The sequence below is a fragment of the Molothrus ater genome, chromosome 11 (assembly GCF_012460135.2).
Source record: "Molothrus ater isolate BHLD 08-10-18 breed brown headed cowbird chromosome 11, BPBGC_Mater_1.1, whole genome shotgun sequence".
Taxonomy (NCBI): Eukaryota; Metazoa; Chordata; class Aves; order Passeriformes; family Icteridae; genus Molothrus; species Molothrus ater.
Genome location: NC_050488.2, coordinates 11,846,270 through 11,960,506, shown reverse-complemented (window position 1 = coordinate 11,960,506; position 114,237 = coordinate 11,846,270). Strand labels below are relative to the sequence as shown.

The 114,237-nt window shown below is 44.9% G+C and overlaps 3 protein-coding genes and 1 long non-coding RNA gene across 6 annotated transcripts; 1 reads left to right on the top strand and 3 right to left on the bottom strand.

Annotated features, from left to right (window-relative positions):
• Positions 1-269: 269 nt before the first annotated feature.
• Positions 270-77,501, bottom strand: PLXNB1 (plexin B1). 2 transcript variants are annotated; one of them, XM_036390874.2, is made up of 38 exons: positions 77,472-77,501; positions 55,652-55,923; positions 38,653-39,796; positions 33,925-34,107; positions 33,384-33,512; positions 31,510-31,610; positions 30,703-30,835; positions 29,849-30,005; positions 26,896-27,004; positions 26,689-26,797; positions 25,243-26,103; positions 24,995-25,120; positions 23,763-23,885; positions 22,703-22,796; positions 22,285-22,451; positions 21,108-21,259; positions 19,182-19,287; positions 17,721-17,857; positions 16,924-17,100; positions 16,566-16,734; positions 15,219-15,461; positions 13,799-13,975; positions 13,316-13,464; positions 12,843-12,943; positions 11,822-12,039; positions 11,454-11,632; positions 10,901-10,967; positions 10,212-10,358; positions 9,560-9,737; positions 8,660-8,763; positions 7,918-8,002; positions 7,040-7,206; positions 6,525-6,685; positions 6,136-6,283; positions 5,368-5,432; positions 5,211-5,286; positions 4,781-4,855; positions 270-4,256 (listed from the first exon to the last, which is right to left on the bottom strand). In XM_036390874.2, exons 3-38 carry the CDS (start codon positions 39,784-39,786, stop codon positions 4,152-4,154), a joined length of 6,612 nt encoding a protein of 2,203 aa, XP_036246767.1. In that variant the 5' UTR covers positions 39,787-39,796; positions 55,652-55,923; positions 77,472-77,501; the 3' UTR covers positions 270-4,151. The 2 variants fall into 2 exon arrangements, with proteins under 2 accessions (XP_036246767.1, XP_036246768.1); XM_036390875.1 differs by having other exon boundaries at positions 55,862-55,923; positions 77,472-77,498.
• A 7,696-nt stretch (positions 77,502-85,197) lies between these two features.
• CCDC51 (coiled-coil domain containing 51) lies at positions 85,198-89,397 on the bottom strand. Of its 2 annotated transcripts, XM_054516065.1 has the most exons (5): positions 89,381-89,397; positions 87,760-87,997; positions 87,293-87,639; positions 86,812-86,976; positions 85,198-86,077 (listed from the first exon to the last, which is right to left on the bottom strand). In XM_054516065.1, the coding sequence occupies exons 3-5, from the start codon at positions 87,608-87,610 to the stop codon at positions 85,301-85,303; spliced, it is 1,260 nt and encodes a 419-aa protein (XP_054372040.1). In that variant the 5' UTR covers positions 87,611-87,639; positions 87,760-87,997; positions 89,381-89,397; the 3' UTR covers positions 85,198-85,300. The 2 variants fall into 2 exon arrangements, with proteins under 2 accessions (XP_054372040.1, XP_036247124.1); XM_036391231.2 differs by lacking the exon at positions 89,381-89,397 and having other exon boundaries at positions 87,760-89,046.
• A 21-nt stretch (positions 89,398-89,418) lies between these two features.
• LOC118691878 (uncharacterized) lies at positions 89,419-93,085 on the top strand. The gene is made up of 4 exons (XR_004981084.2): positions 89,419-89,484; positions 89,561-89,616; positions 91,378-91,465; positions 92,911-93,085. It is a non-coding gene; the product is annotated as an uncharacterized LOC118691878 (long non-coding RNA).
• A 2,147-nt stretch (positions 93,086-95,232) lies between these two features.
• CCDC174 (coiled-coil domain containing 174) lies at positions 95,233-108,218 on the bottom strand. Its single transcript, XM_036391238.1, has 11 exons — positions 108,146-108,218; positions 106,654-106,758; positions 105,655-105,755; positions 104,737-104,795; positions 103,650-103,830; positions 102,015-102,110; positions 101,034-101,170; positions 100,554-100,648; positions 100,153-100,300; positions 99,221-99,355; positions 95,233-98,169 (listed from the first exon to the last, which is right to left on the bottom strand). Exons 1-11 carry the CDS (start codon positions 108,185-108,187, stop codon positions 97,046-97,048), a joined length of 2,223 nt encoding a protein of 740 aa, XP_036247131.1. The 5' UTR covers positions 108,188-108,218; the 3' UTR covers positions 95,233-97,045.
• Positions 108,219-114,237: the final 6,019 nt, after the last annotated feature.

Below are 114,237 nucleotides of genomic sequence, written 5' to 3'. Positions count from 1 at the left end.
AGGATGAGTGTCTGTGGAGGGAGGCTGCCTGCTCCTGTGGGCAGGGATGGTATTTGAGCTCTGGAAACTGCAGAGGGATGCAGGTGGAAGGTGGCACAAGGTTATCTTGAAGAAACACAGCCTAGGGAGGAGGGAAAAGCCTCACTCCTCACACAGCTTCCAGGTCCTGGTGCTTCAGAGTACAGTTTCCACTTAGGAAGGAAAAGAGGCATATACATTCTGTGAAATTTGCAATTGCATCATCATGCAATACCAGCATGACACAGAGGTTGTATATTAAAATTTATTGAATTATTGTGTAAGAATTCTCTTTATTAAAATCATTTTGACTCTAAACTGATTATTTACAGACAAAACCTCTTATATCACCAATAGATTCCTACATCTCAGAACAGTATCTACAAACAGTTATTACACTATGTAACAAAATTCAGATTTTTTTTTTCAAGCTTTTTATATTAATTATTAATTCAAACTTGAGAAAGACAGTACCTTGGGTGCTCTGAGCAGAACCTAAGGTGTGGCAGGGCATAAATGCAGGTCAGGCCATACCATAACAGACAGACAGACACCAAGTCACAAGGCTGGGACAGAGCAGAGTCACCACGACACAAACCAGGAAAAAGACTACAAGAGCAAATGCCCTGGGTGTTCTGGAAACCAAAATAACCATCCCCACAAGAAAGGCACACATTAAAAAAAAAAAAAAAAGGAGGAAAAAAAAAAATCCAACAACAACAACAAAAAAAAAGCATCTTGCTGCAACCAGGGCACCCCCTGAAAAAGATGGCATTCCACCAAAGCCGCGGCATCCAAGAACCCTCTATTTTCATTTAAAAGAATCAGCCATCATTTCTACCAAAATAAAAAAGCTTTCAGGTACAGCCTAAATTTGCCATCAGACAGATGAAAGGAGGAGCTCTCACATCTACATCACGTGGGCACCAGCTGTGCTTCATCGAGCCAAAGGGAGAGACATTCAAATACACTAACGGAGATTTATCTTAACACTGATCAGTTCTCAGCCTTTCACCCAGACCACGGCAAAAGCAAGTCCCTCCTTCTGACCACAGCACTAAATAAAGCTGGGTGCCTGCCACGGGGAACATCGAGGTCCTGGGAGTCCCACTGGAGCAGTGACATCCCTGTGTCCCACAGCAGGCTGCGGTAGCAGGGCTCTCTCTGCTGGTGCCCACTGAACTTGCTACCTGTGAGCAAACAGCAACATCCACACAGGATTCTCTGTCCTTGACAAGGAATGTCCGGTTGGTTGTGGAATCAGGCAGAGACTGGAAAACACTTGGAAGGATCAGGAGGAATAAATAAATAAGTTTTTCCCTGCAATAGGGAATTTCATAATAAAACCTGTTTTGTGCAAATTTAAATGCAACAGAACCCTGCCACAGAAATGGATTTTGCCACAGGAGAGGGGCACGGACGGAGGTAAGAGGGGCCATACCTAAACACCCAAGCTGATCCCAGTGAGGGCCTTCAGTGTGTGTCCACAGGGAGCAGGATGCTGGTGTCTACAACACTGAGGACAGATGGATGGGAGGAGATGGGCACTACCAGCTGTCCAACCTCACTGCACCTGCACTGGGCAGTGTGTCCTGTCCAGCCATGCAAGGACAAGCTGAACATGTTAAGTAAGTCAATCACCTATGTTTAGCTCTATTTTAAAGTCTTGATTATCAATCTAATAAAAGCAGACTTTCACAGATACACTTGGAGAAAGGAGATGATTTCCAACATCCAGGAACACAGAAGCAGAGAGAGTGGATACCAGTGGGAGGTGGAATGAGAATTAAGCCTCAAGCCACTCTGTTCTGGGAAAGTGCAGAGATAATTCTGCAAAAATAGGGGCAGACACTGACAGTCTGTAGAGCCAGAAATCCAGCAGAGAGTCTGTGGCTTCTGGCAGACACTGAGCAAGTTGGAGAGGCCACAAACCAGGCCTTGTTTCCTAGGGTAGAAAGTCCATCCACCAACACACAAGGGGACAATGCTACTCCACCACTATACCTGCACCTGCCTCAAACCAAGGAATCTCCTCCTGCAGTCCCTAAAGGAATGGGCTTTACTAACATGCATTGTATTGGCGTTTTCCCATCCAGCAGTCCTTTCCTCTACTCAGCTTTTTGGGGTGACCAATTCAATCAGATTTAGTCAAGACAAAGGTTTCAGAGATGCTAAGTTCCCATGACTTTTGTGGAAATGGATGGTCAGGCAGAAGTGAGACCCTAACTGGTCATCACCTGGGGAAAGAGGCAAACTCTGCATCCCCATTTTTGCCTGGCAGCAGCCAGCCAGCCACCCTGCTGCTCTGTACAGCAAGATAGGAGCAGAAGGTTGCACAGGGATGCTCATACTCTGGGCACACCATGTACCTGGGAACACTGCTATACTGCTGAGAGAGGGTCACAGAAGAGGAACAGAGGCCAGCATTAGCCTGCTCCAAGAACAATTCTGCAACTGCACAGCACTTGCACCAAGCCACAGGGCTGATGGAGCAGGCCTGGAATTACTGCTATTTGCAAAGTAAAGAGAGGTAGGGATGTGATCCTGCTCTGTTCTAGCTCTGCTCCCTCCTGGCCCACACAATCACCACCTCAGAGTAGTGGCAGAGTCAGACCTGTCTACCTGCCCCAGGCACACAGGACATCGAGGTGGAATTAGCAGCTGGGGGGGGCAGGGGTGGGGTGAGCAGGAGAGAGAACAAATAAATCACCCTTATAAATTAGCTCCTAGAAGGGCAGAGGACTGTTCACAAAGTGGAGGAACTAAGGAGGGAGCAGTGAGGAGCTGCCCAGTGACAGCTGCCAACTAACTGTGCTTGTGCCTACTCCAGGCCTCTCCTCCATGCACAAATCATTCCTTTTTGCAGGACACTCGACCCTCCTTGGGAACATCATGGTTGTGCTTGACAGCTCCTTTGAGTTCACAGATCACCAAATAACCCTTCTATGTGCCACAAGAGGAGAGTTTGAGCAGTGGAGCTGAGAGTTAGGTGTAAGGCAAGCCTAAGAGAAGAGCACAAAGAGAGCCTGGGACTGAGCTGCGGGGAAAGGCGAGCTGCTGGTACGACAACGGAGACACCTACAAGTTATCCCTGCAGACAAAGCAGTGGAGAAAACTGCTCCAGTGCTGACAGACGTTTGTCAGTAGAAGTGCACAGAGATACTTCTCCAAGAAAAGCTTTGTCTCAAAGCCACAAAGTTAAACATTCTCCTTTAGCATTTAAATACATTAACTTTGAGGGTATTTACAAGTCCAGTTCAGAGCAGCAGAACAGCTGGACACTGGAGGAAGGGGGAGTGGCACAAGGCATTTGTTGTGCTTTTCCAAAGAGCAGGGCAACCTCTGACCACAAGGAACCAGGAAGACAGATCCAAGCTGAGTCAGTGGAGACCAAAGTGAGCCAGGTAGCGACTCACACACACTGAATTTGTCCTGAGGGAAAGGGTGAGGGGTGCTGTTCATTTACAGTGGGCCCTGTGGCAAACACCCATGCTGGTGAGCACATTCCAGCCAAGCAGGTGCCACACACGAGCTTCAGAGACCAGAGCACTGGGGAGCAAGAGACCTTCACCATTTGACATTCTCCTTTCCACATCCAACATCTGGGACCAGCAGGGACATTGCTACAAGGAGTTTCTCAGGAGTGCTTGCTAGCTGGAAACAGAGGTTAGCACAGCCATCAACCCAGGAAAAGCTTCCTGATCCCCAAGGAAGTGAGTGGTTGCAGCAGGGAGTGTTCCAGCACTGGAAAGGGCATCCGTGCAAGGCTGAGGACTCCACAGACAGTGCTCGGTGTTGTCACCTCACTCTTCAATAACATGGTTTGCAAACTTGGCACATTCACATAACATCTGTAGGAAGGACCTGTGTGGTCCCTCAGCAGTCTGCCAGAGAAAAACCAGAGTTTGTCCTTTTTTTTGTTTCATTTTGCTTTTAAAAAGAAAAAAAAAAAACTGTAAAAAAATATTCTCTGAGATGCAAGGACGCATGTACTTTGTACTGCCTTGGCCATCCCCTTGCTCACGTCACCCGCAGGTTCCTTGGAGAGTCTGGTTCCAATGGCAGCAGGACACCCTGTTTATCAACTGGGATGAGCACTGTCCCCATTCAGCCAGGGGAGAGCAGTCTGCCTGTCACAAATCTGTGACTTTATTCTCCACAGCTGCTGCAATCTGTTGCAGTCTATATCCAAGCTGCATCTTCTGTGCCGTTGGGTCTTCTTCCAAGGCAGTAATGATCTGCAACCAGACAGAGCTCACTGGCAGCCTTTCTCCAGCACACAACACCCAACCAGCTGAACACCATGCATTATGGAGAGCCTCAAGCTGAAATTCAGCATGCTCTAGTCTAGAGTGGGTATGTAGTAATTAATCTCAAACTAACCACAAAAGAAGTATTCTAGATTCATTGTACTAACTTACAGACTGGACACGGCAAAAAAAATGCTAAACTCCACCTGAAAATTAAGTCTTTAGTAAATTAATCTGAACTAACTGCATTTCTTCTTTAAGTAGAGTATTTGGATATTGGAGTAAAAATAAGGAAGCACATATGAAATCCCAAGAAGCTCTAAGTTAGAGATAACTCCTCCCTTGCTCTTTGATAAGAATAAAATAAACTCATGACACGAGTTATGCATGCCAATGAAACAATACAGTGTTGGAATAGTCTGGCTGCTCTTAATTGTTAATTTTTGTAGCTTTTTTGTTTGGGTGGTAGAAGAAGAAAGGTATATTCATACCTGCTGGAAATACACACTCACCTGGTCATAGTACTTATTGATGTATTTGTACAATTCATGTAGAGCCACCAGGGAATTAAGGTCACCTGAGTAATTCTGTTTATAAGAGAAGAAATTAGACAAAACTGTGAGACACCTAACAATTGTCCTGTCAAATTCTATGTCCTCACAACTCATTAAGAAAGCAACAGGAAAGAGAATTCACCAACAGTTGCTAGCAAAGGAAAAATCACATGTATTTCTTGCCCTGAATCCTTGACTACCCCCTCTTCTCTCCAGTGCTTGCTGGGCAGACCCTCACCCTCTCTGTGGTGTAGGGCAGCCACTAGGCACAGTCAGTGTGTTTGAGCAGAACTGCACACTCAGCTGGAATATCCCATCTTGGCATTAACAACTCTCTCCTGGATGCACAGGTGAGGGGCCAAGTGACTTCTGAAATACTTTTATTTACCCGTGACAGCTCAGCCAGGGCAGAGTTCATCTCCTGGTCACTGGCAGAGATGGTCTGACGAATGTCTGCATAGTACCTAGACAGGAGCACACAGGAATTAGTGCATGGTCCCCCGTCCTCCCTGCTGAAACTACAGCTCCTCACACCCATCACTTACCTTTCCACCATCTGCTTGTAGCGAGGAATGTCCCGGGCATAAAGCAGCTTATTGATTGGAGAGTCCTTGAACATCCAAAACCAGAATTGGTTATGAAAAGCTCCTTTATTGTGCTGTGGACTAATCTCAGCAGGTAACACACTTCTATTTTCTGCCATTTGTTCAGAATCAGGAATTTTTTGTCCTCTGCATGGAGAGGCACTTCAAATAACAGGCTCTCTTCTAGTAATGCAGTCTGAGGTACCCTGAGATGTGCTGATGAAGGCACTCTGGGATCCCTAGTCCAGCCTTCCCCCTGGAGCTTGGTGATCACCAGTATGAGATCATACTGGCTATGGCTTTGCACAGCTGATGCCCGATGTGCTCCAGAGATCCACCCATCCTATCTGTGGTGACCTGTGCAGGACTGTTCCACCCTCAGCACAGGATGAGTAGTGATGGTGGAAAGCCTTTCTGATGGCCAATGTGAATGTCCCAAGTTACATCCTGTGACTCCCACTGTCTGCCACAGCCAACTGCCAATTCAGCTCTGTCCCCCAAATAACTGCAAGCTGTAAATAAAGAGCATTCCTCAACAATTTCTTGTTGCTAAACAAAATCTGATCCTCCCTCCTCTCTTCCCAGGAGTCCCCATTCCTCTCCAGCTGCACATGGAAGCCAGGGGGAACCTGGCCTGCTGTCCCCATGGTGCTTTGTAAACATTACTGCCTTCCTAAGGCAGCACTCAACTCTCTGTGCCAACCATGGTCCTTTCTCCTCTGTACTCACCCGCCCTAACTTATGGTCAGCTATTGTACAGGAATCCATGAAGGTCTGTGCAATGACCAGCAGCACAGCGTCCACATTATCCGATGTCTGAACATCAAAAACAAACTGGGGGTTCTTGATGATGTTGATCCAGAACCGCAGGGGGAGGCTGTAGAGAGGAAGGAAGCGCAAAAGGGCATCAGCAGAGGTGGCAGCTACAGTGCTGAAAGATATTCTACATGTTACTGCATCTCTCTGCTCTGCCCTCCCTGCAAAACCAGCTCTTCACCTTATGGTTTGCTGCCCTGCACTTGAATTTTGCTGCTCCTCAGTAGGCAGAGGTGGCTGTCACTTTGCAAGCTCTAAGCAAGTCAGCAGTGCCTCCTCCAGGGCCCGCAGGAACACCCTACCTGTTTGTCTTCCAGATATGGATGGTCTCAGGGTCTGCAATGCCATAGTGCATGGCCTGCTCATCTAACAGGTCAAAGAAGTACTTGACTGCCAGAGGAACAGGGCGGTTGGTACTGAGGATCACCTGGAACAAGTCATCCACAAACTTCTGCAGAGTGCCCTGTGGAAAATCAAGCAGGACAGGGTCAGCACAGGCAGAGGAGAATAGAGAGCCTAGGCCTCAAAGATGAGAGGTCACCCTCTTCTCCTCAGTGACAGCCCCTCACCCATCCAAGGACACTCCACCCCCACTGAAGGGAGCAGCCACAAAGGAGAAAGGAGGCCCCTGTGGTGTGTGGAAAAGAGGTCAGGGAGAACCTTGTGAACAAAGCAAAATGTAGAGGAGACTCAAATGTTCTCAAAGCCACTGCAGGTAAAGGGTATTGCTTCATCTTCACACACACCCCTGCAATCTGCTGGGGGGTATGAAGGAAGGCAAGATCCCAAGCACAACACAATCTGTGCTTCTTCTCACCTTCATTGAGAGCAGACGTGTGAGATAGATCTCTGGGATTGCCTTGGCCCGCTCCCGATCTCTTAAGCTCCCACGCCGATGCTTGGGAAGCTCTGGCTCTTCTGTTGGTTTTACCAGGTGCCAAAGTTTGATCCCACCTTCATCTGCGTCCTCCAGCATTGGTGTTTCTAAACCAAGCAATTGTTTACAGATGAGTGTTGGCTCTCTCACAGTAGACCTTGGCCAGGTGAGGCCCAAGAAAGCAAGATTTCCCAGTATAACAGAAACACAGATGGGAAGGAATCTCTAGAGGCCTCTATCCAGTCTTCTGCAGAGTACAAAGATTGCCAACTATACAGCAGGTTGCCTTTGTTCACCTAAAACTTCAAGGTCTTGGAAACTTCCCCACACAGAGATCCCCCACCACCCCAGTGGTCTGTTTCAGGGTTGAACCACCCTTTTGCTGAAGAATTTTTGTTCCATATCCAATTTCAATCTCTTAAGCTGCAGCCTGTAGCTACTATTCCTCATGCCATGGAGTTGTCCACTCTGCCAGGCAGTAAGGAAACTGCCTGACATCCCATCATCCCTCTCAGGCCATGCTCAGCACCTGAAGGCACAAAGATTTCTGTAAGTTGCAGACTGTGGTCAGCCCTAGAGAGTCAGACAACTGTGCTCATTCTGCATTTTCACACCCAGCTGAGCCTTCCTCTGCTCTCACACTTTTGCTTTTCTCTGACCTCACCTGACCAAGCTTTCACATTTCCTGACAATCCTATGAAGATCCAAGGCATGTGTCAGCCTTCAATATCAGCATAAAGCTGGGGCTACAGCAAGAGACTTGTCCCACTAACTGGCAAGTGCTCTGAAGTAATTTTATGAGAACAAGTCAAACTCACTTTCTCCTGGGATGTAATCCTGATTTTCCCTGTGGATGTGCTTGGTCAGGCGTGGGACGAGTGCTACTGTTGCTCCATCAGGCACCTGCACACAAGGAAAGCAACAATATTCAAAGCAAATGGCAGGTTTCTCATCAGCATAATAGGCAAGTGCTTGTAGAGCATAACAGGCTGTACCATCACTAGAAACAGGGACAGAAATAGGGATTTGGAGGCACCATCACTGTCTTTCCTGAGGGTGAGAAAATCTTGTCTGTACCAATTAAAGAACAAATGTTCAAAGCACAACGAAGATAATACTCAGGGATTGAGGTCATTCAGATCTAGAACATGTTGCAGCAAGGTACTAACATACTGCAAGATACAACACACTGGTGCAAGGTAATTTAAAAAATCCCTCTTTCCATTGTTAGAAGGTACTTGGCAGCTCAGTGTGTCATCACCTCCTGACTGATCTGGCCTGGAACACAAACAGATCCAGCACATCACCTTCACTGCAGTATGAACTTGTGCCTATCCTTCCAAGCCCTAGACATGCCCACATCTCAGGTATGGGATAAGGACAGGGTTGTGTTTGAGGATGTCAGGCTGCAGCCACAGCACTGACTTAATTTGAATATGCTCTGCAAGAAAGGTCCAACCTTCTGACAGTGGTCCACCAGGATCCAGAGCTACAAACAGAGCCTGACAGTGTGTAGAAGGATGAGAGGAGAGATAAGGCAATGGCAGACTGAGTTCTGACCTTGTAATGCTGAAGAGTGTTCAGACGTTTCCAAGTTCCTTGAACAACAGATGTCACATCCTCATCGGACAGTATCAGATGACCTGCCAGCCCTGATCTCCACTCTACAGCCATTGAAACACAGAAAAGGAAAGGATTAACTGCTCATCATCTGCGTCAGCCTGGCTGACCTCATTAAACACCCTCTGGTCCTTGTCAGCTTTTACCTGTGCTATTTCACAGACAACATAACCTGAGCAAGGGCCTGTCATGATGCTGAGTCCTGCAGTCACAGGACAGACCTCTCTGAGCACAGGGACAGGTGGCCTCATGGCCTCCCATATTCTACCTATCATGTTCCTACAAATTCTGTTAGATTGTGACTCTTCAAGGAGGTGGCTCAAACCACAAACATGCACCCAGAGTTCTTACCAGCTACTATTTCCTCGGTACCTTCTCATCCCTAAATCAACAGAATTAAGAAGATGGAAAACTGAGTGTTTTCTCTCCCAGTCTAAGTTCTACCATTCATTAGCTACCATGGGCAAAATCCTCCCTGATGCATATTATTAAGAGGCTGCCAGGAAGTGCCAGTCTATGCCCACAGCATCTTTGCACTGCACTCAAATCCTCCTCCCCCCCTACACTTCTTCTATATCCCTTTGACCAAGCCATTGCTGTGGTCTGAGTCTGACAAAGAACACCATGAAGTGAAAGAGGGTGAACCCAACTGCTTCTTTCCCACCCCTGCCTCTTTCTGTTACAGCCTCCTCCCTGTTGTGCCCAGCCAGAGTGGTCAGTGATTCTGCACACTCAGCACAGAATGACAAATGTCACACATGCCAGGATGCTGTGCACAGACACTGAACCACCATTCCTTCACCTCTTCACTGAGTTTTGTCACCAAAGAGCTCTGCTCACCGAGGTCCAGGGTGTCTGGGTCTGGCCGGTGACAGTATGGCGTCCCTTTATAGATCTGATCTAGGATTTTCTCCTTCACCTGCGTTATGGTGTCACAGTCCAGCACTTTCGCAGAAATCCCTTGAGAGTCTTCTGCCCCTCCTGCACCAACTCCTGCTTGTGTCAAAGCATTTAAGGTCTGGGGAAGAAAAGGTCACAGCTACTTAGCTGATAAGATTACATCTGACACATTTACACCTTTGATGGCTGGCATTCAGGCAAGTTAACAGCTAGTCCTTTCACTGGGAGATTCAGAAGACAAAACATCACAGATGTTAAACACCTCAGTCTTGTGTTCTTGGCCTTGGGTCAAGAGCTGGAAGCCAGTTCAAGAGCATTGGGCAGGAGCTTCGATGTGCCATCAGCAACATCACTCCCTTATTTCTAGACACAGCACAGCACGTACACCAGATGAGTGTGGTGAAGGCTTCCATCAGCCTGGGCCAAAAGTGCCTGATTTAGCAGAGCTCTTCATCATCTACAAACTTGTGATGCTGGAACAAACCTGGCTCCCAGGAGACAGTGGCAGGATGTGCTGCACTTGTGCTTTGGTTATGGCAGCAGAGACATCCAGCCCTTCTGTACAAAAGAGGACAGAAGATTTGGCACTTACCAGAGTGCGGTACTCCAGGTCCTCTCTCAGAAGGCGGTTGTCATTCAGGGTATATTTGGCTTTCCCTGTCACCCAGTCAACTGGCCCTTTGTCCACCTGATGTTTGATTCCTCGAAACAGCATGTAAAGGGGCTCCCCAACAGAATCCTGGCATGGAAAGAAGGAGAGAAATTCAGCTTGCTCCTCCCAGCAGAGCCCCAGGCATGGAAACATGGATATCAAGCAGGACTGAGGATACAGCAGCTGAGCCACTGTAGGCAAAGAAAGATCCTGTGCCAACAGCTCCTGCTCCATGCACAGGAAAAGTGCACTGCCCAGCTACAAGACCAAGGCATTGCTCTACCTCTGTGTCACTAATCTGAGAGAAAATCCTTGCTGCCTCCCCAGCCCTCTAGAAAAGGAATTAGACCAGCATCTGTCCTCCCATGCACAGACCAGCCTCTGTCCTGTGTATTTCAAGATAAAGGAGCTACACTGAGGCCTCCATGACCTGGTGACACATCCTGGAAACAAGTGGTATTGATGCTGATTTAAGAATCCCCATTCCCAGTGAGCAGCCCAGCCCTTATTTCTCACCTGAAATACAAGGTGACCCTGGCACTATTTCAGTATGAGTGAGGCACAAAGCAAAGCTGTGCCTGTCTCCCCTCTTTCGGCCCCTCTACATTACAATGGGACAAAGAGCTCACCCTCACAAAGGCGTACAGGCAGATGGACATCCAGTTGGTCAACAGCTTCTCTACCACTGTTTCTGTCCTGAAAAAGAGCATCAGATTGGTCACAGGACTGTGGTGCAGAACCGGGGAAAGATTTGGAGGTAAAGAGCACTCCCTTTGGAAGAAGGGCACTCTAAGTCACAATACAGAATGGAGAGGAAAAAAAAGCCTTTTAAGACCAGCACAGTTAATGCTTTTTACATTGCTTATTGGAAGCACTTGTCAGCCTGAAGGAGGCACCAAATTACAGAACTGGAGAGACAAGAAGCAGGGAACAGTGGCAAGCCTCTGGTAGGTCTCAAACAAGGGAAATATGTTCAGATCAGAAGGATGGACCAGATAGGAGACTATTGGGGATCTAAACATGGGAGATATCTCAGTTTAGCTTCCAAACATGGCATGACTGTTAACTCAGAGACCTCTAGACAGGAAAGTGTGATTAAAAGACTTGGCAGACTTTCAGAGTTTGCCAGCCAGGCAGAAGACTCTGCCCCCTCAGGAGTGGGACCATGGCTGGCTCACTCACCTCCGCAGCATCAGCTTGGGGTTCTTGGCCACATACTGCTCCACAAGGTCGTTCAGGAGTGTTTTGAGGATGTCAGTGAAGTACTCCAGCTTCCCATGCAGCGACACCGTGAGCAGCGATGCCACATAGGCCCGGTCTCTGGGAGAGAAAGTGCGCTGGATCTCCAGAGTGTGGATGAACTGGTGGGAGAGAGAAAAGCCGGTGTGTGACTCTGCTGAAAACAAAGCAGTCACAGCTGCTGGCTCTTGGAAGAAGCAGTGCAGAGAACTATTAAGGAATGAACCTTAACAGGCACTGCCCACCTCCTGCTGCCAGTGCCGTGGCTCCGGGCCCGCAGCAGGCTGCCAGCAGAGAGAGACGGACATTACCTTTGTGAGGAAGAGTTTGCTGTTGAGGAGGTTGGAGAGCTGGACCAAGCCCTGCTCCACTGTTTGCCGTCGGCACTCAGGGATGTCAAGGTCCCTTTGCAGTGGTGACTCACGGTGACCCGGAAAGAAAATGCGTTCTGCATAGGACTTGTAGTCCAGGAAGGGGATCCCTGTGCCCACAAGGTCACTTGTGAGGTCCATCATCTCAGTCATCAGGTCTGAGGGAAAGGAAAATGCCTATGAGGATGACACAACTGACATGATCTCAACTGATAGTGCAGAGCATGAGGTAAGTGGAGGAACCAGGGCCAGCAGCATGGGACTGAGAAAAAGGAAGGATGTTTCCTCTCAGGAAGAGGCATATTGGGGTGTCATTGTTAGAACATTAAAAGCTAGACTAGGCAGCAGGAGAAATAGCATGAGGAATGTTCCAATCAGGAGCTGGTTTCCAATTTTGTAGAGAGGAAGCCACTATTCAGCACACATCTGTGGTTACAGGCATTACCTACAGCAAAGATAGAGTACTAGAGACCTGCTCCTCACTCCTTCACACATTAATTGGGGACTACAGTCTCAGTCACCTGCAGAGTTTCAGAGCCCCATGTCTCCCACAGTTGTAAAGAGCTGAAGTACAAAGTTTGTAAGCTTAGAACATGGGCTGCAATTCAACTTGCCCTACACAAAGACTGGGCTAGTAGTTGTCCTTAAGATCCCTCCAAGTGTGCTGTCTTGACTTTACCTCTTCACCTGAGTCTGGAGGATGAAGTGGAGAATGAGAGAGCACCTGAGTCTGGAGGATGAAGTGGAGAATGAGAGAGGTCTGTAAAAATCACTGTGCCCTGAATTAAAGAATTTAAAAAGCAAGAATTTGGCTCTACGTTTCTATGCACTGGCACAGGATAAATTATCACCTACTCTGAGCTACACAGACAAGTACACAGGAATGGGAAGAGAGGTTGGGTTGAGGGTGGTTCTCCAAGTTTCCCTGAAGCTGCAAAAACCCAGGAGATCAGTGACTGACCTGTGAATTCCTTTTTGCATCTGTCCCGAACACTCGTTTCCAGATTTTCCAGTTGGATTTGAACTTTCTTGTAATCCCTCAGAGCCTGTTTGCTCTTCCTCCTGCAATAAGAAGAAAAATTGTTCTTGGTGGCAGCAGCCCAGGGACTGTCCTTGCTAGCTGCTGTGTTGCTGCCAGGGCAGTTGGTGCTGAGGCAATTTCTACAGAGCATCATTTTTGCAGGACACCACACAGTGTACCATAAACTAGATGTGTCTATTGAAGTACCCATTAGAGTCTCAATGAACCACAGTGCAGACTGTGACTAGCAGTGCAACATGCCTCCTGCATCCAACACCACCAGGAGCTCAAAATTTGGCACAAAATAAAGAAAACTGTAGCCTTGTTTAGGCCCAAGATGTACACACTTGGTGATACCCACTGAAAAACATTGAGAGGAACTTAAAGGCCTCATCCATGCCAGAACTTCTTACCTGTATATGAAGACAATGACCAGAACAATCAGTGCCACAAAGGATGCACCAACACCCAAACCGATCTGTGCCTCCAGCGGGAAGGTGAGCTGGCTCTCTGTGTCATACTGCACTCGGCCCAGGAGGAAGTTCAGGTTTCCCATCTGAACCTGCAAGAAGAAAGCATTTGCCATGATGATTCCATTCCTCTGTGCAGGAATGAAGTACAAAGCCACAAGGCTTCTCCAGAATGAGCACAGGGGGCACACAGCTGCCCAGAAGAGCTGTCTCACAGCACAGTGAACCCAGCAATACTGTTTACTTTCAGGCAACTTTAGCCTTTAAGAGCAGAATTTGAGAACAAAGGCCAGTTCCCTGCCACCCCTGTTACCTTCCCTGTCCCTCAGCAGGGTTTGTACCTTTCCTAACTTCACATCCCACTCCCAGTTCTTGCACATGCCTCTAGAAATGCCAGGGTTCCTGGCAGTGCTGCTGATTCCCTACCGTGAACTCTGGGAGCAGGTCCGTGCCCTCGCGCTTGGTGCGGTGCCGCGGAGCCGGCTGCTCCGAGGGGGGCTCGCAGTACAGATGATTCCTTGTTAGTGTCTTCACCACACAGATGCCTTCCCCAATCATAGCCATAACTTCATCCTTGGAAATAGCCAGATCTAGATTTTCTCCCTGAAATACATTTGGACAGCACATGAGATCAGTGAAAAAACAACTACGTATTGCCATGGCTTCAGAGAAGATGGAGGAGACCAATACCATGAGATGAAAGCAGCCTTTTTTCTTCTTTGTTTAGGCTCACATGTGAATAGGCTGCAGGAGTTAAGTTTGTAAACTGAAAACTTCAGTTACATATGATTTAGATTTAGCTTTAGGACCTGTAGCACACTGCATAAGTACAGTTATAAATAGCCTGTCCTCTTAAGGCTCTTCAGCGAAACCCAGCTAAGCTCAGCTCTTCACTCTGTATATTTAAAAAGGTAGTTTCATGTCAGTTAGCCTGCACACTCAGCTGAGTCAATCAATGCCTTTCAAAGGTATAACATATCTGTGCTATTTCTCTTATTTGCTTTAATTTTGGGGGATTAAGACTTTTTCTTTTTTTAATAAAACCATGCTGACTGATGTTAATTACATTTTTATGCTTTAATGCTTTCTAAGCCCAGAGCTCTGTCAGGGTATCCCAACAGGCTGACAGATCAACCTCCTTGTCTTTTAAAGTTCTCTTCCAGTCTTCTCAAACTGCCCTACATCTCCACGATGCATTCAACTCCAATGGCAGTGGTCTAGGCATTTCTATGCTCTTACATCCTCACAGTTTTTCACCCATATGCAAAAGGACAGCATGTGGAGAATCTGCACCTGCAGCTATTACTTTCTTTAAGAGTACTGGACTGAAAAGTACCTTTTCATACAAACAAAATACCTCAAAATTTTTTTTTCTTGCACGTACAGTAAAATAGAGTCACTGTGCTCTTCTGTATCATCTTTAATGAGTGACGTTTCTGCCTTCACTTAGTAACAGGTCTTTCCCATTGGCAGGATTCTTTTACTCCTAAGTTATTTCTGGATGAAACTGAAGTAGTTATGATAGAGTCAGCAGCTGAAAACAGGATGTGGGGATAATGTAGTACTAATACCTCATATACAAACAGTTTATTAGGATTAAATAAAACCCAAAAAACAAACCACTGAAGTTTCCATAAGCCCTACGAAGCCCTAGAAATGATTTATCGACTCAGGAGGCTTTTTTGATGCACTTTTCCCTCCTCTTATGTACTGTTTCTCACAGGCCAAAGCATATGTGCTGTGACAGGTTGCAACCTGTCAAATGCTTTAAAAACCTTGGATGCTGTACGACACAAACTTAAAACTTCATACAAGGAACATGAATTCCAGCTGGTTTTTGTCTTACCTCCACAGAGATGACACTTCCTGGCTTGTGACGATATGGTTTGGCAGGGTCCTCAGCATTCAATGGTTTTAGAATGGGGTTTACTTCATAAGAGAAAGGCATGGGATGCAGTGAATTGAAATCAAAGCTCAGATTATCCAGAATAAATTCCAGTTTGATTCGGACACTCCTCAACAGCAGGTTAATGGCTGGAGTTTTGCACAGGATCAGGTAGGAAGAGTTAACGAGACATGGTTCTTCAAACTAATTGGAAAAGGCAAAAAAAAAGTGTCAGTAATCAAACACCAGGGCTTCTCCTGCAGCTTGGCAATACTTTCCACCCCAAACAATCTGGGGCCAGTCTGCATTCTTCTAGTCTGGAGAAATGCCAGAAGAACCCTGCTTAACTGTAAAGGGGAAAAATCTAAGATCTGAGGAATTCCCCATGTTCCTCTAAAGGAAAGCTTTCATAGCACTGGTTTTGTTGGAAGGTCTCAACAGTGGGAATCAACTCTGACATTCCCCTGGCAGCAAATTCTGGAGAGCGACCAGCTTTAGATTTCCCTGCTCTGAGAGAATAGGACCAAACATCTTCAATGCAAGGCTGTTTTCCCAGTCTGAATGCTTCTGTGAAAGTGTTCCCATGCCTGGCTGGATATGTTTTATACATTCAATGAAAGCATTAGAGTATTTTTTTCTGCCCTACAGTCACAAATCTTTCGTAAGAACCAGCTTTTATTGATGCATGTGCATCAGGAGCACATTTATGACAGGAAGCCCTTCATCATTTGCACTAATGATGCAAATCCTTCTTGTACTCGGGCTGCCAAACCACTGTCTAACATCTGCAAATTCTGCTGCATGCTCTGTGACCTTGATGACCACATCAATATCTCTGTAATGACCCATGTCAGCAGACTGGCAGCAGGAGAGCAGAAAATAATTGTGGTGCTGGTAATTTCACTGCCTGGTTTTGTATGTCAGAGTGAAAGACATCCCAGGAACTATAGGGAAAGACTGAAATATGCAAAAGGAAGAATCTGAAGCACAGACGCATTGAGCAACACAAGCTCTCTGGCTCAGATGTAGATTCCTTTACCTCCACACTGCTGCATTGCTATTTCTGTCCCATATCACAGTCCTGCACATCTCTAGGCAGAGGCAGACCCAGCCCATGGAAATGTTTGTGTAAGTGCTTAACCTCACAGCCTGGCAGAGAACACTTCCATGGGCCAAGACTGTTAGTACAATCCAAGCAGATAACAGCAAGTGGTGGGAGGAAAAAAGCCCTAGGGACCGAAAGACCACTTCTTCAGAGGTGGAACATCAACCCCTGTGCATCCACACCCCCAGAGAGTGCTGTGCTACCTGCTGGATGCTGCACAGAGAGCCCTCAGGACACTCAGAGTCTGGGACGATCCTTCGCCATCGCCCCACTCCTCTGCGCCGGCGTTCAGATGGAGAAACTGTAACTCGGATCTTTGGCTTCTGTACAACATCCAAGTTGTATCCATGAACTCTGAGCACTCTCCCTCCACTGAAAGACAAAAGTAGTTGATATGACTCACCTGTTATTCATTAGCTCAGTTTTGTCCCTGCTCCCATCCTTCTGTTTATGCTCATTCTGACAAGCCTGGCTTCACCCCAAAGTGCCACTCAAGAGAGATGACACTGGTGCTGCAGCCCCAGCACACTGCCCAGCGGAAGGGACACTCATTCCTTCTACCTGAGGAAGCTTTTAGGTGGCTCTGCAAAAGTGATGTTGGGATCCAGAGTATATCTAAAGAGGGATCCTTCCAATCTCCGCTCTTGCTCGCCGTATTTGATGGTGACTGGGAGTTCTGTGGACACATTGCTGGGACTTGTCTGGCACGCCAGCTGATCCTCTGTCATCTCAGAGAGGCTTGGAGAGACAAGAAAAACAAGGGATTAACACAGCCACTGCAGAGACAGATTTGATAGTACTGTGCCTTGCTCTTTGCAGAGAGTCTGCAAACCTCTTCTGCTATATTCCTAAATCTCACAATAAAAGCTCTTGTCCCTTATCTGTGCAAGTAATAATTGCTGGGCAGCTGTTGGGAGCAGCACACAGACAAAAAGCAGGTACAATCACTGTCCAGACTGAAGGGACTGGACAAATGCTGCCAAGGCATGTGCACCTCCTCACCAGCAGTGAGGTGAGGCAGGTTTATGTGTCCCTGGGTGCAAGGAAACAAGCAGCTCTTGGGATCAGGCTGCAGGAGCCAACTGCAGCTCCCCACCAGCAAAAGCAGAGTGTCAGGCTGGGTTACAGTCCTGTCAAGGGGCAAGCAGAACAGAGGGGCACAGCCCTGCTCATGCCCAGATAAGGTGGGCCGGAATCTAAGATGGTTGAGGTTTCTGCCATGACCCTCACAGGGAAGATCCCCTGAAACACAGAGGAAAGGAGAGCTCCAGCTCCTCCAGGCAGCATCACACCCTGGGAGGCTCTAGGAGGTACTCAGGACAGTGCACAGATAGCAAACTGGCAAGTTCTGATCTTACATTTGACAAGGGAGGTCTCCAAGCAGGACACTGATTTCATTAGGATGCCCAGTCAGCAGCTTCGAGCCTAGAAGGGTAAGGCAGGTTCCTCCTGCTTTGGGACCCTGGGTTGGAACAATGGATTTCAGCTCTGGATTCTAGAAGAGGGAAGAAAAAAAAAAAGAAAAAATAAAAGGTAATTGAATGACAAGGACCTCAAAAGACAGGACAAGAAAGCAGCAGAATGTGTTCAATAGCCTACAATGCTCTGAAAATAGAAGCTACAGATCCAAACCACAGGCAGGCCCCAGCCATACTCCAGCAGCTACTTTACTGAGCAGAGGAGGGATCAATAACACCAGCAAGAACCACAAATCAAGGACCTTTCCACAGAGTGCCAAAGGCATATGGATGCTGCAAACAGCAGAGCTCTGAGCCTCACACACAAACCTGAGGATTAACAGTCCAAAGGGATTGTTCAGATCAGTAACTGGATTAATAACTCAGTTTAGGAAAAACAAGGTAGCAAATAAATTGCCTGTTTGCCTAGCAGATGAGGAGATTACCAGCAGGGAGCCCTAAGAATTTTTGTTGAGACCCGTGCTGTAACAAAAACAAACTTAATACCACCAAGGAGCTGCAGCAAAATTTAGCAGAGTGACACAAGTAAGTCACTGCTGACAAACAAAAAGCAAGATCCATGAAGTAAGATGGAGGAAGGAGACTAAAGGATAAAAAGCAAACATGTACACCATTGCTAGTCTCTAAATAGTATCCTGGTGATAACCAAAAGAAGAGCAACAAGCATAATCTAGTACATAAAATGGTTCTATCAAGCCAGAAATGGAAGAACTTAAGACTTGTCAGAATCTCTTGTAAATTGCACATAAAGGAAGAAAAAGAAGCAATTGTATTGAAAAGTTACTTAAGTATTATTTCATAGTTGCTGGGTTTAAGATATCAAAAAGTTATCAGAAACATGTTTAAAAATGATAGGAAGCATTGCTCCACACAATGCACAGGAATTTTGGATTTACTGCCACCAGCTGCTGAAGGTCAGAAGATAAAAGCATGTTCAAACAGCAATTTGCATATTAACAAAAGAAAAGTCAGAAGTCTTTGTAAGATGCTAAGCCATCAATAAAAAAAAAGTCTTCAAGTTCGAAACAGAGGAAAAACACAGATTATCTCTAATCTAAGCATTTAACAGCTATCATTGTCAAAAAAGAAATAAAATCACTAGACTATAGGATCTTTAGTATTACCAGTACAGCTGTTCTTATAATCCAAAGGGGGGTGAGGGAGGAACAAAGAAAACCAAACAAAAAAAAAAATCCCAGTACACCACACAGCACAAGCAGCAGAAAAATCAGATAAAAAATAGCAGCAGCAAGTGCCCGGTAGAGTCCTGCAAGTTCATGCAATAAACAGCCATTTAGCAGAGGTACTGGGAAAACAGGGGAGATATTTTAGTTATATTACCTGATAGGTGAAAACATGACCAGAAACCCCACGACCTCCTCCAGGCACCTCCACCACGATATGCCCAAACCTCTCTGTCCAGCTCCCGCCGGTGACGCACACGATGCTGCAGGACAATCCAAGAACAAAGTCACACCAGGGGAGAGCAGGGGAGCTGCATCCACTGCAGCATGTCCTAAAAACATCTAGCAACCACAGCTCCCTTCTTCCAGACTTATCTGATGCTCAGGATATGCAACCAAACATCAAGAAACACCTCTAAAAAAGCTGGGTTAGGTGCAGCAGAAAAAAGCAGGGACTGGTTCCAAACAGGCTCATCCTATCTAAAATTACTCTTTCTGGGACAGACAGGATGAATCCCACTGTGTCACAGATACCCTGAGTCCAAGAACTCTTCTATATTCCACAGCTGATCAAAATCAGTTGCATCTGGAGGGACCTCAGGGCAGCAGTGGTCAATCCACACATTAGTGCTGTATCTGAGGCAGGAGAAGACTCAAGACCTGGGTTTAGCTGTCACTGGTCCTCAGCCAGTGGCCTCTCCAACCAGCCAGATCCCCTGATCTGCACCAGCCATTCCTCCCAGCCCTTTTTCCAGACACAATTTGCTATGGGAGATGCTGACAAGATGAAAAGTCAAACTGTACTTAGAACAGAGCAGCAAGGAGTCCCATGTTACAGCACTCATTTGGTAACAGAAAAGCTGATCTTCAGGAGACTTCTGCATAGCAGGAGATTAATTGTGTCTGGGCCTTGCTCAGGAGCGGGTTCCAGGTTCACAGCTATATCCCCTCAACTAAAGAGGCTGAGGAATTTGAACTTAGGCAGTGCAGTCAAACCAAGACCCTGTGAAGCCAGGTGATTTACAGATACAGAACACAGACGGTGCTAACCCCAGAAAGATTAAGCTCTAATTCTAGGATGAAAACAGAAAGCAGATGGATCCAGACAAACAAATTGCACAGACAGGACAACACTGCTCAACACAGCAAGCCATCCCAGGATCTTACCTGGCTCCTAGAGGGAAAGGTACAACTACTGCTACCATGGAATGGAAAAACGTGTTTGCGATAGCTCTGATAAGAATTTACTCACAATTTCCCTCCTGTTCTCCTGCTGGTTGTTTGGTTCCTCTCCCTCCCTTGTCCAAAGTTCCCACCTACCTGCCCTGCCATGGGCCAACTACACAAATGTCCTTTTCTCCTTATCCCCCATTCATACCTCTTAACAACTAACTACTGCTTTATTATCTTGTTCTGCCCTGGCCAGACACCGACTGCACAATTCTCTATCACTAACATGAGCCAGATTCAGGAGGATAGGTCTTTCTGCTTCTCATCCTTGTCCTTGCCACTACTTTTACAAGCACTGTGTGACCTGTCAGGCATTCCTGGCCACCAAAAGATTGGCACTGGGCCCACCAGGATTTCCTCATCTGTCCCTGGCAGAGAGGATCTTTTCTTTGAGTTTGTTCCTGGGGGGGAAGTCTTGCTAGCAAGTGAAGACTGACAGTCTAGGGGTGTGCCTTCAACCACATGTTCCCATCCTCACCCTGTGTTAACACAGTCAGGCTATTTCCCTATCAGTGACACTTGCATAAGCCATGTCCTTTGCTTTATTGAAATCTCCTGTGGCTGAGTGAGACACCCATGAAATTGCAGGGTTCTGAGCCCACAGCTCCATGCTGTCTGGGCAGTGTGGTTGGAACATGGCATCACTGTTTGGCTGTCACCTCGTACACACCCTTATCTCTCTAGGGACATTGCCTGAGCAAGTGCTTACACAGTGACCTTACTCAGGGCACTTCATGGGAATGGGCAGGGCTCAGCACCTACTACAGCAAAGGCAAGGAGATCTCAGGCTGGGTCAGCAGCCAAGGGAAAAGCCAGCGCCTGCCTCTGGGAGGAGGTTTCACAGATACTCTACCTGCTAGAGATCTCATACTCTTGAGCATCTACGGCACAGGGAATTCCTGCAACAGTGACAGTTTCTGCAATGTCTTGATGTTTCTGCCCGAGGTTTGAGCCAGTGATGGTGATTCTAGTGCCACCTTCCACTGGTCCAGACAGGGGGTACACCTGCAAAGACATCCGCGCACGTGTAAATGTCACAGTATCTCGGACCTCCACAGTCTGGTGACTGATCTACAGCACAGGGCCCTTCAGCTGCCCTGGTGCAAACTGCCTGTTCAGGTCACTGCTGTTGACTCCTTTTACTGGCTTGGACTAGTCCCAGGCTGCAGTCTCACCAGAAGAAAGGCCATAAAGAACATCACAGTCAGAGCCTTCTTTCCCATACCTCGCTGATGCCAGCAGTCCCCACCCAGAGGTGATAATCCACTTGGAAGGCAAAGACTGCCCTACTTTGCCTTCCCATCAACATGCTGACCACTCCACAGGGCATTTCTGCTGAAGAGTGGGAATGCACAAGCCAATACATGTTACTAGTATTGAAGCAGTAAGCACCATTCCCCCCTCAGCATCAGGACGACAATGAATTGCATGCTGCACAAATGTCAAAGCTCTGTCCCTGAGCAGCATCCAAGGTAAACTAAGACAAGATGCAGCACATGGATGTTGTGTGCCACTGAAGGGAGGACAAGCTGACAGCAAAAGGGACACATGGCTACAGACACTTGTCATGTGGCAGTTAGCAAGAAACATTTAAAATAAACAGACAAAAAATAATTATTTCCAGGAACCTGTCATGCCTTTCCCATCATTGCTGTGCTGTTGTCCTTAGGTTTTACCCTCCTCTGCCCCAGGCTTAGTTGGGCCAACCTGTTTCAGGGTCTGGTTCAGGACAGTTGGAGGATCCATCCTGTGGACCATTTCCCAGCTCCTGAATAATTCTGGTGTTCCACTTTCAGCTGAGATACACATGAATCATTCCCCACTGTTATCTATTAGCAAACTGAAAGCCCAGCAGCAGCAGTCTAGAATCCTCACAACACTGGGGGACTCCAATTGAACTTCCTCTTCAGAAGGTCAATAAATCAATGAGCTGCACTGTTTGCACTCTGAGTTCACAGCCCTTTGATTTCCACTGCAGAACAGAGCCCTCCTTGCCCTGTGTGCAGTACACCAGTGAGCAAATTACTCACAGAGTGAATGAGAGGTGCTGGACACAGGTCTTCAATTTCTTCCTTGCAAGAGCCCCTGAAGATACAGCTGGGGTTGTCACCTCCACACCACACACAGTTGTACTTTGAGTCAGCTGTTTGGCAGCGGCTACAATCAGTGTGTCCCACAGAGCAGTTGTAAAAAGTCACTGCAAAGGAGAAAAATTCAGAGGTACCTGCAAACATCCCCACAGGGCACAGCATAACCCAGCAACCTGGTGTCTTGTACAGACCCCACTCCTCCTCCTGCCCCCGTGACAAGTGACAGAAGTGCAGCTCTGTTTTCCTTAGTTTTCTTGTGATAGGACTACCACAAGTACAAAAAGACTCATTTGAGGATTTCTCAATTCCCTTCCACCTCATCTGCTGTGTTTTTACTGGGAAGGTGTTGCACTCCTACCATGAAGATCTGCAGCACTGTCCACTCGAAGGTGCCGTCGCCTCTGTACAAACACCACAGCATTGAATTCGAGTTGAGGTGCTGTGTAACTGTACTGCAAAGACAAAGATCATCAAGAGGACTTAACAGAGGCAAAAACAAACCAGCTGAATGGGCAAGAAGCACCAGCATCCATACTGAACAGTGCATGGCACAAACAGCCTACATGGAACTTCCATGCATGTAGACAAGGCTGTATTAGTTGGGGCAGTGGCAGCAACGGCTTGTCCTCATGGTTCACAGTCACAATTCTGCTCCAGAAAGAGTAGCAGGTTTAGGTTCACTAAGATGAACACTGAAAACCAAGTCTGTGCTCACAACAATACTTGTCTAACTTCCTAACTGCATTCCTAAGTGGCCAATTCCTATCTACAAGCCACCTGCTCAGAAAGCTGCTCAAGCTGGCATTTTTGTAATTTCAGTAGAGCTGACAATGTAGGATCACAATTGGTCTGCAGGGCTCATGCACAAGAGCCTGTGTTGTTCTTCTCCCTTAACTATATGAGTTTGTAAAGTAAAAATAACATCTCGGCTTGCAAATCTTGCCTTAAGTAAAATTCACACAGCATCCAGAAGTGTACATGTCTGTTTTAGCTTTCCCTGATAATTTTACAATCTACAGGCCTGCTTCTATCACCAAGGACAAAATCAGTACTAGAAAACAGCATTTTTCTTCTCACAAAAGAACAATCATCACAGGAGTCATGATGCAGAGAATGACAAACAACAGTGCCTCAAGCTAAAGCAGGAGTGGCACCATGCTGGCCAGTTCAGAGACAGCACCATCCCTGCTACAGCTAGTGCAGCAACAGATCATGTGGCTCAGACTGCACAATCTTCCTGAGGTTGAAGGTACCAGTACTGGCAGGCAGCAGCATCATAGCTGAGGGCCCCAGAGTGCTAAATATTCTACAAATACTTCTGCAAAATATGCTCTTTTCTCCAGAGCTTGCCTTCCATCCTATTCTCCTGCTGAGCAAAACCAGCACCTGTGTGAACTGTGAAATGGCACAGCACTCACCTGGTTCATCTGGCAGGTGATATAACAGAGGGACTTGTTTGTTTCTTCTCCTTCCACATAAGCTTCCATCACCACTGTCCTCCCCTCCAAATTCAAGACACACTCATAGTCCCACTGGTGGTCCTGCAGGAGGAGACACATGGCACCATTCCTCAGTGACACAGAGCTTTGAGCTGCACAGGTGTCATCCTGCCTCTCCAGTTCAGCACCTTTCCCCAAGCCACCAGGCCAGCAGCATGCTCCTCTCCTTCCCCTTGTTATGCCACCTCTATCCTATATTCAAGGGCACTCTATGCTAAATTCAAGGGCTCTCTATGCTGTGACTGCCTCCATTATGAAGGGCAAACCAACATAAAACACCCAGAAAGGAGCATGTGTGTCACTGTGTGAAGAACTTAGCATAGAGGGAGAAATAAAAAAAACCCAAACAGTGGGACTGAAGTTATGCCAGTACATCCCTGTGAAACACTAGCTTGGAAATGAAGAATAGAGTACACAGATTAGGAGAGAGCATGTCAAAACCATTAAGTGTGTATTTCTCCTCCCTGTCTCTTTCCTGTAAACTTTCCACTGAATTGCTTAGATACTTCCTGTAAAAAAGCTAGATATGCATCTCTCTGGAACCAGCTCTGCTCCTCTGAGCAGTGCAGTGTGTCAGGTTTAATGTATAAAGTAACAACTAGACTGTGGGCTGCATGTTCTGAGTTGTTTTTTGTCAAAGGTTACTAAATCATCTTCTGTCTTGAGAAGCAAAGAGAATTTTTATCAGAGGCACACCCAAGAAACAGCTGTCAAGGGTGGTTTTCCCCACTGCAGAAGTTTCAGGTATGGCAGGAGTAGCCACATTAACATAAGCATGCCAGAAAGGAAAGGGAACAGATGACTTGTCTTTAACTTATGGAGAGACAAACAGGATGGATTCAGCAGAAAGTTATTCCAAGAACTACCATCTTCAGTGCAGCACAGGTGCAATTTAATCCAAATACATGCAAATCTTCTCCAGCAGGTTGGTGCACACCTGTACTCTCCCTTTCTCTGGGTGACCTTCTACACACAAATACATCCAGCTATGGAATTCTTTATGCACAGAAATAGGTTATTCCTCTAGGAGAAACCTAGGCAGAGTCACACCTGTATCTTACACATATTTTTAGCAGCCCAGTGGCCAGGTTGTCCAAACAATGCCCTGCATGAATGCAATTTCTTGATGGTGATGGCATTGAGCTGACTACCTGATAGAGGTGGAAGTTCTTTCCCAGCAGGGTTATCTTCCTTGCCACATTGACTGGAAACAGCGAAGACCCCTGGATTCCCTGCACACAGGGACATGCATTTGGACCCCAGATAGGCTCTTCACTCTGAAAAAAAAACCACAGGACACAACCCCTCCTGTGTGCTGAAATACCAGATTAGCAATCTGTAAGAAAATTTCAAAGAGTTACAGCCTTAGACTGTGAATTACAAAAGGCCAGTAACTTACCTCCTCCCAAAACTCAGGGGCATCATACTGATAATCAAGGTCAGGGTGAAGGATCCTGGGAAAGTCAGGGACATCCCTCTCTGAAGAATCACCATCACCCGACAGAAGAGTAGAAGCAGAGAAAAGAGATGTGTCATTCTCAGCCTGCAGCAAATCCATCCAGTCCTCTGTGTCCTGGAGCTCTGTGCCTTCCTCCAGCAGCCACTGTGGGGGAGCTGATGTTGGGAGCCCTGAAACAGGGAGCTCAGTTCCTGGCAACCCAGGAGAATCATCGGAGACAACAGGGCTCCCTGGCACCTGGCTGGGGGTCTGGGGAGATGAGATGGCAGATGTCAGTGCCTCTGTGGTAGGAAAAGGACTTAGAGGCCACTTGAAACTCGTGACATGAGGGGAAGGTGTTACAGCTGCCACTGGAGACATGTGCAGAGGGCTACCCCCGAGCGTGCTGGGTGGGTCTGTGTGCTGGGCCACCTGGGCTGTGGCTGGCCCTTCAGTGGGCAAGGCTATGTGATCCATGTTCTTAGACGGGCTGGAGAGGACAGATGCAGCAGGAGAAGTTGTCTCTGGCACAGTGACAGGTTTGTCTGCTGGAGGTGGCAGCGGGGCCTCTGTGGCAGCCTGCAGAGAGGCGCCCTCGGTGGGCAGGCTCAGGTGGGTGTAGCTGGGGCTCTGTGCTGGCTCTGTCGTCGCCTCCCAGGCTGCGGAGGGCGTGACGTGGATGGGCTCCGTGTGGGGCACAGTGCTCGGGCCCACGTGCACAGGGGTGGTGACAGGTTTTGTGGCCATGGTGGGGGCTGTGGTGGAGGATTTGGTGAGGGGAGCAGCTGAAGAGGGATACACACTCAAGGCTGGGATCTGAGCCTAGAAAGAAACAACACAGTGAGAAGAAGAGGGAAAGAAATGAAACAGAGTAAAACTCAAGCAGAAAAACACTCTGTATGACTTCCCATAGACAAGACACTGTTCCACCCTCTGGATTTTAATGAGAGCTATATCTTGTACCATCTTGTGCGATGGGATTGGGGAATGTTCACAGTGCAGAAGATCCAGCAACACTCCCTCTTCACACAGATGCCTGCACTGTCCTCCTCTCAGAGGGAGGTCTGCTAGTCTTCATCATCCACAAAAATGCAAGGCCACCTGTGACAGCCACACACTGGGCACGTGTTCCACCTCCCTTCCAGCTTGCTTTTGTCCTTCCACTTTGACAATACTGGCTGCATAACCCCAGGATAGTGACCTGCTTCATCTGATGGTACTTCCCCAGACACCTATAGTATCTATCAGGGATGCAGAGCCTCATGTCACTCCAAGGAGAGCTCCTCTTTGCTCCAATGGCTCATCTCCTTGTTTGATGTAACTGACAGCTGCTATTTTACCTGAGAAGAGATCTGACCCACTGAGGCTGTGAGAGCACACAGGACTAGGACTGAGCAGGAGACGTACCCTTTCATTGTAGATAATGGTTCCCTCCTCACAGGTTGCTTTGTGGGTGCAGAGGTGCTGCTGGATGCACCAGTTACATCCCCAGAGACTGCTCACACACTTCTGGCACCTGGAGGAATGACAGAAGAGCAGCTGCTAAGACAGAACAACCCAGAAAGGGACTGCCACCCTCCCTAAAACTACAGAAGAGAAAAAGCAGGTGCTCACGGTGCCGATTTCCACAGCAGGGCCACTGCAGCACAGTCATAGAAAGAGAAGTCCACAGAAGCAATGAAGATGTCATGGAAACGCACTACAAGCTTTATGGTGACATGATCTGAAAATGAAAATAAAAATTTCTTAGAAATGGAGCCCCTACAAGTTTGCCATACTGTTAGGAGACGCAGCATGCTTTAGGATAGACACTGTCAAACACTGAGGCAGATTCCCTTCCATGCTTTTAGCACCTCAATCACTGGATTATCCTACGGACACTAAAAACAGGTTGGACAAGTTCATCAGGAGTAGTTTGTGACAGCTCTCGCCAACCCATGGGAAAGAAGCCTAGTCTGAAGATCTGTCCACCTTTATTTCTTTAATTCCACTGCCATCTCTGTATTACAGGAAGAAGTAACATTGAAGCTCAAAGCTGATTGCCTTCTTTTGTCATCCAAAGGAAAACGAAACCTTAGAACTGATGTGCCCTTCACATGCCGCCTTTACCTTGAGAGCTTTGTTCTATGACCAGACTAAGAGGTGAGTCAGGGAAGAGGTTTATAAGATTTGTAATCTCACTTCTCACGACTGAAGGCTTATCTGCTTTAAAATCCAGGTCTCACATCAATTACAACCCTCAGGATAGCCCTGTTCTCTTTGGGAAGAGACTGTCACTGTTTTCTGTAGACCAAATAGCTGCAGAGATGGTCAAATCTTACTGCAGCTGATAGCATCAGCTGGAAGGAGATATTTTGCATAAAACAGTACTAAATCAGCTTATTAATCTTGTCCCAGACAAATGCCTTCAACCTTAGAGTTTGTTACTAGTTCTCCAAATAATGGGAGCATACTGCATTCTCTGATCAACCCCAGGAGCTGCTGGTTTCTCTCAGGCAGTTTGCAATAAAAGCAAGTAACAAGAACCTTGTGCACTGTTCCTCTCAGAATGAGATTTCAGAGCTCCTCTTGCAAGCAATCTCTAGTCACAGCAAAACAATCAATATGTGAAGAACCAGTCAGGTCTAAGCTGGGTTCCTGACAGGATGGCAAGCGAAGCAGTATGCTAACAAAACAGTGATGGGGGGTGTATTGAAACCCTGGATGTGCAGAAAATAAGGGTATATCCTATGCAGCTGGAGGCTGGAGTCACTGCAATACTGCCAACTCCTATCACTGTCATAGAGGTGATTGCATTTGGCAGTGGTGGAAGGGCTAACACCTCCCAGGATTTCAGGGTTATGACACCATATTTATAAATACTCCTTTCTCCAGAAAGGCCATTATTTCCCATGACTGCCAATAATACTGTTTGACAGTACAGAAGATGAGGTCGAGCACTTGCAGATTGAGAGCAAGAGTTTGTGCTACTAACTTGGAGTTCAACAGCTACACATGATGGATGAGCTGGTATGCAACCTTTAAAATAAAGCTGAAAAATGGCTAATATTTTAGTGAACTAGGGAAAGTATTATAAGTAGGAATAAGAAAGTGTTGGTATCTGAGGCCCTAATGAGATCTCATTTAGAAAACAACGCATGAATCTGGTTACCAGCTTCAAATTCATCTTAGCAGAGTACAGAAGCCAAAGAAGGAATAACAATACAGTGAAGGAGAGAGGAAGTCTGAGAAACAAGAGAACACGAAGAAGAAGCTGGCACAGTCAAACAGCAAAGCTCTGTGCTAGGAAGGCCTGGCCATAGCTCACTGAGTGGGAGAAGCACTGCGGAAGCAAAGGGACAACGCAAATAGATCAAAGGGACAGAAACCATCCATGAGCAAGCTCATGCCACAGAACAGGAGCCACTTGATAAGTCTCAGACAGAATATGAAAGTAATGTAGGAAAGGTATCTTGCAATAAAAGCAAGGCTGACTTACAAAGGAGTTGATAAGAATATCTGAAGCCTAGAATAATGAGAACTAGACTGTGGCTTTATCTACACTGATTTTTCACAACTGTGCTTACATTCAAGCCCATACAACTACACAGAGAAGCAAATCCTGCCCACTCTGCTTGCAGTGGCACTGCATGAAGCCCTCTTCCCTCTGCCTGACCACCCTGAACGGAGATCTGGTGGGGTTGTTCCAGACTAAAGCAGTGTGAAAGCCAGGTATTAAAATGCTGCAAATAATATTGAAAATGAAGGAGTTTGAATGAGTGTGTTAGCTGAGTTCTGGTGTCATGTTATGTCCATGGAGATTGCTTCATACCTATTAGCCAGCTGCATACTTGCACAGAAAAATCTGTTCAGCCATTTAGGTGAATGGTGTGGGATGTGTCCCAATGGACACCTGCCTTTTACTTCAGATGAACAAGCTCTTTGAAGAGATCAGCTCATCAGAGCTCACACTGACAGGCTGGGTAAAATCCAATGCAAAGAAAACAAATTGAGAACTTTCCAGGTTCTTTAAAGTGGCCAATCAGCAATACTCAGCCAGCTATTGTTCACAGGTGGACTGGGTATTTTCTAAGGTTATGCCGCATTGCAGATTCATTTATATCTTTAAGGACTCTTCTTTAAGAGACTTTAAGGCCTCTTCTTGCCTTTCCTTATGTGTACTTCCTTCTCCCATTACATGGATTTTGAGAAGGCTGCATTTTGCTTGGTTTTAATAATAAAGCAATATTTATGAGAGTTTTCTCCCCAGATTTAGGAAAAAGCTGCCAAACCAGCCACTCTCTAGACTGCATTTCAGATCACATTCAGATTTGCATACACCCCTTCAAACAGGATCTCCTTTCCAACTATCAGTTTGGCACTGGAATTTGGCAACAGCCCAAAATAGCACAGGATGTGTGTGACACAAGTAGAAAGCAAACAGATATTATGAGGAATGAAATGAACACCTGCTGACAGTCCACATACATTCATGGCTGTTAATCCTGGCAATATGATGGCCTACAATATACTTTCTCCCAACAATGTTATCAGAGCTATCATGCTCCATTTAAAGCATTTCACTAACCTGTTCCTGTTGGCAAAGCTGGTGCTTGGCTGGGATCTGGAGAAGGGCACATGATTCCTGACTCTGTCAGAACTGCTGGGCTTTCATAATCTTCAAAATAACAGGAATAAAATTCTTCCTCACGCAGAGAAGGTAAGTCCGAGATGGCCAAGAATATCTGTCAGTTCAATAATAACCAGTAAATAATTTGCCTTCATTTAATATAATTTTCTTGTTCTGTTTTTTTCAAGAATCTCATAAAGTAGTTACCTACAAAAATGCTCATTTTCCTATAATGTCTCCTAGGACTGACTGTTCCATTCATCATCTCTTGCTATTCCTGAACGGAACTTGGCATCCCTCCAGCAACTGACAACTTCCCCCACTGCCCAAGCCTCTAGCAAAAGACAGGTTCTTGCCACCTCCTGACACAATGACAGACTTCAAATCACTCCAGCACCTTCTTAGCTTTTCTGTCAGCTATCACATCCCAGACAGGAGCTGTAATTTTGGGCCACTCCTTTCAGGCCTTCCTGACAGCAAGTGACAGAAACACTGAAAGCACAGGCACAGGCACCTTACAGACACCAAAACAAGGAGGATCCCCATCCAAGCAGGCACCACATACTCCAGAATACCCAGTAAATCTCAGCAGGCAAGGACACTTAGTTTCAGAGAAAACAAAGAAACAATCAAACAACTGAATTAACAGCTTGGCTGCACCAGGAGATAAGTCCCCCGTGTGAGGCAGACAACAGGCCTGTAGGTTCAGTATTTCAGCACCCCAGTTAAAGCAACAGAAAGACTTGTGACTCCTTAGTTTGCAGAGGACTTTCTATAAGCTTGAGCACCATCAGAGGATCACTACCACTCACATTTCTCTTTTCCTCTCTGCTGATGTTGGCTGGAGTTAGTGACTGGACAGACAGACACTGCTGTGTAGAGTTAAAGCTCCAGAGCCACTGCTCACTCAACCTGGACCGCAAGCACTCAGAGCGACGGCTGCACCTGCAGGGAAACAGCAAGGAGCCCCGTGAGAGACCTGAGCAGCAGCTTGTGCTTGGCTCCCAAGCAGACACTGCCTGTCTCAAGCCTTGCTAGACTCTTGGGGAAGCTGCTGCACAAACCACTGAAGTTCCAGCCTCCTACCACCTTCAATAACAGGATGAACTGTTGTGAAATTATAGATAGATAAGCACTTCTTGGGCTTCAGGGATCATGAACTAATTCCAGTGACTTTCTACTGGGAAGCAGAGCCAGCAGGCAGACACAGACACTGGAATAAACCATGTCTCATTAAGCAACATCAGTAGGGGAATAAGTAGTGAAAGAGTGCTAAATAAGACACCAGAAGAAGAGACAAGATAGTTTCTCTAAACTTGCAATGTGGTAGTTTGAGCTGAAGTCAGACTAAAACCAGGCTGAAATCTAATGAACAGGTGAATCATGAGTGGTGCCAAAGACCCAAAAAGCAATGGAAATATGCCCCTGTGTGCAGCTGCTATTGCTGCTGGCAGTGTTTTAGGGAAGCAGAGAGAAGAATGTTAAGTTAGAGCAAATATCCTATAAAGGAACTAAAAATAAACAAAATCTAGACACAGATATAAGGAAGAGAGTAAGCAGAGACAATCCCTAGGCACTCTCCCTCCAAAATCCTTACAGTGAAGAGGGATCTATCTTACCTTCCCTGAAGGACACACCAGCCACAGTAGGGATCTTTCAGTGCCAGACAGGATTCACAGTCCAAGTACAGGGAACATTCCGTTATGGGAACCTTTACCACCTGTCAGAGAAAGAAATAAAAAGTGGAAAACACAGCACACACAACACAGCTCCCAGGTCATTGACTTCTTATGCCTAACTAGCAAGTCTCATCATCTTTATGCTCATCAAAACAACTTTTTGATCCTCAATTTCTCCTCCCTTAAAAACAAACAAAATGGGAACAAGTCTCCAGAGCCCATGTGAACGGCCATTTCACACATTGGTGAAGGACATCTAAGCATCAGGCTGTAGAGAGACATTGAGGAAAGCAAACTGTATTGCTATTCATTGGTTATTCTGCAACCCATTTTGCAAGGGGGAAGCTGTATTTAGTCATAAAATTGCATTTTAACAAAGTGAATTATAGAATAGCTGACTGAATATCATCCACTCTTTTGCTTTTCTGGACTCTGTCATATGAGATGATCTCTCCTGACACACAGGTGACTGAAGCTGGAGACAGCAGCTACGGTTGAGGTCTCTGAATCCATCTGCACTATGGCCCAGCTCTACCTGGCAGAACTATCATTTTGACTGAAGCAGACCCTGAAGCTTTAATCAATGTGGAACAAGAACTTTCTGCCATCTCAGGGTAAATTTTACTTGCAAAATTCTTCTGCTTTAACTTACCATCCTTGCTGATTTCAGCCTCTTGTCCTCTTTAATCTGCTACTACACTTCAGCTACTACTGTCAGCTACTTTGAAATACCAACTTCTAATCCCAGACCTATTACTTTTGCTAAGTACATTATTTAATTTGCATATTTTAATTGGCAGAATAACTACTGTTAAGGATATATTTCAGATTTCCCTAATCTTCTTCCACTCACAGATTTCAACTCCTGCTTTGAAGTGTTACAAATTTTACAAGTATCTCAAAGTGCACTGGGGGAGTAAAGGGAAGCAGTGGCTCTCATTTGTTGTTTGTTCTTTCCTTCAGACTAACTCAAGGACTGCTTTTCCTTTGCCAGGAGGATCCTTTTCTTTCCAGTTCAAGGAGCTGATACAAGTGGTGGTAAAAATCCTCTCAAATAAAGTATCCATAGTTGGATTTCCTACTCAGCAGACACCAATATCTCAAAAGCCTGAGGCATTCAACGCCTCTTCTCCTCCAACTGCCTCTAGGCACAAATAGAATTACAGAAAGCAGGGGTAAAGAGAAAGGTGCCTCACATGGGTCCTTCCACAGCCTGATTTCATCTGCAAGACTGTTATTATATCCCTGGTCAGAGAACACCTCTGCTATCTGAAGACATTTCCCACACATTTCTGCTTTTTGTAGGTTACAGAAGAACAGTGTGATCTTTTAACTGATTAAAACCAGAAGTGACACAAATCCTTTCTTTCTCTTTTTAAACTCCTGCAAAACCAAGATGGGTCGCATGTGAACCCAGAGGCTTTCTTCTGCTCAAATGGAGATGCAAACTGTTGTCCAAACAGTTCCTGCTCAACTCAGGAATCCAGGAATTGATGGTCCCTTGTATTCATGCCAGCAGAGCAGCTTTTTACAGCCTGCAGTTCACATTCCTCCATCACTGCTGACACAGCCTGACAGACTTCAGAAAATGCACACGCAAACAAGCCACGGATTAGGCTAACAAGGCTTTCTCCATGCTTCCTCCAGCTTTTGGGAGAGGTCAGCTCCCATTTCTGTAAGAAGACTGGCAGGCAGCTGCTGCCCAGCACAGGCTTAGCCAGGTGCAGCTCCCGTGCCTCCCCTGCTCCTGTCAGCAGTTTGTCTGGACATCTAGTGCTTTCAGCTCCTCTGTGAAAGGATTGTATTGGTCTTACCATTGACTGGGTCATGACAAAGAGGTGCTCCTGCAACTGGTCGAACAGCAGGTCTCCACTCACCATGCTGTTCACCTGGATAGATACTGAAGCATAGGTGTGTGCCTCTCCCTGGGCTCCCAAGTACACCTGCAAGAGAGCCACAGTTGTGAGCAGGCAAAGCACCACCACAGCTGGGGGCACCTGTTCTACAACAGGAACAAACTGGAACTGCTGCTGTGCGCAAGGGTTTTAATCTCCCACCAGAACCTCCGTGCAGTGACTTCAGCCACGTGAAGCACATGCTCAGAAATACCTGTGCAAACCATGTAGGATGCACCAGCCTTGCTGCTGGCTCAGTGCAGGTGTAACCAAAGCCAATGTGACCACGTTTGGGGCGTTCACATTTTCCACAGGCAGTACAGGGTGAGAAGAGACCATCTGATAGTAACGATCTTTAGTAGAAACCCAACTTCCCAAGGAAAAAGAAAAACTGCCCTTTTCCCCTTTTACCTGAGCACCCCTGGTTAGTTTAATTCTTTTTGCTGCATGCAGATCATACCTTGTGCAGCCTTCCTCTGCTGTCTCCCAGAAAAGCAATGGTGTGGCCATCTTCCACATTCACTGCCACAGCTGTCAGACGGGCCTCAGTTTTCTCCAGGAGCGGGGCAGCTTCCAAGGGTACCCGGCTAGCCATAGGGCTGGGAGTGTGGTCAGAGCCACAGGGGTAGGCATACAGGGTGTCCTTTTTGGAGAGTGAAAAGAACAGGAAAATCAGTACCAAAAAAAAAAGGTCCAAAGAATGTTAGCACATGAACACTTCCCACCATCCCCCTTCTACCCAAATTCTCCAGCAGCGAATTCAGCTTTAACCCCTCTAAGCTTTTTTACTGAGGGTAAAACCACCCATATTTTAATAATTAGTTTAGGTATGTTGGCTGTCTGTACCCTCACAGAATCCTGCAGACATTTCAGCCCGTTCATTCAGCATCAGTAATGAAATGCATTGAAACTCCCTCAAGTTCTCCAAAAAACATTGCTGTTACACGCTGCCATGATACTGCATTGGGGAAGATTAATTGTGTTCTTCTGAACAAAGGAAAAAGAAGAGGATTTCTGTTTCCAGTGCAAAGTCACCTTGAGACAAGTTCCACCTCAAGCAATTTGCATGGTTTTGCTGTAACACCCGCAAGTTAAATTCTAAGCCTGAAGTAGAATCCCAGTGCATCAGGACATACGTAAACACAGGCTGGGACACAACCTGCTCCAAAGAGCTTACTAACTGCACTTAGGAATCAGAGAGCACATACAAGAGACATCATTGCACACTGCTTCAATCCTTCTAAGTCTTGTGAGAGCGAACATTAACTCCACTGCTCTGTGCAGAAACAGTCATTCCTCTGTTCCAGTTAGTTCCCTCCCAGTGCCACCAAACCTTCACTTACTGCATTCTAAAGAAGGACAATGAAAGCTGCAAACTTATTTACTATTTGTTGTGTGCAGAGAAAAGATATCCCATTATGATTCATCTTTTTCCTAAGTAACAAATTCAGTCTTGTCTAGGATAGTTCCTGTGTTGCTTTATATCTTTCTTGGTGCCTTGTTCCATGTCCATTTCAATTTTACAGTATCCTTTTGGAGAATGAATGCAGGATTGTTCACTCAACAATTAGTATCTTAAACACCATTTTTTAATTGATCAGTGTCTTGTCTTCAAACAATGTGGCTTGTGTAAATTCAAGATTTTCATCATGAAATCCCTTATGGATAATGTTTTCACTCTCCTCTCCAGCCCCTTTACTAATTACTCTGACAAAGCTAAGCGTGGAGCAGCACATTAACTGTGCAGTCCATACTGACTCCAGCTCTCTCTCTTGCCTCAGGCAATGTGGTTCAATTTAGACTCCCTGTGAGCAGCATTACATATTCCTTCTGCCTGATGTCTGTGGCTTTGCATTTGGCAGCTCAGGCTGCGCGGTACCAACCGGCACCAGGCAATGGAGCTGCCCCTGTCAGAGACCCATGATAACAGCACATCATGGCATTCCTGAGGTGTCTGCTTATCTCCACTCACTGATCCCATGGAAAACCTGGCCCTCTCTCCCCTCTCCTCCCATTTCTCTTTTTTTTTTTTAATTTCTTTAATCTTTTTTTTTTTTGTGTGTGTGTGGTTTGTGTTGTTGTTAGCTTTGTTTCTTTTTTAAATACTTGACTACTTCCTGGAGAAACTAGAAGCAATCGGCAGCTTTTAGTAAGGTCTATGGAAATCCCACATTAAAATATATTTAACCTGCTCAGCTCTGTTCCCTTCTCAAATGCATTGTTATCCTAGCAGGGAAGAAAGGCTTGACACAGCAGTCCTATTAACAAACCATGCCAGTTAGACTAGCACTGCTTTCAGTCCAGTGCTTTATTGTTTTCCTTTCAAATACTACTTCAATTTTTTTTCTGCACATTTGGTGTAAGGTTCTGACAAAGTCTGAGGAGGCTATAGCTTTTAATGATTGCTAGTTCTTATCATCCTCTAAACTAGCATTCATTTTTAGTAGTATACATTTTTCTTACCACCTGCCATTTGATTTTTAAGCTTCTTCCAATCATCTTCTTGTAACTTCAAGACTTCTATTTCTCCAGCTATCCAATTCCTTTAAGATTTATTAGGAAGCAGGCCACTGCCAACATTCCATGCTCCAAAGCATTAAGTGCTTATTTTGAAAGGGATTCTAGATATCTTTTGCAACCTTTGTAAAAATTCTGAAGCCTAATGACCCCACTACTGGCTGATTTTTCAAAGACTGCTTAAAAAATGTCCACATACAAGTCAGAAATATTTGTAAGCCAGTCGTGCTCAGCACTGCTGTTGCCTTTATGTGATGCCAAGGGCAAGTCACCTCACACACAACATTTATCTACCATAAAACAACATGACCTGTGCAAGCTCTCTCAGCACTGGCACAGCCCAGCCATGGCCTCTCAGGGCCTGTCTGTATAAAGTACTTATATAAATTTACATAGAAGCTCTTTGAATTGCTTGCAATGAATAATATCTTGGCAACGTTGCAGAAAATGCACTTGAGGAATCATCCAGTGTCTTAATGAAATGCAGCAGCTGCTGCTGTGAATTCTGCTGTGTGTATCCTATCTGCACAGGTAGGAAACAACAATAGGACAAGCTATATCTATGCATGAAGAGGACTGAAAACAAAAGGGCAAGATACATGCCTTGAAAACTACACCCACAGAAGACATGCAGCCTTCCCAAGCCTCGTAGAAATGTTTCACACTTCCAATTTATCAAGTCACTAAACAGCATCTACACAGCCTCCTGCATCTCATAAGTAACGAATCTCCAGCAAACTGAACAAATGAACTGGGTCTGAAATTCTTATAAAAACAAGCTGGGTTTGGTTTTTTTTTTTTTCCAGTTCAAGAGATTGTATTGAACTGTAAAACTCAATTTTAGCCTCCCTTTTTAGGCTGAAACCCAGAGGCAGATCTAAGGGAAAGGGCATACCTTATGCACTAGTTGGTTTAGAGGCAGAAAAATGTTAAATTAATTAGCATTATCCTTACATCTAGCACAAGCTGCCACCATTGAAAAGAAGTTAAAACTGTTCCTGCATAAAATGTCCATTGACAGCCACTTCGACTCAGCCCTGACTGAAGCAGGCTGGAGCTCGCACAGAGCCTTTTTACATGATGTTGGATACAATGTGAACGACAACCGCTACCATGTGCTGAATGGTGAAGGATCAGGTTTGTTAGGACATTTACATTTCATTGGACACACTTGTTAATAAGACATCACAATATGGTCAGCCCACTCAAGCCAAACCATCCAGCTGGGACCCTGGGATCACGCACCAGGAATCACAGACAGACTGTCTTTTTCTACCACTCTGTGCATCCACTTCTCCATTGGCTCAAATGGTATAAGGGTACTCTACATCATTTTGAATGAAGGATTCATCTGCTCATACCTGTTCAACATTTAACTCCCTTAAGCTCCCCTAAAAATCACTTGTCATTCCATGTGGCCTTTCAAAGGACTCACAGGGTATGCCTAATAAATACAGTGAAAGCAGGACATCAAGCTGGGCAGTATCCTCCTTCCCAGCTCTTACATACTCCTCCTACCCTCACACTCATCCTGCTCCAAGTCTGCTCTTTACCCTTCCCTTGTCCCACAAGTACTCTACAGTCAGCTTTAGCTACTGAAAGGAAAACCATAATTTTAAGACTGGTTTTGAACCACACACCCAACCCCAGAAACTTCTAAAGCTCTGTGGTAACACTTTGCTCTTTGCAGTTTGGGAAGAGGCAATTCTCTGGACAGCCTGTTCTGTGGAGGGAAGACACAAGATAACATACTGCTCTGTTAAGGACCTGAAATACCCTTGGTGCAAACAGGCTGCTCATAGTCACAGAGCCTCATGCCAGGACACTGCATCCAGGAGAGCGCTGCTGCCGTGTTTGAATCACTGTCCCTGATTTTGCAGCCAGTGTGGCTGCCAAACGGTGAGAATTCAGGGTCACAGCCACTTTAGGTCACATTTTTATCCTGCAATATCCCATCATGCTTTTGTGACTGAACTTAAAGGATTGCCACCTCTTACAGCTCTAAAGAAAAAGATCCAGCTCAGGAGAAGCTGAGCCCAAAAGTCTGCAGGACTAAAGCAGTCTATAGGAAACTGGGATTTTTCACAGAATCACAGAATTATTAAGGTTGGAAGGGACCTCTGGAGACCATCTAGTCCAACCCCTCTGCCAAAGCAGAGTCACTTAAAACCTGTTACACACGAGCACATCCAGGAGGATTCTGAACATCTCTTTGATGACACTTGGTTTTGCTAATGTTCCTTTTTGTTCCTGAGTGCCCTTGCAGGAAGCTGTTGTGAGGTGCACTTAACCATAAGCAACAGGGACCCAGCACACCCCTTAAATTCCCTTCCCAACACACAGGAGCATGTACACATGCTCCTCTCCTTCCCTGCAGTGCAGACCAGGAGATGACACAGATAAAGAATGACTTGAACAGCAGCTTCAGTGCTCTTGCCGGGTATTGCCACAAGACAGGCCTCAGGGCCAGGTCACACCAGATGCTCTTCCCACTGCCACATACAGTTCCTCTCCCTCTGCAAGGAATCCTGCCCATGTGGGGCACAACAGACTGAGCCCAAAGGCTTTTAACCCAGATTTCAACATCCATCTGTGTTAGCAAGATAACTTCAGGAACGCAGAGCAACACAAGAACATGCTGCAGACTGCTCAAAAGCACAAAGCCACTTACCGCTGGCAGCTGGACACAGTTGGAACTGACATCATACTCAATATATGCCACTTCTGTCCCTTCTTCTGACTTCCCATCTCTCATGTAGCAAACATCCCTAGTCCAGTTGGTGAGGCGATCCACCTCCTCCATTGTGTAGACACAGAGTGCAGACTCCTCGCTCAGTTTCCCAGAGGAAGCCTGCCAGGCAGAGAAAGCTGCGAACAGCACCTCGCCCTCGGTGTCCAGCTGTCCCTGGGCCAGCTCCTTTCCCGGCCGGGTGACATAGGCTGCTTGCAGCAGGCTGTATGTATTGGCTTTGCTCTGGCAGAGCAGAGGTAACTCCACGTACGAGTAATAGTGGGAGTCATCCAGGCAGATGCGTGAGATGTAGGTCTTGTACTCACGCGACTGGGATTTGAGGTCCCGCCGGTAGAAGAGGAAATAGACACTGGAGTGGTAAGTGAAGGATTTGATGAAATGGTGGTTGTACTCTGACAGCCGGCCCACAGCCAGTTTTGCTGTTTCTTCATAGGAGAAAATGGAGTGAGAGTCTGTGGCTTGAACATCCCCTCCGTGGGCCCTGAGATTCCGGGTCGTGATGGGAGGAATTCCTCCTCCCACTCCTCGGCTGGTGTACCCTCGTCCCACGAACAGCAAGGGCACCTCATCCTTCGAGTAGGCGATGAGTCCCACCGTGGTGATGTTGGGATCATTGGCAGCCACGTACTGAGTGTCACCAGGGCTCTCCGGCCGGAAGAGGACGTGGTCGATGGACTCCAGGCTCCTCTTCTCACAGATCCCCTGGTGGACGCTGCCACACACGATGAGCTCCTTCTGCACAGTGTTCACCAGCAGCAGCTTGTTGTGATTGTCAGTGTGGTGCGCCTGAGGGCACTCCAGCTTTGAGACCGGCGGGAGGCAATCCTTACTGTCCAGAACTGGCCCAGTCTGAACCATGTTCTCCAACAGCAGGTCAGATGTCAGCTGAAAGAGAAAGTTGGTGGCCCCCAAGTAAATGGTCCCAGATTCCAAGTCCATGGACAGGTGGAGGAATTTTGTAGCATTGTGTGAGAATGTGACATACTGCAGTCCCCGTGGAATTGATGCTCCCAAGAAACAGAGAACAGGAAGGAGGAACGTTCCCAGAGGCATGGTAAACACTCTGCAAGAGAGGAAAGGCTGTTGTAACTCCTTGGAGCCAGAAGTAAAGACTTATACTCAAAATCCTTCAATAACACCCACAGCAAGAGGCCTTCAGGAGTATCAGAGATTTAATTCAGTCAGATCCACACCAAGATGACAGGCACAGCATCCTCAGGAGAAGATGCAATACTGCAAGTAAATGCAACATTGAAGCTGATCACTACTCTTCTAACATCAGAAAAATTTACTGAAAATCTAAAATTTACTAAATCTACATTTAACTCTACTCCTGCACAGCTGAGCTATGATGCTGTATTGGAAGTTCACTAGGACAGGACCAAATCTCCATAGGAGCCAGCCTGTTGCATATGGTATTAATGAGCAACACCACAGTAAAACAAACCACTGTCTAAGACAAACACAACCTGCAGGACCATTGCTTAAATAAACTGCAGCTGAGATCCAATTTGGAGCAAACTTACAAGCCCTTCATTCTATATTTGATCTAGATATCATAATTAAACCCTCTCTTTGTTATCACTTATGGCTATCAACAGCCTCTTGTGGGTCTAAGGCTGTTCCACCCATGCTTCAGAAGAAACCTTCCCATGCCATCTCTGCCACTGAGCATCACCCACCCAAGCAGAGCCTGGGTGCCAGGATCAAGCCTCTGGAATATCAGTCACATCAGCTCCTAGCCTCCCCTCTGGGGCTACCAGTCTGCCCCCAGTCCCGCCAAGCCAGACCCTGTGGGACCCCATCTTCTTGGAAACTCACACAGCACATCCAGGTGAGGGGGAGATCACCTTTACCTGTTCACCTGCTACTGCACTCTCTGGGGTAGAAGTCTTTACTGGCACTCATTTCTCCACTGCACTTCTCCCAGTACTGTGAAAGGTGATTTAAACATGACTGCTTTGTGGACAATGCTCCATTCTTTTCCATGTCTCAAAGTGCAAGCAAGTCCAGGGTAGATGTTGGACAGACCCAGGGAACCACCAGACTTGTTCAGGTCCTCTCCAGGAAATATTTAGACCAACTCCTTTTGAAACCTACTGTGATCCACTCAAGCCATGCCACGGATGGGAACAACTGCTCTGGACAAGATGGGGAGCCCCACAGCCTGGTGGAAATGTGGTAATAAGTACCTGCAACATTTAGATTAACACTTTCCCCATGGAGAAAGGGAAACAGCTGCAAGTACTCAATAATTTACTATGAGTACCACCTCATTTAAATTGAGAAGTAGGTGGTGATGCAGCTGTGAATCTATTTCCTTCCACCCCTCCCTCCCTCTTGCAGGCAGGGTATCAAAGCTGCACAGTTGCCAAGCTGGGTCGGAGGCTCCGTGGAGCTGATGAGTACAGTATCTCCTCCAGAACTGCCCTGTAATCTGCTGTGCTCATTTTGGCAACTCAGCTCCTCAGGGGTGATATTAATTTTGTAGTTAAAGTTAAGAAAACTATCATCACTTCCCTCCTAGGGCATCAGCCCTCTCGGGTCTTCCTGGTAGGCTCAAAGTGATTTAGCTCAGAAGTGCTTAAAGCACAGAGGCAGAAAAAGATCTGCAGCATTTCAAGAGTAAACTACTCCAGCATTTACTGCAGGACTTAACCAATTTAGGCCACAAACTCCTCAAACTATAAACTGTGTCTTAAACTCATTCTATACAATGCCCAGCACACAATGTGCAGAAAACAGTAGCAATGCTGAGAACAATAGCTGTAAGACTCTAGATCCATCTTCTACTCCCCTGCTTTTGCAGAAAAAAACCCAGAAGTCTGCTTTCCGGCTCCTTTGTCAGTAAAACTGGCATCTTTGCTCTACCTAAAGACCAGCTGAGAGGATTAGTTTACTTGTGAAATCCAGCGGATGGAAGGTATTATAAAAACAACACTTTATTAAATATAGGCTTTGTGAAGCTCTGGAAAAGCTCCACTTCACACGGTTCTTGTAGGTAAGTAGGCAGCACTGTCAGGATATGCCCAGGCACAGGAATGCTGGCTCTGGGCTGGCAGCTTTCCCCCAGAGCACACAGCCGCTGATTCACACCACACCAGCGCCGTGTTTAGGCTACGTGCACACTGGGGCTTTTGTTTGCCCTGATAATGGACACTTAGTGCTTTCTGCTTCAGAGCTATGAACACACTCTGCTTCACCCAGACTGGCAAACAGCCCTGAACTACCCTAGGAGTCCCTTTTCCAGAGTGGTAAGCGAGTGCATTGTAGCACCTGAGAGAAACCTTCACCGTGTGGGAGACATTATGTGGAAAATCCAGCAAGAAGATACACACAGACTGAAGGAAGGAGATCTAATTTGACTCTATCCCCTCAGATCAGCAGAAAAGATCTTGCTCCAACTCCAACATGTCAGTTATTTTTAATGCTTTTTCATCATTTCTATTGGAGAGAACTTGGTTTAAGGAACCCCCTAACCACACAACTGTCTCTATACCTCTGCACTGCCATCATGCAGATGTCATGATGGCTTGTTGTGCAACTGTCTGGAGTCTCCTCAGTTTCAAAGCTGAAAATGCCTGCAAACAAAACAATAGGCTGATGGCCATCCAACAGCAGGAGCTTGACTATGTTCTGAACAGCAACAATGACATGGAGAAGAGAATCTTTGATCTGGAAGCAGCTGAGAATCACAAGACATCATTATAACTACACCACTCTGAGGAATCTGTAATCTTCTTTTCAGCTAATGCAACCTTCCTCTGCCAGCACTTACAAAGTAAAATGGGCATGTGTCTCCAGGATTTATGGATTCTGAAACAGTGGCTTTCTGGCTAGAGGTTATGCCTACAACTCTGCACAACTCTGCTCTGCGTCCCACAGAGCCCCACTGGCAACTGCCAGGGCAGAACTAACCAGTACTTCAACTCACATGACACAACTCCAGCAACATGGATCTTGTTACAAGCTCATTGATCTGTATTTGAATCTACCCCAAATGTTCACTGAAAGCATTTCACCTATTGGAGCACCTCTACTGGAAAGAGGTTGGAAAATCAACTAATCCTTCATTCCAGCAGACAATAATCAGATCTTGCTGTGGTCAAGGCTCTAACATATATCTACTCTTCTTTCAGTCACCAATATTCCCCTGGAAGTCACTTTGTGAAGAGCTAGTCCTTAAAAGTGATTCAGATAAGAAACTACTGTCTGGTCCTCATGACTCTGTGAGAACAGAGAAAACAAAACAGAATGGTAGTACAGCATGTTCTGCAGGCTGGTTCTAATCACCCTGCACAATGGATAAACACTGAATATAGTGCTCTTTGTTGCTCTTTGCTACAAAGACCCATTAGCAAATGAACTTGCATTTATTGCTAGGTGAGCAAACATACATTAGAAATGAGCATGACTGTGTAGCTATCATAGCTGGAAGCATTTGCACCCTACATGAGAATAGAGAGGGAAAAAAAGCCAACAGTGTGTTTTGATTCCATTTTCCAAGTTGTTTCTCAAGCACAGCCATCACTGTCTTTTTTATGCTTGCCTTTCAGTTAAGCCCATGACAACCTCTCTGGGAGGACAGGAAGGAGGAGGATAACCTACATTTAAATCTGATGGTTTCATGACAGGCTACACTACAGAGCTCTTCATGGATTTACTGAACCGTTCTGCTTCCTGTGCTCACTGCTAGTGTATAACACAGCTGTTGCAGACAGATTGCACTAAAAGTGTGTAGCCTTTAATTAATTCTGAATGCAATTGCCAAGGTTTAAAGATTCATTTTAAATATTCCATTTTTTTGATGAATTCCCGTTAAACAGGAAAATGTTCCAGACAATACTCTGAACATTGCCTCTAACTCACCGTAAAATATTAATATCCAAATAATACTGCTGAGTTTCATTTATTTAATCTGGATCACAACAGAAGGGCTGGAGGATTAGTCAGTTCTGCCACAGAATATTTATATCACAACCACGTAATGACAACCAGTAACATTAAAGCAATGGCACTATTGTGTTACTTAAAATTTGAAGTAAGATCGTGTTTTCTGTAGCACTATTTTTACCTCTCTGACCTCACTGTATCCCTCTGAGAAACTTTGCTTATTTAATAAAGAAACAAACCCAGAACTCATTTGGGCACATTTTAACAGCGTATCAACACATAGAGATTATTCCAATCCTCCCAGATTATTTCCCTAATACCACATTCTATCCTCCAAACATAGAGAGGTCAGTTAATGTTCCAACTTCTAGGCTATATTTAATACTCACCACCAAACCCAGCAAAATTAGCCTTGGGAAAAAAATAGGTCTCTGAAATCTGCACCTGCAATTTCCACCTTATCGTTTGCAGAGCCAATCCACAGTGTGAGCACTAAAAGATTTAAAAATTAGAAACACCATTCTTCCAGCTGCACGATGACCCTTGTGCTCCAGCACATTCAAATGGCCCAGCAGCAGGAACATGACCACTGCTATGTTTTCTGCACAAAAGCCGTGAATTATAGCCCCCTTCTAAGCTTCACATGCTCAACAGAGACTTGCTGTTTTCTGCTGTGAAAGATGGCATTCCCATTAAATAAATAAATCTTCTTTGAGTCTTATTTACTACTAACCAGGCCAGTTCCCTGCTCTGTTGTTTAAGAAGACTTGCAGCAAAAAGCTTCAGCAGAGATGAACATAAACCACTGTTTTCCAAGTAAAATTGACCCCAAGGAGAATCCCAATTTCAAGCAATCCTATCAGAGCAGGACTGGCACAGACAAGGGAGCTCTGTTATACCAGATGTGAATAACACCAAAGCTGAGGTCAAAATAACTTATTAAAAAACCTCAAACCCTTAAAGACAGTATCAAATATGAAATGGCAACGTGGCAGAAATTCTGTACTACAGAATTAATAGCATTCTTGGATAAATACTTGGGAAAATTATGTTTTCTAAATCCTTGATAGTTATTGCTGAACACTACAAGGTACCTTTCTGGATGGTGACTGAAGTTATACTGAAAGAAGGTTTCACAAAATATTGTCAACTATGTGATAACTTCAATAATGCTCGTGCATTGCTGTTTGGAAAAACTGCAGAAAGTGCTTCTACCTCTCTGGTACTACTTAAATATTAATTTCAGCTGTACTGGAATTAACTGATGATAGTGAATAGGTATTTCCTCTAAACAGCTATAGCACAACCAAACTTCATCCTTTCACTGATGAAAATGTGTTATAAACACTAAGCTTCCAGTACAACTAGCTCATGAAGTGTTAATGATTAATACAATGTTAAATAGTGAAATTTTTACAAACCAAGACCAGCTACATAAACATTTACAAGGAATATAAAGTAACCACAAGATGCTTACTGTTGAAGAAGCTTTTTCATGTATACACTATCATTGCAAATCAAGGATTGACTTTTCCACTTCACCATCCTCTCAAACACTAACTCAATGTGAACTCAAGACCATGTTGCATGTGCATTTTTAAAAGGGAAAATCAAGCCAGCTGGTAGTTTCACAGCATCTTAACACAACCAAAAGATAACGTTCTGCTGGTGTTACACATTTGAAGATTAAAGTCCTTTAGGATCCGCTCCAACTTTCTGTGTAATCAAAAGAAAACCACTGAACATCCCTTCTAGCCCATGAGCTCCTGACTAAAGTCTCCTCATGATATCAGGATTTTTTCTTAGGGCTCCTAAGTTATAGAAACTACCACCTTAACCCAGCAAGCTGATGCCTGAGGTTCTCTACCCCAAGTAAAATGCCTTCTCATATTGTCTAACTTGTCACAAAATCTTCCAACTCAAAGAAGCTTCTAGTCACTTTTTGCATGAACAGTTTGAAACCTAATCCTCCTTTTTAATCCTCCTTGGGCAAGAAGATAAAGACAGCTATTCTAAGTCTGACAGAGGTCCACCTACACAGAAACCCTAGCTGCAGTAGCAGACAATAATAGATGCCTAAGAAGTAGACGAAGGGCAGACAAGCATAATGCAATCCTTCCCTTAGACATCCTGCCAGCTTTGAGCTTTCCCAAATCACAGATTGCAGCCACGTGTAATCCTTTGGATGGATACATTAAGTGGTCTGAGCTTCTTCAGTCAGAAAGACTTAATTTTCCTAGTAGCTCTCTGGTCTCATCCCAATTTGTCAACACCCTACTTTTTTAGCTACCTGACCTGGATAAGCAATCCCTTTTGACAGGACCTGACCTGGACAGGCCACTCCTTTGGCTGACACTGCACTCAAATGTTATTTTACCCAGTTTGAACCCACCAGTTCTCCATTTACTCATCCAAGAACCCCTTGATCTTCTAGCTGCCACATCACATGTTACATTTGCATCAGTGACTTAACTTTCAATTAGGGAAAAAAAAAAAACCCTAGTTAGGAAAAAAATATCCCATTCTCTTAGAGTATATCCAAAGAGCCTAGACAGGTTTACAGCTATAATAAAACCCTGTAAGGAAAGCAGGGCACACTGAAGTTAGCCATCCAATTGGCTCTGCTGAGCAAATTCTCTGTTTCTATGATAATCTACCTAAATCTAAGCCCATCACTCCACATAAAAACAAATTTGCTTCCATGACTTCAGGAAGCCAATTATTTCCCAAAATATAGATGAATATGGGGAGCACAGAGAAACCTCTTCAGCATCCAGGAAATTCTAAGTGCAGATTTCCCATTTCTGTTTAACTGAGATCCAAGAGACAATTTTTAATCTGGTTAATATTAACTAAACTGATTTTAAAAGAACTGTCAGCTAAGACTCTTGAAAAAAAAAATAACCTATTGTGGAAATAAAGTCACAGTCCCTATCATGATTTAATAAGTAGTTAAAGGACAGGTGTTTCCTTGTCAGATGTGGGTTATCAGTGAGATCTGCCAAGAACTTATTCTGCAATCTGCACTGTTCAGTACATTCACATAAGATCTGAGAAGACAAATATGTCTAGAAGTGGCAAATTTTATTATTAAAAAAAGTTCAGTATTGAGTATTTAAGCAAAAAGGCAAATACAGCCTGTGGGGTAATTAGGAGAGAAAACACGTATCCCCATTATGCTGTCAAATGCTGAAGGCAGTTCTGATTCCCACATCTGAAAAAGGAGACAATAACAAAAGGGACAACAAAGATGACCAAAAGCATGGAGCAGCTTCCATATAAGGAGTGACTGAGCAGAGCAGGACTTTGGACAGACAAAGAAACAACCAGGGGGAAGATAAGGAAAAGTCAAGAGGTCTGAAACATGACAGTGTCAAGATGAAAAACATGGAGTTATGGATGGAGTTACATGGTTATACTGCCATATTTTACAATGCAGAAATAAGAGAGCACTCACCAAAGTTACAGACAACTTTCCTAAGTCAGCTCAGGGACATCGTCACTGGATGTAGAATATTTCAAATAACATTTAAAATGCATAATTAAGCTGTAGAGCTCACTGCTGTAGGATGTCATGGAGACCAGAAACATAAACAAGTGAGAAGAGAGATTATACAAATTAATGGAGAATAGATATAGTCAAGATCAGATGATGAGATACAACTCCTCATGCCAAGCAGGGCCCTAAACTGATGATGGTCATAAGCTGGGAGGCAAATCGGGGTGAGGAAAAATTGAAAAAAAACAAACCCTAAAACAAACCCACCACATTATACATGCCCTGTTTCTTACAATCCTCATTAAGCATCTGCCTCTGGATCTTGTCAAAGGCAGGACACTGAGCTACACAGAGCTTTGCAATTTGCCCCAGGATGATATTCTATTTAAACTTCTATTTTATGGTACATTTATAGACTTTATTTATTTTTAAATATTAAGAATGTACTCCAGCCCTGCCTAATCACATATTTAGAAGGCTGAAAGCCTAACCCCCCTGGCTGTTTCTGAAGGCAGTACCTCTCATGTTAACATTCAGATACCATCTAACTGAATCCTGACAGCGCAACACAAAAGTTAATGCACACCATGGGAAAGCAAACCCAGGGCCAGAGCCACAAAGCACAGAAGTGGCAGATCCAAGTTAAGTGCACCCACAATCCCTCTTTTGGGAACAGCTCTTCCTTGTCTGCCAGAATTTGATGGAAACTTCTCACTCAGAGGGAACACAGCAGATCCGTGTGTGCCGTCGGAACAGCCAAGCCTTGGGCAGAACCACGACTGCTAAAAGTAGGTCAGGACCATCTGTTCTAAGCAGGGAGAAAGGAAAGCTGGAGCACACCAGACTGTTTGGCCAGGTATTACAGAAAACCTTCATCTGGGATTTCATCACTACTTCAAACAGATGTGATTCATATTTTACCGGCCTCCACCTCAAACAAGGCACACCTTCCCGACCACACTGCCCTCCCTGTCATTAGGGGCACCTCTCCCAGCCTCAGCCAGGATCCTCCTGTTCTCAACTTTGGCTCCACCAGCTACAAAAGCCAGAATCCTGCTCTGCCATAGCTGTTTTGTGCCAATTTCTATAAAGCAGAAATGTCCAGCTGCTTCATCCCGAAACAGCCAGGACAGCACACGATCTCCACATAATCTCTTCTGCCTTAGAGTCTATTTTCCTTGGCAGGATGCCCTGCAGAAGGGAGAGAGAAAATCTCTGCAACCAGCACATGCTTCCCAGAGGACAGGACCATGACCCCTAACCAAGCTCTCACAGAGGCAAAGGCCACACCCCCAAGGCAAGTTCTTTTGGTTCCAACCTGGCCTTGGAGTAACCTGGCAAGAGAGGAGAGAAACTTCAAACATCCTCTGAAACTCCTGTGAAAAAGCATCAGTCCTACACTTTCATTCCAAGAGGAAACCCCATGGTTTCCATGCCAGCATCAGCTCTGCAGGTTTGCACAGTGGAAGGGAGAACAGAGGCTGACCACAGAAGGAGTTCATGCCAGCAGTGGTACAGACCACAGGCAGACACACAAGGACCACATCCCAAGCTCCACCATCCAGGTGTCAAGATGCAAATGAGAAATGTTAAGCACTGTATGTAGCCTGTCTTGAATAAATCATTTTGCTCGGAAGACATTGAGCAGAGCAGGGTGCTCTGTTAAAAAAATTTTCTTGACACCTTTAAGTCTCAGATTTAGTTCCACAACAGATCAATAAAGAACTAATGTGCCCTGGGTGGACAGGAAGAATTCTTGGTGTTTTCCTTCATTTCAAATAAAATTCACTTTTCTGCCCTCCCTTAACCTTCTGGAGAACCATACATCCTGACAGCAATTTGACAGTCTTCCCCTTTCACTCCAAGAGTGTCAGCAGTTCTGGCTGTAGCCATGAATACAGGCAGTAACATGCAAATACATTTAATGCAATGCAGCCACATGAGTAGTACCTATCCCCTCCCATCCATAAGAGACAGCAGAATAAACAGAACTCCACATCACTACCACAATCTGCTTGTGGTTTGCCTTCAAACCAAGATGAGGTATATTCTACCTTGCATTACTCAAGTTATGTTAAAGCATTATCAGAAATGACGCTTTGATCAATTATCTGCCATGAATTAATGCCTCAGCCTGCAAGGTTCTCAGTCATCAGCTGTGAACTACCAGGCTCAATAGTCTGGCAATTAGGTTACACAGGTCTGTTAGACAATGATCCAAACTGAGGTGACCAGACATTTTCTTCCACCTCAGGAAGCCAATGCCAAGGCTTTCATAAAGCCAGTAACACATAACAACACACCATGCTGTTCAAAAAGCCTGGGGACCTTCCCAAGCTTGGGAAGCTTCACACCTACATAACACATCTAAGGAACATCAGCTCTCACCACACAAGTGCAGAAGCCTGAACAGGTTGAGTGCAGACCTGAGGGCCAGGATCAACTTCACCCCAGTCTCAACAACTCTGAACAAACACTGTCCCATGCAGGCTGCATATTCAGTGCTTTCAAATGGAGTCCAACATGGAATGGTGGCCCAGGAACCATCCATGAAGGGCATTCAAGGTGCACATGGTTGAGAAGTCACAGGCTGGCAGCAGCCATGCAGCCTTATCCTTCTGTACAATCACAGCCCTCCGTGCCACACACTGCCCACGCTTGGAAGTTCTTGTTTCAAAGATAAAATTCAGAGCACCAGACCGCATATAGAGAGGGGTGAGAGAACTATTGCTGGGCACAGGCCATCAGGCAATACTCTCCCTTCATACCACAGTGGGTCCACAGCCTGGAGGAGTGAAAATAAGCAACAGGAAAACTAAGTGGCAAAGGAAGCAGAAGCTGGGACCCTGCAAGATTTGGTACTTGGAGGAATAAACCATGTAGAGCAAGAGTTCTCCAGTTATTTTGTTAACATGCAGACATCTAGTCATGTCTTATCCAGAACAAGGGATTGTATAACAAGAAAAAATTCCCAATAAGAAATTTTATACCTTCAAGTGGCTTTACCAACATGAGTTTCTGTTCACTCAGATTAAGGAGATCCTATTTTTTTCTGGCAAAATATTTGAGCTCCTGGTTCAGGGCTGAGAAAACCTCTTTGGTGCTGTCCTAGAGGCACAAAGGTTCAGAACCAGCTACCTGCTCATGAGAGCCATGAATTTTAAAGACTTTTTGTTTGCGACTGTTCTTCATCTGGTTTGCTACCCTCCCACCTGCTCAGTCTGACAGCCACTGGCTGAGCAGGACTGACTGGCTCATCCTTTCCCCTTTCAGAGAAGCCCAGACCTTCACCCTAGGGCTGCAGAGATGCACTAAACAGGTCTGCAGTGCCAATCTGAAATGCAAACTGCCATGAGCAGGAACTTCAGCCAGTATAACTGGCTGACTGTTGGCATTTCAAGACCATGCTGCCTGCCAGGGTCACCCCTGGGCAAAAAAGTGCCCAGGAGACAGGAAAACCAGATTTACAGTAGTTTGTTAGGAACAGCACTGAGTTCTACAGCTGAGTGGCTGCTCCTCTGCTAGAAGGAACAGCTAGACAGAACAGAGAGGAAGGAAACAAGGGAGAAGTATGCACATCTGTGCTAGAAGGATAAACCATAGCCTGTAGTCATCACAGTTCTGTTTGCAGACTGTCCCAGGTCCAGGCAGCCCTCCTCTGTCCTTTTAAGCTGTGTACTCCACACACATGGCAGGGACTGTGCCTTCCTCTGGGAAAGGAAACAGTTTACTCTGCCACACATAGATAACTAATCAAAACCCCACAAAAGTGTGGCTCAGACTTATACATGGACCAAACTGAATAATCAGCCACCCAATGTCAACCCTGGAGTCCATGGTGGGGCTGACACAAATTTAGCCTCATGAAAAAGTTTTAGTTTAAATCTTCTCAGGGCTTAGTAGGAAATACACTTGTTAAAATCATGGATCAGCTAGGAATAGAAAAGATCATACTGGCTAAAGATGGGTTCAAACTAAAACTAATCTGGACAGACTATCTGGGGAATGGCAGACAGGTCCAGCACACACAGGAGCAAGCTGAGAGAGAATCACTGCTTGAGCCAAGCTACTGATGAAAACAATAATTGAGAAACTGAGAACAAACCAGGAAAGATACTCCATGTAAGGGGTAACAACTGAGCACATTGCTACTCTGCAATGATGAGACTTAGGGTTTGGGATAGAAACTTCTTCCTACATTAGAGTTGACTAAATCAAGATAAAGGGGGAGCAATCAACAGGAAAGGAACTTCAGTTCCTTCCACCTGGATTCTCCCTCAGCCTCAGGTCTGTCTGTAATCTGAGCACCCAACTTCTCAGCCACTCCATGGAGTAATGTTCACTACAGAACATGATATGCACACAAGACTGTTTCTGTATCCCTGGAGAGGGGCTGTAGTTTCCCAAAACACACCAACTCAGTTTTCAGTCATAAGAGCTGTCTCCAAGAATACACAGCACCGTAGTTCCGCTACCGGTCAGCTCTGCATAGCTGCTCCCCAGGGATCACAGCAGCAAAGTTAGTCAACAAAAAGCTTTAAACCCCCCACTCCCAAAACTCAAAACAGCAGAGATCATGTCTCTAGAGACAAAATAACAGATAGCCTGACGTTGTTCTCTTCCTTCTGAAATTAAAAGTTCAAAGGAACAACCAGGGCTGTTCTGTACTGTGCCCTCTGTACATTTGGGTAAGCATCTAAAACCAACTGCAAGAGCTGGCTTTCAAGGGTGAAGCATCTAGAAGTGAGCCCTGTTTGAGTTATTTTTAAATGTTTAGACAGGACTTAAAATAGGACCAGTGTTTTGAGTACTTCTGAAGAATATGAACCTCACGTAGGCCATGACATTTTTAGTTTGAAAAGGCTTTGGAACAGAGGTTTTACTGTTCATGCATCAACTTATCACCCATTTTAGTTCAAATTAACTTAGAGTCCATTACAAAGCAAGAAACACCCTTTCAAAGGAGGGAAATTAACACAAATAAGATGTAGGCTATCAGGAGTAAGGCAGTCTCTGTATGTCAATAAAACCTACCATCCCATAATAGCAGGAACAGTATTTGCCACAGAGAAAAGGGGAAAGTCAGCTTCTCTGCTTACAATATTCATTTTCACCACTTTTTCTACCTGTGTAGTTTCTAGACATACTCTCTGCCTCTCTTCAAGTTCAAGTCAACAGCCTGCAGACTCCAGCAGCCCAAGGCAGTGCCTTCAGCAAGCGAGAGGCTGTACATCACAGGCAGCACAGAACCAACCTAGAACACAAGCTGTGCCACTCTCCTTTTTCACAAGTTTTATTAGCATCCCCCTTCCCACCCCAGGCTGCACTTGTCTGGCTCTGGCCTGAAACATCAGACTGAAGCAAAACCACAGTAGCACTTCACCTCCCTGAATACTCTCCCAGGCTTCAACAATGAGCAGCTCAGGGACCTCCTGGGATAAAGGTGGCTTCTATGCATTCAGTAACCTTCAATAGCTCCCTCTTCTACAGACCTGCCCCAGGTCCTCACATACACACAGATATTTGGCATTCACAACATCCTGTGGTAAGAAGCTTCCCAGGTTAACTGCACACATCAAGGACTAAGTTGTTACTTGTTTTAAGCTTACTTCATGCAACCTGTTCATACTTCTAATGTAAAAGGAAAAAAAAAGGCTGCTCCCCCTCTAAACTTTGCAGCTGACTCAGGAATTGATGATAACTGTCATTTATTGTTTTTCAGATGGAAGAATCCCAACTTATTCTGTTGTGCTTTGTATGGAAGGTAACACTCACCTCTGTTCACTATTGCTGCTGTTCCATTTCTAAAAACTGAAGATACCTCTATTAAGATGGCAATGGTTTTCCTAAAGCTGTAGAAAACTCAACTTCCATAAGAGCTGGAGGAATTAGTGTGATGGTTATCAAATACAGCAGGGATTCCCCACTTCTATAGTGAATTGCACATCTGGTAGCTCTCTGTTAAAATATTCAGCCTAACTCCTTAAACTGACTTTGTTCAAAAGTAAGTTTACTTTCAAGCCACAGCATTCAGCTGCACCCTTCATCCACCAGAACAGGGAGTATTTTTAAAAAACTTTCTCTCCCTGTTAGTTCTTTGAAAATACAAATTATCTTTTGGTTGAATCAGCCTGCCCTGATGAAGGGTAGATCCCTCACAAGATCATGTGCCAGAGCTTTATTCTGTCATGCATTCTTCATGAACATTTAAATCCAGTAGTTTTTCCTCAAGTATGGGCACAGTGTTTATACATTTCCTGATGCTACACAGAACAGTATTCTTACCAGACCTTGTTCTCCTGCAGAGTCATATAAGAATATCTGGGTTTGGAGACTGTTTGTATCATAACTCCCAAAAATCCTGAGTGATTTCTTTCACAAATGCACTAATTGCTTCCCACATTGTTTATGAGATATAGAAGTTTGTTAATAATACATGCTTAGCTGACTAAGAAACCTAAACCTTCCTGTCAGGCTGAAATAACTTTCCTGGCTTTACTCTTTCCTTTGCCAGTTTTACTATTAAGAGTCAAATATGTGTTTTTTAAAATGCAGATATGTAGAAGTATAACTGGAATTAAAAGAGAGAAAGAAGGCCATTAAAACCCAACAGAACAATACATTACCTAGAGTTAAAATACACGGTGCTAACAGCTTCTTGAAAATACAAACCTATCCCACAAGTTTTGAACCACACTCTAAGGGTTAGAAGGAACACCTCACCCCCCAAATTGCCCATAACTCATCCTGATAAAAACAAAGAACCCTTCTTCCAAGGTTCTATGAGCACCTGAGGTGTTTTCAGAGGCAAAGGTGAATGTTTCTCCTGAAGAATTCTTGCCTTGCACACAGCACCGCAGTTGTGTGTTTATTCTTAAAAACTGGTGGTTCACAGTAAATAGGGCAGAAAAGCAGTCCCTGAACTGCTTAAAAGGGAGGGGAGGGAAGAGGAGGGAACAAGTAACACTCTCCTAGGTAACACCAAGTCGCTACTCCGGCTGCACAGGAATGAAGCTGAGCGCGACTCAGATAATAACCGTAACTCACATTTCAGAAGTTAGTTTGTTCAGACATATCTTTCACACTTCAAGGTACTAAAAAGCATGTCCTCTAGTGCACTTCTGCTGGAGCACTTTTTCAATAGGATCTGGACAGAATCACCTCAGTATCTCAAAGAATACAACAACATGCAGTCCTCTGGCCTCCTTACAATCTTGTATTTTTTTATGTACCCTGAAAGCATGGATCCAGAACAGACTGGACTGAATTCAAGTCATCTCAAGTACTTACTCATTCCCTATTTCAAACTGCTTTGATTTAATGGTTTTACTGGAACCACCCAGAGCAATGCAAAGCTGAGGCAACCAGACTCTCCAATCTTTGTACATTTGTTACACGTATTCAGGATTTATTCTTGGATGCCTGGATTGAAAGAGATTTTCTGAAAACTTGCTCTTTATTATCTAAGAGTTCCATCCAGGTTTACTACCAAACTTTCAGGGTGCACCCCAGAGAGGTCTGGGCAGGGAGTTGCTGTCTCATTTTGTTCACTGTTTTTATTTCTGCTGATTTCATTTCTTCCGATGTTAGAGCTGCAAATCCAACAAGCAGACATCCTTCAGATGAAGGGCTCCCGTACTCCCAGTGCTCTAACATGATACTCATCTCTCCAGTGCAAAAGTCAGTGACTCATCTACATCAGCTCCTAGTATCCAGGTGCCAGGGTTTCACTTCCCAGACAGAGGTTCATGCAGATTTGCAGATCTTCAGCATCTCATTCAGTCTGGGATCTCTGGTGTACCACCCTACATTTGATATTCAAATTTCTGTATTCAAATTGCATGTATTCACCTACAGAGTGCTTCACCAGGCAAACTGACAGCAGAGTTGTAACTATCCTGTTTAATAGGAAGCAGCCTGAAAGAATTCTGTTTCAGGGAGAATTTCTTCAAGGGTCTATAGCTGTCAACACCACAAAGCTCAGCCAGCACAAAGCAGCTCATCACACTCCATGGTGATTGACAGACAGAGATGAACATCACTCCTGCTCCAGGAGTCTCTCTTCAGATTTGGCAACACTCACTGGCCCATTTCTACTTATAGATCACCATCAGAAACTCACAGTTTTGTTTTGGTTTTTTTGCTTTGTTTCTGTCTATAGGTTAAATTAACTGACTTCTAGAGAAAATTCAAAGTTTAAAGGTTAGTTTTTATATTTCAAGTGCAGCACCAGAGGTGCCAAGAAGACTTGCAAACGGTGTACAGTAGCCTGACTTTGGCAGCACCGCAACCCACAATTCCCAATCACTCTCTCAAGAAAGTTGGGGTGAAAAAGGAAAAAAATGACAAGCAAATAGGCAACCTCTGGAGTAAATACATGTGCTTACAGCAGAACTCTACAGAACCGAGCTTCTGTTGAAGAGATGTCCTTCATCCTTCACGGGATTTATGCAGGATTTCCCTGCATAAAGAGAATGCTCCCTTTGCAAAGGGAACGAGTGAACACTCCCACATACAGCCACTCACTCTTTCCAGTAGACCACGTGCCTGGAGAACTCGTCCAACTAATCACAGGTGGTACAGTTGGTCAGGTGGGTTCGTCACGCAGCAGCATCCAGAGGCTGCCCAGCATGACAGTGGCCACACACACAGAGCTGATCAGGAACACGGAGGAGCCCAGCGGGCTGCAGCTGTCCATGGGCATCCCAGGGCGGACTCCCGGCACATTTTGCTTACCATCTGGACTCTTGGGAACGTTGAGACACCTTCATTTCTCTTATTGAGGAGTGTGCCTCAAGCTGGAAAAAACAACAGAGCATGAAATGCAAAGACTATTTTTCCAATAAATTAAATCTGTTGCACTTGACTCCTGCTGTGGTTCCCTTCCTCCGAGAAGGCATGGTCTGGCCAGCTGCACAAAGTCCAGGCAGCCCTGGGAAAACAATGGGATCTTTTTCTTGCCAGAACCAGCCTTCCTGCTCACCCTTCTAACCATGGCATGGAGGACACCCCCAGTGTGTGTCTGCAGAGGAGAGGAGTCTGTTGGCATAGCAACCGCACACGCTAACTCTCTGCTAATGAACAGGGATAAAATGTTTTGTTCTCATTAGGAAAAATACAGACACATTCCTGATTGGTGAGTAATGTCTCTGCCTCTGGGAGATTAGCTCAGAGCTGTGCAGCCTGAAACAGCCTCAATTCAGCCCACTGCAGTGCTTCCCTTGAACAGCCACTCTCCAAGGACCCCGCATCTCTCAAGGGAAAGCCCACAGAGCTTTCTGCAGCACTTTGCCTTTGGGCCTGAGACAGCTCAAGGCGAGAATAATGAGAAGAGGCTAGACAGGAGCAAACCGGAACAGGCACAATGGGAACACACCCCCTGTCCCTGCAGGGGAGCCAGCTCTCGCTGGTGCCTTGGCTGCACCTGGGTCCCAAGCTACCTCGCAGCCAGTGAGAGTTTCTCTTTGTGCATCCACTGCAGGTCTGCCTTGCACAGGGCTCAGATCCACCTGGGACCCCAGCTCCCACTCCAGCCACATTTCCCAGTGCTGGGTGAATAAATGGACAGAGCAAAGAGCTGCAGAACACTCACAGCAGAGCTCAGCAACCATTATTAGGTGCCTGGGTGCAGAAAAGACAACCAGGGCTCCAGCCTACCTGTTTTGGGATTTGGGCATTAACAATCAACAAGATCCACCACGAGTCTGGTATTTGCAGAATATTTGCACTCTGTTGTTTTACCACTAAGGTCTGTATCTGGGTGCTAACCCAAACTACCCAAAGCCTCTGCCCACACAGGCAATACTGCTTCCCAAACCCTCTCCCCTTCAGATCCTCCTGCCACAGGAGCCAGCACGGCAAGTGGGAGGATCAGAGTACTTCACTCTTTGCAAAGAAGATCTGGGGCAGATGCAAGGCCAAACACCCAATGCACAAGCAAAAATCCAGCCTCTAACCACAGTTTTGCCAGGCTTTTGGCATAAGCACAAACACAGCTGGTCTGGACAGCACAAACACAGCCCAGCAGAATCAAACTCTAAGCCCACAGCTCATCTCTCCTTTATGCTGCTACTGGGTCCCATTTGCTCACATCGGTTCACCTTGCCTTGAATTCAAAAGCTATTGAGAATAGGGACTGCACACCTTAGACCTCAGAGGGGACTTCAGATTTCTAGGGGCTGAACAGGTACACAAACTCCCTTCTCCCTCTGGTGGGAGATAGGTGCTGGCTGGGTTTAGTACCTCACACAGATACACTCAGCTCCACAGCAAACCGGGATGAGGCAAGTCTCTCTTGCTCTCCCACACCCCTGCACTGCTGATGGAGAAAGAGTGGGACTTAGGCTCACAGGTAGCCGCAGCCGCACTCTGAGCATTCACTAACTCCCTCACCCAGCCTCTCAGACTTTCACTTGCCCTATTCCTGCTCCTCAGGACTTCAAACACCTCAACTCAGCAGCTCAAAGTGATGCAGGAGAAGGTAGAGTCAGCATCGGGAAGAAAGGACTCCGTTCCTTTATGCCTTTGAGAAACGTGCCTGTGCAGCAGGGAACTGCTCTCCCTCAGCCACAACACCTGGGTGTTAACCCTGTACTGTGATCTGCGCACAGGACTGCTCGGGCTTCCTTTCTACTTTACACCCTTCCAGCTGAGAATTCTGTTATTCAGTCCCTATGCAGGCACTCTACTGCCTGCAAAGCCATCTCTCTTTGCCTAAAGGAGAGAAATAACCCCGGCTCTTGCCCAGCAGGGACAGACCCCGGCCTTGGCTGGCAGCCCCTGCCCAGCCTGCCGTGAAGCACACATCCCTCCCAGACCAACACAAGGCCAGAGGGGCCGGGGTGCTGTTTTCCAGCCTCCAGGCATTTTACTTGTTCCAGGCGATCCCTCCCCTAGCCCTCAGAAAGGAAAAGCCGTGGGAATGGAGCTCAACACCCCGAAGCAGGCTCACCCCCGGGCGATGAGGAGCTTAACTCTCTGCGCGCCGGCGGGCAGCCCTTCGCACAGGCTGGCAGGACCTCGGCACACGGGGACATCCCGGGAATGGCCCCGTCCTGCTCTCGGCACTGATTCCACAGCCGCCAGTGCTGTGCCAGCAGGGAAGGGACAGACCTGCCACTTGTCCATCACAGTCCCTCTCACTTTCCCAGGACGCTCGTCATTGCTGCAGCTCTACTTTCCAGTGTTTCCATCCTCCACCAGCACACAGCCAGCAAGCCGCAAGAGGAAAGCCCTTTTTTCATCTTTCCACTGTCCCAGCAGGTCCCAGAGGCTGCCCACTTAACAAAAAGTTATCTTTACCATGTCACCAAGGCACTTTTCCTCCCTTCTGCCCCACACGCTGCGGTATAAAGCCGCCCTCATGGGCGCGGAGCCTGCGGTCAGCCATCAGCCAGCATGTCAGGAGTTAAGTCCGCATTTCCATTCTCCTGACCTGCACCAACGCTGGCTGAATATCGAGCTATTCTTTGCAGCTTGATAAAGCATGAGAAAGCTAAAGGCCTCACACACTCCTCTTTTCACAGCTTGGCCTGCTGCCCACAAGCTGTCACTCCCTGGCACCCAGGGCAAAGAGAGAGGGGAGGCCAAACTGCAGCCAGCTGCAATGAATCACTCGCTCCCCGTCCCTCCTCCCCAGGGAGCCCGGGTCCCTCCTTCCGGCAAGGGATAATGTCTGCCTGGCCTCCCTGCCTTCTTTCACAGAAAAAGCCATCCTGGGCCGGGGGGGGGGCTCCTATTGCAAAAAGCTGCTGCCACAAAAAGGCGCAGAGCAGCTCCCAGCAAGACTGAAGAACAAGGATTTCTGCTCAGCAGCTGGATGGGAACGCACGGCTGCAAGTGTTCAGCACAAACACCACTTAAAAAAATGTGAAGTTGGTAATTTGTCTAAATTGCAGGAAATTCTGGAGGAAGGCTCAGACACAGAATCTGATTTGAAGGAGACTCTTTATGCCCCACTCATGCAATATTTATTTTGGGGACTGATTTCCATTAAGTCCCTTCCTGGCTGCCCTTTTCCTTCCCGCTATCCCCAGTGTGATAGATGAGCGATTTCTCACACCAGCCCAATTACCAGGTTTCAGCCAAGCTCTCTCAAGCACCACCACCATCCCCTCAAGTTTATTTTGATGAGTTCCATCACACAAACTGCTTCCACACATTACAGTTTGTTCTTCATTTTTAACACAAAACAGCAGAGGGAAATGTCCAGATCTCAGGGTCACTGGCATCCCAGACAAAAAGTGTAGCCAAGAAGGCACAGGAAGACCAAGGTCATCACATGCATTTCTTACACTATAGACCTACATTTGGAGAGCAGTGTTTTCAAAAGGTAAAGATGTTCAAGCCTTTGCAAGGTCAAGATGTCAGCTGTTTGCTTTCTGAGAAAGGGGATATTCTTCAGAAAAACACATGCAAACTCAACCCCTCTCCATCAGCCAAAGCATGAACTGAGCAGTGGCATGTGGATCCACGTGGCACATGGATACCTCCATCCACTTGTTTCTGTCTCCTGCAAAGAATAACTTTGCTGCACAGTAGTCAGTCCCTGTTCAACAGCTGCATCTCTCCCAGTACAGAGAAAGGAGCTGCAAACTGCAGTTTTATTGGGAAGAGCCCCAAGCCCTGCAAAGGCAAATTCTCATTACCTCCAGGGCAAGACGAGAAGTTGCTTTCCCAAGAGCATGTGCTACCATGTCCAGCATCCCTCTTCTCCCACTAGCACTATCCCAGTGCCTCATATCCCTAACAGCCATACTCTCTGCCTTCCTTTCCTACTCAAGGCATCCTTTTAGGCTCCAAATTCAGCATACCTGTCTGGTAGTGTGCTTCAAATTCAGCCAGTGGGAGAGCAGGATTAAATAAATTCCTCTTATCTCTTCCTGCACTTGCAGGGTGATAAGGGAAGGAAGAGCTGCACAGTTCCCACCTGGCAGACAATGTGTATTCAGTGAGAAACTCATCAAATTTGTTTGGCTCACAGAGGTGATCCACAAAGGGTTTCTTTTATTATTGTTATTGTTTGGGCTTTCAGGGTGTTTGTTTTTACAAACTCTGAAACAGCACAAAACAAAACCATGAAAAGAAACCGTTTTTTTAAAAGAGAAACGGAAGGACCTTAACTATTCCTAAAGCCACCTTCATCACAAACTAAAACAAGTCTTAAAAACACTCTTCCAGGGCATAGGTTGTCAAAAATGACAAGTAATCACAGTCAATGCCATTTTATCACAATCTCTGCCAGATGACACACTATGTATGGATTTCCCCTTATGACGCATTTATAGCACTTTGTAAAGTCTCTCCTGCACATCTACATCAGTAAGTGTCTCCTCCACAACCTGCAACTACAAAACAAGTACATTGAAAAGATTATTACACTGAGCACCCATAAGTTAGCAAGCTCTGGAACTCTGGTTACCCCTTGTGCAAATGAAACACAAAACACTCCCTAACCATGCTCACACACACTGCTCTGCTGTGGGAATGCCAGCTCGTCCAGCATTGCCCCCCTGCTCTGACAGAAGGATCTCTAAACGCAAAGCTTAATAGAAACAGTTAATATCCTGAGTGTGGCTCTGAGCCATCTGAGCTCTGTGTGTAATATAATCAGGTTCATAATGCCCAGAATAGCACTCTGGAGTCCTAACACAGACTAAGACCTCACTGTATTAAGTGTTGTGTGGATAGTTGCAGTGGTGCCGTTTTCTCTTCTGTAAAATTACTGAGCACCATATACAGGAACCAACCATAACCCATATTTTACAGAAGCTGGGACACAGGAGAGCAATGTACACTTTTCAAATGTCTTTTTTTGGCAGCTAAATCAAGTTAGTATTTTCACAGACACACTGAGGGAGGGAGGGAGGGAAGGGAACACTGAGGTTACTCTCTCTCCAGAGCAGACAGGCAAAAGCCTAGTTCAGCCAAAGCTCACTGAGGCTCTTTATGTTCCTGTTCAGTGACAGAGGTCACTTGTCGAAGCCTGAACCAGATCTGGTACAGGGCTGCCTGCTAAGCATGCTGGCAAAAGGATCTGAGCCATACCCTTCTCTGCAGTTGTTTGTGTTTCTTCAGGAACACCAAAGACCTGGAGTCTGTCCCAACACTGCTTGCACTGCCTTTGCTAAAAACACGCCTTTTAGCTCCAAAGTAAAATTTGTCTTGAATTCTTTGTGCTCTGAAGAAAGAAATCCCATACACAGGATCCACGAAGAAATCAATTGCATGTGTTTGCAAAATCATTTCACTTATGCAAATTCTAATTTTCAGCACAGATTCCAGGTTAGATAAATACAGGTTAGATCCATGTTTGAGCTGATTACCCTTTGATGCTCTTTAGGATCACATTGCACAGCAGGTGCTGCTCATACTTCCAAAGCATCCAGAAGTCACAGCTCTTCAATTCATTGATTTTTATGAAGCACCAGGTCATGCTTTCTGGCCTTCAGCTGATCACAGTTCATGAGCCTTCTACACATTTTGGGCTAAGAAACTGTATGTGTTTGAAGTGAATAGAGACTAGATGCCTTTTGGCAAGATGCCTGAGGCAAAGCCTCAACAGAGAAATCCACCTTTTCCCAGGCTGATATAAGTGGACAGGCATCCCCTTGCTTCAACTTTTATTCCCTATTTGTGAACTGGCTACGAAGAAGGACGTTCTCCTCTCACCTAAAAAAATCTGTGGTTTTAGCACTGCTTTGCCTTTTTTCTGCTGTGTGTTTGTCCCCAGAGAAGAGGAGCCCCATCGGCCCCATGCAGTGTCTGATCAGAGCCCATCCTGCCCTGGCAGCATGTTCTCCTGAGCTAAACAGAACAGGTGGGGAGGCAGGAAGACGAACTTCCACAAAGCTGTTTCTTAAACCAGATTTACAGGGATACAGTGAAACAGAGGAAGGGTCAGGGAAGATTGAACACATTTGTAGCTAACCAGCAAGACTGCAAGCAGAGACCCTGACCTAAAACAGATTTTCTGGAAGAAACACCAAATCCAACAATCACCTGCAGCCCAGCTGGGAGCTACCACTGCCTCCACTCTGGCTGTACCACTGCAATGCCATCACAACCACAGCACCATCTTTCCCACTGAAGTACCTGTTCCTCTACAGGAGGTCATAAAAACTACGTCAACTTTTGCATGCCATGAATGATGAAGATCTGAAAGTCTGGGTTTTGGCATCTACAGTAACTACTGTGAAAATGCTACAGGAGATTTTTGCCAGAAGAGTGAAAAGAGCTTTCCAACTTAACAAAAAAGATAACGTGTACATAGGCAACCCAGTGCAGAACTGCAGGGACAGCAAAAATGGAAGTCCCACTGCTATGGTGAACATTCCTGAAGCTGTCAGTGTGGGAAGGAGGAGAAAGCTGGTTGCTGCTTTACCTGTAGTCACTCAGGAGACAAGCCATCAAGATCTACAGAAATTATGATTATTTTCTGAAATAATAGATGCAGTTTCTGGGAGAAAGATTTTTCATAGGGATGTTTTTGACTATTGGTTGAATAACTTCTTTGTTGCAGACTACAGATAAAAAAAAAGACCCTTCTTGCTATTGCTTTGCCATTCAAGACATTGTCATTGTCACCTTTCAGATGTGTAAGTATAAGAGACAGCAGCAGCTGAGCTGTAGTAATTAGGAGGGAGAGATGTGCAGACCTTGTCTCACATCTTCCTGTTAAGATGCAGTTTACACTTTGGCAGGTTTAACAGTCCCCAGTGCAAATAAGCCATCTGCATCTGCCCCAGCACACCATCCTCATTTCTGAACCCTTCAAGCAGTTCTGGAAAAATCAGCATTGCCTCCCTGCTTTTTTTCAGGCCTAAATGCAGTCACAAACCCATTAATTCTCTTACAGCAATGCAGGAACACTGGCTCTAGACCTGTTCACAAAGAATCTACTTAAAAAAAACACATTTCCCATTTTATTCAGGCATCTACTGAGTTCCAAGTTTCGCTGCTTTCTGTACTTGCAGCAGGGAAGCCAAGAGGGACGCAAGCAACCTCATTCAATTCTATTCACAAGCACCCTTCCCTGGGAAAGCCAATAACTTTCAGAGGGTCTCTGCAGACTTTGCTCCACTGCTTTGCACACTGGAGAATGGCTGGTTGGTAATCCTCTTTTCACTCAGTGAGCACAGACCCAAAGGTTTTCATTCCTGTGAGCTCAGAAATTTCCATTTCCATTTGAGAGAGACATTTTCCTGGCAGTTCTCAAAAGATGCATTTGTAAAATAGGGAAACAACCTCAAGGAATGCTAAAGCAAAGGAATAAAGCTGTACGTGGACAGCCTTTCTACCTCAGCCAGGAAAGGAAATTCCTTCTCAGCACCAGTGCCCCATAAACACAACCTATTCTGCAACTACCAAATACTTGATCAAAACAAAGTGACCAGCTGACCACCCTACCCTGTACAAACACCAAACATTTTCAGATCACCTAGGGCAACAGCCTCCAAAATCTCAAGTGAAAGTCCAGAAATGTGCATTTGTGTGTGCATACAATACAAGCAAAGAAAAGGGGTGCACATCAGATGGCTGCAACACATTAGAGAGGTGAAGGTGTTCTGCTGAACTCACTACAGGAAGACATGCTCGCATCAGTGGTTTTTAAACTTGTAGTGCATAGACTTTTGATGTCTCCAAAGGTAACTAAAAAGCCAAATCCATTGTTGTATCCATACTGTAAAATGTTTAGAAGTTTCCAAATCCAAAGAGGTTGAAACTTGCTTCTTCCAAGAAGGAAAGATTTACGTGGCCCAAAGCCAAGTCCCAGAAAAAAGCCCTAGTCAGTGGCTCAGGAATGCCAGCTTTTAACACTGACCAAATGCATACAAACCCTCTGGTAGGGCAATTCACAGTATCATCTCCCACAAAGACTCACTTAAAGTTGCAGCTATCATTCATTGCCTTACTTCTGTGCCAGGGAAACCTAAGTGAGTCTCACTTTGACACCCTCCAAAGTAGTCAGCCGAGTGAGCTATTTCCCTGCCTTGCTTTAGGGGATTCCTGCTTGGTGTTTCTGTAGAGAGGAACAAGAAGGCTTCACACTGCAACAGGCAGGATCCCCTCCATCACTCCCAGCTCCTTAGCAAAGGCATTCCTGAGGTGCACTGTGCCCTAACAAATCAACAAAAGCACTCCAGGTTTCCTGGCAGCTGGAAACTGGAATTCTGCAGTGAAGGCAAACACCTCTCCAGCTAAAGCAAACACAGCCAGGGAGCCCCTGCTGAGCACCACAGCTACTGTCAAAAGAGGGACAGAGGGAGAAGGTGGGATCATGAGCCATCTGACTGACAAAGGGCAACCCAACATAGACAGGAGATGGTCATAAGCCCAGCCCTGACACAGGCATTCCTCTATGCAGGCATGTGCTTGCCAAAATGGTTTAGCAGAATAAACCCACAAAGCTTCATTTTCAGAGCAATGACCATCTTGCCCTGATACAGATGGTACTTTTGCCTTTAAGAGCATTTATTTTAATGTTTAGAGGATCCATGTAAAAGATCCTGCAAAAACACAGAACAAAAATAGCCTAGTCTTAAACAGCTTATAACTTAACTCTAAAATAAACGGAGACAAAGGGAACAGCAGTGATCAGTGTGAGCAGCACTCAGCTCAGCAGAACAAGACGACTCCTGTTTCCAGGGGTAAAGGAAGGCATTTGGGTTTTTTTCTTTTTAAACTATATAACAGAAAAAACCTGATGAAAGATTTGAGAGAAGAATTATTAGGTGGGTTGGAATACATTTATGGGCCAACCACCTCTCAAAGAGAAACCAAACCAGCATTTTTCAAAAGCAGCACAAGGAAACAACAGAGGGTAATGTTACCAGACAAACAGCAGCAAGAGCCCAGTTTCCAACACTAATATTTGCTAGATTGCATACAAAAAACTAGATGGGCTGCCTCAGTACCTCGTTTTCAGTTGCACTTGGTGAGTAAGGGAGAGGAGAAACCAAGCAGGGCTGAAATAGTGACAGCAAAAGCAAAGAGCTGCCTGCCTCAAATGCTCTTACAACAGGCACAAGCCCATCAATACCATAAAATATCTCTCATTCAATAAAACAAAGGCATCTTCCTCAGATGCACCCTGAGAGCTGGAACAAATACCCAGATTTTACCATCTCCCCCTCCTGATGTTTATGCTCTCCCACAGGGAGTTTCCTGGTAACACTTTCAGTGCATGGATGGGAGGCAGCAGAGGGTAAGTGTGAACAAATTTACTCATGTCAGACCCGATCTGGAATGCAAATCCATCTTCAGCTTCCATGGCATCATCTGGAGCCCTCACTGAGACCACTGTAAGGCACACTTTCCTTCCCACTCCCTTGAAGAAGCACCAGATACCAGTCCACAGGCAAATACTGCCTTTAGGGTAAATCCTGGTCTACCTACACGAGGTTAATTGAGACACAGAGATGCCAGGCAGCTGACAGTGCACAGCAATGGTGCAAAGCCAGCAGCCCCATCAGCAGGTGAGTGCCAGGAGCTCCCACAGCACAAATCATCCACCCCCAGCCTGAGGGAGATCCAGCTGGCAGAGTTTGGCTCTGTTTGGGAAGACCCTGAGTGGCACTTAAAACCCTGAGTCTCAGGAAAGAAAGAACAGCTGAATGTGCAGGGTGAAGGACTCCTACATATGTATAGTGGAGAGACACACACAAAGGAGGGCGGGGGGTGGCTGGGAAGAGTGACAGCAAGACTTGTCTCTGAGCCTTGTGCTTATTTTGACCTTTCAGTTAAAGATTCTCCAAAAAGGCACTGCTCAGCCCCAAGCCTGATTAGATGTCTTGGGAAAAACAGAGCACAAAGCATCACACATGAATGAGCACAGAGCCATAACACGATCTTGATATTCCCACCCATCCATATGGCCAAAAAAAGCCACGTTCTTCAATGCAAACATTGGCAGCAGCAATATGAAACGAATGTGTTAATTAGCAGATTTTGCAATCCAGCACACAGCAGAGACTGCTGATGGTGGCTATTATATAGTCAATCAGAAGTGAAACAGAACAAGTACCACGTTACTTAAACCATTCACAACAAGGTTAATAATTTGCTAATTGCATATTTCTGGCCTGAGCAGACCAAGGTCTGTTTTTCAAGCTTCTTTTCTCAAAGGTATTTTGAAATGTATTTAGTAGGGCAAGCTCTCCATCACTTCCAACTCTTCTCTTTGTTAACATTCAGTCTCAACTTGAATGTTTAGCTTAAATTCAAGAAAGGCTACTGCCTTGCTTTACAGAGCATCAAACTAAATGAGCTCAATGATTTCCAAGCCTTGTGAAGTTCTTTCATTTTCAGCCTGTAAACAATCACAAGTTATTCTGAAACAATCAGAGGCTAAATTACAACATTCATCAGATTTACTTCTTGTATAGGATTTTCACATTGAATGCAGGAGAAGATTATGAAACTGAATTACTTAAATGCCACTGGAATTTAACATAATTCCTTAGAGTACATGGGTTTACACACTAAATGCTTAATAAAACTCTACTCTCCTAAAAAGTTTAATCAATAAAATAAATACTGCAAGACAGGTAAGATGCACCATTACACTGATATTTCTAAGAAATATAAAAAATATAAAGAAGATTTCATTTTCATGAGATATTTGAAGTACAAACCTCAAGCTGACATTCCTGTCATGAACAATATTCTTTGCATCCAGGATGTACCACTTATGGTGCATAAAACATCTAGACATAAACAAAGTTTGGAAGGAAAAGAACAGGGATGAAGAACATGACTGAATTGGTCGTGTGGTTATTTCTAAAGCACAGAAAAACAGAAATCAATTGCACCAGGACTAGTCAGTCACATAATTTAAGGTACAGCCGCTCTGATTTCCTGCCTAACACACAGGCACTGTTCCATTTTATCCACTCACACCTCCATAAAGCCCATTAAGTGGTTCTGTGAAATGCAGTGGTTTATGGCATCCAGACTAAAGGCCTTTGGAGGTCAAAATCTAAGTTCACTACTCTGCTAGTAGTTTGCTACAATGGCTCCATCATTCTTTCTGGCAGCGAGGCCAGACTAATTTCTTATTTGTTTGCCTTCTGCCTTGAGCCATTAATTCCTTCTCTGCTGGATTAAAGAGGAGCTCCTCAGAGTCAATTATGCACATGTTTTAACCAACTCACCTCTCAATAGCTTTTTTGGCAATCAACAGATTGGTCCTGTCAGTGTCTCAGTACAAGGCATCTTTTCTTGAGTCCTTGAACAGCTTTTTACTTTTTTTGTTTGGTTGGGTTTTTTTTAAATATCAATTTTTTTGTCCTCCCCCCACCTCTTTCCCCTTCTTCAGGGTCACTGCTTTGGTGAGGCACAACCAGTGAAAAATCAGCATCTCTGGCACACAGAAGTCCAAACTTGCCCGTATCAGATGGATGCAATTTCACTGGACTCATTTTACAGCATAACTGAGGAGCTACAGAAATCAGGCTGCTAAGATGGTATCAATTCACTTACAGTCAATTATCTGACTGTACTGAGGGTAAGGAGCTCGTATCTTTCTTAATCACCATTTAATCATTTCTCCAAAACCTCTAAGGTAAACTTCACTACCTCCCCCATTCTGTCAAAGACCTACATACTATTCAGAATATTCAAGCAAGAAAATCCCAACATTCCCGTCATTTCTAGCCATGGTTTTGAATTTGTCCTCAGCATGGCCTGCTTCTCTGCTGAATCAACATAAGCAGTGGCTTTAGACTTATTTTCAGAATACTGATGAACTATTGAACAGCAGAGTACACTACTGATGCTTGCTGAAGTCACCTGCTAGGAATACCACTTTCTGAATTGCACCCAGTAATCCATGATTTCAGAAGCATCAGCCTTTTATTTTAATTAAATAATTATGAGGTATGCTGTTGCTGTTGGCACGGATCAATTATTCATACCATTCTATGACTCTAAGTCAAACATCCAAGAAACACATGAACAGTCACCTGCTGCCATGTTCCTTTCCAGCAGCACTTTCTTACTATTAACACAATTCATCCCTTCAGAGGGATATACACCTCTGAAGTATGCACCAAAATTATAACTCAAACCTCCCCAAAGACCTGACTAATTCAAGATGACTGCATGGAAAGCATGAATCCCTTGTAGGCCTTAACCAGGCACTCCATATCACAAGGACTGGTACCTTGCTCTACTTCTGTTCTAGCAGCAGGCCCATTGAACTTCCACCTCTAACCAGATTTCCATTGTGTGGCACTTCTCATTTTGTGTTACTTCTCATTTGGTGTTGTACAATAAACCCACACCTAAGTTTGCAAGGAGCACAAGGCAGAGAGCTTATGCTCTGTGTACAGGCAGGAGCACAGGCGACCCTGGGTGTGGGTCAGTGTGACAGCTGGAAGGGCTCTGTCTGTCACACCACTAGGAAGAAAATAATTCCAAGGCAATAGTAGAATGAAACATGTGCCTTTTACCAGTCCTTACCATGGCATTTTCAAAGCAAGAAATTTATTTCCCATTGTGAGCCCCCTGGCCCAGTTACCTGGGAACACCAATACCTGGCTGTCTGTCAGGGACAAGATCACCAAGACAGCTCCAAGTAGTAGGAACAAGCAGCCTATGGAAAACTGGTTTCAGGGAAGGCTACCCATCAGTTTGAACAGCAGAAAGTCTGCTCATATTTATGCATGACTGCTCAAGTGAACTGCATGACTGCTTTTGTTGATCTGCTCGCAGCGATCCATTCTTTCAGTAGGAACACCAGGAGGAATCCACGCTGGGACTGGGCAAGGGAAAAAAAAACACCCCGTGGACATACTGAATGGGACAGAAAATTCCCCTACAATTTCTGTAAGTTCATGTCCAGCAATGCCCTGCATTGACTTTTCCAGCAGCTTTTTGGGACACCTCCACACATCAAAGCCCAAGCCACACCACAGTAATCATTTTCACTAAACCTACTTTAGAAATTGATTAAAAAATTGATTTTTTCATAGCTTAGATAGATACAAAGTGACCTTTACATCCCACAAAAAACCAAAGGGAATTAACACATGTAGACAGTCTTCACTTAAAAGGGAGTGTTTTGTTTTCTTAGAGGGAAAGTCTTGCAACACTTTATTTTTTATTGCAGCTCTCAAAAGATCCATTCTCCTTCCTCCACTTGGGCTTTTCACCTTTCTGTCCAAATCAGGCCAAAGGCACAAGACTTTTCAGACCATACACAGAAAAGCAGCCTGAAGATAAACACAAATCTTCCTATAGGTCACCAAGACATCAGTACTATTTTGTCAGCTAACAGTTCTATTTCAGTCTGTGAAGCAGCAACACAGAGGACAGTTCCCAGTAGAGATAAGAGTTTTACACGCACAAAAAGTTTTATTTTTCTCTATACAGAAAAGAGGTTTTTGAGATGTATTTTTCATTACTGAGGAATAACAAGGATGGGCCATGTGTTTATATGTTTGAGACCATTTCCCTTGTGAATCACTGCATACATAAAATTTCTACCTGCTTAAAATAAACACGTGTTTTGGGCAAAGTTCCTTCATTAGCACCTTGTGCCTTCTGATACTTTCTACATGGTGCACTTGGGGATGCAGATTACAATCCTAGAGCTGAACAGCCAGGTGTAATTTGTGTTTTGATGATCAAACAGGCTCTGGCAGCCTGCAGGACACACAGTGTCTGTAATTGTCACTGTAGCACCCGTTAGGATCTCACTGTGCTGGCAGCACTGGGAGGAAGGGAAACAGATGCATACCCCAATGGCTTTCAAACATTCAGGGAAAGATGAAACCACAGAACCGGGAGTGCAGGTCATTCTCCTGTAACAGCTTTGCTCAGTGCAAAGCAGCATCCCAGCAGCATCCTGGGACTTGCATGTGGATGCTAAACACCTGCACCAGGCACAGACACAAGCCTTTGATCAGCAAGAGAATGCCAAAATCCAAAAGTACTTAAACAGAAATGTTCTTGGGACTGTGTGAGCAGCACCAGCACACAAATTCCTCCCATCCCTGTCACCCACTGGAGGGTAAACACTATTCAGATGTTATTTGTCTGTAGCTAATGAGTTTGGCATTCATAGGTCCATGGCAAGAGCTCTGCTACAGCAGGTCTGTGATGGTTGGATGCTGTAGGATGTATTTGGATGGCTGGATCCAAAATAACACTGTTATGTGATATGTCCATCAGCTTGCCCACTCTTTCCACTCTTCACAATCCTTATTCACAGAGTTCAAGAGAGACAGCTCTCCACAGTGGTGGAGCCTAGTTAAGCATTGTGAACAGTGGCCATTATCAGTACAGGTCATTAAGGAAAGCCTCATGATGCCACCACCCTGTACAGACAGGCATCAGACCCACAATGAAACAGAACAATTCCTTGCAAGACCATCAATGGCAGGGGACTGCCTGTGTTCTATGCCCAGAAAATGCATTCACAAAGCTCAAGTATCCACAACAGTACTGCCACTACAACATACAGGAATAACTAAAAAACATAATTAGCAAGAAAGCATGATTGTCAGAAGCCTTTATATTAGTGGCACTCTGCTGAGCTTGTTACTGAGGCTACTGACACAGGCTTTCACCTCCCCTGCAGACCAGTTCAGTGTGGAGAAGGACGGGGCCATGGTGACTTGGGCACTGTGAGGACAGAGACTTGACTGTCCCAAGCCCAGAGAAAGCAAAACAGGCTAAATGGCTCTTTCATCTGGTCCCGTGCAGCTGCTTATATGGCCACAATGCCAGCAGCACAGTCCCTACTGCCCATCTGTGCTGCTGTGGGAGTTCATCCTGCAGGTACCTGCCCTCTGGACAGCACAGAGAGCAAGAGCAGCATTTGTATGGCAGCTGCTCTACCCCACCACTCCCTTTTCTTTAGCTCTGCATCATCTCAGCAGTGCTGGGCACAAAGCACAAGCAGACACTGCAGCTCTGGGGCTGCAGCTGCCTGTGACTGAGGCCAAGGAGCTCAGCACATCGAGTCACTCCGGGATGGCAGTGCCGCAGGGGCTGCTCTGCCTTCCTGCCAATTCCAATTCTGCCTATGCTGCCAAGAGAACAAGCTGGTAGCAATCACCCAGGGCCATTCTGAAATTGCACATGCACCTCTGTTGGCTGTCACACATCTGGAGAACAGTTTCTGGTTACAAATCCCCATAAGAGAGGAAAAAATTTAGATCAAAGGAGGAAATAAACAGTACGAGTCAGTGTTACCCGTTAGAGCCACAGCAGTGCCTCAGAAGGCACAGTCACACAAGGGAACCACACCTCTCCATCACAGCCATGAGAAAGCTGCACTGCCGCGCAGGACAAACAGCAAAAAGCCCTTGCAATCTTTGTCTTAAATCTCTCTCAAGTATCAGATTGACATGAAATTCAATTCAAAATACGTTTAAGGATCAGAACATAAATTCACAAATGCTGTAGTCTCCCCAGGTACTTCAGCCTTTCTGCAGCCTCATTTCATCAATTTCTATCAAAATGCTGAAATGATCTGGCAAATAAAGCAAGCCCCTGGTTAGTACTTCTCCATTTCCCACAGTGGCACACAGAGATCTCATGCAATTAATTCAGTTGCAGATTGGCTTTACCATTCTCTGGGGTAGAATCATTCAGTAGCAGACTGCAATCTCTATGCAAAAAGTCAAGCAGGAAGCAAATAAAGATCAAAATATTGATGTCAGTGCAATTCAAAAGTCCAGGAACTGCTTCTGCACTTGAGATCTCTAGCACATACAACTTTCGGCTACACTAGAAGTAGGAGACAGTAGAAGACAGGTGAGAAGAGCTTATGACTCTGGTGTGTGGAAGACAGCAAACAGATGATCAAAATTCTCATCATGTGTTACCAAAATGCTCTCACATATGATAATTTCATAATTCACTAACACAGTCGCTCTCTCCAGCATTTTAAGAAGGTTCAATGTAAAAAAATCTTGGGATCAAGGCTGAAAGTACTAAAGAGAGAGTTGCTTCAGGACCATTAACTAACGCCAAGCTGTCCAAAACCCTACAACAGCCTCAGTGAGGACATTATTTCTGACAAAGCCTGGTCTGGCAGGACCATCTCTGAACCCATGGTTCCTCTGCTTCAAATATTTTTTGTCTGAAGGACTTCCAGCTGAGCAGAACACTCAGCAGGCAATGCCAGGAGCATTTTCTCAAGCATTTGCTTGGCCAGCTGTCCACAGAGATTGGCATTTCTTTATGGAAACTAGAGAACCCAAAAATTCTGCAGTGTCTCACACAGGAGGATGAGCGCATGGGCACTTGTAAGCACAGAGATTTCAAGAGCACACAACCTCCTGGAGTCAGGATAAGAGGGGGGGAGACAGGTGGCACTCCAATTCTTAATGTAACTCCACACAAAGAGCAGGGAAGCCACTTAACCAAATTGGGAAATGGTGCAGTGCAGGAAAGCTAAAAAAGCAGAGATTGAAACAAAAATTATTTTGAAATTACATACATGGGCAGAAACCCTCAGCTGAAAACACTACTTCTATGTAGTAATTTTGAGAATTATTATAACAGGGTAAGATGTCAAACATACCCATTCTATTTATAGAATGACATGCAATTTAGTCAGAAAACAAGTTTCATCAACATAAATGCTTGAACACAATCAGCTTCCTCCACCTGCACAGTTCCAGGCACAGCCCCCCTCCTGCCACAGCAGAGCTGCAGGGAAGGGTGGGACACAAGGACTGCATTCTCCCTGGAGTAACTTCAGCAGCAGGATGAACCCCATCATTGAGACTCAATGCCACATTATGCTGAGATAAGCTGACACACATGTTTTTTTTCACTGAAACCCAGAAGCACTGCCTTTAATTTCAGAATTAAGGAAAAGTGCAAAGAGAGGGAGAATGGTGATGACTTGAAATTGTCTGCACCTGCAGATACAAAGGAACAGCAAACCATTTAGTCAATACCTTACAGCTGTGTATCCCAAAGGCTCACCACAGATTCTGTGTGGGTATCTGGAGCAAGTGGTGACACAATTCCCGAATTCCAGTTCCCAGTACAGAACCAGCCTAGCTAAACCACCACCAGAAGCAAAGATCAGTCCCCTTACAGCCTGTGACACAGGGACAAGAGACTTCCCACATGAGATAGACCAGGAATAGATACAAGTAGCAAGATAAAATTACAGCGTTCAGATACTTCAAAAAGGGAAATGAATTATCATTTTCTAAAAGGGAGTAGCTATGAAGTTGCAAGAATTTTGAGAGCAGCAGTGCCGGTGCAGAGCAGAGGCTGGGGAAACTCAACAGTTCCAGGCTGTTCCACAGTTAAACTTCAGAGCCAAAAGCAAAGCAAAATCTCACCTGTTTACCAGGCACAGAAGTGATCCCAACAGTATTTGCAGTTTTTACACTGCAAGTACATCACTAAAGTTCCCATTCAATTAAAGTCTGGCATCTGAAAATTTCCTTAGGATCTGTTTCATTAGAAGATTCATTTCACATTTTGATCAACATCTAAAATGAGATCATGCCACCACAAATTTCTTTTCTGCTTTCTTTTCCCCTCTTTTTCTTTCTTGAGATTGGGAGGCAGGACTTGAAAGTGAAGGTGTAAAATTAAATTCAGGATATTAGAAACTACTTAAAAATTGATTTAATAACAAAACAAAACTAAAGAACCAAACAAAAAAAAGTCAAAAAATCCAAAACAAAACAAACCAACAACAAAAAAAATTACCTAAACTGAAACCATTTGTTTCTTTCTTTTTCTTTCCCTCACAAGCATTGGGAGGCAGCACTTACTTCTCATTAATGAAAAGAATACCTAAATTGTTTCCTGGAACCTCAGAATAGCTCAGATGTCTTAGTAGTACTTGGCTGAAAAAAAATTATTAGCAGTGAAAACAAGTCCTCAGCATTTATTACTTCAGCAGTTGGGGAGAGGAGGCAGAGCCGTAGAGAGCTCATACCAAAGCACTGTGGTTCTCCCATTAGTCAGGGCTGCATGTTGGTACAGGTTGGAACATCCTCCTTCGTGTTTTTGCACCTTTGCAGCTCTGCAAGTCTGAGCTCCAGCAACTACAACCCTGGCCAGTTTATTAAGCAGGGGAGCATCTCAGTTATCATTGTGGCAAACCACAGCACGCAGGCTGATTCTTCACGGTGCAGAGAAAAATGCAGGTAGCAAAACCCCCTCCATGCTGATTTTAGAGAGTCTCCCAGATTCAGTGTGCCACCAGGAAAGGTCCTTTGGCTTTCACCACTGTGTTGGAGTAAAGACAGTGCAACACATGAGTTTACTGTTTCCCAATTAAATTAAGCATCTCCTCTGCCTCCCAGAACAGCAGTATCATCACAGTCACGAGACTGTGCACGTGCTCCCACTGCCTCAGTCACTTGTTTCTGAAAAACACATGCAAGAATTTATAGGAATTGTCTTCCAGCACTGAGAAGAAACCAGACAAAGCTTAAATAATGATCAATATGAATCTTCTCTAAAGACATCATCACAACCATCAGGTCATCAAAGACGCCTCCAGTAACAGGACAGGGAAAATGATACCAGCACAACGAAAGAGCAGCTGGCACATTCCCATAAAGGCAAAAGCAGCCCTCCTGTGGTTTTCATGAACAGCAGAAGATGAATCCTTTCAGATACAGTAATCCTGCAATCAGATACTCACAAGAACCACAAATAAATGCAAATCAAATCCAGGGCTTTAACAGATTATAGGGAATGCAAAGGAGAGTCAGTAGAATACACCAGATCCCAGCACACAGAGCACACAGACATTTCACTGAAGATCCAGGTGAGCAAAAAGGGCACCAGTCCAAGCCCTGCTTCCTGAAACTAGCTTGTATCTAGAGGGCTAATTCTTACAAGGAAGCAGGCAGGCTCATGCCTCCTCTGACTGCTACCACCCTGCACAGTCTCCAAGCTGGGATGAATCAAAGTCCTATCATCTTCCTCCAAGATGCCCTTATGCAAGATTGGGAGGGTTCAGCTCAGAACTTGGCTACAACAAACAATTTGAAGTTTCAAGAGAAAAAAAAATAAAACAACAGCTACAAACGAAAACAGAACAGACGGAGAGGCTGTCAGTGAGGAGAAGAAACCGATGTCCTTGAGTTTGCTTTGACAGGCAGCAGGAAGGACTGAGACAGAGAAGAAGATGACAGAAGAGAAATAATGTACACTACCTAATTCAGCAGTAAAGCTTTTACCAGAAGAAAAATCTCAAGCATTTCTGGGGAGTGGCTGCTTCATCTTCTTCTGAAGTTGTCCTTGTCTGTTGCTTTCCCTCTCCAGCTGACACTGAAATTTACACCGAAAAAGATACCATGCTTCCCTGTACCCATCACTGCTGGCTACAGGAACACTCCAGAAAGCAAACAGCAACAGTGGAAGACAGAAAGTGCCATTACTTTTGTCTTCTGTTGGACAGTGCTGGATAGCACACACCCCACACAAGCAACCTGGGTGGGTGCTTTTTCCTTCAGAGCACACCCAACATACAACTGGCACTGCTTAATTTGGCAGGCAGCCTCTCTCCAGGCTCACGGGGCCACCTTCGGCGGCAACAGATACTTTTCAGGCTGGTTTAGTCCTTGCAGGCTCTGCTGGCATTGCCAGGAAAGCCCAGGCGTGCCAGCAGCAGCAACACTCCAGCAACAACCGCGCTTCACACAAAGACTGGCACTGAAGGGAACAGCTCTGCACACTCATTACAGCCTCTGTCAGCCATTCCCTCTGCCCTTATATGGGAACATCCCGTGGCCCCGCTGGGAATATGATGCTGTTGGTGGACATGAAAGGTAAGGCAATACCTGAGCTGTCAGCAGGCGAGGGCAGAATTTCTCTGTTCTGAAAAGCAAGCAGAGTCTTGGAGCCTGAACTCTTTACAGCACTCACATGGGAGAAAGTAGAGATTTAAAGTGTCAACTGCTGACAGTCTGCACCCACCTTTCTCAAGAGTTATGCTGGTGATTTTAATCTTATTAAATATTGTTAATCGTATTACTAACCTAACTCTTTTCACATGTTAGGAAGAAACTTAAGGCGAAAATTCCATATATGACCACGCTATAGTAAATGCTTTCTGGCCAAATCTCAGTTCAGGGCAAGTCCCTGGCTTGCAGATTCCAGTTAAGTTGCACACAGGTGTGGATGTGCATAGAAATAGTCTGCTCAGCACCAAACTGCCTACAAGTCACCTTCCCTGCCAGATTCTTCTCAATCCCTAACTTGTTTGCTTTCTTCTCCTGTGATTCTGCTAGGCATTGCTGGCCTCTCAAAGTGACCCTATTAAAACCTGTGAAATTCCATGCCCCATTTGTAGCAAGGGGAAACACCAATTTCCCCATTACAATGCAAAACCACGTAGCACAACATCGCAGTGCATCAGCCTCCCCCTGAATCAGGGTGAATGCTTCCATCACTGGCTTAGCCCCCTGACGTCACACAGACACATCATTAATAAAAGTCATCGATTTCTGCATTTCATACACAAGGCAGAACACTTCTGTGATCCCTGTTCAAAAAGTGAGGTCACAAATGAGCAGATCACATTCAGCCTCACACAGAATAGAGCACTTGTTTAAGTAAAATACTGACCCCGCTGTTTTACAACACTCAGGGTTGTAAGCCCCTTCCTCTTTGTAACCAGAGCAGCACTCCAGATACTCTCCTAGGACTACTCCTGTTCCAGACTGCTGCCCTGAGATAAAGCAGCAGCCACAGAAAGTTTAGATTTAAGAAAATAAAGATCTCAAATTGCAACTCCTGGAACACAAAACACACCTGCTCAGAGGGGCCCAAACACTTGCTGCAAACTCTTTCAAAAGGAATGTGCTCAAGGTGGAGAACGAGATCTCCAGGCAGCAGGAGCTGCCCGGTCAGGGCGCTCCGCGGAGCGGGGCCAGGGCCGGGCAGCTCCTCCAGCGCGGCCGCACGGGCAGCCCGACCCTCGCCGCGCCGCCGCCTCCCACCGAGCCGTGCCCTGGTCTCGGGGGGCTCGCCCGGTCCCACCGCTCCCCGCTCCCGGTAGCGCTACCGCCGCCGGAGGGGCTCGCCAGCCCCGCCGCCCGCTCCTGCTGCTGCTCCGGGGCGCGGAGCCGCGGGGACCCCCGCCCTGCTCCCCGCAGAGCCAGCCGCGGGGGCGGCTCGGAGCGGGGGTTTCCCGGCCCACCGGAGCCCCTCGCCCCGCCCGGGAGGCGCCGCCGCTCCGGAGGGGCCGCGCCCATCCCCCCACGCGCAGACAAAGCGCGGCCCCCGGGCGGCACCTGCCGCCGGCCGCTGACCCCCGGCAGCGCTTCCCCGCCCCGGGCCGGGCGCGGCGGCGGCAGCAGCCCGCGCTCCCCTCCCCGCGGCCCCGGTGCCCACCGCCCCTCACCTGCCGGGCGGCCGCCCCACTCCGCTCCCGCCGCCGCCGCCGAGCGCTGCCCGCACGGAGCCGCGGAGCGCCCGCCCCGCCCCTCTCCCCGCCGGCTGCTCCGCCCCCCGGCCGCGCTCCTCCAATAGCAGCCGTCCTCTCCCCTCGAGGCCCCGCCCCCAGAGCGGCCCCGCCCCGCAGGATCCGGCTGCCCCCCTCCGGCACGAGGCCGGCGGCGAGATCCCATTGGCTGGAGCAGGGAGGGGGCGTGGCCAGCGGCCCCTCCGCACCCCGGGCCGTGCCCGGGATCCCCATCCCGGGGGCCGGCGGCGGCCGAGGGCTCCTGCTGGTGAGCACGGCCAGCCAAGGGCTTCTGCCGCTGGGCACGGCGAGCTCCACCTGCACCGAGCGAGGCCCAGGCAGCGAGAGTGTTCTGCACGTTGCCGCCAAAACGAGCGGCGGCTGCCGGCCGGTCCGAGCGCACAGCGCTGCGCCAGAGGGGTCCGCGGCGCCGCTGATGAGAGCTGGGCTTAAAGCTGTGTATTTTGGAAGAAATCGCAGCGTTTATCTCCTCTCTGCGTTTGTAGCAATGTAACTTTGCAGTCAGGCTCGACCAGCCTTTGTGCTCGGCTCTCCCCGCCGGTGAGAGGTGCGGGGGAGTGGGGAGTGCAGCGGGCACGGGGCACAGGGAGCAGAACCTGACAGCGAACCCAGCTTGTCCCCCCTACACACACAGCACAGGGCAGGCTTAGGCACAGCCCAGCTCCAGCTTGCAGCCTATGTGGGAACCAGCACACGAGCGAGATTGAAGAATGTGACAAAAGCATAGTTATCTCTAGTTGCAAAACAGCGAAGGACATACCATTCTAGCTGGAAGTCGGTGGAGACAAAAGCACCATAAAGCAGAAGCGCCTGAAGTGATATGTGTGATATAAACTGACTGCTGGTTTTGTGATTTTTATTCCTGTGAAGCTGGAAGCTCCAGTTATGGGCAGAGCGGAGGCTGGTGCTCTGTGTAAGAGACAAAAGCATTTCTTGCCACTGAGAACTGACTGCATAAAATCCTCTCTCTGAATTAGGGGTAAGTTCTGTCAGTGACAGTTCTACAGAGGGACAGAATTAATGCTCCCATTTTTCTCTCTCACACTGTAACTTCTGTGTTCCCCAGATGTGCTGTGCTCTGCTGTGTTGTTGATCAGTGAATATACAGTTAGTCTAACAACTGACTTGCTATACATGCAGTGACTGGCTGTAAGTACTGGTCATTTGCCTGCTGAGCTGACTGCCAGATGTTTGGCAACCCCAGAAAAAAGATGGAGTTATGCCTCAAGCACCCAGCCACAAATTCTGTGTGCAGGAAAGAAAACATCTCTGAGGATGGGAAGAAGTGATTCAGGAACTGTAGGTAAAAGCAAACTGAGGAAGAGTGCACTGGCCTGGGTTGTGCAAAGTACAGAATTTGCCTTATGCTGGGGTGCCCATCACTTCTCCTTTTTGGCTACAGATGAAGCTACAGATCTCCATTGAAGGCATAATGCTGCTCTGAAAGTCTGAATTGGGCTTTCCTCCCACGTTCATTTCTGACATTTCTGAGGGACATAGTTAGTACAAATCCCACGTTCAGAAGTGTCATTAAACATCTACTGTCTTTGTTACAGTACATCAGTCTCTCTTAATCCCAGCCCCCAAATTTTATGAAGGAAAAAATATGTCTGAAAGCTTAGCGATGCTGAACAGTCCCGAGGACCTGGCAGCATGACCATGGTCTCCCAAAGGAAGGATTATTTCAGAGGTAACTGCTGGCTGCCTCTCTGGACCTTTGCTCCTTGGCCCTTCGTTATGCTGGAGTCCTTGGAGGCTGCTGTGTGCAGAGCCCATGAGGGCTCCATGAGGAAATGATCCCTTACTTGTTCTTCTCCCAACACAGAAAAAGCCATCCTATTACCACACCCCACTCACTGATCCCTCTTTAGCTTAGAGCTCGCTGAATTATCATCTCACTAATCAGACACACTTTAACTGCACTCAAATTGCATCTGCCAAAATCCAGTTTTGGTGACTAAGAGCATTAAAAAAAAAAATCCCCTAACTTTCCTTTACTCTAACCCATTCCCGACTCAAAACATTAATCCTCTTTGTGCCTTTCCTCCAGAGCCAGTCCCAACCTGCAGCCCCTTCTGTCTGGTAAAAAACATCTGCAAGCTTCACTTAAAAAGCAGCAAAAACCCCTATGAGAGCACATTTGAAAGGAGAGGCTTTTCCTTCTGTCCCATGGCAGGGTTGGTGCAGGGAGCAGGAGCAGGGCAAGAAGAGCTTCTGTGCACTTTAGGGATGCTACAGTGCCCCTCTCCCACCCCTCTTACAGCCCTTCTGAGTGACAAGGGTGTTGTAAATTCACTGTGGGATTAACCATTCCCCCTCCTGGGAAGAGTTTTTATCAGTCTGCACAAAAATTTTGCAGTTCTTAAAAAAAAACCAAACAAACCAATCAACCCTAGAGAAAAAGCTAATTCTCAAACATTATACAGCTGAAAATGGTGTCACACAAAGAACAAACATTTTGAGGAACAAATGAAAACAATTTTTGATTTCCATTTGTTCAGAAGGTTTGTTTTGTTGTGTTGTTTTTAGTATATTTAAATCCCTAAAGGATGCTTTTCTGTAAAAACTCTTGTTAATGTCTGGTTCTAAGCAGGTTAGCTAAGTTTCTTACATAACTATTATGATAATCACAAGGCAAGCAGCTGCTTATGCTCCTTTTGATTTCCTTCTTACTCTTCCTCGCCTCCAAGTAGGGGATGAGACAAGTTAAGGAAGTCACAAGGGATATGTGAATACTGTCTATAGCTTCTGGGAATAAAGTGTATTTAGAGCAGTAATTCAGGGACCAGCTGAAGGTTAACTACATCTGCCCTACTTCATATCTGACTCCATTCCTTCCAAGCTTTCAGTTGTCAAAATATTCAGAAACAGCATTAAGGTATTTGTTTTGGCCATTTGGGCACCTACAGATCTGCTGGCAACAGTCTGTTGATGTTTAAGGATCTGATTTTGAGTAAAAAATAGCCAACACCCCAGAACCTCAGGGGTAGAGCAAGAGACTGAGCACAGACCTATTTGCATAGGTTTGCCTTTCTCCCTGCAGAACACAGCAAAACAAGCTTGGGACGCTCGTGGCAATCCCTTTATCTTGGAGCTCTGCTGCTGTGTTTAAGCACAGACCTTCTCAGATTATCCAGCTGCCGAGCACCAGAAATCTCACTTCTCTTTGCTTTATGAGTGAGGTCATGAATGTAACTTCCTAGCTAAAATCTGGCAATAAAATACAGTTCTAAATATAATGTGGACAAATCCAGCATTGTCTGCCTTTTCCTAGCTCACAAACCTCATTCCTACAGCAAATCTCTAACCTTTTTCTGAGGTAAACAGGACATCTCTACCACTCCTATGCTCCACAAAGAGGGAAGTATTTGTTTTTAGGAGGTATGTTGTGAAAGGAACTGTCTTTTCCAAACAAACAGATACAAAGAAATCAACAGGAGCACCTGCAACTTCCGACCAGGATCCTAGAATGTTGGAACATTCAAAAACCAAGTAGTAATAAATAAATAAATAAATAAATAAATAAATATATATATATACATATCCTGATTGTTGCACAACATCTAACTGCTTTTGTCCTGTGTTCTTAAGCAACATTTTCTAGTTCTCTCATGAGTGGAAGGACGGGCAACTCTTCAGAATGCACCTACTGTTAGAAGTCTGCAGTGACCTCATTCAAAGTTATTTCCATAGCCACAAGCTGTTTGCTTTTGAGTTACTGGTGGTTTCTCAAGGAGCAGTAAGAACCCAAAATAGCTTAGCAAGGGCCAAGCTCAGGCCACCGCCACCCATTTTTCTATAGTTAATATCTATCAAAGGGCTTCCTGTTGCTCTTACCAGGTTCTCCTAACTCAGCTTCTGTGTCTTGCCAGACAGAGGAACTTATCTGAAAGAGCACTGCCTTCCTCTGACCTGAACACAGCACCCAGGTCAGTTCTGGCCTCACCAGTCCTGTATTTTGCAGCCACCATCCCCCTCAGATGAGCACTGGGGCCCAGGGCTGGCTGAACCATCCTGCCTAGAGAGGTCTTTGCTCACAGAGTAAGAATTCAAGTCTCAAAAGGCCTTAGCAAGCAGAAATTATTCGTTGAAGAAAGGATCTGCTGAGAGACCTCATTCCGAAATGGAAAGTCAGCTATCTATTATAAACCCTTCTAATAACCCAAAGGTATGCAACAGAACAACAGAATGCAGGTTGGTGTGTGTGGTTTCCTTAGTTGCCTTTGTTGTTTTTTGGGGGTTTTTTTGTGTGGTTTTGGTGGGGTTTTTTTTGTTTTGTTTTGGTTTTTTTTAGGGGGGGGGATTTGCTAGAATAGACCTGAAGAGCACAGGCAAAAAGTATTCAAAGTATTCACTTAGTCCTGGCTGAATCATCAGGAAACATGCACTGAGATGTCATGTGCTTGTATAAATCACAGATGTACCTGAACTGAGCTGAGTGCCCAGGTAAACACCCTCTGTACAGCTGCGCTGGTTTTGTCCAAACTCCTGTATTTGCTGCCTGTGTTACCATGACAAAGGTTTAGCACAAAGTACTAAACAGATTATACATATAGTCCCTGTTTTAGCATCTTCCTGGATATTGCCTTCAGCCAGCTCAGGTACAGCTGCCACTGCTGCAGCCACACCTTCTGGCTTTGGGGTGCACATACAGTGCAGTGCCAAGATACACATTTAGATCATTGCCACAATGGAGTGATGATTAATCCAGGATTGAGGGAATACTTAAATCTTCTCTCCTAATTATTATATAGTCACAGTTAATTACAAGGGTTTTTCCCTAATTGAAATTATTCTGCTGTCACTTCACATAGGAGGATTTAGCAAGGAAGAGCAGAACTAAGTGAGCTATGGTAATTACTTGTAACACAGAGCTCTGCCAGCTGCACACAGGATCTGTTCCTGAGTCTTCAAAACTTCCTACAAATGACCAGTCATTTTCATCTTGATACATACACCTTGCAGCTCTTCTCAAATTTCAGGTGTTATTTCAAACAATCATTTATTACAGATTTGTATGCTACTGTTCATTGACTGTTCATACAGTCCTTGACTGACTTTTTCTTCCTGTAACTATACATAGAGTTAAAGCTACAAATGATCATAATACTCTCTTTAAATGGGTAAAAAGCAGATTTCTTTAGAGCAATAAACAGCCCTTAGTTTTGTATTCTCATTTATTGTACACAAGTTTGGCCTCAGACCTCTGCTTGTTTTTGATGCCACTGAACACAAGTCAGTGAGTGCTCCCTGACTTTCAAGTTTAGCTGCCTAACCTTCAGCATTTAAAAACCATGCTGATATACACAATCCACATGTTCAGTGATGTCAAATAAAAAATTCAGCCAGTTATAGTAACGGGGGCCGAGTTTATATAGTTAAACTAAAAAAATACCCCAAACTCCAAGCCAGAACAAAATTTTCAGTTACTAGTGTGGCAAATTACAAATAGAACCATTGTACTAGTCCTTCCCCTTTAACTACACAGTTGCTTGATTTTCGTCAAGCTCCTACAAGAAATATAACCTGTAAAAATATTTGTGAAATGATAAAACGAAATATTATAGATTTCAAAAATTCTATTGATCTGTATGCACACTTCTTGATACAGATAAGTGTATGGGAATTTTTATCTCAGCTCTGAAGCCAGCAGATAAAACTGCTTCCCTGACAAATATTTGTTACTCACTTCACACTCTAAATAATCAATGTATAAATCAGCAGTGGCACTTCCCAAAACCACCTTTTGCACTTTCATTTCTCTTACAGGTAGTGAATCATCAAAGATCATTCCTAACTTTGTTTCTTTGTTATGTCATTAGCACTCAGTGATACCAAATGAAGGTGGTGCCACTAACATCCCTGTCCCAAAGATCTTGCAGTCTTAGGAGCTTGCAATCAAAACTTCAAACTCTCTTAGAGCAGGAGAAAGTCCCACCACAGCAGTGTGTACCAGACAGGGGAGTTGCTCACACAGAAGCATTACAACATGAAGTGAGCACGCTGCTCCTTTGTCTGCAGAGGTCCCACAGAAGTGCTTGTGAAGCAGGAGTTCCACACTGGATTTGCCTGTCTGCTGCCATCACAGGGAGAAAATGATTTCTTATCTGAGCCATACCAGAAACCTTGTGTGAGGCCACACACAGATACTGATGTTTAACTGTTCAGGCAAGTGTTTAGCCTCAGTCAGCCAATTTTCATCCTTCCAGGAAAAACAGGCAGCTGGACCTTTCACTTCTTTCCAAATATTATTTTGTAGTTTGTGTCTATCACTGCTAATGTACTGGCTTAAAAGCACCTGCTGTAGAGTAGCATTTCAATTGCCAGGCAGGACAAGATTAAGAAAAAACCACAAAACAACAAACCTGGAGAAAGTCCCAATGAGATATGAGCAGGATAAGAAAGTGATTGCTCCATAGATGATTGCTGAAACCACAAAATACCTTGGGAATGACGGGTTAAGGAGGCTGCAGAGAAAGCATAATTGGCTTATATTGTCAGAATAAACACCATCATACTTAATACAGCTCTGTATCTGGACCCTTTCCCTCTTTTCCTGCCTGAAGGGACATGTAGTCATCAATAACAAAAGCTGAAGCTTCAGAAATGTTTTGGACACTTCATGACAAACCATCCTCAGAAAAGGTTACCATGTGTAGCTTCAATGTATTTTAAATTCATCATCCAGCTGTTTATTAAGATAACTCCTAATGATTTTGAATGAACTAATGGCAAAACTATGAAGAAATAAAGAGCAAAATACAGAGAATTATACATGAGGCATTTAAATCAATGACAGAGCAAAGGAGTAATTGGAACAGGAAATCACAAATCCAGCTCCAGAGTGAAAATCACTGTATATTTAATCAGTTGTGTCATGTCCATCTTTGGGTTCATGTCACTTGCTCCAGTAGTGGCCACAGTGTGGAGTGGTGAAGATGTAATAGGACTTCATGGTGTCCTGGGGGAGGTGAGAGGGGAACAGTGATGGCTCTGAGGGGATGCAGGGTTTGGGGGGCTCACCTCAGCTCAGTTCTGGCACTGTGCTACTGAAGAAGACTCCTCCTTGTGCCCACACCTGGGGGAGAGTGGGACAGTGGGGATGGAGGGACACCAGTTCATGAGTCAGGCCCCAAAACCTGTCTGTCCCAGCAATAACTATGTCTGAACCCCAGAATCTCAAGGGGTCTGGGAGGTGGCTGGGGGCTGCAGAGTGGCTTGGGGCTGGGTACAGGGATCTGGGGGTCAGGGTACCCAGGATATGTACCTGGTTACACTGCAGGGCTTGTCCTGGGCTACTGGGGCCACTGGGGATGCAAACTGGGGACCATTGGGGTGAGTTAGAGTCTGATGGGAACAACTGGAATCATTGTGGGGTGATGTGGGACACTGGGAGCAAGCCGGGGTACAACTCAGGGTCAGAAGGGGCCATTTTGGGCCTCGTAGATGCAATTTGGGGCTGAGAGGGGCATTTTGGGTGCTGTTTTGATACACAAGACTAGACAGTAAGAGTGACAGAGTGAATGAAATGAACAGATCAAGCTGTGGCATTTCCTTTGCTTGTTAAAAAGCACAGTGTGACAGAGACTTGACATGGAGCCCGCAGCAAGGCTTTTCAAGTATTTCAAATATACAGGAGAAGGCATAATGAAAAACACTACAGCAGCTTTATTTGGACTTGTACTCCAGGTACTTAGAGTGCAAGTTTACCTTTATTAATCTACTAAGTTGTGGCAATTAATTAGGGATCAGTTCCCTTTCAGGATGATATAGAGTACAGGCAGAGTAATGGCAAACATAGCACATGTCAGTGCAGTGCTGTAAATAGAACTTCTCTTGATTTGTGTTTCCAGTCTCCGCTCGGTATCACACAGCTCCAGAATCACATCTCTCACAGCAGCAGCCTGGCCCTTGCCCTCCCCTGCAGGCCTTGGCATCACTCTTTCTGTAGGTCGGGACTGGATGGCAACTTTGACACTGTGCAGCTCAGACAGCACCTGTGTGATACTTTCCTGCAGACTGTTAAACTGCTGTTGTAAACTCCCCAGACATGAACTGACTTGTTTAATGTAGTTTAGCTGCTCATTTAAGGGCATTAAAAGAGAATCTATTTTTATGGAGTCATTCCTGGTTTCTCTAGTTAACAAAGCCCCTTCTTTCCCTCCCTTCGATGCTGTTGTTTGCAGCACATTTTTTAGGTCTTCAATGACATCACTGAGATCTTTCTGCTGCAAGTAATGGCTGGAGGCCTGTTCTTTGATTGCTTCTTGTAAATTTACTGGGCCCTTTTGTGCTTCAAGCACCAAGACTTTCAATTCTTGCAGCCTTACTCGATTGACATAGGTGGAACCAAGAACACCTATAACAGCTCCCAGCACAGAGCCAATAATAGACCAGTTCTTTGTTTTTTCAGCTCTTGTGCGTTCCTTCTCGTGGCTTTCCCTGACAGCTGCAGAGAAGAGAGAGAACTTTTCTCTCTCAGATTCTTCTGCATTTAAATATGCAGCTCGGTACCTCTTCTCTTCCTGCAAGAAATAGAGTGATGAAAAGAGAAGGTATAATATGAAGCTATAAAGTCTATACTAAAGGAAAAACCCCAAGCCAGCCCCCAAACTCCAGTGCAGGTGAAGGAATGGAAATTTGGAACATCTATTAGTAGTTTCAGAAATTTTCCCTTGCCTGTGAGATTTTCTTTATTAATCCTACTTAAGTCAATGAAGCATCATTCTAAGTCTGAGAAATGGAAGAGGTTATCAGGAATCACAGCTGAAGGTCCTGTACATGAGAATCTGCCACATGATGATAGGAAATGGGTATGAGTGAGCAAGGTCTTTCACTCCCCATAATGTTCACTGTTTCACCCCTGCTAACTTCTCCAGACACCAGCAGAAAGCAGCTGAGAGAATTTCCATGGATTAGCCAGAAAGAGTTTCTCTCATCCCATGGAGAGTTAATTCATCGAATGGCAGCTTTTTCTTAACTACTCATGTACAGGTCACCACTACAACAATTAATTATCTAGGCTCATTATCTTCAGTTTGATTCTCCAAATTTACTACTCTGCTTTAGCATTAACATATAAAATTTGCACAGGGGATCAAACCATTGATAACAACTAAGTAAAACAAGTACCCTAAGAAATTAACTTTGATCACTTCAGAACTGAACTGCATCTACAAAAACAATCAATCACTAGTGAAGGAAACAAAGCACACAAATTTTCAACATATTCACCAATGCTTAAGTACCAACAAATTACCTGCAGCAACCTGTGTTCCAGAGTAGCCAGTTCTAAATACTGGGTGTCATCCCGAGAGACCCTGTCTAAGCGATCCCGAATTTCCTTCAGTTTAATCTGTTGGGCTTCTACATTTTCACGAGCCTCTCGTACTATCCCTCGAGCTATCATAAAGACATTTTCTGCCTGAGAGAGAAAGAGCATTTATTTTAGAGACTTACTACCATACAGACCTAAATTGCTAATTATATATAATTTTTTTTTGGGGGGGGGGAGGAAAAAAACCACCAACAAAATAAAACACACTACTCCATTTCAATTCAGAGGATAAGCTCTATTTACTACATGCATAGCCTAGAACACATTCACAGTATCTGCACAGACAGCCAAAGCAGAAAAAGACATAATTCTCCTTGGATAACCTTTTCTGCCTCAGACAGTGTTTATGCTGCATACACCTCTATTCATCATTTTAAAAATTCCACGTTATCTCCATCTTTACCTCTGTCACTTTTCCCTGAGCCTCTCGAACTTCATTGATTCCAACAAATTCTTCGTATCTGTCCCACCAATTCCTGCACGTTGCAGACACTTTTTGGAGGGAGTTTTTCCCCATAGCAGTCCCAGATTCTGTGATCCGATGAAGGAGCCCCATGGCCATTTCCACTGCAGACTTGGCTTCGGGCCTCTTGGGCGCCGATGGGCAGTAAGTCCTCACCACGTGTAAATTCACTTTGGGACTCCACTTCATCAATGAATGGTGATACTGCAGACCACAGGACACTGAGGACACACTTGATTTGTATTTCATAGGCCCCATGTCTTGAATTTAATTGCTAAATAAAAGTGCTACAAGGAAGAAAAGAAGTTATTGAATATGGCTGATTCGTAGCTCTTCAACTACAAGTGTGTCAAAACTAATGAATTCAAGAATGGCTAAACCATTGCTACTTTTACACCACTGCTCACCTAGAGAACTTTCCAAAATTTTCAACAAAGTGCAATTGTGCCACAGATTCCTGATTTTCTGTTAGGAAGTACTCCCACCATGCTTCATGCTTCTTGACAACTAATTCACCCACGGCGTGAGCAGCGATCATGTGCAGATCCAGTAACAGCAGGAGTAACTTCAGAGAAATTCAGAAATTCAGTGCTTCAGCAGAGCAGTGACTGCACAACGTGGTTTGTGCCTCAGGTACTCACAATTCTGCAAAAGAACAGAAAAGGAAAAAAGGCAGAGAGGGGACAAAATCTTGATAAAAAAAGAAGTGTGGCTCGATCATTCCCTTTATCTCACATTGCACAGATACAGGAAGTGCTGAAGGATGCAAAGACAAAAACACAAAGGACAGAGGGAAAACCCAGAAGTGCTGAACCAAATACAAGCACTCCCATGAGACTGCCTACAAAATAAAAAACCAGGACCAACCACAAGAATAGAAAAATCTCAGGCAGCGAATATACAGCATTCTAACACGCAGGGCTGCATTTTAAAATTAGCTTAAAATTCTTGCTTACCCTGCAAAAGCAGGCTGCTAGTTATGTTTTACTGTCTACTGATTTTAAATATGATCTTAGAATTCTACTGAGGCACATTATTCTAGAAGCTAGAAATTGGAGAACTTTTCAGTCCAGTTTTATATGAAATTCGAGTATGACTATATTAGATTTTGACTAATATAATATGAAAACATGAATTACCAAGAACACTTGATAGCTGCTGCATAGTTTAAAAATTTATTTAAAACAGATTTCCTTGTTAATTTTAGGTGGTTAATGCAGGCATCTCCACAAAAAAGTACTGAAACAGCGGGAAAATTCTGACCACCACAGGTTCATTCCCCTGCTGACTAGTTCTAACAACTAATAATAACTCCAAGTGGCATTATGAAAATCTTACCAGTTGTTTTACATGCATAACATGTAAGATCAAACCCACAAGAACATGGAAATGAAAGAAGTTCTCTCTTCTGCCAGCATCACTTACACATCTACTGTCAACAGCAGTGTTGAAGACCTACTCTACATTGCAGGCCACAACAAACATCAGCTCAATTTTGTCTGCTCCAGAGTGCAAAATTCCCCTCTCTTAATTGCATTACTTCCTGAAGAGTTTAACCTAATATTCAGGGTACTGGAGAATAGAAAAAAAAGAGGGAGAAAATTGAGATTTGAAGAAGAATTTCTATGCAGACAGTCACAGACTGTGATGAACGTGATCTCAGCCTGAGCTTAGAGGACACAAGAAAGTTGTGACAGCTTAACCTGACATTACGTGCCTGGTTCTCTCTTGCCTCCCTCGCAAGAAGCATTTCCTCTGCCTGCCGTCTCTGACAAACACGCTCTCAAAAGCTGCCGCACACAGAGCCGGTGGCCAGCGGGACTCCGCTCCCCGGCTCCCGCAGCGCTCCCGCGCCGGGCCGAGCGCAACCCGGCACTGCCGCGGCGCCCCCGCATCCCGCCGCCGGCTTCCTCCGCACCACCGACCCCGTCCCTGCCCGGGGGCCCTTCCACCGACCCGGCCGAGTCGCCGCCGCTCCCCTCCTCCCGGCCGGCCCCGGCCCCGGCCCGGCCCCGCCGCGCCCCGTACCTGCCCCGGCCCGGCGGCGGAAGCGGCGGCGGCGGAAGCGGCGGCGGAAGCGGCGGGAGCGGCGGGAGCGGGCGGAGCGAGCGGAGCCATGTCGGGCCGGGAGGGTAAGGCCGGGCCCGGGGCCGTCGGTGCCGCCCGCCCGGCCCCGCCCGGCCCTCACTGTCCCCTCTGTCTTTGCAGGCGGCAAGAAGAAGCCGCTGAAGCAGCCGAAGAAGCAGACGAAGGACCTGGATGAGGTAGGGGGCGGGAGAGCCGCGGCGGCGGTGGGAGAGCCCCGGCCGTGAGGGAGCCGGCGGGCCTGGCTGCCCGGGGGTTCCTGTCGACATTTACAGGAGCAGGCAGTGACAGGACGAGCGGGAATGGGCTCAAAGTGAAAGAGAGGCGGTTTAGATTAGATATTAGGAAGATATTCTTGCCTGTGAGGGTGATGAGTCCCTGGCACAGCCCAGAGAAGCTGTGGCTGCCCCATCCCTGGAAGTCTTGGCTTGGGCGAAACTTGGAGTAACCTGTGCTTGTGGAAGGTGTCTCTGCCCATGGCAGGGCTTTGAAACAAGATGATCTTTAAGGTCCCTTCCAACCCAAGCCATTCTGTGTTTCTCTGATGCCATGACGACATCCCGCCAGTGTTCCACCATGCTGGTGGATGCAGCAGTGCTGGCTGTCAGAGCAGCTTGGAATGCCCTTGGCAAACCATCAGACTGCGAGCTGAACTCGGTCAATCTCTGCTGTCCCAGGAGCCTGGGATTATTGTGTAGCTTGGATGAATTAAGTACTAGTGAACGTATTAAATTATGTACTAGTGAATGTATTAAATTATGTACTAGTGAATTGCATGTTAGAAATACTCTGAACCCTTACATTAAAGTATGGATGTCAGCTCCTATTTCTGAGAATAGTACATGATGGATGAGGTGCCACTGTTTGGAAAAAGGCAAATACAGTACCTCTTTGAAAAAGGAAAAAACCCATAGCTTTCTAAATAAGCTTTATTGTTAAAGAAACGGTAGAACTAATAAAGTGCTTACAAGGATGCAAGTTAGAAACATTTGTGTGTCAAATGATGTAAAATTTATTTTTGTCTCAGCTCTGCAATACTGCGAGCATTTGGGAGCAACACATTGCAAGAAAAACCCCACAGAAGTGGATAAATGTGAGGGATTGATTTACTAGGAAAGACACATTAGCCAACTAGAGACAGGAAAACCTGGAGAGAGAAACAGAATATTCTGTTCTGTGAGGGGTAGGTAGGGGAAGTAATACAGTTACATTGCAGCAAGGGAGGCTTTAATGAAAGAAGAGGAAAGCTTTGCAGTTGTAAAGATGAGCCATGGTGAAGAATCTGTGGAATCTCAGTTATCAAGGTCCTCAGTTCAGTTTCCACAAAGTTCTGAGTGCCAAGTTAAAAGTCTGGGTCCTTTTCAGCCTTGGTGTCTGTGAAGAATGTCTGTCTAAGGGACAGAGTATGTCTGACTTCTCCTGGATTTGGAGGCTCATCCAGCAAGGAGGCTCAATAGCTGCCTTGCCTGCACAATTTGCCAGCAGTCTCATTAGATTGCTTCGAATTAATACAAATTTATTAAACCCAGAAGAAATGACATATATGTGGGAGGATTTAAAAAAAATATGCTTTTACTTTAGCCTTACTTTATTTACATTCTTTATAGCCTAAATGTTTTTGTTAGTGCCTGTTTGCTGGGCTTCGTGTGTCACTGAGGGTATGTTCATGAATGGTGTTAGTGCAAACATCTATCAGTCAGAGGAATCATAATCTCAGAATGAGAAATAATTCCAGGAAGACCAAACATACAGAGTTAAAGTTCAGTTTGTGGTCTTTGTGATAGTTTTGCAATGTTCTGCATATTTAGCATTATTCTGCCTCGGTCCAGTCAGGTGTTTGTTGCTGCTGGAATAGTACATTTGTTTTTCCTTGCTTCTCAGTTGTTTTTGAATTTGTCTGTGGAAGAGATGTTAAAAAATGCTGCTGTTCTTTCCTTCAGACGGATCTGGCATTCAAACAAAAACAGAAGGAGGAGCAAAAGAAACTTGAGGAGATGAAAGCAAAAGCAGCTGGAAAAGGTCCCCTGGGTAAGTGAGGTGCCATCCTGGCAGGAGAAATGGGGGTCTTGCTGGCTTCAAAAATTTAATGTTTTTGTTTGACAGACACAAAAAGGCAGGTGCCTCTGGGTTTTTTGACATAGATAAATAAGTTGATGGCAGGTATAGATGATATGGAACAAATAGAGGCTATTTTTTTTCCTATGCATTTTCATCCCCAAATTATGCAGGTTCTGGTTCAGCAGGCAAATCACTGTGTCTGGCACACTGACTTATTCCACCGGTATGTGCAGGGACATTTCTGCTCTTTTTGTAGTAAATCAGTCTTTTCAGATGTATTACCTGTAGGCTTTGCAACAGTCCTCCAAGTTTAAAAAATCCATTGCTTGTCCTCTGAGAGGATGAATTTCTTCATTATAAAAATGTGACTGGAAGCCAGTCTGGCTTCAGTCCCTCTGCCTGAGTGACTGTAAAATATCTGAGGCATGGAGTGAGTTCACAGGGTGTGTCCTGGTGGCCCATGGAGGCCATCCCTGTCTCAGTGACAGTCACAGAGTGCTCACATGGCTCTGCACTCGCCTTCTGCTCTTCCAGCTTTTGCCATGGTCCCATCAGAGGTGTTCAAGGGTGCACCCTGCCTGCCTCTGTTCTGTCCTTACATCCTAAACTCATTCTGTGTAGGGTGCTTGAGCTCACAGATCTCTTCAGAGTTCTTTCTCTGCCCTTGTCTAGACTCAGTGTCAGACATCTGGCCCTTGTCTGATGCTTACCAAAGCAGGTAAGGACTGTTGTGTTGCTGTGGCAGGGTCAGCCTATTTCCAAGAACCTTAGCAGGGCAATGCTGTTGGAATCAAGTTGCAATGCAGAGTCTGTTGCTGACTCTCGGCCCTTGCAGTCTGCCTTGGTGCAGCCTTGCTGTTCTCTTTCCTTCCCACTGGTCATACCTGACACAACTGGAGAAAAACAGCAATTACCACAAATGCCACACTTGTTGCTGTGTCAATACCTGGTGTTCTTTCTTTAGTGTCTTAGACTTTAGCGTCTTCATTAATCTGCAGGGAATTCCAGTACCTGCTTCTGTAGAGCTTTGATCCCAGCTGGGGGCTTTGGTGTAGGGATACAAAAGCTTTTATTCCCTTAGTCTTGATTTTGATTTGACCAGACTGCTCCTGCTGCGTAAGAAATAATCAATGGAGAAACAAAGTAACTGTTGGAATATTTCTTCCATTGTAGAATCAGGGGGCATATTTGGTTCCAGGAGAAACCTTATTTCTAATGTTAAATAAATCACTGTTCACAGTAAGGTGTGAGAGATCAAAACCACACAGGAGGAGTCACACGTGCAGAAACAATTCACCAGTGGGAACCAGGGCTGTGCAGGCTGTCTAGTGGGGGGATTCAGCTTTCTGAGGACCTGCATTTGGAGCTAAGCTCTGTCACAGTCACCTAACCAGCTGTGTTGTTTCTTTTGGCAGCCAGTGGTGGAATAAAGAAGTCTGGCAAAAAGTAGCTTGATCAAACTGCAGGGTAAGAAGTGATCAAGTTACTCAATGGACCTGCAGACTTCAGAGAGTCTTGAAAACACTCTGTCATTTGGGAAACATTGTACATTTTGTTTAGTCACAATAAATCCTTTTTGTTAAGATGTGATATTTTCTCTTTACCTGTAGGTTTTGTTTAAAAATGGCTTTACTGTTTTATACCGGAAATGAAACTTTTACTGAAGACCATGTGTGTCCTTGTGCAGCCTGAGTGCCTCTGATCATTTGTTAGTCATTTGTGAGAATAAATTTCAACTTCTCCTCTCTTTTGACTGTGGAGTCAGGGCCTGAGTGTTAAAATCTGCAGAGTTTTATTCTGGAGGCTTAGGTCTAGCTGCAGTTGTTTGAGATGCAGCTATAGCAGTATGTGCTCTCCTAAGAGCTCTAAGTTTTCTTTAAACAAAAGTTGGGTTGTACTTCCATCACCAGCACCTTGAGGCAGCCACTCTAAAACAACTCCTTCCCATGTTCCTACTTTGGAGCACTGCTGTGCCCTGTAATCCCCCTGCCTGCTGAACATACACTTGCCTTTGTCCTACAAATCGTCACTGCATCATTTTCCTGAGCTACATCTTGACATCACAGCTCTGTCACACTCGTGGAATGCCTTTGGGATGGAGAGGGGAGGGGAGCAGAAACTGAATTCACGAAATGAATGGCCCTGACTGAACACTGGTTATGGAGACTTGAAGGAAGGAATATGCTGTTCCCAAGGTGGGACTTACAGGGGAAAGAATCAATTCAAAAGCCTTATTACTGAAGAGAAATGGTGATACAGAAACTGTTCCTGCTGTCAGGCAAGGCAGCTGATGGCTGCAGAGGGGGAATGGCTTCTGAGAACAGCGAGACTCGGGCTTTAGTGGCACGGGGGAGTTACATGGGAAATCTGGGCCTGCACAGTTTGGGCTCCTAAGGAAGAGACCGCAGGTGCTGGGTGTTCACAGCGTGCTGCTAAGAGGGTTTCCTTGTTAAAAAGATATTTTTAGAGGACTAGAGGCGTTTCCTCCTTCCCTCTGAAACGCGAGGCTCCGTTTCAGCAGGGCGGGAAGGGCGGTTGCCCTGCATACCTGGGAGCGGGAGCGCAGGCCTTACAGTGCCATCAGCCCGTGCCGAGGGCCGCCGGCAGCGCCCCTGCCACGGAGCGAGACCGGGACCGGGACCGGGATCGGGACAGCGACCGGGAGCAGGGTCGGGGTCGGGACCGGGCGGGGCCGCGCGCGAGGGTCCCGCCCTTCCTTGGGCTCTGCCGCCCCCGCGCGGCGGGCCGCGGGAATGGCGGGGCGCGGGCCGTGCCCGCCGCTGTGCGCATGTGCAGCGCTGCCCGCGGCGGGCGCTCCCTCAGCGCGGCCCCCGAGCGCTCCCGCCCGGCACGGGAGGCTCCGGCCGTGAGGCCTCGCCTTGTGCTCCCCCGCCGCCTCTGGCCGAGCCCCTGAGCCCACACAGCTGCAGGCACGTAGTTCCTACCCCGTGTATGAGCCTCATCTCACGTGCCGGAGGTTCATAGGAAGATCAGAGCCCCTGGTGTCCTCCGAAAGGGGATAAATCAGCCCTTGGTGATACTGAGGAAATTAAAAGTACTTTTCTGAACATCAGATTGAGTCCTGCCAGCCAGATAGAGCGTGTGAAGGCTGAAATTCAAGATTGCATCATTCTTCCATTTTGGGTAAGAGTACCTTTGGTAACACAAAACTTCACAAAAAAAGGTAGGACAAAGCTGCCTTAGCTACAGAGCAGGGACTGCTTCTGGCTCTGTGCAGAACACTGAAGGCCACACAAGGCACCACTGGTACCTCTTGGGGCAGAGCTCCAACCCATGAAACACAACCAGAGTGTGCTCACAGCTGTGCACACTCAGTGAGAGCACAAGCTGGCTTTACTTCACTTTTATCAGTCACGCACTGGTGGTGGCAGATCCCTGCCCACACTGCCCACCTCACCCCCATTCCCACTGATGTGTAACTAACCTGGGGGTGGTTTAAATGAGGAAGAGGGACAGGGAGACAACACGGTCCAAAATATGGGAGAAATAAAACTTTGGCAGTGTATCAATAAGGAATTGTTTGCCCCAGGAATTACTGAATGAATGAATGAGGTTGCTGATCCCAGCCAAGCTAACTTGAGGTGGTCTGAGGGGAGGAGAGCGAACAGAAATGTGTGCTCCACAGCATGAGACAATATGCAAAAAGCATTTCAGCAAAAAAGCAAGAGAAGAGGGAAGGAGACCAAATGGCAAAGTGACAGATCACTGCAGTGAGAGCTGTTCTCAACAGGCTTAACTTTAATGTAGGCTCTGAACCGCCCTCCTGGCCAAAAGCCCTCCTGCTTAATATTAGGCTGTGGAAATGAAGTTAAACAAAGGAACACTTTCATTGTATCTTTTTACATAACACTATGTAATAAATGGCATTTCATTTCTTACTGCAGCTCCAGCTCAATGTTAAACTAATGCAAAGACAATATAACTCCTAAACCATAGATACACATAAAATTATCACAGTCTGAAGGGCACAGAAAAACCAAAGTCCAAAAGGCAGCTGGAAATGGATGTCAATTAAAATAGCAGCAAAATAGAACAAATATTCTTTGTAGGGAAATCTATTGAAGGATACAATTGCCATAATCAATTCAAGTCAAGCTCTAGTGTTTGAAAAGACTTTGCCCACTCTTTAGAGTTAGTGGAGCTCCAAGGAAATTATACCCTGCTCTGAATGGCTTCCAGATACTGATTCTGTGAGGTCTTAGAAGAGGAAACTTCCTTAGTGTAAATCAGCCAGCCTGGAAAACTGGGTGTGACCTTCTCTAAAACATTTTCCATCCTCATTTTCTTCACAATTGGGATAGTAGTATTATATTACTTCAGAATAGTATTCTGAGGTTAAATTAATGTACTGTTTTAATTAATAATTGTAATGTACTGTTCCTGCTCTGCAAATTCCAGTGCAAAAGCCAGTGATGTAGGAGCTGAGGCTAAATTAGAATTTGGGGACAGAATATATTCTTCTGCACGTCCTTCAGTCACGCTGAACATCTTCATGTTCCACCAGGCTTGCAGAGCAGCCTGAGATCTGACTGAAGCACACAAGGGGAGCAAATCAGTTTTGTCTCCTTGGCCAGTTCACTGTTGCATTTAAACATTCACTATTTTATCTCTGCCATTTAATGATCTATGCAATTGCCCATTCTAACGTGCTTTTCTAGGTCTTATCCTTGTATGAGGCTTTTAAAATACAAGTGATCTAAATTACCTTCAGAAATAAAAATCTTCTACATGGCAAGTAAGTATTCTCATTTACTAAGATTCTGAAATAAAAGTTAGTTCAGTAGATTGGTCTGCTTTTATATTTAATGACTCCAGTATCACAGTTTTTGGGAAAAAAGTATTAAATAAAGCCATATATGTAACTCCTTATGCAAGAAAAACACACTTGGAGAATTATGAGAGGATCTTCTAAACCAGTAAGACAGTAATTTCAAGTGTCAAGGCTTCTGCTTCAGTGTTTGTTATTTTCAGCCTACCCATCATTATTTATTGATTTCTGCAATGTCTCCACTCTAAAATGCTGCACAGAATTATGAGCTATATATGGACCTCAGGAATGCAGAGGCCATGTGAACCACCACTGTTCACTAGATAATATTCTGCACTTCCTAAAAGACAGGAGATTAAGTGAGGAACAAAATCATTCTGTTTGGCAGCACTGACCTACCATTTCCATACTGTTTCTATGGATGTCACTGAACTTGTAGTACGTCCAAACCAGAAGGCAGCTGGGAGCAACCAACTAAAGGAGTTTAGTTGGTTTCTCTTGAACAACAAGTAATTAATATACCCTTAAGTTCAGGTCTAAGTGTCAAAGAGTTGAATTTTAGTAAAGAGGGAAGAATAAAAAAAAAAAACAACAGGGCAAAATATAGCTGTGATGTAAACCAGCTTAGGTGTCCAGGAGATTTATTCTGATGAACTAACAGAAACTTATTTTTCCCATATGTGAGAAAATAATATTCTGCCAAGCACACTATTATATTCCAGTTCTTTAGATCATGGTTCTTGCTTATCTTTTTGCTCAGCTCAAGTCACTTGTCTATAATAAGAGAGCATATCATCTAAACTTTGGTAAAGTGGTTCCTGATTTGGAGTGTCACTGCTGTCAGTCTGTGCTGGAGGTGCCATATCCTGAGTGCTGCAGCCACTGTCCTCTGTTCCTGGTGGCACATCCTGGGTGCTGCTGTCACAGGTGTCTGTTCCTGGTGGCATCTCTTGGGTGCTGCAGTCACAGGTGTGTGTTCCTGGTGGCACATCTTGGCTGCTGCATTCACAAGTGTGTATTCCTGGTGGCACATCTTGGCTGCTGAGGTCACAGACCTGTGTTCCTGGTGGCACATCCTGGGCGCTGCATCCACAGGTCTGCATTCCTGGTGGCACATCCTGGGCGCTGCATCCACAGGTCTGCATTCCTGGTGGCACATCCTGGGCGCTGCATCCACAGGTCTGCATTCCTGGTGGCACATCCTGGGTGCTGCATCCACAGGTCTGCATTCCTGGTGGCACATCCTGGGCGCTGCATCCACAGGTCTGCATTCCTGGTGGGACACCCTGGGTGCCGTAGCCATAGGCCTGCATTGCATAGGGCATCTCAGGAGTGCCATAGCCGTACCCATGCATTGGTGGCACCATTGCTGGTGCTCCATAGCCATAAGCCTGCACTGGGAAGGGCACCTGGGCAGTGCCGTAGCCATAGGCTGGCATGGGTGGTGGCACGGCCCGGGCGCTGTAGCCGTAACCCCGCAGTGGGGGTGGCACACCTCGGGCACCGTAGCCATACGCCTGTGCTGGTGGTGGCATGTCCTCGTCATCGCTGCTGTCATCCTCTGCTGAGGACACGCCCTGAGTGTCACGGCCACTGGGCTCTGCTGACCCTGGCTTAACTGGAACGCTGCTGTTGGAAGGCTGTGGTGACAGTGGCACATCTCCAGTGCTGCTGCCACTGCCCCCTGGCACCGATGGCCTCTGTTGGTTTTGTGCTCTCTCCGTTTCCAGTTTTTCAGAGGAGGTTTCTGAGCTGTTCAAATTCCGACTTCGGAGATAATCATCTTTCTTTTGTCCCAAAAAGTAATCAGAAGGTGGTGCAAATTCTGGGTCTCGCTCATCTCTAAGTTCTTCCTGTTTCTTTTCCCATTGTCCAAACATCAGTTCTGTTAGAAACAGGAAAATGGCAGATTTAGCAAGGTCTGAAGGTCAATCAGACAGCAGGGAAAACAAATTGGCAAACAAAGAAGATGCAACTGTGTAAAGCCACCTGAAGTTCCTTTCTCACTTCATACTATATGGAAATACAAGAATCTAGTGGAGATTCCTTCAGTGAACCACAGTTAGTTCACTTTGCATTTTAGAGTAAGCTGTCCTCTGCTTTCTGAGTGTAGTATTTGCTGCAGTGCTGCCTGGGTGTTGGTGAGACACCAGGCTTCATCAGAGGAAGGAAAAAAAAATAATGTCAGAGAGGATAAAGGTTTATGAGATAGGATCTGAAAGTTTGAGGGTTTAATGGAATCATGAAGTTTCCCTTCACAGTGATGTTCATTAATGGAACATAAATATTGAAAAGTAAGAAGAATCTGGAAATACCAGTATTGCATAGAAGAGGCATACTGCTGTTATGGTACTAAAGAAGGTGAGCATTTATGTGCTTTGTCTATTCCTTGTTTGCTTTTACTTAGAAGCCATGCATCAGATTAGAAGAATGTGCATGAGCTTAGATTAATAGTGCAAACTGAGTTAATAGGTTTGGGAAGGACCTACAAGACAGCCATCACTTTGTGACAAGGATGATGCTTCAAAATGGGACACAGGCACTGAAGTGGTCTCTGCTTGCATCAAGCTTTAGTATCGTGCTGTACCTGTTTGTGTGATACAACCTATCAGGTAGCAGAAGCCACAGGAATATATCAAGAAAAGATCACACTGTACATCTTATGAACTACAGAATTTGTCATTGTGTCAACCTGTCAAGATCATCCAGAAATGCAGTAACTCATATAGAAGAAAACTTTTGGAGACATTACAGCAGCTACTGGCACTAAGGCATCCTTGTCAGTCACTGCCCTGGACACTGGAGAGTCATCACTACCATGGCAGAAAGGGTTTCAGTGCTTCTCAGTCTTACCATACTTTGGTCACAAAACAGAAATGAAAGTGACAGTGTACAAACTCTTTCCCCACAATGTTCCTGAATCTACATTTCCTTACCTTTGCCTTTATCCCACTCCCGGACATAAGGCACTCCAGGCTTTGTATCTCTCCTCTCCTGGATAATGACCTCTACCTTCCTACTTGCTGCAGTAACTCTTGGAGGTTCTGGTTCCTCAGCAGCACCTTTCACCTCTGTGTTACAGGATGAGATAGTAGAGATTGTCAGTTACAGAATAAAATCTATATGACTCTCACAGGTAAAAATAAGAACATTTATTTCCATATATCCCCAATAAGAACAGTATCTCTATTTCATTTACTGGAGAAAACAATTTGCATTCTTATTCTTCTGAATACCCATAACAGTGAGCAGTGGCATGATGCTGTTCTTCATTTCCAGAACACTTCACAGTTAATCACTTGCATGGAATTCTGACACAGTAAAATACCAGCTACATTTTCCAGTGGGAGACAGACAGTACAAGTTGACTATCAGTGTTTTAAGAGAGACAGCACAGACACAGGATTAGAATTCAAATTCATTATCCTAAATCCTAGAGTCAGCTGTATCTCCAATTCACACACTGCACTCAAACTGTCACAGTGTATATTGAATGATATCAAAATGCCTTGTTACTACTTATTCTACCTCATCTTCATAGAAGAAAAAGCAAGTACAATGTCAGCAGCTCTAGCCTCAACGTGCATAATTAACCCATGTAATTCCTGCTGTCAGGTGTGAATCAGAAAAAGGCTACAATCTACATACTGTATTTCTACCTGCATTATTAAGCTATTTCTGGCATGATTTTATATCTACACACAATTACATCAGCTCTCATCTTAACAGTTATGTTAACTGTACATATAGAATAAACAATACCAATATATTGAATGTCTAAACAAATATAAGTTAGAATCTGTCTGTCCACAGATCAAGAACAAGGTGAAATAGCAAGAATTTAAGTTAAAAAGGCAACAGATCATACCTCCATTCTCCAGTTTTTCTGCCTCTTCCTCTAATCCAGCTTCCCTTAACTTTTTAATCTTCCGTGCTCGAAGTTTGGACAGCCTTGCATCTAGAGCTGCTTTCCTCTTCTCCTTCAGCTGTTCACGTTTATTTCTCTGATCAAGTGTCTTAACAGCAAAAGAAAACATGAATTATTCTTCCTTTGTTATTATAAACAAGTACATATCTTCCTTCACAAAACAATGAAAAGCAATCCTAATCAAGTACTGTGTTTCAACAGGAAAAAAGAAGCCAAATTTCTCTGGCTTCTTTGGGTCAGTTGCAGGCATGACCTAAAGTAGCACTTACACAACAAATCAAAGACAGTAACCTCTGAAACCACTCTACCCTGGCAGCCCAGTCTGCTCTTCACTCTCATACCTGCTCCCTCAGCATATCCAGGGTTGCCCGTTGTTTATGCCTGAGTTCTTGGTCCCGAGAAAAGGCAAAGTAACCAACACCAAGCTGCCTGGCCTCTGAGGAGAAAAACAATAGGTTTCAGTTAAATTCAGTTTATAGTTGGCAGTAACTACAGCCTCCAGGCAGCCTGCTTTCAGGTGTGGAATTATTCCCAACACTGGATTGGTTTTAGATGGCTAAAAAAGGCTTGCTTTAGATAATACATAAAGTGAAGCTTCTTGAAGGAGAACACAAGAGGAGGTAGAGAAACATTTGAGAAAAATACAATTTGAAGAAAAAGTAAATCTAGACTTATGTACTGGTAACTTTCAACAGTTATTACACATGTGGCTTGACACACACCTACACTTTGCCAGACAGGCACGGGAAGGAACTTTCCCTTGCTCCCTCTACAATTGATTGGTGGTACAAAGGTAAGTGATATAAACTATGGCACTGTACCATTTTCTCGAATGTCCTCATAATGTATGGGTCCCATGGGTTTTCTGAGGGCTTCTTCCTCTTCCTTTTCCCACTGCTGCCTCTGAAGTTCTCTTCTCATGTCTTCAGATAACAGAGTATTCCCATCAGGTTCTTGCCTAATTAAAACAAATTAAGCATTACAGAGCAGAATTTACCAGTTGGTCAGTACCAAACAGTGCAAGTATGATTTAGTCTGATCCACTATTGCAGTTTCCACAAAACACAGATCACTGTGGACACTACTTAGTGATACAATGCTGATGACTATGGTACATGGTCAAGATAGAAATACAAAGCTGCCTCTAAAACAAGGTACTGGTAGAACATGTTATTAAAAGACAAAATAATATTCTTTCTCAGAAGATTTACGAAATAATTATCAAATCACAAAATGGGAGAAGAAATAATCAGTTATTGGCATCTGTGGGAATTCTAGCAATCACATACAGGACCATTTCAGATTTAATGTAAGAAAATAAAAGGTATTTGAAGTAACAAAACAATGCTTTACCCAAAAGATCGACTCAAAATATTAATATTCAAATATCGATACCCAAATATTAACAAGGAAGTAATTTTAACAAAAGAGATGTTAAACAGCTGTTTAACAGAAGGACAGAACCAAACAAATGGAAGTCTAACAAATTCACTTTGAACATCATGAAGAATTTGGAATTGCTAAAAGACTATCATCAATTTCCATGTTAAACAGAACTGGAATCACTTTCCTGGCATTTTATGGAAGGTATAATGAAATACAAAGACCCCAGTTTTTAAAAGATGCAACAAATATCTGAGTTTGCTTAAAACCTTTCTCTACAAATTATGCAAATCTAGAAAAAGCAGTAACATTAATTCTGGATGGAGAATGGGGTGACAAAGCACAGCCTCTCTTCCTTCTCATTAAAAAAATATGTTAGATACTGAGAGGAACATGCAGCTCCTTTAGAGAAACCACACCTTTTCCCTTGAAGCTCCTGATCCATTTTAAGTAGACTTGGTAAATCCTTCTTCATACAGCGTCTAGATCGGCCCAAGAAATCAACATAATCAACCCTGTAATGAAAGAAAAAGAAAAGCGATGCAAAACTTGTATTTGCAGATTAACAGAAATCTTACCCAGAAGACAGAAGCAGTAACCCTTTCCAAGGAGTATTCCAAAGGAGATTTCCAAAGAGCATCTGCTGTCACCTCCCAGTGCGTGTGTGACAGTTGCTCCTGCTTTTCACTTAACACACTCCCAGATTAAGAGGACAGTTCTGAATGGGGCATAGGACAGTTCTACCAGACATTTATTCAATCTCCCTTTGAGACCCCTGTTCACTTGGGCAATGAAATGGTGTACAAAATGTTCAAAAGTAACCATGTCACGTAGTTTTCAGAACAAAATAGAACTCAGCCTACTCTTTGCTTCCCATGGTGAAGATAATGATGCAGCATTGACTTCTTGTGGATATGAAATTGCTACAATACATTTCAATTATTGGTCTAAAGGCCATTCAGAACAGACTGATAGTGTGCATTCAACTGGCATAACAAAGGCTGACTAAAACACAAGCAAAATGTTCCTCTGAAGCTATTGTGCTTCTTATTCAACTCTTTATAGTACTGAACATCTGATTTACAGTTGTTGAAAAAGCTGTTAAGAGCTACACTTACTGTCCTGTAATGTGGAAAGCTCTTTAGCATCAAGTTGCCTCAATTATCCCATTCTAAAGAATATTACATCTGAAAAAGTATGACTGGCAATCTAGCTCACAACTCCCAAACTTTTAAAGATCTGTGCTTTTAGTAAGTCCTTTACATAGTTTCTAAGGATATCTACACTAGTATTTGAAGAATGGGAGTGCTGTTTTGTATTGGTTACTGCAGGTTTAAACTGATTACCAGAAGTAAAATCTCTTGTTCCACAAGCATTTTAAACAAATGGGCAACAAAAATGTTTAGTCAGGACTGGTTTCATAATTATTACTAATGTCTCAGATGAAAAAATAGTGGTAACTTGGAATGACACAGAAAGCTGTCAGAGACTATTTGTCAGCACTATTTGCTTCACTGTGCTGCAGCAAAGTGGAAGAAATGCTGAAAACTGTTCTTATGCACACCAGAGTTTCTCTCCTTTAAGAGAAAGCTGTACAGTTAAATGACCTGCTCATTTTCAAGTCACTCACAATTAAAGAAAGGAAGATGAATACCATAAAATCCTCAAGTTTTGCTAAAATACATTTCAATTCAGCACATCAAAGCATAAAATGGTACCAAATACTGTGATAACTACTCGCATAAACCATGCAAGAAAATAACAGAGCAGATTATGTTGTCCCCCTTATAGCACATTGCCTTCATTGCAATTTCTCAAGATCCTAGATGTAGATTCTATTGCAGTGTTACCTATGTGGAAATGAAAGTGTCATGGAGGACTGTCTTTATAGGAGAAATGACAGAATGTTAACACCTCCTTGTCAATGTGTAGTAGGAAACAAAAATGAAAAACAAAGGTGCACTTCACACATTTTAAAAAAGAAAAGTATTTTCTCAAGAAATTCTCAAGATTAAGAGTGGCCAGGACAGATGAGCCTAATCAGTAGCACCAACCATTCCTCATCTGGGTCCTCTGGTGGTGGAATGTCTGCTTCAGGCTCAGGTTCCTCCTCATCTGTGTCTCTTCCTGAAGTCTTCCCAGCAGCTTCGCTCTGCTGCAGCTCCTGTACTTCATGCTGCTTATCTATGATCTTCTGAGTGAAATCCACCAGGTACAAATCTTCAGTTTCTTCATCTAGGGCAGAAAATCGATTCTTAGCGAACAGCCATGAAAAGAACAGAACTGAGCACAAAATCAATACCAAATAGCTTTTCAGCTGCTGCCAGCAATGCCCTTGACCACAGTATTGGGGAGTACTTAAATCTCATTCAGTGCCAAACAAACCCAGAGCTATTAAGTGGCTCCACAGTGATAATGTCTATTTCTGAATTGAAGTTTCAGGGCATTGTGTGCAGTACAGAAAAGGCTGCATTCTCTGCAGTAAAACATTCTCTGCTTGTTAACTGTTTCATAAGCAAAGGATTTGTCAAGGCTCAAATATTTTTTGATGCTTAACATTTGGTATGTTGGCAGGAGCCAAGTATTCATGAGGGTACTTTTTAGGAAAGTAGAGGAAAGTGGTGGGATCATGTAATGAAGATGGACACTGGTAAAGAAAACAGATTAATTGTGAGGAGATTTGTATTCTATTTTAATAATTACTTTTTGAAAGGGACTGAATGTGTGAGAGAAGAAAGGAACAGATTAGCATTCCCTATCCCTATTAGCTGCATGACTGGCATTCAGATATGGACCAGCCAGACTCTTCTGATCCTCTTCTCCTCATAAAGGCCCAACAATTAGAATACAGGACAGAGCATCAGCAATGCAATCCAAAGATTGCACAATGGAGAACAATTTTTTTGTTTTTCTAAGATACTGTATTGAAAAACCAGAATATACTTCACTCACTTAATGAACGAGTGAAACAAGCCCCTAGCACTTTACCTGGTCAGGCTGCCCTTCAAAAGTAATTTTATTTTCTCCAGTAAAGTATATTTTTTCCTTTTCAAAGTGGAATAAACCATGTCAATCAGTTTGAAAAATAATTCCAAGAACTTATACATATATAAATGCTTATTTTGCAATAGTATTATTGACCTGGGAAGTCTCCTTTTGTCATTTTCTCATACAGCTTTGCTTTCTCTTCAAGCTTCTTTCTGAAAAAGAAAAAAAAATGAACCTTGCAATCCCACCAATTCCAAGCACATTTTAAAGTGACCTATTTAGCCTTAGATAAATGGAACAGGAAAATCCTGGGACTGCCTGAGGTGTAAGAAGCTGACTTATGCCTGGCTTTTGTTTTGAACTTCACTAGCGTTTCTAAAGATACAATATTTTCCAGTTCCAGAATTTATACTGAAAATAAATTTAGTGAAGTAAAAAATTTAATCTCAAATGTAATTTGTCAAGTAGGCAGACACATGATGTTACAAGAATTCCACCTTTATCTAAATACTGTGGTCTGTCAGATAAATACTAGAAACAAAACCATTATTTGCAGATACTGAAAGACAGTTTTACAGGAAAAAAAAGAGATAACACAAAGTTACACCTAATCTTAGAAACTGAAGAGAAAACCTTAGCTAATTTCTGGAATTTCAAAGAGCAAGGAACTGCTTACAGAAGCACAGCAAATGATTTATAAATGGCATTTTCCACATATATCTTTTTGTACAACCAACCCATTTAGAAAATGAGGTATTTCTTGAAAATGTGAGCCATTTTCTGTCAAGCCCAAGAAACACAAGTCACTGCACTGGCTGGTAATTCTAAAGATGACTTCAAAAAAAATCAGTAACCTGACACATTTAGACAGCTGTGATAATGTGAGGTCATGGGAGCATGAGACTGCTGGGATGCAGTCTGTATGCTACTGGTAAAAATTATGGATGATACTGGAATTACTGGCTGGTCTAAAGAGAACTGCTGGTCCAAAAGACTTCTTTCTGTGCTTTTTCTAAATACCAAAGAACAAATTCTGCAAAGCATTCCTTTCTTACAGAGCCTAAGAGCTACCTTGATTTATCCAATATATCCTGCTCTTCTGCCTTCTGCTCAACATCTTTCGCAGCTCGATTTACAACTCCCGTGTTCTGCTTGGTCCAGATACTTGGTTTCTGTGGAGGACAATTTTGTAACAACAAATAAATAGATGAAAATATTGAAATGGTAACAATTAAAAAAAAAATTTCAACTCTATAATGCAAATGATGCACAGGAATCATGGAAGGCTTTGTAAATAACATCTTACACGTGTTTGATTTGAGACCATTCCTGTGCTGTACAGGCTGCAGGATGGTATCATAGTTAAGGGCAGGCTGAGAAGGCCTTAAAAATCCTAAAGGTACTCAGAAATCAGACAAAATCTATTCTGGCAAGGATGTTAAGGTTAAAAAACTCAATCATGCAATCTTGCTGATTAAATACGTACTAACAAAGCTAAAAAATGTTTCTATTCTCTATTGCCTCCATTTTAGATAAAAAATAGAATCAGGTGGCCTGTTTGCAGCATAACACTGTAAAAGCTGCACGTGCTTCAAATATGGCAGGAACAACACATTCTGCTTCTAGAAAGCTACAGAATGAACAAAACCCAAAGTGCAGTATAGAGCAAAACAAGAGAGATAATTGTGTACATTGTGTTCATTATTGTGCACCACAAACAGATAGCAGAGGAATTATCAAGGAAATTCAGTGAGTTGAAGAATCTCTCATCCTCCATCCTGCAGCATCATACAAAATCCTCCAATAAAAAAAGAAACATCCTCTCCTATAATTAAAGGGTGTGGATCCTTGGGGAACGAAGATTAAGTGGGGATTTAGATGGGCACAAGACTAAGCTTTCTGCTGTGCACAGGAATTTCACCCAGAAATGAACTTTAAATAACGTTCTCATAATTTTACATTTGACTAGAAGCACAGTTCTGAGTATTTCCTATTATTTAGATTAGAATAATAACTTCCTTACTTCCAGGATATAGAATGACAAAAACAACAATGGAAGATTACTTTTACCTTATTAGAGGTTCTGGGCTTTGCAAAGACACCAGCATCTTTCAACAGCTTTTCTTTCTTGAACTCCTCTTGCTTTCGGAAGAGTTCGGCTTTGAGATCTACCAGCTACACCAGCAGCAAAACAACACATAAATAACAGGTCACAGGCACCAGCTACTGCAATAAATAACTGCAACTCCAGGAAAACAACCTGTTAGTTACACTTATAGGAGCATGTGATCGCATTTTTATGTGGAACTTGGAAGCACTGATCTGATCACCAAGATCACCTCTTACAGCAAACAAAATAAAAAAACACAGAATGCAAATTATGATTAGGGATTAAAACAATCCCCAAAAGATATCCTTGATCCTTTGCTACATAATGAGGATAAGAGAGGCATAGCTCTGCCTAGATTTTACCTGCCTCCTAATGGCAAACAAATAGAGAAGGAGCAATGAAAAACAATACTGAATATGAAGAGGGAACTTTTAACCATTAGATAATAAATAAAATCCTGTCTCAGAAAATAACTGATAAAAGTTTGCTATAGTAAAACACATATTTACCCTACTGCTTTATGCACTGTTTAATAGTTTTGGATTTTTTTTCTCCTTCTTTTTAAATAAATATGTGAGTAGCATTGCCATCTGTGACCAAGGTCCATCTCAGCTTTTATTAAGCAACATCATCAGCAGGGGTGTTATCTTGGGATTAAAAATCTAGTTTGGAAGAGGATCTTATGCTACTTTTCCTGCTAGTCCTACAGATGACAAAATTCAGAACTGTACATTAAACCAGAAAAGTGCAAAACTTTGGTATTAATATTTGTCCCAAGCATTTGCTTTTCAAGTTGCTGGGACAAGGAAGTGCAGTGTCTTAAAAATCACTCGTTCTCCCTTCTGCTTAGAGGTGATCATCCAAAAATTCAATGTAAAATATTTCACAGTTAACTATTAGCATACATTAACTATTTACATAGCTCTTCATCTGCAGTGTTTGGCAGCTCTCGTGAGTGTCCTGGAGAGCAGCGAGGGGCAGCACCTCACCATCCCTAAGGGTGGGAAGTTAATCTGCCACAGCACAGACATCCCTGTTATGGGCTAATTTAATTTAATTGCGTCAGGAGCAAACCCAGGCCGGGCAGACTCGGGTTTGGAGCGCAGGGCGTGTGCCTGCTCAGGAAGGTGAGAGGACAAACTCCCAGCCCCGACACTGTCACAGACCGAACATGCGGCACACGGCCTTACACAGCCCTTTAACCCAGCATGTGCTGCAGTGACTGCCCATGGCAGTGGGGTTAAGGGAGCACACAGAGCATCGACCCTTTCTCCGCTGCGCCGCCCTCTCCGCAAGCGGCGGCACCAGCGGATCCCCGGTGGAGCCTCACGGCCTGCGCGGCCAGGCCCACCCCGCCCGCGGCAGCCCCGCGGCTGAGCACACCTCACAGCCCTACAAGCCTCCTGGGCAGGCGGAGGGGTTCGTTTTACCTCTCCCCGCTCAGTCACTCACCGAGGACGCGGCCACGTCCAGCGGTTTCTTCCTGCGGTCCATGGCGGGACCGGCCCCACCACTGCCTCCCTCCCCGCCGGGCGGCCTTGCCGTAAAGCGCGGCGGAGCGCGGCGCTATCGCGACAGTTCTGCTGAGGGCGGGCACTGCCGCCATGTTGGGAAGGTCAGGGGCGGTCCCGGGGCTCGGCCCGCTGTGGGTTGGCCGGGGCGGAGCGCTTCTGTCCGGGGCTTCCCCGGTTTTGCGTAATCCCTGCGCTCAAACTGAGAGAGAAAATGTGCGTTTCTGGCGGCTGCGGGCCAAATCCTTCCGGTGTCCCACTGGAAATGTCCTTGTGGGCCGCGGGGCTGGAGCTGCTGCTATTATGACGGAGCTGGGACTGCCCTGGCTGGGGGTGGCCGCTGTGGCCAGAAGTTGACAGGATTGCAGGCTGGCCCAGAGCTGGGATTGGCTAGATGAAGAAGATGGTTCAAACTTGGCATCAACATGAGTTCATTGCCTGGTGCCAGAGCCAAGTCACATGCTGAGGCCAGATATTCCTATTTTTTGCTCTCGTTTGTGCAGAGTAGGGAGCTGGGTGGTGACCTATGGAAGGTTAATTCACCAATCGTCCAAACTTCACACTCTTTATACAATTTAATAACAAAGGCATCAACATTCCTTGGTTACAGATTACTCAGATTACACCCCAATTTGCTAGTTCCATCTCTTGCTTCCCCTGCTAATTAGTCTGCAGGCACAGTTCTTCCCTCCATTTGAGTCTGGGGCACATTTTGAGTAGGTGGTCAATGAGTTGTCATGATCTCCTACTGCCAGAATCACCTTTCCCCAGGTACTGCTCAGTTCTGACTTCACTCCTGGTGCCTCTCATCCAGGCAGCCCATTCATTTGGGGATTGTCTTCTCTTTTTCTTAAAACAGCAGATTAGCCAAACATATGCTCACAATGCAATTGCCTAATCATAACCACCCAGCCGTAGCTACTGATTAACACCTAAAAAAAAGAGCAAAGTTTGACTCAACCCCCTGTCAAAACCTTGAGAGCCTCAAACCTTGAGGGGTTTTGTATCATCAAGAGAAAAAAACCCCAAAAACTCCAAAAAACAAACCACACAAAAAAACCCCCAAACACAACCAGGAAAAAAAATCAAACCAAACCAACCAATCCAAACTGAAACTGTCTTTCCTGCCGTAGTTGGTGAGTGAGTGCACAGAGATCAGACCTGAACATAACAGCCCACAAACATGTGGTGGATCCAGCTCTGTAACCTCAGAGAGGAGCACAGGAGCTCTTGGGGAGTGAGATTCAGAGTTTTAATTGTACTGGCTAACTCTTTATATCATTTTTCATCCCCATGAAGAAAAAGGACTCTCTGATAGGTTTTCATTGAAATAATGAAGATCATAGTTATCTGTGGTTGCAAGAAGAAGCTGCCTCTCACTTGTCTTTAATAAAGTGGAAAAATACAAGGTGCTCTGATGTTGTTGCTTGGCAGTGTGACAGCTGATAGAAGCACCAGATACAATTCTTCTGAGTTTGGAAATGTATTGCTTTTGTGTTTGGCAAGCTGGGTCAGGTCTGTCTTTAATACTTTATGGGCACAGAATTGCAAAGCTGATGGGGATAATCAGTTGCTAAGAAAGCTGCACCTGTATTCCAGGGAGTGTGAAGTGTGCAGTTGAGAAAGAACAATTTCTGGCCCTCATGAAGCAATTTCTGACAGCAAAGCTGTCTTGTTTTTGGCTGTTTAAAAGGGGAATTGGTGAGAAACATCAGGTACAGGGAGGTGCAGGTCATATTAGAGCCATGAAGTATTTTAATCTGCAATGGAAGAGGAGAAACACGCTTTACTGGAAAATAGGACAAATGAATGAAAACATCTGTGCTGTTCTAATTAAATCACACTTCAACGAATCATTTATTGTTGCCTGTTCAAACCTCATCTAGTGACAACACTGAGAAGGAAAAACAGCCCAAACCCAGGCCTAGGTTGGTTTATAAAATGTTCCTTTCTGGTTGAGGGTGAGATTCATCACCAAGTCGGTAAGGAAAATCTGTGCTATTGAGTTGCACGACAAGATGTGGGAAAAGGAATTAATTCTAGAAATTCCAAGCTGGCTCGTGCTGCTGTGAGGATTGCAGAGCTGGCACTTGTGTTCCTGCAAGAAGCAGTGGATTGTTCTGTGGGTAGCAGAGATCTGGCTAGGCATTCCTGGATTGGGAATGAGGCAGTCTCAGTGATGCTGTACAGAACATCATGGAGAATCAGCAGGCAGGGAAAGCCACAGAGCAGGACAGAGGGGAGCCCTGCTGGAGCCCTGCTGGAGCCGTGGGATTGCTCTGCTGCCAGGCTCCAGGACAGAGGGGACACTGCTCCTGCCCAGCTGTGGGATTGCTCTGCTGCTGAGGGATTCAGCACTGAGAGCACACACCACAGATGGCTTTGGGAGCACCGTGTGTCGCTTCAGTGGTCTGGGATTTACAGCCCAAGAGCTGACAAGCTTTCACACTTATGGCTCCCCCAGAAAGGCTCCGTGTTGACTCTAACCTGTGAAGGGCTATTCTGTGCATGCTTTTAATCCAGCTCACAAGAATTAATAAAATTCCAGTGAGGGAGGAATAAGAACACTTCAAATTGCGAAGTAAAACCAGCTTAACATAAAGAAATGAGGTGGGGAAGGGGAGGAATCTGTTTCAGTGTACAGTAGAAGCTCAATGTAGCTTTTCTGTGTTTATTTTTACCAGGATTTTGTGAAAACTGTATAGACTACTATGTCTGATCTCAGACTGCTGATAGCCTCAAATTCCTGGGGAATAATTGATTCATCACCTCCAATTAGTATGCTGCTCATTTTAGAATGAGGTCTAATTGTGTTTCTTTCCACAAAGCTGCATCAACACAAAAAGCTTGTTTATTATTTTTGAGGAAGATTGAGGATCACAGTGGATTGTTCTAAGGGGATTTTTTATAAAACAGTGATGTTTCACTGTCTCATGAAATTGATGAGAGGTGCTGCACAAACTTGAAATGAATCAGTTTCAAAGCTTTGGTGTGGATTTCTCCTACACCCCCCACCAAAACTTGCAGGAGCCCCAGACCAAATGATATTGATGTTTGGAGGTTTTGTTTTTCTGAGACAGATTCTCTTATCTCAGACATTAAGGTTTCATCCTACCCTAAGGCCTTGATATTCTATCTTATTTTTCTACATCTTGGCTTTAAGATGAAATAAAACTGTGAGTAAATAACAGCTGGACATTTTGTGAGATAAGCCCTAGTGCTAGGGCATTCAGTCCTCATACACTTCCAGAGCCACTCAACATAAGACAACTCATCCATGTTGTTCTGAGGGATGCAGAAATTCCTTCTGGCTTTCTTTTATATTTTTTTTCAGTCTCTTAATATCAGAAGTTATTGTATGAAAGAATTTGTGTTATGTCAACAAAACTATTTTTTAAAATAGTGGAAGTTTTTCTTTGTTTTCCATAGTTTGCAGGCTCTTGGTTAGCAGGAGTATTTGTGGAATTTGTGTGTCTTAGTGTGTGTGAGGCCAAAAGTGACAGTGGATCAAGCAAAATTGTTTGCAAACTAATCCTTGCAGCATCAGAGGTCCAAAAGTGTTTCTTTCCTTCCTAGAAAAGATTACATCTCTTCCCAAAATCAAGTCCCAGCTTATCTGTTTTACTTACTTCTCTATATTTTCCTAAGGGGACCTGAAGCATAGTCTAGACTTTTATATTTTTGTATTGTATTTTCAGAAATGGGCAATTGCTGCAGCAAAACAAACAAACAGAAAAAGAAACAAAAAGCCCTTTGGTAGAAAGTCTAGATGGACACTGGATTTTTTTTTTCAGGAAGGCTAAAAGTTAGAATCATTTGGGTAGGTAATTGGCAGGTGTGCAAACTAGGAGAAAAAAATCCCAGGGGTTTGATAAATGTTTGAGCTCTTTTGCATGATCCTAGGCAGGAAGTCAAAACTGGAATAGGTACACAGTAAGTGTTTAACTGGCATGTGTGTGGCTCTGGTTTTTTTGCCTGTTGGGTCACAAGCTGCAATGCCAGATTGCTTTTGTGCTTAGTTTTGCTTGCAAACTAAAAATTAGTTCAAAAAAAAGGAAAAAGGAAAAAAAATCTGATGATGACTTAATGCTAAATGAATGGCGTTCTAAAGGAGCCCTGTCCTGTTCTATGGGAACCTGTACTTTATGTTCAGTTTTATGAGGCACTTTAAATCATGTCTTGTGTCTACAGTGTTGTCCTCTCTTCTGTCTTCATATATGTTGTGAGAGAGGGAATGCTATTATGTGCTAGTTGTATAGAAATTGTAATTCCTCTCAAATACAGCTTGAAAGTAGGGATTTCCTAGGAGCATCCAAGAGTTTCAATCAGAAATAGGCTTAATGTCATCTTGCAACAAAATCTGAAGGAGTGACATAGTTACTGCAACCAGAATTAGCTTAGAAAATTGTTATTGATAGCCATGATTTTTTAGTATACATTTTAGTGAGCTCTGCTGCAAATAATCATAGTGACCCTTCCTCCTTTGGGGAATGTGTGCATGTTCTTAAGTCTGATGAATATAAGAAAAAAAATTGAGCATAAATTCAAAAGACTAATAGGTTTTTGCTGTTTTCCTGTAGAGATACCAATAGATATATTTTCTACACTGAAGATGTAAAAAGGAAACATCCAAAGGAAATTGGCTTATCAATTTCATTGGTGTGTTGCTATTTTGATCCCCTTAACAAGAATTCTAATTTGTTGGACTACATGTGTTTTCTGTGGTTTCTGTCTGATTGGCATAAAAGACGAACATGCCCTTTAAGGAATTGCTCAACTCCTTGTGATTTACCCATTCATCTGTCCACCCTTCTTTCACCATCTGCTTCTTCTGCTGTGGACATGCGAGGTTGCTCCATGCCTGCAGCAAAGAGCAGCCTGGATGCTTCACAGTCAGGCTTTGCAGGCAGCAGTTTTCCTGTCCTTGCAAGCACGGATGGACTGCCTCTTTGTCAAGGTGTAGCCCTATAAAGAAGCTGGGTTTTGTATTCCAGCTGCACATCTGCAAACTCCTTTGAGACACTACAGACTTGTATTTCTTTGTCTCTAGGTCGGGGATGCCAGGCTGGAGGAAGTGCCTTGTTTTTTGTCTGCAAAGAATGCAGGGTAGAGGTAAGGCAAGAGGGGAACATGACAGCAAAGGGGAGATTATAATCGAGGGGATGTCCTTGGGAAGGGGTTGAGTTCAATGCTTCTTTTTCTGCTCATAGATATTGTTAAAACTGCAGGATTCATCCCAAAACTTATGATTTTTATTTAAAAGAAATGAATCCACAGTGTAGCTTTCCCATAAGAAAGCACATTTCCATCTTGAAATCTGTTCCCCTTCCAAAGTGCTGGTCTAGATGCTGCTAGTGAATGCGTACCTGCTTTGCTTACAGCTCTGTCTTTAATCTGAACCTGGCCTAACAGAGCTTTTATGGTGATAAAGTTGTCTATCAAAAGCATCTACCAGAGCATAACATTTGGGAGCTCTAAACCTCATGTACCTACTTTATGGTCTTTTTCTTTTAAAGCAAACACTGAGCTATTGATTGTGTCAGGTAAAGAGACACATGCTCGTTGTAGCTGTAACTTTCCAAAGAGGCTACTTTCTAGCTGTGAGTTTAAACCCTGTTATTTATGTTCATTTAGTGTCACAATGATGATGTAAGTCATATTTATATCACTTCTTGTAAAATGCTTCTGTTTATATCCTGCTGTTTGAGCTGAATTATTTTAAACCAGCAGGCTCATGGTAGCAGATTCAGGTTTTCTGACATGTTGGCAGAAATCTGGGTCCTATAGCACATTACTAGGTTACTTTGGAGGAGGGGAATAATTTATATTACTAGTCTTTGCACAATAATGTTGAATTGCAGTTGGTTTTTTAAAGTATATTGAATGGTGCCATTACAATCTGAACTGGGTGGGATTTCTGTTCAGTACAAAGCAGCATGGTTTTTTCCCTTAGACCAACAGAAATCTCTAGCCTGAGGTCTTTCATTTGTCTTCTCAGGCTAGAAATGCAAGAAATGCAAAGATGTGACTCTT

What these genes read in the sequence shown, in the direction of transcription:
- PLXNB1 (XM_036390874.2), bottom strand. Translation starts at nt 39,786, where the DNA reads ATGCCTCTGGGAACGTTCCTCCTTCCTGTTCTCTGTTTCTTGGGAGCA. An exon ending in TGGTGTGTCCTTCAGGGAAG is followed by an intron (nt 30,836 to 31,509) that starts GTAAGATAGATC and finishes GTTTCCCTGCAG; the next exon opens with GTGCAGCCGTCGCTCTGAGT. An exon ending in CCCTGGCTGAGCTGTCACGG is followed by an intron (nt 4,856 to 5,210) that starts GTAAATAAAAGT and finishes TCTTATAAACAG; the next exon opens with AATTACTCAGGTGACCTTAA.
- CCDC51 (XM_054516065.1), bottom strand. Translation starts at nt 87,610, where the DNA reads ATGGGGCCTATGAAATACAAATCAAGTGTGTCCTCAGTGTCCTGTGGT. An exon ending in CTCAGGGAAAAGTGACAGAG is followed by an intron (nt 86,977 to 87,292) that starts GTAAAGATGGAG and finishes TTTCTCTCTCAG; the next exon opens with GCAGAAAATGTCTTTATGAT. An exon ending in TGGAACACAGGTTGCTGCAG is followed by an intron (nt 86,078 to 86,811) that starts GTAATTTGTTGG and finishes TATTTCTTGCAG; the next exon opens with GAAGAGAAGAGGTACCGAGC.
- CCDC174 (XM_036391238.1), bottom strand. Translation starts at nt 108,187, where the DNA reads ATGGACCGCAGGAAGAAACCGCTGGACGTGGCCGCGTCCTCG. An exon ending in TGGACGTGGCCGCGTCCTCG is followed by an intron (nt 106,759 to 108,145) that starts GTGAGTGACTGA and finishes CTGCTGGTGTAG; the next exon opens with CTGGTAGATCTCAAAGCCGA. An exon ending in TGGATATGCTGAGGGAGCAG is followed by an intron (nt 100,301 to 100,553) that starts GTATGAGAGTGA and finishes TTTGCTGTTAAG; the next exon opens with ACACTTGATCAGAGAAATAA.